We start from the raw sequence: 144,179 nt of genomic DNA, 5'->3' as shown, positions 1-144,179 counted from the left end.
ACTCAGGGCCAAATTCTGAAGTAATTGGAACCTTATGCAACTGTTGACTCTAGTGAGAGCAAACAGGTGTTATGTCAATTATCACAGATTATCTCAGTGGAATAGCCCAAATTTGGGGTTACATTATGACAATTTTGTAAGTGCTTGACATAAAGGGTCTTACAGTCAACATAACCAGGCACAAGAGGCTCATCAGTGTTTTAGGGTGGAGTAGTGTACAATCAAAGGAAAGTAAAAGTGGCCAAAGTTTCCTTCAATCCAGAAAATCCCAATGACTTCTTATCTCCAAGGAGCATTTAACAGCTTGCACAAGTTAGCACAGCATAAGACTGCACTGACATAATCCAAGTGAAGGGCTAAGTGCATGGCTATGAAAAAAATTGCCTACTAAAACCTTTGTTATCCAAGATGTGCTTTTATTTTGGGAGAATTTGCTCATTCTTTGCAAAAATATGCCATTGTTTCATGCCCACAAATGCAACTGAAACTACCTGCACTCTACAAAATTACAGTGTGCCTTCCCTTCACAACTGAACAGGATTTCTGTCTGAATTCTACTCACCCAGTTCATTTTCTAAAGGAAAAATTGACCTGCGACAGCTGTTGCATTGTGCTTGGCCTGAAATTAATGAAAAGAAACCAGAATTCCTATTTTTTCAATAAGCATGTACTGCCTTTTATCCCTTTGGTAGTCAAAAAAAAAAAAAAAAAAAGAAAGAAAACAAAAAAAAAGCCCAAGCAAGGAAACAGCTGAATTGCTGAATTCATGTTTCTTTGTCCTGACTACTACAAAAGCAGGATCAAGGAATTAAGTATTTTCTAAAATTCAAATGACATTGCCTCTCAGTCAACTACTATTTGGGCTCTTAAAAATAAGTCCAGGGATCGTGACTAATTATATTTAAACCAGTTGTTTTGATTAAAAATGATGGAGCATAACAAATAAAGCTGTGGGACAGTATAGGTAACAAATTAAATTAGCATTCCTTGTGTGAGTTTACCAGGTATTTCTACACCCTTTAGCTTTCTAACATCAATCTTCAAAGGGCAGTGGTGGTGGGAATTCATCTTGATAGCCTGTTTCCTGAGCACATATAAAAATAAGTCTGTAATATTGTTTTGCCCATTTATCAGCTCACTGAAGACATTTTTAAAGCATTTCATTTACCCATAATTCAGAAAGAAAACCTCCCTATTTAGAGCTGAAAGCACATCAAATTTGAAAATATTAAGGGCAGTTTTCACAAGGGTGGCAACGAATTCTGACATCAACTAGTTCTTGTGGCCTCCAAAGCCCACAGGAGCTTAGCAAATGGAAAGTTATCATGGCAGCACCTGTCTTGGCATTTAACAAATGTCTAGCTAGCCATGTCACATGGATAGGTACGTGGTTATTTGGCAAACAATTCAGCACTGGTAGCTGCTCCATGTGCTTTTAGTCACAGCAGTATAGATGCACATGACATAATCATTGTCTGGGACAATACCTAAAACACAATTGTTACTTGTTTTTAAAACCAGATGCTATAGTATACAGCTGTATTTGGAACCTTTGGATGCTGGCACACATGCTTGATGGACTTACTGCATACAGATGAGTCCTGGAAACCTTGCCTCATTAGGAGGAACTTTTCCCACAAGCTGTGGGACTGTTTGGAATTCCAGTGCTCCAGAGATTACCTCATTGTTAGGCATCACCTAATTTGAAACACAATCATACCCAACAGCTTTCCATTATCACATTAGGGAAGTTTGCCATCTCTTTCTGGGATTAATAGACAATAAGGAGATAGATGCATCATGCCTCCCAAAGCCAGAAATATTAATCAGGAGTAGAAATTTCTGATGTTTGTTTTACAGTGCTTGAGGTACCTGTGCAAATACTCTTTCATGGATGGACAGATGGATGTTGGAGCAAATTGGTAATTACAAGGCTTGCAGTCTTGGGTTTCTTTGTCTTTAAAAACAAGTATATTTAGTTTTATTTTTCATTTTTTTTTCACAACTCTTATTGTTTAAAGGTTTCAACTCAGCATAAAAAGACCCAACACCTGAAAATAAGATAAAGACCTAAAAACAGCTCTTGTGTAACTACATTAAGCAGCCTGAAGAATTAAAATAGTAGCCAATTAAGCTCATTGAGTCAGGATGGGAAGAAAAAAGCAAATTTAATTAATGTGTATGTTGGGTAAGTGCACCTGAAGAATAAAAACCTTCCCTTGAATCTTTTGAAAAACAGGAACAAAATTCATCCTTCAAACAATGCTGATTAATGAAAAGGAATACTGCATGAAGGATATTCGTCCTCTACTTCTACTAGCATCTCCTAACTTTACAATTTATGTGATTATGCAGTCATCCACAGAAGTTTTTGCAGGTAGCTTAAAATAATTTAGGCTCAAATACAGCACATCAGCTGTGACAAGGACGTCCATTCCTTTATGATTTCATCCATGAAATTCCTTCCATCGAAGATGTTTATGGTGAAAAGGATGTACAAGGGAAACAGTAACAGCAAATTAAGACACTTCTCTGTAACCCTATGCTCTGCAGAGCACCTAGACCAGCCAGGCCTTCTCCTGCCTCCTGCAGTTTGGTGCATGGCTCATGCTGCTGGTGCTGGTCCATCCCTTTGACCCTTGCAGCAGTCCTGCGAGGACATGGCAACCTTGGTCTGCAACCCACTCTGCCCCTTCCATGGAGATCCCAGTGCTTGGCCTTGCAAGACGGAGCAGATGCCAACAAGGCTTTCAAGCTGTGCCTAGGAATGTTTGAGTTGGACATTAGGAAGAACTTTTTCCCAGAAAGGGGCATTCAATGTTGGAAGGGGTTGCCCAGGGAGCTGGGGGAGTGACCATTGTAGGAGGTGTTCAAGGCAGGCCTGAGCGCGGCACTCAGGGCTCTGTTCTGCTTGCCACGATGTTCATGGGTCAGAGGTTGGACTTGATCTTGCAGGGCTCTTCCAAGTCAGTGCATTCTGTGATTCTGTGAGTTCACAGCCTCTGGGGACAGCGTGGTGGCTAACAAATGTACCCAGCCACCACTGTGCCCAGAGCCCAAGCAGACTTCAGTGCGGAGAAACATCCAGAGCCTGTGTGGTGGTGGCAGCTCCTCGTGCAGAGCACCATGGCGGGCCAGGGCTTCTCCTGCCTCCTGCAGTTTTACCTGCTGATGCTCCTGATCCATCCCCTCAACACTTCCAGCTATCCTGAGAGGGACATGGGCACCTCGGGTCTGCTTCCTGAGGAGCTGGAGCTGCAGGACATCGACCCTGGGCTAACCCCATTGGTAGACATGGCGCTGGTGTCCTGGACATGCTTCCTGAGGGAGCTGCTAACCATGGGCAGTGTCCTGGGATGCTGCCTTGGCAAAAGGCTCTGGAGATGCTGGGGAGAGATGAGGGAGGGGGTCAGGCAGCTGGGAGCTGAGACTCACCAAGGCCTTGGGACAATGTGGTGTAAGGCAAGGCCCGAGAGCCCCCATGGATGAGCAAGGCTGGGCAGGCTCCAAGGCTGCTGGGCCTCTTGGGCAGCCATTTGGCCAAGGCCCCTTGGCAGAGGGGGGCAGAGCTCCTGGCTGGGAATCGGCCCCAAGGCTGAGCCCAGGGACAGCAGCAGGAGAGGTGGCCGGTGCTCTGCTTGCTGCAGCCTCTGTCCCGGGCAGCCCAGCCAGCCCTGAGTCTCTCTCACAGAGGCCTTGGCCCGTCTCTGCCCCTTCCTTGGGGATCCCTGTGCTTGGCCTTGCAGGAGAAGTGCCAGAACCCCTGAGCCCATGCAGGGCCATGCTGCTGCCGGGGACACGGCTGCCCCAGGAAGCTGCTCCAGCTGCTGAGGAACAGCCCTGCCATGCTGTGGCTGTGCCACTGCTCTCAGCAGAGGCACAGAGCCAGGGGAGCAGCAGAAGGGGCTATCTGGAAGAGGACGACACTCCAAGTCTCCCCTCAGCACTGACTGTCCAGCTCCAGAGTGGCACTCTGTGGGGGGATGTGTGATCACTGCCCAGCCCAGGCACTGCAACATCCCTCATCTTAGGAGTTAAACACCCCCATTCCTAGTCATAGGACTCCCTGCCACCTTTTCCTCAAGAAGTTCAAGTTCCTCTTAGTGCTCCACTTCCAAAGGCTGAAGTATTTTTGGCATTAGGTTCTGTAGCCTTGTAGTTACCCTCTAGCTGGAGATTTTGAGAGTAATCAAGTTAATAACGTTCATGTTTTCTACACATTGCTGTGTCGTGTTCTTGATATTTCATTCAAGAGGGGACACAGCGATTGATGGGTTTGCACAGGAGATCCAGACCTCCCAGAATGGATGGCCTGAGTGTACCCACAGGATTTGCAGGAGTATGGAGGGCAGCTGGAAAGAAGAGAGTGGGCAGTATTCACCTGCCTCCACCTCCTAAGCATGCGTGGATTCAATCTCTGCACTGTGCTGCGGGGACATCAAAGGTCTCAAGCCTCTGGATTGAGGCAACCTCCAGCCTTCAAGCAGGGCCACCCCGAGTTGTGCACCATTCCTGCCCCTGGGCCAGGACTGTGCTCCAGCTCCCAAGATCCCTCCAAGCTGGGCCTCTTGGGTGCGCTCCCCTGTCAAGAATTCATCACCAGAGCCCACAGTAGAGACTTTGGTCCACTCTGTCAGCTTCTCTCACTTCCATGACACAGGTCCTGTCTCAGCTGACTGCCTGTGCTCCTTCTCTCTCTGCTCATGTGCTCTGTTCATGCATCCAATCTTAGCTTTCCAAGTGAGACAAGTTCTGACCCTTTGGAGTTCCATTCCTCTCTGCTAGGAGGGTATGGCACTGGAGGACGTCTGAAGATACCCCTGCTGCCCCAGCACAGAACTGCCTTTGGAGTGCTGCTCCAACTCCATCTTAAAACTCAAGGTGCTGCTGACTGAAAAGCTTTTCCTGAATCCTGTACATTGGACACTTAGGACTCCTACCAGCACATAAACTGAATATAACTGCAACCTAAATTATGAGTCAGGACAATGCTCACCAAAACTTTATCTTACATGCTAAATATTTCCACATTACTACTAACCTGACCCAATAAAAATATCAGACACAGCAGACTTCTGTTTTATAACAGCATTGCATCTGATCCATCACTCACCACTTCTGATATTCCTATCAAGAGATTAATAACAGTTCCATGTATACATGTATCAAAGACACAGACAACTACTGAAATGCTGGTACATAAAAGCAGATTTTTTTTTTCATGAATCTAAATGCAACAATAAAAATCTCACTTCTGAAAGAGTTTTAGAAACTGATCCACACACAGTAAAACAAAACAAGAGTCTTTCTATTCCTCTCAGTAGTCTTTGGATCAGGCCCTGATTTATTTATCAGCATCTATTTATGAAGATCCTTAGGGTGCCAACTTGGTAAATTAAATATAGATCAACAAAAAATATCCTTGTGAGTCTTATTTCCTCCATGTTGAGAAACAGATTATTTTGAGCAATGTAATTCATTGCTGAGTATAACTATTGATTTCACAAGAATAACGTCTGTTTTTGAACATTTTTCTGCATCTCCTGCCAAGCTCCATGGAGATATTTTATATGAGATATTATTCAAAACCTGTAAGTCTGCTAAATTAAACAGGGGGCTCTGGGGTCTTTGAAAATTAAGTGTGGTGAAATCAGAGACTTTTACCTACACAACTTAGTGAAAATAAGCAGCTACAAAGCACACTGCACTTCATTGTTTTGAGTTCTTCAGCCCATTACTAAATTTAAAGCCAGCATTTGGGTTTATTACTTCTTTCCACAGATTTCACATTTTTCATTTTATTTTCTGATGCTGGTCAGAACTGGAACCTCTTTCTGTCCTTTCTTTTTAGATGAGGGCTAAGAATAGATTTCCTTCTGGCATGTTAGTAGTACTCCTGCTTTGGTCCATGATAATCTCTGGTTTTCTGTGTCACTTTGAATTTAATTTCTGTTCATTATTTTATGACAGTCACTTTCTTCTTCTGCTTTCACCTTGAAGAAAAAAGCATTCAAGATAATGATATTTAGGGGAATCATTTGTTCACTGTACTTGTGGGGTTTTAATACACACAGAGACCTCTGTGGTTGATGTGTTCAGATCAGAGTTCAGTGGGGCTGTCCACTCTTCTTACTTCTAGGATAAGTTCAGCCTGGCTCTATCCTGATTTCTTAGCCTCATACAGGCACACATTTCCTAGCAAGTATCTCAGTCACCCCATTCTCAACTAGCTACATATTTTATTCCAATTTTTGTTGGAAGTTTTGTCTAGTTAAACTATTAAATTTACTAATAGAGATACTTTATAATGGTTATAAAAGATATCAGCAGAGGGCATCTTCATTTTGGCCTTTTCAAAGACATGGTGTCCTCTGGGCATTTACAATAATTATAACACAATGCTTGCGTTGCTTTCTTTTGTGCAGGAAACAGGAAAAAATCTAAAAACCTTCCCTTCACCTCTCTACCATATTAGTTCAAGGATCAGACAGCACTAAAATCCCACTCAAGACCTCAGGTCAGGGTAAATTTCACCCTTGAAGAAGTAGAAAGAGGGAAGCAGTTTCTTTTGTTCCCATTTTGGAAAAAGTCTGTCTGCTTTGTTGTATATCTGGACTTTTTCCTCAAATGTGGTCCTTAAAACACAGGTGTCCCCACATTAACTTTGGTTGAGAAGACATGGACTCAGCTATAAAATGATGCAAAAGAAAAATCAAACAAAAAAAAAACCCCAACTAAACAAATTTAAGATTTATTAACTGAAGGAGAGTATTTGTTGGCACTTAGAATGCGATTCTGTGACAGATGAGCTGCAAGCTTACCTTTATAGCAGTGTTCTTTGGGATCATATTTATCATATATTTTTTGTCTATCACAATTGTTACAAGCATCTGTGAGTACTAATAGTTCTGGTCCAGGACATGCTGCTTCTCTAGCCCCTGTCTCACCAGAGGGATTTCCATTTCCCTGTATCCATGTCTGAAAGACCAAAATGAGTGTTTCAAAATTGCTCTTTCTGGAAAAAGGAACAATATAGATCTTTTTGTTGCTCAGATTTCACATAGATGAGGAAATTACAAATTCTATCACTCACAGAACAAAGAATCCCCTCTATTTTGCGTCTTTTGTGTTTACTTTTTCTACTGGATGAATGCAAATCAAAACCATTATACATTTCCTAGAAAGAAGAGGAATCAGGAAGAACGTTTTGAGTTTGTCTCTAAAAAGCTAATAAAAAATTTTTATAGAGAAATTTTACTATATAAGTCACTGCCTATCCTCCAGTAATCTCCAGGCATCTTCATGTTACTCTCTGAATCTTGTCACTGGCATTGAATTGCTCAGTTAAATGAGAGAACTCAAGCTGCTGCGACACCCTCTCACTCTTTCCTGAAGAATGATGTCAGAAACCTTACAACAAAGGGAAGCATTGTTGTCATTCTTCATTTTTTTCTTAGTTTAATTTTCTTCTTAATCTGCATTGAACAGTTACCTAAATTCCTTCTTATATATCAATAATACAAGAAGTTCTCATGTTCTAATGACAAGAAAAACACCTACCAGAGTAGAATAAGCTTATCCTAAAGTAAACAGACACAATTCAATTTAGGTGGCTAGAGCCTACTAACCACCAGAAAAGGGGAGGCTAAAACGTTAAGGACTGGAACACCAATTGTTTAAAAAGCAAGCATTTAGACTAATGAAAAATGTTTCCCATTATTAGACTGCCTCATAAATACTTATTGGGCAACATTAACAGCAGCAATAAAAGAGCTATGTGCAATATAACAGAAGCCATATATCATGCATTTGCCTGTGCTTAGATTAAGAATGTGTATGTTATTTATGAACAGTGAAGTTGTAAGTTTAAAGAGCCATTTTGGGGAACAAAGTTAGATTAGGCACACTCAGTGTAGGCCACAGTGTTTGTCACTGAGTCTCATAACTTAGAATTACAGGACAGTGACTCCTGTCCCACACAGCCACATTTCAGCACTGTTTACAGCATTCTGTGGCCTTTCCTTGTCGAAGGTGAGCAACCTGGTACCAAATTTACATGAGCTTTCAACAAGCTTTCAGGCTCACATTTCAAAACACATGGGACTAATTCTGGAGCCAAAATCAACCTTTAAATCAAGCCACAAGAAGAAATGGATCATTTTAAACAAGATCTTTAACTATCACAACAGGAGAAACCATCAAACAACCCAGGTTCAGTTATTGGAGTGCAGTTTAGGCACATGGTGCCTAATAAAACCTGAAGTAAATTTTGTGGTGATTAAATATGTGCTGGTTAAACATGTGCTTTATTTAACTTCACTGCCTTTTTTTCACCTATCCCTCCCCACACACACACTCACCTCACTGAATTATGACAAACAGTACCTCACAAATACCTGACTCAAACAATCATAGAATCATGGAGTGGTTTGGGTTGAACAGGACCTTAAAAAGCCCCTCTTTTCAACCCTCCCTGCTGTGGGCAGGGACACCTTGCAGCACACCCAATTGCTCAGGATACACTCAGTCTCTCCCATTTATGTCATTATGGAGATTTTTAAAGCATCCTGATTTGCACAAGGCTTACAGCAATAAAAACTCACAGGATACATATATTCAAAATGCTCAGAGGCATGATACAGTCAGTATCAAAAAGCAAGCTACTAAAATCCATTTGTCAAGTACTGGAATGCTCCATTAGAGCCAACCCCCAGCTACTTAGAACTCCTGCTGAAGAGCTACTGACCACAGATAGAACATGCTGCCATAGCAAACTAAATACATTGAAAAAGGACACATGAACTGAAGCTTTCATTCTGCACCTATCTTCAAACACAGCACATGAGAAAAATACACGTTAAACCTGCTTTATATTGGCTAGATCAGGTAGTACCACCTCAGAGCTAATTTATTCTGAGCTAGAGAGTCAACATAATCAAAAAGTAAAATAGATATTCTAATCATTAAAAGTAAAAAATAGAAAATTTAATAACTATAAGTAAAAAAATTTGGAGATGTGCTTGGTCACATTGACAAAGCACATCCCCAAAATGTGATAAATAGGAATTCTAAACATTTCTACTTAATTTATTCTAAAGTAGGTTGGAGAGGTTGGGTTTTTTGTATATAGGATGCAGAAACTTTGTTAATGACACGCAGCCAACAGCAATTTCTATATCTTTAGTTTGAACTATTAAGGATCAAATTAAAAATACTAAAATCAATTCTATATATCAGCCTTTTAAAGAGCGTGTGTGTGTGTGTTTAAAAAGTAAAAATAGACAGGAAATCCTGTTGCAATGACACTTCCCTCACTGTCTCCTTTTTTCCTCCATAAAATATTAAGGCTATGCCTATTCCACCACCTCTTCCCCATTTCAGCTATAGCACCATCTTCATGAAGCCATCTTCATATGGAAGGCAACAGAAAGATAGTTTAATGGACTGTCATCATCCAGAACAAGCAGGAAAGAAAAACTTCAACAAGCAGGTGACTCCAAATAGGAAAATAATTCTTTAAAATGTCAGGAAGGAAAAGGACAAAAGAAACAGGAAATCTGTGTGGTTTGACCATCAGTGCAGTGATTACCTGTAGAATTTCTCATTTAAGAATTGTGTTGATGTTAGTCTGGATGTCCTCATACATCAGGGTCCAAAGAACATTTTAAGCAGGTGCACAAAGTAAAAAGAAGAACATCCATCACATTGAAGAATCATGATAAAATTTCACTTTTTCTAAATTCTATAGGACAAAGCTTCTTCCATCATTCTGCACTACTGGGTGGAGCTCATTAGAGAGATCTTCTTTTCCAGGCCATTCTCTGGCACAGACATGCTGCAGAAACAGCTTTCATGAGTGAGAACAGGGCTTAGTTTTATCCCAAATGCAGTTTTATCTCTAAAGCCTCTTACCAGAAATTAAATAAAGTCCCATCCAAGCCATCCCTAGAAAAGCTAGCCACCAGCCAGTGGCTGCCTTTTGCCCCACAACATATTTTTTTCTCCTATGCGATATCGCTATTGATTACAAATCCTTTCCTAAATTATTAATTGTGTATATATTCAGCAATGAGTTTTACAGTTTATGCACGTACTTCAAGTTATTTAGTGAAGCTGCAGATACTTTTTAACCGTACTGGTAATTTTTTTTCACTGATAAAATGTAATAATTATGTATTGTATTAAAAATGCCATCACTTTTTCATAGAATCACAGAATGGGTGAGGCTGGAGGGGACCACAATGGGTCATCTGATCCAAGCTCCCTGCTCAGTCAGGGTCATCCCAGAGCACATGGCACAGAATTGTGTACAGACAGTTCTGGGATATCTCCAGCGAGGGACACTCCACACCCTCTCTGGACAATCTGTTCCAGCCCTCAGTCACTTACATAGGAAGGAAGTTCTTCCTTGTGTTCAGGTGGAACTTCCTGCCCATCAGTTTCTGCCCTTGGCCTCTTGTCCTGTTGTCCAGCCAAGCAGAGCCTGGTCCATCTCCTTGGCACCTCCCTGCAGATATTGACAGACATTGGTGAAGTTCCCTCTCAGTCATCTCTTCCCAAGACTGAACAGCCCCAGATCCCTCAGCCTTTCCTCCTAAGAGGGATGCTCCGGTCCCTTCACCATCTTCTTTGCCCTCCACTGGACCTGCTCCAGGAGCTCAATACTGTCTCCAGAACCGCACACAGCATTCCAGATGTGGTCTCACCAGGACTGAGCAGAGGGGCAGGATCACCTCCCTCTGCCTGCTCGCAGTGCTTTTCCTCATGCACCCCAGGAAAGGAGAAGAAATACAGCTCAACTTCACCATAAGCAGGTGAACAGCAGATTCAAGGGAAACCAAAAGTTAGAAGGATATTAAGAAACATATCTTATACATCTACTGTAACTCTGAGTTGTCAGCATACACTGAAGAAGTGACAAACTACAAAAAATACTCCTTTCTATTAATTGATAGATGCACAGGGCAGTCCTGAAGTATCAGGAGGAATACATTAAGTAAGTAGGATCCTGCTTTGTGCAAAGCAAAACAAATCATTATTATGTTTTTTATTCTATGTATTGTTTCCACAGATAAATGTAGTGTTTATTGCAGGGAAACAGCCAAATGGCAGAGTTCTTGAGAAGCAAATCTGCATGCTCTTTACCAATCATTTCAAGTAAATTATGATTATTTTCTTTGGCACCTTGTGAAACATGACTGACTATATGAGAGTTGGTGTCCTCAGGACTGGTGCTGTCATGCCCTGCTCTTACAAAAAACACCCTCTGCCAAGACAAACAATGGCCTAGAATTTGGTGAATCTTTCTGAGCAGAGATAATGAGGTGCAGTTGACTCCCATCAAGCTCAACTGAGCAAGTGCAACTGGGTTATGCCAGAGGCAGTTGAGAAGGGCTGGCTGGAAACCAAAACCCACTTTATTTGAAAAAGAGGGGGAAAGCTTTCTAAAAAAGAGCCCTGAGAGATGTCAGAATGCCCTTTCCAGCTGGGAGTAAAGCAGAGAAGTCAGCAGCAGCTCACAAGTTTATGAACTGTCATGGTCTTTCCGAAGTCTTCTGGATCCCACTCATCCCTCTGCAAGCTCTACAGAGCCAACCACTGTTGATGCTGACATTTCTCAGCGAGCTACCTGAGTGCTCACAGAGGAAGTCTGTCACATACAGATTATTTGAAAATCAGTCAGAATGGGTCAGGTTGACTGATTGCCAGCCATCTTCTTTTTTTCTTCCTTCCTTCCTTCCTTCTCTAACCTGAAAACTTCCCTCTTTGCTGTTGATACCATGCTAGGTTTCTTATCCTCTTAGTGAAGACTGAAGCAAAATTTCATTAATTCTTCAACCATCTTGGTGGCATCTATTTATAGCTTTTCTTCCTCTTGGAGCAGCGGACCAGCTCTGTCCTCCTCCTAATGTATTTGCAGAATGCCTGCTTGTTACCAATTGAGTACCTTCTTTCTATATTTTATTATCCTTTCTAATTTCTGATTGCATTCTTATGTGTTTGTATGATCTCCTGTTTGATTCCTTGCTCTTAATCACAACATCTTCATTCCCACAATTTACAATATTAATACCTTGATGTTTGCCTTTTACTATAGATATCTAACACGTACAAAAGTATTTCTAATATGGTCTGCAATTTAGGAAGAGAAAAAGTGTGGACTCAGCAATCCCCAAGTATGTTACATGAACTGTAACATCCCCATTTAATATAAATAAAAGCAACCAAACTTCAACTTTGAGGACTGTGCTCAGTTCCTTGGAGGAATATGAACTGTATCTTTGCACTGGTATTTTGTCTGCAGTGTGTCATTTTGAATCAGCAGTAACACATAATCCATCTGTCCTCCTCCATTCAAATTCCATATTCATTTAGAAAATTATTTTGCAAACAAGTGAATGATGCAAGCAAAAATGATGGAAAATTATGAATAAGCAAATAGCAATAATACATTATTCATGTGACTATAAGTATTTATAAAAATCCAATTCCGATTCATAATTTTGGAAAAAGTTTTTTCGGGGCAGCTCCCTTTGTTTGGTCTGAGTCTGGAGAGATCTTTGCCAAGTATGACAAAACAGGATTCTGACATTTTCTAAGTTACTAGATCACAATATAGTTTAAGATGCTTTCTTTTCACCCAGGTAAAAAATTATGTCTGGGATTTTTTAAACCTCAGACTTGGCAGGTGACACTGTTTTGAATAAAAAACTAATTCATATTCAAAATCTGTTATTTGCACAATGTTGCCATTGCCATTGAAACCGTAGCAGAAGGAACAAGGTCAAAATGTCTGCCAAGTATTCCAAAGTCATGCACTTTTTGACTTTTAAAAAAGCTTCTTTATGTAAGTGACAAGCATACTTCTTCTGCTCTTCAATTGCACATAGAATTGTTAAGCACTGGAATTAACATGGTAACTTAAGTATGGAAATAAAAAAATATATCTTTGTACATATGAGGTTGTTTACATCACTCAGCAGTCCTGTTTTCTTTTTTCTGGGTCAATCTATTTGCCTGGGATATCCATCTGGATACAAAAAAAGTATAGTTTACCTTAAGATGCAAAATACAACCATATACATAATTTTGCTGTATTCTTCTCTAAATAATTGTTTCCAGATTTTTGGCTTCCTTTGGAAGTTGTGTCAAAATGTTTTGATTATTAGCTGATGAAAATGAGGAGACTCTCTTTCCGTTACACTGCCATGCACATCTCACCTAATTCAAATTATTTCCTTTCATATCATGGCTCACAAGTGCTGTTTAGCCACTTCATTCAAGAAATATATGTTGTTTCCTTCCTTTATTCTCCAGGTTCTCAGGGTTATAAAGACCCTCAGAACTTCCAGACATGGGGCTCAGATGTGCATCCAGAATCTTGCAGGCAGAGAAGCATGAAATTGTCTCAAGAGTCGGAAACGTAAAGCAGCCGATACCCCTCAAGCTTCAAATCTTTTCAAATCTATAGCTAAGTGTCTGTTCTATTCAGGGTAGATCACCTCCCTTCCCAGAAGCTGAGATGTCCCTCAGTTCATGTTTTGCTTTGGGTTTTGTCTAGGCAACTGGATCAAAGCTGTCACAAAATTTTATAGTTTAATTATTATAATTTACGGCGTTTCTGACAAGAAAATTGAGCACAACAAGCTTGCACAGTACCGGTTTGCACTATTGAATTGCACACTTCAAATTCCTCCTGACTTCCAATACTTCACATTTATTGGATTGATCTGTAGCAAGCAAAGAGTGGACACCAGCTATGTAAGTCTTGACTTCAAGAGCTGGATTACCTGAACAAATTATTTGAGAGGTGATGAGATACAGAAAGAGTTTTTTTCTCTGTTTGGCACATCCATGTCCCAGTAAATGATTCTGAAGAGATTTTGTGTATTTGGATAAATCAGGCACAAAGTTTTAAGACAAGAGTGTTTGCCCAAGACAAGTTGTACAACTACGTATTCCTAAATTTCTAATTTTTGGAGGAAACCAGTTGAATGATTCAGAATATGAATTAAAATCCAAATAGCAAAGATTTAGAAGTATTTTAATTGTTGCCTGTAGTGGACTGCTAATTATCCAAATTTTAGAAAACTTCTCAGTGCTTGACACCAGCATATATACACATAATTAAGCATTTGATCCAATTTTCCTCAGGCTCATGTGTGAGCTGCACACACAGTGGCTTAGGTATAAAAATATCCATAGTTGACAACAGACTTTTGTTGTACCAGTGGAAAGCAATGGAGCTTGGACTGCAATTTCACTGGAGCACAGACAGAACCTGGCTCACAGGTGCAACCTGATACTCAGCTTGGGAGATGAAACTTGAGAAGGACTGAGTTGACAGAGGAGACTGTCTTGTTAACCAGCCCTCAAGAGCTGGAGGGAACCCCTGATTTAGACTGGTTCAACTGATAGCTGTTCAACAGGAACTTCTGCAGTGATTTCCTCCAATGTATAGATTTCTGTGGATTCTTCTACAGCTGAGAAACAAATCCACATGTCAACTTGGGCAGATGAACTCAGAATCACCAACTCTAACTATTTTGGTCTCCTTCTTTAGTGGTTTTGTAATCCACAAAACACCATAATAGCTCATACAGATCATTTCAAGAGACACATGGTTTAAGTAGAGACCTACAGCCAAATTGAGGAAACGTTCTTTTCATTTCATTATTCATTTTTCCTTCTCACATGTCGGCTAGAGTAGTTCAGATTCTGCCTTCCCTTGATGTCAATTGGAGTTACACACATAGTACTTAAGAATAGGATTTATGATCCAGCAATATTACCTCTGATTTTAAAAGGCTTTATACACTACAGTCAGGCCATGGTATGAACCAAGGAACATATGTTTAACCTGCTACTTATAAGGTATTACATTCCATTTTCTTTATGAATTCATCCAAGTTTATTCCTGTATCTAAGCATGAAAAAACTACCAAACTTCCAGCATTCATCAAACTTATCATCCAAAATTAATTTTCTGCACTTAGGAGACAGCAAAGTTGCAGTTAAAACAGAAATTCCAAGCTATGAGCCATGAACACAAAAGACACAGCTCCGCTTTCTGTGATCCATGCCAGTCCATGATCTAGTCCCTTGGGGATTTCAGAACATACCAAAAGAGCATCCATAGCTGATTACCACTAAATGAAGTATAATAAAGCCTCCCAATCTAATTATGACAAGGCCATTTGCTTTCATCTGGTGTTCAAAGCAGTAAGAGGCTCCAGGCTTTGCCCACTATTTTTGCTTTTAGAAGATCTCCAATCTTCAGATTTGGCAACACTAAACCCCAGCCAATTCTAAGGTTTTTGACAAGACTGAGAAGCAGACCAGTCATATTTTTCTGACCAAACATACAAGACAGAGCTACTATGTCAAAAACCTAACATAGGATTTTCTCTCCTGTACTGTTTTTACCAGCAAAAAGTAATTCACAGCGCTGCCTCACTGACTGAAAAAATGAGGTCCATCCACTCCTACTGATACTATGAACAAATTTACCAGAGGCAGAATAGTACAACTGGAGCCTATTTAGTCACTGATGATTTCTTAGCAGCTTCTTGAATTTCTTACCTGGAAAACAGGATATTTTTGTCACCTAAATAACCCATTCACCAGACAATGTGGCTACAGGAGCTCCTTCAAAAACTTGCTTGGAACAAAAATGGTAAGCACAGTTACTTCTGATTGATCTAGCCACAAAAGAGAATGATTTAAGAAGTCTTGAAAGAGTAAAGGAAACATCTAAAAAGGAAGTCCATAGAGGCTTTTTACTTTCATCTTCAATTTTGGTAGCTTTTCCTCTCCCCAGTGCAACCCTTAGATCAGTTGAATCCCTTTGTATTTCCATAGGCTTCAGTAGTCTGACAGGAGGAATGAGTTTTGCCTTTTCATCTCTATGTAAATGTTTATGTCTAAATAGATACACTGGCCCAAATTCTGGGCTGTGTTCCAGCAATTTCCTTCTATAGAAATGAGATGGATGTCCCCAGAGGAAAATTAATTCCTTCATTGGGGTGGAAGCCCAGATGACAGAAGCTTAGCAGAATGGTTTTAGTCTTCCCTCAGGTTCCTCTGGGGATGGTGAGGGAAAACTTTGATGAGGGGAAGACTTTTATGAGGGTATGATGAGTTCTGTTTGATTCCACTGTCTGTTCAGTTGTCCCTAAGACCTCTGTAATGGTCACTCTCCTAAAAAGTTCCCAAACAGACATGCAGATGTTTGCAAAGGTGGATAGCACGTAAAAAATTTTGACTGATGCTCAGAAAGTAGTAGTATTGATTAAAGGGCTTGGAAAATGGAGGGGCTTTATCTGTTTCCACATTTGATTCCTCTTTTTTGACACCTCAATTCTTGTCTGTATCAGTGGGTCATCAAGCACTGGAACAGGCTTTCCAAGGAAGTGGTTGAGTCATCACCCCTGGAGATCATTAAAACAGGAACTGGCAAGACCGAAACATGTGAAGAAGACTGAAAATCTAACTGATGTGCAACTGAAGAGTTAGGACTACCACCAGTCTCTGGAAGCAGGTTGCTATAAACCATAACCTATAGAGTAGGGTTATTTCACTTCCCACTCTCTCTTCCCTCCCAGCACATGTTCTGCTTGAAGAGACCAGGGATCACAAGCATTTCTCATAAAGGGCAAAGTCCTGGGAATTCACAGAAGGAAAGGCTGTCTAAGAAATCATTGGTTGTTTTAGGAAAACACTGCATACTCAAAATGACAGATTTCAAAAGTCCTTCAAATACACATCAGTCCAGTAAGACTGAAGAGAGGCCTTCTTGTGGAGTCCCTAAAAATCACCAAATCCCCCACTTCAGCACAGTCAAAGCATCAGGTGTGGGACTTGCTTTCAGCCCCACAGCATCCCACCAAAAACAGAAATGTGAAGCAATAGACCATTATATGCTGAGAACTCAAAGAACTCCTTTCTAACCCATCCATGTTTTAGCAGGAAACCTAGGAAGTGTCTATGAGCTCTGAGGTTAACTGCCAGACTTGCAGCCACTATTCACAACATCTTCTGCATTGTTTACATATTAAAAATGTTTTTAAGAAAACTAATGTGTTTCATATTTTCTCTTTATTGTGTTTTATGGCTTTTCCTTTTGTTTGTGTCTAGAACGGCCTTCAGTTCAGGGAGGTAACTAAAGCGTGCAATTTAACCTCCACAAAGAAAGCATTGACCTGGGTTGGTTTTGAAGGAAGGGGAAGAGGGAGGTTGTGCTCCATCCAAAGGCTCTAAGCCAAATAGATCTGAAATGGAGAAGTGCCCAGATTTCTTACAGCATGCATTCACTAAACCATAGTAACTCATTGTGTACTGCAATTCCCTGCAATTTATCAGATGCCTGGAAAATGGTGGTGTCAGATTTTGAAGCCCTGCAAAGCCCATATTCACAGTCCTGGGCTGCAGAACAGGGGGTCAGTGTTCCCATGTCTGCACAGGTCAGCTCCTGATCATCTAATTTACAGATACTTTTGATATGGTTGCATCAGAAACACAAACTAAGCTCACAGACATACTTGGAGTCGTTCCAAAGGCCCATCACAGGTTGTTCTGCATAAAATAAACTTTAAATTGATTAAAGAAACAGCTCTGTCATGGATCTATTTGACTGATGAAGGTGCCAAAGTGCCCTATCTGTTGACTTTCTTACCATTCCTGTATATGAGAATTTCACCAAGCATGCCATGTGACCTTTCTATTTCTGATATTTCCTGCACTTCTGAACCGGACCTTCTGTCACTAAGCCAGCAATTAATGGATTCTCTATGGCTTGTTGCAAAATATTTGGAGGAGAAGAACCATATATTCACACAGAATTATCCCATAGTTATCCCACAACCATATGGCAGATGTTCATATGATAAGCAGGCACCAGGCAAAACATATACTCTGCATGGATTTAATTCAAAATCAGATCTTCATTTCAAATCTCAGATAATGTTACCATCACACCAGAGAAGGTCTGTGATAACTTGTGTACCTGGAGTTCAACACCCACAGTCTTTGATGCACTCCAGAATCTTCTGCTCTAAAAAAATCCCTTAGAGGAACTTTTCCTACTCTGTAAAACCAGTCATTTTCTTGATGGACAGAATACTGCTATCTCTTTTACAAGGTCATTTTGGGAATTAATTAATCTGCAAAGTATTTTGATTGTGTGAGTTAATGATACATAATAGCAATTTAAGTACCAATCTTAACATTGTGGTTTTAGCTATTAATCAAATGAAGTAATGCTACCCGAGGGTTCAGTAACAGCACGTTAATAAAGTCTGCTGCTATATTCCAAGCAATTTTTATCCAGTTGGGTATTTAAGGATAAAATCTAAAAAGAGGAATGCTAGTGTCTTTCTTCTAAATTTCCTGGCTTTGTTTCACAAATATTCTCCTCCTTGACATTGTCTCTAGCTTTTAAGTTACATTTCACCAATATTAGAAGAAAATAATTAAATGATGTGCACATTCTCTGTTGTAGTGATGAATTAACCAATAAGAGGCAGGAAGATCATTTATCTTGGCATTCCAAACCATGTTAGACGGTTGATCTCATAGTATGAAGATAAACTGCCATAGAGAAAAACAGGGATATAGAAGAAACCTTTACCAAGAAAGGAAACTGTGTGATATAAAGGGAGAGAGGAGAAAAACGAGAACATAGATGTTTTGACATTGTCTGTTTTGTAAAGCATTTCAGAGTTTTAATTTAACATTTAATTTCCCTTTCAGAAACAAGTATACAAAGTCCTAAAAAACTTTACACCCCTACCTGTAAAATCTGTAATGATTTTCCTCTTAGAACTAGACATCCAAAATATTAAGAAAATTTAACTTTATAATGTCTTGGTATTCTTTGCATGGTGGCTCTTTCTCTCTCTTCTTCTATTTCCTTACCAGACGTCAAGTTGATCAGTAGTTAAAAAAACCCAAATCCCCTGTATTTTTTGAGGGATAAAAGAATTGGAGTGCTCAGACTTTAGTTATTAAATACTGTACAAATATTCCTGTGAAACTTGCAATCAAAATTCAGTATTTTGCACATAGCCTTTGCTTCTGGAAAAGAGAGTTTATATCAAAATCTTTCAGGATTTTTAAATTAACTTTTCAGACCTTGAAAAACTTGGTAATAAAAAAGAATTAGAACATCAGAAATCAGAAAGCCTTCAACATACAAAATTACTGTTTCTACTTAGCAAATGAAATTACTCTGGAACTCTACTAATTTTTTTTTTAAGTGTTAAAGAAGGGATAAATTATATAACCAGTGTCAGCTCTACAGCTGCAAGAGCACAATAAGAAAGGGGAGAAACACATGGAGAAGAATGTTAAAAAAAAAAACTTAAACCACAAAGAAAGCAGTTAGGTGAAAAAAAATCAGACCCAAACTATGATTTTCAAAAGCTGTTCATGTACATAGGAGTTCTAGAGTCCCTATTTTTTTCCCATGGTTTGGATTCCCCAGACAGCTCAGATCTCTCATCACACACTGCAGCCTGGGACACTCAGAATGAATTTATGTTGAGCAATGCAGATTTCCGATGATGTTACAGTTGTACAATAGTTATACAATTTCTGTCCTGCTAATAACAAAGCCTATATGAAGCAATAGTTGGAGAGGATGCATAATGTCAGGGGAACGGAGAAACAGTTACTTAAACACAACTGTTTGTCATAGAGATAGCCATGGAAATGGGAGATTATCATAGCCCTCTCCTTTTGAGTGTCCAAACTCCTCTTTCTGTAAGGTCTCTTCTTCAGGCCTCTCTATTTCCTGGCTCTCAAGCCTCTTTCCTTGTTCTTGTAACTGCTGCATAAAGAGATTCCACATAATATTACATTTCCATAAGGCACTGTGCTGTCATTTCTGCTCTGCACTGACTTCCCAGAAACACAATTCCAGTCATATTCCACTATGCCCTGAGGTTTTCAACAAGAAAAGGAATTATTGTAGCATATTCAGGTAAGAAACAGAATGATTTAGAACTATAAATATATCTCATTTCAAACTTGAAGAAACCTGAAGGAATGTATACCAGGAGCTGACAGAGCCAAGACTGTCAGAAAGATGCAGCACTGGGCAATATTGGGGCCTCTATCAAGCAAAAATTTTCAGCAAAGGCTGGGAAGAAGAGAAGAAGGAAATAATGATCAGGACCTTGTTGAGAAATCCAGCAGTTTTTGGGATAATGGGAAGAGTTAAACTCACCAGTTCAGTGAGTTCTTAAGCTCCACTGTGACAGCACTAACAGCCAAGTCTGGCAATTAGACATCTCAGAACATCTAAAGAGGTTTCACTAAGCAGAGTTTTGGGGATGGGAACCTTTCACAGGAGCTGAGGGATGAGAGGGAATTTCAGGGCATTCCTTCAGGTGTAAGAGCCACTAACCAGGCTGTAATGGCAGCGAGACAGTTGGGTCTGTGTCCCACCCAGACTAGCATGAACAGCTGATGGTCTGTGCTAAGCCAGCCTAATTTTCCACTAGCACCTCTCTTTTTCAACAGCAGGTTTAAAAATTATGAAAACTTAACATTTTGTGAAGTCATTTAATAAAAATCCTAATTTGTTAAACAGTGGCCCATTTAAAGTGTCAGAACTTGCTGTAAAGAAAAATAAGTATGAGCAGGAGTGAGAACCATGGGAGCCTTCCACTTGCTTAAGTGAATAAAATTGAAAAAAATGTAGTTCCAACAATTAAAAAGAGGTCTTGTTTTTCTTAAAAGTGATTAATGCTTGGAGGATAACTCAGAGGCCTGAAAAGTAACTGTTCATGGACTTGGAAAAATTATTTTTTATAACTGACTCTCAGAACTGTTAAGTAGCTGGGAAATCAGCTACTTTTATATATTTTACTTCAAATACAATAGAACTTTCTTTTAAAAAACATATTTTTTACCTCTAAAACTAAAAAATGGTTTTGTTGTTTGAGGGGGAAATATAAATGCAAATATATAGAAGTTATTTTAATCTTCTTTCATAAGAGAATTTCAAAAGCCACATAATACCCATAAGCTGATGTCCATCATTGAAGTCAAGGTGGGAAGCATCCCAGGAAGTGTCCACTAGATTAAGATTCATACACAACATCAGGCATCAGTTTTTAGCAGTATAACAAGCAAAAAGTGAGAATAAAACTTGAAATGTTCTTAAAGATAAATAATTTTCAGAGTTTGTTATAAATCTGAGACATTTTTCTATTAAGATTGAAATTAGAAAATAATTATGGGATTCTGAAACAAATGTAAAGATTTTAGATCCTGGTTCTGTTTTGCTCTCATATGATGAGAAGTCTTTTAAAAGCAATTCCTTTGCTAATGCCAGAACGAGACAAGTGCTGGCTTCAGAAAACCTCCACTGTTTTTCTAATACAGGCTTCCATTTAGTAAGACATACATGTTTTTTAATTAAATTTCCTATGAAAAACAGTGGTTTAAATTGAGGGAAACTGTGCCTCACAAAAATTCAGCAATATTATTGAAACCAAGAGCTTATTTGAGAAGACAGGATTTTTCACAAAAATCCTGAACATACTCATTTCTCTATCTGAAGGTAAACAAACCCTTCACTAATTCCTTCTCAGGTTTAGCCATTTGGGTTTTTCTGGGTGAAGAAGAACAAGCAGTGCTTGGTAGCACTGGAGAAGTGGCAGGGCTGGTCTGCTGGTCCATATTCCCAATCCTGCATGAGAGCACCCAGGCTCATTGTACCTCCCTCCTGTCCTGGGAAGCCAGAGAGGAGGTGAGGAGAAGGGAATGCAATTCCCTATCTCATTGTAATCTGGAGTGAGGATTTGAGCTGATACCTGCAGCCAGGAACTGTGGAGTTCTCACAGACCAAGCTGCTCAATGTTCAGGAAAAACCAAACAGAAGAGCAGCAGAGGAAAACACTCCTGGCTCCACAGAGAGAAGCCCTGCATTTTACACCACAAACAGTCTGTGCACTTTGGTAATGTCCTGCCATGAGCCCCACGACAAGCACAGACACCAAATCTCAAAACATTGGCTTTGGAATTCCAGCTGTGCACAACTGTTCAGAGCAAATGTGTCTAGTGATGTCTCTGACAGGAGAAAACAAGTGCATCTACCTCCAGCTGAAAACAATTGCTGTGTCTAACTCCTCACTTTTCCTGCAGACAGCTCCCCAGGTAGCTCACACACCCACACCACAGCCCAACATTTACCTTCTTCTCACTCACAGGAGCACAACCTCACTCATTCACTTAGGAACAGCAGTTCTATTTACTCCTTTTTAGTCAATAAACGCCCTTTTTTTTAATTAGCATGTTCTAAATGCATTGGATGCCATGTCTTGAATGGGCAGTGTTGTTACCAATGATGAACAACCAATTTCCAAATTTCATGCAGAAAAATTGGTAACTTAAATCAGCACAGTACCTTTGTAATGTCTTAAACAATTTCGCTCATTTTGTTGCCTCTCAGCTCTGTACCCAGTGTCTTTAATTTCTTATAGAAATACATCGTATGGAAACACAGTAAATCTGAAGGCCTACAAAGCATTTTAAACCATCATAAATTGGACCTGACGTGGAAGGCCACCTTGTCAACTCCTGCACCACTCCATCCCTCAGGCCACCACAAGCCTTTGGGATGCAGCAAAATTATTTGGATTAATCCCATTGCCTACCTGTTATCCAGGTTAAACATGCACAGCTTTTTGCTGGGTTAGGCTTAACCCAGATCATAATTACACCAGCTCAAAGTTGGAGTAAAATGGCTGTGGTAAAGTGAAAGTCACCTGTTGACATGAAATCCAGATGTCCTTTGTTCTCTCAGTCATCACCATCTAAAAAGCAGCACAGATATCTTGGCAAGAGAGTGGATAGGTCTTGCAGCCCTAACTACCTTCTCAGGTTATAAGATCTAGTGAAGCTCCAAGGTAATTAGGCTAATATTCTTCTAAATACAGGCATTTTCCTCCCCATTTTGGGGATATTAGTTTTTAATGTGGACCACTGCTGCATAAAGCAAACATTTGTAGAGGGTTCAAAAGACAAGCATTAAGTTCTAACACTGTTAGAACTCTTTATGCAAAATGAGGGGAAGATCTGTTTGTTTTCCAATTTGCTTTCTTTAAATTACATTGACTTCTTTAACTTGTGATGTCAACTTCAGAATCCACATTTGGAAGTTCATGGTGGGGAAATCAAGCTTACTACAGCAGGAAAATGCTTCTTGTTTCATTAGCCTCCATCCAGGAAAACCAACACAGAGCAGCAAGGCCATAACTGCCAACTCATGTTCCAGAATAGTTAATGGTAAATCATCAGATATGGAAATGGTGAGGGTGGAAAGAGAAAAGAATGGAATTGTTTACTCCCTTGTGGCTTTAATTGAATAAAACACACATACCAAAAAAAAAAAAAATCTAGTTATAGCAAGACAAGAAAAAAATCTTGGCTTATGTCTGCAGCAGCCCTGGGTTTTGGACAGAAGCAATGTTACAGTGTATAATTATATAACTTGCTTCAACAGTTGCTTTCCATATGGGAAGTTACAGATTTGCCCAACTGCATTTTGGCAAAGGCTGAATCTACCATTATTCAGGGTATAACTATTTTGCTGAAATTTGGAAGTCTTACAAAGATATTTACACGTTTCATTGATGGTCTTTGACAATACTTCTCTTCCTAAGAATAATACATGGCTTCAAGCCCTTTTCCAGAAGTCCTCAGCCATATTTATCTCCCAGGATTGTCAGCATAATTGTGTTCTTACTACAGATGACTGAATCAGCACTATCTTCCCATCATGAAAGAGAGCATGGAGCTTCAGGATGCATGGAAAAGGTACCTTTGAAAGTTTCATTTGGATTTTGGAAAACCCTCTAAACACACAGATTTGGTCCAGCTGCTTTGTGATCTTCATCTCAGGTTCTTCTGTGTCTTTCATATCAGTCAGGAACTGAAGTAAGGAAAAGTATCTCAGTCTTCAGGAGCCTCAAAGCAGCAGCCAGCATTTGCTGCTTCTTTCAGTAGCTTAGCTATGACCCTGAGGTTGATTATACTTCTTAAAATGCTGCAGAATACCAGACTTCCAATATCTATGAACCTGAACTAACAGTGGCCAGGACTATTTTTTTGTCAAGAGTCCTTCTCCAATAGTTAGAACACTAATTGATCTCACCAGGTTCTCAGCCACCCATTCTAATGTCAAGAACTGGGAGATTTTCAAAATAACACAAAGGAAAGTAATAAGCACAGATGTTTGGCATGTATAAGCAGGATATAAGTTGTTGAGTGTGAAACTCAGCAGAGAGGCCACAAAAACTGTCACAGTTTCACAAGACTGATGCCAAAGTGACCTAGTTACCAGAACATCTGAGTTCTCAAGTGTGAGTCAAATACATATCAATTGGAACTTTGCTCACAGCCAGCCTTTCAAATACTTGACAGGACATTACTCCTCAAAAAAAGTACTTTACAGGTTTATTTCACCTATTGTTGTAGGAAAAAAGCAAAGGTGTCCAACTTCAAAAAAGAGAACGCAGTGTGAGTTAAGAGAGCACCAAGAAGTGGTTCCGCAAGTGCCACTGCAGTCTCCTGGGGAGCACAGCAGCCGTGTAGCCTGTAACGTTTTCAGTATCCCAAAGGGAAATTACCTCAGATTTCCTGTGTTCTCGTTTGTCTGACACGTGTTTTTGTTACATTTTATATCTTTAAGTATTTTATACTCCATGAAATCGCTCCAAAAAGCAATTTACCACATTATATTACTTTCTGCTATCTTTATATATCATCAACATTTTGAGAACTAAAACTACTGTGGTTTGGAGAATCCATGGAAGGCATCTGGTACAATTAGCAGAGCTAAAAAAGAGAGTGCTTTTGTTGCCAGATGGTCCTCTGTATTTTGCACGAAACAGTTGTTGAATAATACACAGGAACAGGCTTGGTACATGGAAAAGAACTGAGGCATGTGGGTGAGAAGATTGAATCCTCACAGGCAGACAAAGGAACTGCACAAGTCTCCATACATCCTGGCCAGGTGCCACAAACCAGAAATGTACCAATGTCTCTCCCAAAGGCAGCAGTCCTGAGTGAAGGTCTCAAGTGGGTGGGAAACCTCCTGGGACCATATGACAACTCAAACATAGCATTCACCCTGCCTTTATCTGTCCCCCTGTCAGTGATGGGGGACAGAAAAATGTGATCAGCCCAGGAGCTGCTTTGGCTCCCCGTGTGTTACTTGCTGCTTTGGACACCAGTTTGGGTACCAGCTACTAGCTTGGCTCTGATCTTGAATTTGCAGCTGAGTTTTAAATCCAAACCTTGACCACAACTCCTGGCTGCCAGTGAATACTAGGGAGGAGAGGAAATTGGAGGTGGAGGCACGATTTCTCCCAAATGGTAAATACAGTGAATTGTCCTGTGAAATAACAACCTTCCCCACAGTGTGTATGAAGAGAAGCAGCTCAGGACAGACACTCTTCTATGAGGAAGAAACAGAAAGTGAGGAAATGCACCACAATTCATGTCTTAAAGAGCACCATTAAAGCAACTAAACAGCTGAACACATTGTCTTATCGAGACACAAAATACTTCCTCTACAGGAGTCCTGCTGTACAATCATTTTCTGAAGTGCAGAATTTTGCTGACTTTACATTCCAACAAGTGATCTGGAGTAGTTTAAAAAATGTTGCCATATTTATGCAGAGGGAATAACTTCAAACTGCCAGCCCTCCACAGGCCATGAAAACAAACCTTCCCCTCAACCCCATAGTTCCTACTCAGTGTTTTGTGAACTTGAGGCACTGACAATGTATTTTAACCAGTTCCTCAACAACTGCCATTCTAACTTGCTGCCACTGTCAAAAACTGGGATCCTCTGTGTTTTCAAACAGATTAAATAAAACTTGCTGTAGTTTGATTGTGTCCATTTGATACATATGAAGACAGAGAGACACACAGTTCTAATCAGAAGCTTTGAAAGAAAATAAAGCAAGATGATAGAATATGCAAACTATCCTCTGGCCAGGGACGGGTTAATGCAGTGCTCTGGGCTCTGCCCCCCTGTGCTAGTAATAGGAATCAGGCTTCTAGGGAAGGATTTCTTGGTGACTGGCCAGGAAGAGAGCCTATAATGTGCAAAAGATGGGCTCTGGGGCCGAGTCAGGAACTGCCTGAGAGCCTTCTGCCTGTCAGAGTCCAAGCCTGCGTGCAACACCCAGGGTTTCTCACCGAGCCCATCCTTCTTTGTCATGGAGGCAGCGCTGTGCTGAAAGCCAGGAACAGCCAAACAAAACGTGCTGTGCCCTACAGCCCTGACTTTGGGGGTTGAGACTGTGGGCATTGTTATTCCAATTGCTTCTGAAGTGACAGTGCTCAAAGGCACACGAGGTGGGGACAGTTTTGTGTCGTTTGGTTAACTCCAAACAATTGGCTGCCTTCAGTGAAATGACCAAGCAGCGCTGGGACTGCAAAACAAAGAAAGAGCCAAAAGTTTTGTTACTGGGGAGTCTGATAAGGTGTAACTCACAGAAGGAAAGCACTTGGAGCAGAATCTCTTCAGAAGGGTCCATACCAAGTCTAAACACAGATGAAATAATCTGGCAGAGTGAGAAAGGCTCCAAAAAGTTCATTATCACTATAACCCCTGCCCACTAGGAGAAACTGCGATCAGTGCTCAGGTGTTCACTAGCTGAGTCAAAAATCACTCCTATTGACACAGAGGTCACCAGCAAAACCCCAGAAAATGAGCATTTCGAAATCTAAGCATTTTATAAAACCCCCAGCATGAGCATTTTGTGTGTTCATTTCAGATGTCTCTATGAATACACTATTTCTATTAAAATCAGAATGGCCAAATACACACAGAGGCAAATACTGAACGCCATTCTCTGTTAAGCCAGGATGCTTTGCATGAAGTAATTATGCGTGCTTACTGGTAGATGTCTTGAAACAAAAACAAAAGAAGAACAACCTCAGAAACCCGTTGTTTCTGTGTATTTTACCCAGTAGAAATTTCAGACTGACAGAGTCAAGAAAAATACATAAACTAGAAAACTCATTTGTTTTCAAATCCAAAAAGATCCATGGTGTATCTTCCTATTTTACACATTTTACAAAATCAGTGCAATCATCTTTGTGCATAATTAATACCAAGATTGTTGATAAGCTAGAAAATATATACCTGTTTGTAATTTCTTCTGTAAGAAATAAAGCAGCATTTTTCTTCTGAAGGTTTTATTCTCTTTTGCAGTCCTCAGTGGTAAAAGTTTAGTAAGGAGCACTCAAAGAGCCAGAGTGCCCTCTCGTGGTCCTGTGTCATATCCCTGTGACTTCATTTTAGGAACAAAGCAAAACAAAAACTATAACAAACAGAAAGGCTGGGTTGTGACTACTCCACACAGAAATCTTACAGCCATCAAGCCAACATTCCTAAATGTTCTCTTAACAAAGATAATTTTGAGAGCTAGACAATTAACTATGCAGATCCAGACTGCCAGATGGCAGCCATGTAAAATGAAGTCGAGAAAGTAAAGCCCACACTTTATCTCCACCAATTCCAGACATCACAACAAAGTGAAATGCAAACCACAGCTCAGATAAAGTTCTCAGTGGCTACCTTGGTTTGACAAAATAAACACCACACTGGCATGACACAGAAGTGAGAAGAAGTAAGGAAAGAAGTAAGGAAAGTGAAGAGAGACTTGCAAAATGAATTCTGCTGTAGCCAAGACAGAGGGCTAATTCCTTCCAGGAGCTCCTGCAGTGGTACTTGCTGGGGCCAGGTTTGAGGCTGTGTTGGGCACACACCTTCAGTCACATATTTTGGGCCCCCATCACTGTCATGCCCCACAGCTAATACGGACTGGGATGAGTCAGTTTCCAGGGTATTGCTGCCCTGTGTTGCAAGGAGGAAAGGATTTAGTCCTTCAATTTGTCCATCCCTCAGCTGTTTCATGGTTCTTCACAGGCTAACTCCAGTTTTCATTCAGGAATGGCATCTTCCCTGCAACAGCAAATGGAAAATTCAAAACTAAAAATGAGAGACCATACCCCAGTTCAGAGGAAGAACATCCTGCAAGCAATCAAAAGCAGATCAGTATTTTAATGCCTGGCTCCAGCAAGCTGCCAGTCATGGGTGGACCAACATCTGCATTGGAAGTGGTGACACTGTGGGCAGAACAGTAAAATATTCTGATAAATATGAGCTGATCTGCAGACAATGTGCTGCTAGGTCACCACTGGCACACTGCTGGTACAACAAGAAAACCTAAACTTGCAGAACTAATTCAAGGATCAACAGATATCACCAACATCAAAGGCAACTAATTCAATGTCTGCTCCCAAGAGCAGCCCAGCAGAAATGCTCACTGAGAATACTTTAGATCACTTTCCATGGATCTCAAACTTTTCATACTAGAGGTTCAATAAACATTCCATTTCATTTTTCTAATGTGTCCAAAAGTAACAAAACTAACACTCAGTCTTCAATGAGACTAAGAAACTAGTTGTAAAGCAAAGCAGAACTGGAATTAATACATTTTCTAAATACCAGATCTTTTAGATCCAATACAGTTTTACCCTTGGACTATAAAACAATGACTTAATATACTACTGCCAAAGTTACCCAAAGAGAGCAAAAATACCCTTTCTGGGCAATGTGTGTGCAAATGGAACAGCTTATTAATGCTTGCTTAATTGAGAACAAGTAAACAAGGGTCTTAGCCACATTGAACCAATTTCTTGAGGCAAACTTCATGGTCTGAGTTTCCAGAAACATGCTGGAAAATCAGCAAAAGGGAATGTCTTTCACTGCTTTGTTTTAAGCCACAGACAACAATTTCAGGCCACACTCACAAAAAACTCCATTTGACTCCCTCTGGCTATAAGAATAAACACAGCTTTCAGGGGATAAAGAACATCAGGTAAAAATCTCTGTTTAGTACATATTCCAAACCATTATATGTGACAGAGAAACATCAATATCATTTTGTGTCCTGAAAGCCTGATGGTGGTTTTTACATTCTTTGTTGTTGTTACTGATTACCAGCATCATAATTATCCAAAATTTCCTGTTCCTCAGCTGAAAATCATCACCTTAATGGTGATTGACTAGCACAGCTTCGGCAATTAACCTGTCCCCATTTGCCAGTGTCAGCTGAAGCAAAAAACATTAATTACCAACACAAATGGACAAGAAAAAAATGTGTGGTTCCTCTCTGAAAAGTGGTTTTCTAAAATAAATAAGAATTATTTCTTGCTCAGTACAAACTGCTTTCTGCTGCTGAACTTGGACCTGCTCACACTACCAATATCAACACCTTTACTGCTAGAACAGATGCTATGATCTGGAAATTGAATAGGGTGAGATGCAGACAAAGTAACAATAACTCAGCGCTTGCTAATTTCAAAATATTCATTTTGGATTGTGAGGTCAGTGTAGCATTAGATATTGTATTCATAACTGTTACTTATGATGCTTCAAGGAAAGACTTTTCTGATGGCACCACAAAGCCAAGTGTAGTACACTGCATCTAATTAGGCAAGATTTGCAAAGGAATATTGAAGATTTAAAGGAATTGTCCTTTACTCTAAAAATGCCACAAGCCAGGGAAGGGAAAGTTCTCTTTAAATCTGAAGAATCACTAGAGAAAATATCAAGAGGTCATGCTGGTAGTTTATAGTAACACAGAGGTGTAAAACCCCTTTATTTGTGACATGAACATCCTTGCGGTCACCTAGAAATTTCACTGTACCAAATGTATGGCTGATATACAGAGAAATCTAGAAGAATTAAGGGAAATGGGCACACCCCTGGGAAACTCTTGTGTCATGACAGAAAACTACTAACAGAAAATACTTTTTCAGTAATTGCTAATGCTTACTCAAAAGATCTTATTTCTCAGTGGTTCCACTTAAATGGTTACTGTTGGTGAGCAGAGCAAATGGAAGATTTTAATTACCATAAAATGAAAACCACAGGCATCTGAAGTAGCCTTTCGGTTAATTTTCTTATCAGTAAAAATAGGGACATCAATGAGATTGATCCAGTTAGGAGAGATACTTGGATAAGTGGAGCTTTAAGTCTACTCTAGCTTTTATTGCCAGCTAAAAGATCTAGCTAGACCTTTTAGCTGGCAATAAAAGATCATTTCCTGAGTAAACAAGGATGTAATTTTGCAGTTTGCTCCATTTTTTCTGCCCCCACATCTCCTTTTTTCCCCAAGGGTGAGCATTCTTAAAATTTCAATCTAGAACAAACACAAAGTGACTGAGTAAAATATTCTCTGGGACACAGAAGAATTTAGAAACTTATCTGCTCTATAATTTAGTGCTTAATCTACCAATAAATCCAACACATGCATGTAAATCAAACCCAAATAACTCCTGTGTTTGGGGGTTAGGCACATGGGTATTCATTAGCAGTGCCAAAAAACTCAGTAGCAGTGATGTTTCCTTTCCTTGCAGCAGTTCTTCTAATCACAGAGGCGAATTTAGCTGGCAAAGCAACCTCACCAGAGAGCAACCTCACCTAGTGCAGGCAAGAGATGAGGTATAAAATACAAATCCTTGTTTTTTATATTTCAAGGACAGTAAGGTTCCTTTTCAGTTCACAATTTCTGTTGACAATTACTGAACTATTGAAAAAATGCTCTGGTCAATTATGATTTACACAAGTTGCTCTGAACTACTTCATCTTGTGGGATCTCCAGTTCAGTTTTGACTGGTTCTCTGAATTTTCAAACTTGATGCATTTCTGGGCAATAGAGCTGTTCCATTCAAATTTATGGAGCTGTACATCCTGGTGTGGCTGCACAGAACAGGAACTTCATCCCAATTTTTTTCCAGACTTTTAAATTCACAGAACAACACCTTTAGAAAAATCAGCTCTTTTGAATGCACTGAAGAAGAACAAGGATGCCCAGATATGCACATTTTGGGGAGAAGGTTGATGACCCCCTCCTATGTGAGTGTAACTTGAGCCAACAGCCTTAAAAAGTTTTCAGTCCTTCCAAAATGTTGGATCCAAAATAATCTGACTTCTAAAATGAAGTCTAATTCTTTTATCTTGATTTCCAAGTTCCAGTTAAAGTTTGTATTTTCACCAACAGGTGGAGCATCAGTTCTGAAGTCCTTATCTGTTTGTGATCTAAAACAACCTAAATATTTACTAAACAGTAAAATAAAGTGTGTTTCACATCCTTGCTGCTGTGAAAGAAAGTAAAACTACATGAAGTGAAAAGGACCAACTATTGAGCCAAGATGGGAAGGGTAAATAGGGAAGTGTGCCAAATAGAAATATAGTGTTTCAGTATCATCATGAAAATATTGGCTGTTCTTAGTCTGAGCTGTACTAAGTCTTTTCCCTTCTTAACTGATTTTCTGGAGCAAAAGTTTCTACAGCCAGTAAGAGCAACTCCTAAATATGGCCAAAGTATTATGAGGTTTGATTGCAGAGAAGGTAAACAAGACAGACATGTCTCAGAAGTTTACACACATGGATCACACCAGAAGAATAGTTTCTTTTTACTCAACAACACCCCTATAACTTCTAAATTTTGGACAAATTGTGAAATTTCAGAGCTGAATTCTACTTCTGTATAAGTGCGACTTCCATCAACTTCTTAAAATAGCCATTCCCCCAAAAGTTACCAAAAATAACAATCCCAAGGAACTTCATATTCATCAAGCTGTTATTTTGGGTCTACCTAACAACAAATTTTCTGTCTGCTGAAGTATCAAATTAAGACTTCCATACTAGAATACATTAAGCTTTCACATACAAATAAGCGGAAACCATTTCCTTGCTGAGGTTTTGGCTTTACTTCTGTTTATAAACTGTGTAAAGCAACAGAGGGTTGTTGAGGCAACATTTGAGGGAAAAATATGAATAATTACTCCTTGCAGCACTGCATAGGTAAAAATACTATCAGACCATTTATAGCACCTAGAGGAACAAAAAGTTTTCCTTCATGCAAAACAAGCTGTGTAGGCACTGCAGTTTACAGCAAAAAAGAGCTTTGTTGGGCAGGGAGCAAAAGGAGAAAGGAGAATTTTAGCAAGTATAGGAACTTAGCTAAAAGGAGAGGGATATATCCTCAGTTTAAGTAAATCAGCATAAATTCATTGATACTCAGTTGATGTCAGACTGAGAATTTAAGAGGCACACACAGGCTGTATTCTGGTAACCCAGTTAATCAATCAAATTTACCTTCTTCAATAAATTCCATCCTCAACAATGCCTAAATAAAATCTCTAATCCAACATTACAACTGCATATTCCTACAATTTCTCTAGTAAAATTACATTACCTTTATTCATTTAAATATTTCTCAATCTTACAAACCATCCCTACTTTCTTCAATGCAAACAAATTCATGAGTGAGGACTGAAGGATCAGATCAGGGTGTTTCTTCACTCTGGAAATGTGTTTACATAAAGTTTTCATAAATCCTCTTTTTGGGCTATGTGCCTTTTCCTACTCTAAAGAATCTTTGATCTGTTTTCTCAATAGGGTTAGAAGAATTGAGTGAGCTACTGATATATCCACACAAAACCAAAAAGCACAGACCCTGTACAAACTGTATAATACCAAATAATTTATATATAACAGTATACATATGTAAGTGTAAAAGTTACTATAGCATATATTATAGAATCATAGAATGGTTTGGGTTGGAGGAGACCTTAAAGATCATCTAGCTATGCCTCCCCTGCCATGGGCAGGGACACCTTCCACTATCCCAGGCTGCTTAAAGCCCCATTTAACCTGTCCTGGGACATCCACAGCCTCTCTGGTTAGCCTGTGCCAGGGTCTCACCATGCTCAAAGTAAAGAATTTCTTCTCAATATCCAATCTAAACCTACTGTCTTTCAGTTTGAAGTCATTCCCCCATGTACTGTCACTAAACACTTTTATACATCTTATTATTTCTAAGAGGTTTCTAAATTTTATATATTAACAGCTTTCATACACAAGATAAAAGTTTCCTTCAACTGCAAGAGATTTCAAAGAGTGACAACACCCTTCCTGCAGAGGACTGTACTATCTTCTAATGATATTTTTTTTATTTCACACAATTTTTTTTTTTTTTACACACTTACCTACTCTGTGAAAATAATAAGTTTTCAAAATAAACTATTTTTGCCTGGTATTGCCATGTGATGGTACAGTCATGACAGGACTGGATGGATCACAGTCAAGATAAGAATTTGGTTGGTACTAAGGTCACTGAGATAACATTTTTAAAAGCACCTTGGGAAGTCAAAAACACTTAAAGTAAGAGGGAGTACGAGGATACAGGCAGGGTACAAGTTATCACATCATTTGTGTCAAAAGCAGATTAATGGAATGTTTACAAAATGAAGTGAACAGTAGAAATATGTTACCAAATCTACTTCCCAAGCAATAAAGCAGAAGTCAACTCCTTTTGATGATCTTCTATGTGACTTAAAGGATGGGGATATTGTAACAGTCTACTTTCTCAATCAAATTCAATCATTTTGTAAAATGGTATCCATTAAAGTTTCTTTCATTGTCTTGGGAGTTAAAAATCCCACCCTGAGAAAAACATCCAAATACAGCATAAGCATTTTTGCAGCCAGTGGCATGAGAGCAAAGGTTTTCCTGAATATGCTGTTGTTGAGGTCTATGTTCTTAGCTAACAGATGCCAGAAAAAACAAAATTTAATAAATGAGCTGAGATGACAAAGTTAAATTTAGGTGAGGAAATGAATTGGCAAAACCTTTTACTGACATATGAATCTGAACATAATGTAATTTAATTTTACTTTGTTAATTACCCCAATGTATTTAACTTGCTATTTTATATGTCTCTTTAATACATTATGTATTTCTGAAGAGAAATGGTTTTTTAAAACATATTTGAAATTAATTTATTTGATTAGAAGTCCCATTTCAATCCCAGTGATATAATACTCATTAAGTTTCGGGGGGAAAATGAATGCAAAATAAGATCTGTTGCATGATATGTGAAGAAAAGGGGAAGGAATTGTTGAAGGTCATATTTATGAAAGCTTGAGAGGAGATGAAAGTCATGCTGCTGATCTTCTGTTGGTTCTTAAACAGAACCCTCTACAAATACTTAATTACCAACACTTTTACCATGCTGAGAGAATGCTGCACAGATTACTGTGGAAAATTTTTATTTAAAACAGAAGATTGAAAATCAAAGATAAATCCACCAATTCCTACCAGGGTTATCATGTTTGAAATTCCAGACACCATCTTCAGTGCTACACAGGCAGACTCATTTTAATTCTCCTAAGTACAAAAGACATAAACAGCTACAATACAAATTAATGTTAATCTGATTACATTGTTAATGTGTGATAGATACATGAATGCTGTATCAATTTTCTCTATGTTACCTGAAGCAAAATGATTAGACTGTATAAATTAGAGTTCTAGTTCCAATGGGCAAATGGAATTTAAAAGCATATCCACAGATGCATCCAGCAGCTAGGCATTATTTTGTTGAATAATCCTCATTATTTTGCTGAGTAATTCTCAGATTTTTCTGACAGACATGTAATCATATTCAGTAAATACTTCTGTCCTTTGCTTTGTAGCTTTATTTTATCAGTTATGTTCATTGGCAATGCCCAGTTTTCAAAGCCATTTCTCTGCCTTTTCAGCTGAATACTGAAAATAATCCCTCATAAAGATCTGGCAGGTCACAAGTGCTGGAAACAAATTCCTCTCATAGACCCTTGACCTAAGCAGAGTTTTTATAGGTGTGCTGTAATGTAATTTTGTCTAACTTTTAATCTTCTGATTTGCATTCTGTGGCTCAGATTACCTACAAAGAGAGGCTGTAACATAGCAGCAGTCTCCTGAGTGTTGCAGAAGTTGCAAATGGTTTCTGGAATAGAGTTATGGCTTGTGTCATGTGCTCTGCTGCCTGATTAGAAACTGTTTTATTGCTGGATTCACATGCTCTCTGGGATGTTTGTTTCATGGCTAACATTTCACTGGCTTCTAGTTCACCAAAAGAAAATTGTGACTGTCTCTGCTGACAAAAAATTTTGTGTAACACAAAAGGAACAAGAACCTTTCAGTAGTATTTCTTCATTTTTTTCTTTAAACTGCTATGAAATACTGTGATATAAGAAAGCTACGGGAGTAAACAAAAGTACTGAGTTTCAAAGCATTTGATTCAATTCATGACCTCCTGAAGATGACTGCCTTCCACATAACCACTTTAAGAGGCAAAATACTATTTCTTAAAAGTCAAGAAAATGTCTTATTGTATTCAGTCAGTTGTTTGTATTAGAATCACAGAATTACTATTCATTTTGTGCAAGTCAAGTGGTCCAAAGTACAGAAGGAGTCAAACTTCCAGGAAGGGACTTGTCTGGTAAATGAGAATCTTAAAGAGAGAGAGAGCTCCTACCCCTAATTTCACAACAGTTAAAGCACTTACTAAAAGAGGAACAGAGACCGTTTGACTTTGAGAAAAAAAAAACCTGGAGCACAAGTGTGCTGAGGATTTTTGTAATTGACAGCCACCATTTAAATCATGTTGAAAAGAGGTGGGAAGGCAAGGATAACTAGACAGAAATAAAAGGAGAGCATGCTGCTTTCCAGTGTCAGCTTAAATTATTCTTCAAAAGCAATCCAGTGCTACAGCAATTCCCTGATGCTTCACACAGCCTGGGATTTCTTTTCTTCTTTCTCCAAGTAGAACACACTGATGAGCAAAAAGCAGCAGCCTACACTGACATTTACATTTCCACTTCATCATGTTATCTATTTTTCTACAGAAATGTAACTTATTTTCTATTCTCCTCTAGAAATACAAGAGTTTTATGTAAAAGAAATAGTCACCCTTGCCTCTCAAGCAATAGTAGTTTTAGGTTTCCTGTTCTTTCTTTTGTTTGGTGTATTTTTAATCAATAGATACATTGATGGAAAAAAAACCAGCAAAATCCTAGCTAATAGTAAGGTCAGAAGATACTTTGAACTTTTGTTATAAGCAAAAGAAGGAAATATCTATTAAAATGCATTTCTGCAACAATAAAATCAAAAATTCTTAAAGCCTTCCCAGTACTATATTTAGGATATGCATTGCACCTACATTGAGAGATCTTGAAGGAGTCTCAGCACAGACCAAAAACTCCTCCAAATTTTTCATATACTTTTTCTTATAAATGTATGCAAACTACTCAACCGCAAACAGTTAAAGATAAGTAATTATATAATTTTTAGGTAAAAAAGCAAGCAGCAAAACTAGCTGCTTTAGCATTAGCCTCCTAGAGCTAAAGTCTTCCTACCTATGTAAATTCCATAATAATGCCAAAGGCAGGTTATCCTTCCTTGACATTTCTCTGTATTAAGGGACAAATGGGTTTCTAATTCATGATCTCATCAACTTGCAAGTGTTACTCCATTGAATTCACTAACAGAAAACAACAAAGTCTCAGGTTCACCAACATATTTCAGAAAATCAATTGTTTTAATGAACTCCTTGATGGAATCATTCCTGTAAGAACTACATTCCACACAATAACAGCCTCTCAGGGCAAACCGGTATTTGTGCCTGTCCATTCCATGGTGCCCTACTTTTAAAAGAAGTGATTTAAAAAGATAAAAGAAGCATTGATGCAAGGGCCAGGGAAAGCAACATAATTTCATGAAGGTAAGTAGGGGTGTGAAAAAGCAAATACACAACTTTCTCAACCCCTTAAAACACCTCTGGTTTCTTCCCCATGCAAACTCTTACTAGTTACCCCTCTGTGTATGTCTCTGTCTGGCTACCCAACACTTTTCACTTTCCTTCTCAACTTCCCTGGTTTTTTGGGCTCTCTTCTCATTTGCACCCTCTTCATCTGTTCCAGTTTTCATTGATCCCATCCAACTGCTTTTCACCACTTCTGCCAGAATCACAACTCCACAAAACTGAACTTTGCCTGCACTGCTGAGAAGCTCTAACCCAGTTTTGCCTTCACTGTCAAGGACCTTTGATCCAGTTTTCACTCTCCCAAATTTGGAAATGTTTATCTTGTCTCCAGTTCTGCAAGGTCTAGAGCAGAATCACTCTGCTCTGTACTAAAGCATTTTTGCCCAATAGAAGTCTAAAGCCAGGCATTAGGAGAGAAGATTCACCCTAACAGAAAGCAGGTGATGTTATAGACAACAGCTGGCTCTGTAAGTCCTGCATTCCTTTTTTCATCCTGTGCTTTTTAAATTTGTCTTTGACCCTTCTGCATTTCTTTCTCACATGGACACATAATCAGTCAAACAACTTAGTGTTTTACTTGGTTAATTAAGCAGAGAGTTTAATCTAAACAAAACGCAGAAAGTTGACACAGCATCTCTTTTTACCAGGTTTCAGACCACATCTGAAATTATGCACCTTCCCCTCTCCTCCCACAATACTGAAGAAGAAACTGAAATTGCATTGTTTTCATAAATGTGTCTGTAGATACTTAGACATTGCTTAGACATTGATCAAACCTAGGGCTGTTCAACAGATGTTAGGAAGAATGGAAGCCAAAACACTGAAACTGTTGCGTTCCTAATGAGCAAACTGTTCCCTTTTTTATTGTCTTAGTAGTGGTGCATTGCTGGAAGCAGCCAGCCATGATCCATGGAATGATACAGAGATAGTCAAACACTGTGCAGGTGTGCCTTGTTAATGTCAGATATGGAAAGATGGCTCCTCTGAGACTCGAGATTTATAGAGCTGAATGCTTTGCATACTCTGTGCTGGAACAAGCTAGGTGCCACATGGCTAGGCCAAAGCAAAGCCAAAGTTCACAGCTAGACTCTGCAACACAACCAGCAATCGGCCATCTGAAAATGGAAAGCAGAACTTCTGCTTGCAAAGTACCATGGGACATAAACTCACATTTACTTCCAAATTCCACTGGAGCTTTAGTCAGAAATTTTTTTCTTTTTTTTCCCCAAGTTTCTCACAGGAAAGGGTAAGATACTATTGCAAGAAGCAAAAATCCTGTTTTGTTTTTTCCTCAGAGGAGAACATAACATTCAGTCCTGGGATTAAGTTGATCACCAGTTCTGTGGAAGAGGGCAATGGAAGTTTTAGCCTGTTCTCAGTGTTAACTGGTATGGACTGCAATTCTTCATCATGTGGCACAGTCATGGCCCTGTGGCTTCCTCTGGCACAGGGTCCTGGGGTGATCTTCTGATCCTTTCCATTAAAATGGTAAAAATAAAATCAGAACAGATTGGGCTTTTGAACTCAGATGTTATGACTCTTCTTCCCACCATGGACTAGAATTTGCTGCTCTTATTACTGAATTTTCCCATGTGGCCCTAATAGGTGACTCATGTAAAAAGTGAATAGATCTCATAATGTTTTAATAAGACTAATCCAAAAGCCACAGATTAGCTCAATATCTCTGCCACACAATAGAGCTTTGATTTTAAACTTCATTCACCTTTTCAAATTAAAAAATCTGGAGCCTATTCCAGTTTTAAAAACCCACAAAAGTGTTTCATTTAGTGCAGGCAATTGAACTGGAGTTTTGGAATTTAAAAGATTCCTGACTCATTTTTACTTCCAATTTTCCTGCTCCCTGTCAAACTTTTTCTTTTCAAACTGATAGGCTAAGTGCTACTGAAAGTGGCACAGTAAGAACTTTCATGGACTGTCAGTTCACAAAAATATCAGCAGATATCCACCTATTCTCCACAGAAGCAAGTGGGACACAGAAGAAAGGGAATGTGAAAATGTTTTTTGTACCCCGTGATGTGCCACTGAGTGCCAAGGAACCTGTGCAAAGGTGGTGGTGTTCATCTGGAGGTACTGCTTGTCTAGTAGGACAGGGAATCCAGGATCCTTCAGCACTTCTCTGCAATACTCCCCTTTCCCTATCATAGGATATGACTATTGACATCATCTGTTGGTATGAATTGAATTATTACAGCTTATGTTTAATGCAAACACCTGTAAGTACTCCTGTAAATATTAGAAATTTCACTGCACACATGTTCCAAGGTCTGACCTCTTCAAGGAAGGAGAAAGGGAGGTTAGCTTCCAAATATAGATGTGTTTATCTTATAAATTCTTATTAGGAAAGGCTGCAGTTGTCAAAAATATGCAGTTTTTCACTTGAATGCATATGCATGCATGATGGGTATTTCCAGGTTCACAGCAATGTGAACCACATCTCCAGCTTCAAGAGGGGACTGCAAGACTGAAATGTTATGGTAATACAGAAAGACTTTTTCACCTAAAAAGCAAAGTCCAGCAATTTTGCTGGATTTTCTCTACATATATTACAGAAGTCAGGCTTATGCAAAGCCAAACAATTTGGGAAAAGAAGCCAGAGATTCATAGAAATCTTAATTCACTTCTTGAGAAAATAATTCTTGTGACAGGGTTCCCAGCCTGCTGACTGCATGAGTTCAGAGAGGTGCCAGTCCAAAGCAATCTGGGACAGCAGATGTAATACTCTTTAAATGGCAGATGTTCAATGAGGGTTACAGATTGGTACATGGATCCTTGAAAGGTGCTGGAGAGGATGGGTCTGTTTGGTCCATGGCTAGTGGATGCTGGGTAACTTTGAAAGGCTGAGCAGCTGGGAGAAAAGCTCCCTGTTCCCATTGTCCTGTGCTGTTTTCTGGGCTGAGACAGGAATGTCACCCCTCAGAGCAGGTGAACTTGCTCAGCACAGAAAAGGCACATTTTGTAGTTCAGTGCTCGTCTCATATTTAAGAGGAGAGCTTCACAACAGGGAAAAATGACCACAAAGGCACCTTTAAATTCTGGGTGCACTGAAGTTCTGTCCCAAATTTTCCTCCTCTGCTTTGCTGTGGTTTCATGAGCTGCCAATACAGAAATAGAACCTTTGTAAAAGACTGCTGGCTCTGAGGCAACCTGAGAAATGAAAATGTATCTTCTCTTCCCACCAAGACCAGCAACATTTCCAGAGTGTTGCCATCAGCAAATCTTTAGCCTGTCAGAAAGCATGCAGCTTTGAAGTGAGAAGAAAAAGACTTAGCTGGGTATGCCATTAAAGAAAGAAAACAATAGAGGGGAATTAATTCATCTGTCAACACCCTTCAGAACAAAGAACAGCAACCAGCATCCCACAGAATAATGCAGGTCATCCCTGCTGGCACCAACATCCAGCCATGGATGCAAAAACCACAGGGTATTGATACACTCAGTGATGTGGATCCATCAATTAAATTAATCTGATAAATAAAATAGAATGAAGCTTCCAAAAGGGTTTCTTTTATCTCAAGGCCAGATAACTCCAGTGGGAATTTTGCACCTTGTGTTCAGGGCAAATAAGAGAGCCAGTGAGATTTTCTGAAATCCCCACAAGTAGGGATTAACTTGTAGCTCAATTACAGTCATGTAAACCACTCACTCCCTCAAGGCAGCTGTGTGACATCAGATCAGATCCTCACAGGTCTGACTACTGCCAGCACACTGGGTTCTTTGGATAATAAACTCCATAGCAGACTGGGGATTTGGGAAGCTCTCTGATCCACACCATTGCCAGGAGGCAGCATTAAACAGATATAAAACATCTCTCATACATGTTTTTCTAACCTGTTCTTAAATATGTACAAGTTCTCTCTGAGACCTGCTCTATGTTTATCTGTCTAAGCTACAGAACACAGTAATTCAATATTTGATCTCATAAAAACAGTCTCTGATTACTCCTAGGTCAGTGCAGGGGGGTTTATACACCATAAGTGAATTGTACTTTTAAATACTTCAAAACTGCTGCAATTGATCAAGATACCTTAAAATTCTAAGATTATCTGTTAATTCCAGTGTGAAATTATTAAATCTAAGATTATTTTCTCCACAGGAACTTCAATAAAATATTCTATTCCACCACTTGAGTTATTAATGAAACAGTGAAAAACAACCAACGCAGGAGAGAACCCTGAAGAACTCTACTTGGTGTATTTTTCCATTTGCTTGGCATATTTTATGCAGAGAATATTACTTTGCAGCCAAATCTGGATTCACATGGGAGTAATTTAATCTACACCAAATTGTACTCATTTGTTTAGCTGAATGCCATCTGAGACAACCTCAAAAGCTTTTTTAAGGTGCATGTGACATGCTGTTTCTAACCTACACGAGGAATCCTGCCAGAGATGAAAATTAGACTGCTTTAATATGCTTTATCTTCAAAGTTCCATTTTTGCTCTTTCTAGTCAATTACCTGCTGGAAAACTGCAAATAGATCAGCTGATTGTTTCTTTGCCTATTTTTTGACAGTTTTAACTTGGGATGATGAATGTAATTTTCTTTTAATAATTTCATTGTGAAGCCAGGGAGGATTACCACCAATGAATTCCACCATGTCTTTATGAGTCCTCAAATACCTTAATATTTTATTTATATTGTATTGCTAAACCAATTTTATCTTCAGAAAGAAAGCTTAGGGAACTAAGGCAGATCTACATGAATAAGGAAAGAAAATTTCTTCAGCATAAAAATTTAGCTGACAGAGCATATTAGAACTTGAATGAACCCCTTAAAATGCTCACTTTTGTCTTTCAGAAGATCTGAAAGATAATGTTGCACATCTTGCCACATTCCTGAAGTCTTCCTCTATTTCTAAACTAAATTCCAAATGAAAGCAGTTTAGCTCAAACTGGTGGGCTGTAGCCATTTGCCAGGTTTCAATGCAGAAGAAAACTCAGTCATCCTTACCCTACAGAACATTTGCCACTGCAATGGTGAGCACCAGATTGCCTCCTGGTTCTCCATGCCTTTCTGTATTTTGTACTAGACAAAGAATTTCTCTAGAATTTAATGAAATGGCTTTTCTGTCCCTGGGCTTGTAGATCAAACTCTCAAACTGAGTTTGTCTCAGTTTCAACTAAAAAACCAATATGACCACAAAAGTACTGCCAGTATTCTACACAAGATTATCTGTTACAGCGTTTTGTGAGAGCACAACCAAAGTGTGTGGCTATCCTCTCAGTGCAATAACTTCAACCAAGAAAGTAAATAAATTCTACTTTAGTTGAAAAACCCTGTGTGTTTTAGAACTCATTTTTGAATAAAGGGTGGGGACATGGAAAGTGAAGCTGAGTGCTACAAACAAACTTAGCCAGTCTCAAAATGGGAGTGTGGAAAGCCTGGCAAAACTGCACTTGCTTTTAGGTTTCACAACTACGGAAAAGCCATTCCACCAAAAAGCACTATCAAAGAGTTGACATATAAACCATGAAAGCAGCAACTTCAAACCAAACTGAAGAGCAGATTTCAGCTATTATACCACCCAAGGCCATCACAAGAAGGCATCAGGAATATGTGACAGTGTTTTTCACATGGCAATATCACAGGCATGACAGAGTTGCAGTTGGCTCCCACACAAAGGAGAAGGCAGCAGAAAATGGAGACAAAAGGCAAGAGAAAATATGTGGACAACACTGCCAAAGAGGTTGAGTGGTTGCTGAAAGAAGGAATAATAAATCACTTTCTCAATTTAATAAAGTTACAGTAATCCAGTTTACACTATCTGAAAATGCCAATAACAAACAGAAAAAAACTTGAAAACTGAGAAGAAAACTCAAAAAGTCTTACTTTTGAAAGACTAGCTCAGCAAGCATCACAGGACACTTGACCAATGAGATTACATTCCCAGAGCTAAACATTAAACATGTCTCACCACAAAGTGATAATTGGAAGACCTACAAACAGCTGAAGTTTGTGAAAATGAAGAACTATACGGGGCCAAGAAAAACCTTTGGTATAACAGCACTTGAAATTGAAATACCAGAAGAAGCATTTCACATGAGTGTAACTTACTGTAACAGTGATTGAGGTGAGCAAAAAAAACCCCATCAAACTATGTGCATAGTCCTTTTAAGCACCTTTCTTCCTTTCTATTTCTTTTACAGCTGAAGTCAACCAAGAACAAGCTACAAGAACAAGCTACATCTCATGTGTTGGACAGATTTTTTACCCTCAGTATAAACATCAAAGAAAGCATCAAATACTGTTTTTACCACTCGGCACAAACTTCATAGACCTCCCCCAGCACATGGAGAGCTTCTAACACAAACCAGTACGGAACATCTTGAATTGTTATTATGTTCCAACAAAAATTATTGTCATCAATAAAGTGGGGCTTGCATAGATCCACATAGGCTTGAAGGAATGGTTAATCACATAGATTGATATTAATTAATGATGTTGTCATGTTTGGTATTGCCACTGACTTTAATATTAGAAATACAGAGACATTATACAGATTTTGAAATCAAGACTTTGTTGATGACATAGCTTTAATTACTAGCTCAATAAAAGGGAAAAGACAAAAGCAGTCTCACATTAGCACCAAAATATATTTTTCTATTATGAGGAAAAAAAACCAAAATCTAATTAAAACCAAGGAAACTGCAACTCAATCACTTCATTAGAAAGACAAAGTAACTACAATAGGAATCAGTCAGTTCCCATAAATTGGCAGAAAAGAAAAATATACAGGATTTTCAGAAGGAAATCATTAATAAATGGGCAAAGTGGCAAGTGCATTTACCAACATAACCAAAATTTTATCACTAAAATCTCTAACTTCAAGACTGATCTGGGAATTCATAATAGACATTACTTCCATCATACCACGGATCTGAGAGCTAGACATTGACCAGAGGCACAGATACACATCTTTCTATCTTCAAACATATCCATAAAGAAAATGAAAATATTCAGGACATGTTAAAAGAGTCAATCAAACTGATCAAAATTACTTATTCGTAAATCTACTGAGACAAGACAGTGTAGGAAGGAACAAGGAACTAGGACTCTTGTCCCATTTTCATAGAATGCTTTAGGTGGGAAGGGACCTCAAAAATCACCTAATTCCAGCTCCTTGCCATGGGCAGCGACACCTTCCACTAGATCAGTTTCCTCTGAGCTTCATTCAGCCTGGCTTTGAATATCCCCAGTGATAGGGCATCCACAATTTCTCTGGACAACCTGTTCCAGTGCCTCACCACCTTCACAACAAAGACTTTCCTCCTAATATCTAATCTAAACCTACTCTCTTCCAATTTCAAAATCTTGTCCTGTAATTCTAGGCTCCTGTAAAAAGTCTCTCTCCATCTTTCTTGTGGACTCCCTTCAAAGGCACCAATGAGGTCATCCCAAAGCCTTCTCTTTTCCAGGCTGAGCAATCCCAATTCTCTAAGCCTTTCCTCATAGGAGATGTGCTCCACCCCTCTGCACTCGATCCAACACTTTGTCTTGTGCTGAGGAGCCCAGAGCTGGAGGCAGCACTGCAGGTGGGCTCTCACCAGAGCAGGGCAGAGGGACAGAACCCCCTCCCTTGACCTGCTGCCCGCAGGGCTTTGAATGCAGCCCAGGACATGGCCCAGAGCCACTTTGAGCCACAGCAGTGAAGCCCTTTTAAACCCAAAGAAACCTCTAATACCATAGAAAGAGCTCAGACTTCAAATAATCTATTAAAGGTATAAACCAGGCATATTTTTAAAAGATTTACTTGGATTACATCCTATTTATAGTTCTTGCAATTGCAAACACTTGCTGAGAAGTCAATGTAACAAGAAAGAAGTACAGCATACTGGATCAGTAGCTACAAAAGAACAGAAGTCCATCTGGAAACCATGTAACAAATATTAAAACACTATCTAAAAATGGAACTTTAATTTAAAGTATTTCTGAGATTTGATCCTTAAAAACTTTTCCATTTGCTTCAATTGGGCCAAGTCAGCTTTATAGCATGTATGAAAATACATAGAACTGCTTCAGGTTATTGATCAGACATGCTGCCAAAGCCATGTTCTGTATCTGGGATTAAACTTCCCATCATAGTGTTCCATTATATTGCAAAGGTTCCACATTGTTATCTCCTTATTGCAAGGGCTTCATACCTCCTTGGTGTTTCCCATGGGCAGCTCCTCCAAGCACTGACTCTTCCTTCTTCTGACAGCAGCCAACTGACTCCCAATCCCCTCACACCCAGCTACCCCACCCTTTTATACCAATCTTCTTCTCATTGCTTACAGCTGTGGCCTGTTAAAGTCAGGCCTGGTCCCAATCTTTAATAATTAGCCCAGCTGCAACTCCTTAGGGGTAAGATTACTTTCTATACTACCTTTATTTTCTTATATTCTATCCCTCTACATCATAGTAGGAAGCTCTGATAACAGAAAAACCCTCACCTCCAGCCCTTTTTTACAGATGCTTATTAGCCAGCAGGGCCAGCCAGAGCCACTGGAAGAATCCATGTGCTTGAACAGTGGCAACCACTGTTATGTTGGATACCCTAGGGCATCCAGGAGTTTTGCCTGCCTGGGTCTGACAAATGGCAGAGCTGGGCTGCAAGAGCTGTCCTGCCTTATCAGCAGCTGGAAACCAGCTGGGATACACCAAAGCACCTAAAATAACACTAGATACCTACACCTCAGGTATTTAACTCATCCTCATTTTTATATTCTCGTCTGTCTTGTTAAGGTACCAGCAAAGGAATCACAGACTGATCAAAATGTGTACAGAATGAGGTACAACTTATAGCCATAACTTAATAACTTATGGACTAGGACCATGCACACACATCAAACAAATTGATGGAGGGAGAGAGTTTCATTTTCATGTTGCTGCTGTTAATCAGACTATCTGAATAATATTAGTTTATCTGTACTCATGGCACATATCGCTGTTCAGATAAAAATATTTCATTTGGAGGAATAGGTTTTTGAATAATTTTATCCAGGCGTTGGATAAAATTCCAAAATAAAATATTTACAAGTACTAGATCTTATTTCCCCTTATTTATTATCACAGCTGGGCAGTAGAACGTTGTCACCCAAATATCCAGTGTAAGACCACCTTGTTTGACACAGACAGATGTGGAAGTAACTAGTCCTGGTTTTGAAGAGGAACACTTAAATGTGATTTAAGGCCCAGCTCTTGTTGTAGCCAAGATATTATTAGACAAGGAATGAGTATGGGCAGAGAATGACAACAAAAGCAAAGCAAAAAATCACATTGCTTCCTCTGACTGCTCTGTTAATAATTACAGACAACCCATTCATTCTTCAAGAACCTGTTACCCATCCAAAAAAGTCCCAGCTGTGTTTCAGCCAGCAAGCAAAATGAAAGACTTCACAAAACTACTACACAATGCCTGGACTGCTAGGTTTGAAACAAACTAAACAAGATGCCAGGAGAAAGCAGTGCTAATCTCTTCCCATTTCCAGGATTTTTAGCCAAGTACTGCAATGACTCTCACTGAGAGTTTTGTATCAGTAGGGTAATCTATTTTTAGCCCATGGAATTTCCTGTATCACTTTACTCTGTCAAACAGAAATGCTCTCAATGAATCTAAGCAATGACATCCAAGCAATGACAGAAGTTACAGAACATTGCTTTTTCCCATCCAAGCCTTTTCTCTCCTGCCAAACCTAATAATCTTTTATAGAACCACTGCCTTTCCAGTTTTGTGTCATTTTATCCAATGACCTCACAAGGCTTAGCCTCATACTGTAAAATCCCCAGTAAACATTTAATTAAGGACACAAATCATTGTAACCAATTATTAAGAAAATCATAATGAACATCCAATAGGAATGAGGTGCAGTGCTTATTGTTCTTAAAACATACAGTTGCTGGTTTGGGCACACATGAACAGGTTTGAGCTGCTTTTCTATCTTCAGAAAAGATTCTCTAACGATATTATATAAGGGGACAAAACCTCTCATACATGTGGAGTATGTGCAAGAGCAAGTCAGTTCCCCAAGGCAGTACAGACCATCATGTCCCAATACATTTTTAATAGCAGGTATTCTTTTTATCAGTTCCACTGACACAGCTTTGAAGATATTGGATAGCAAAAGCATAACCTGATAAACCACTCCCAAATAAATGGAGAAAATTTAATTATTCTGTACATTTCTACTCCTATGCCTCTGCAATTCTTCTATGGATAGACATTCCCTGAATTTTTGAAGCCACAGATAGAGGCAGACTCCCTTGCTGAAGGGAATTCATTCCTGTCCTGTCAGGTGACGGGTGATGTTTTCTCAGAGCTTTCAGTAATGTAAAATCTGGGAGTATTTTCTGTATTTTCACTTGACATAGCATGTATTTTACTTGATATACCCAAGTCACTGATGACGTCACAGAAATCTTAACTGAAATATTAATTTCCACCTTCCAAATGAAAACTCTGCATCAAAATCACCTCCAGATAAGAAATAGTGAATCTTCCCCATTACTTTCAGAGTTTCACTGTAGGCATCACTAACAAAAACTAAAAAACCCCACACTTCCTCAAAGGCTGAAATTCAAGGAAAACAGCATTTGTGAGTGGAAAAAACATACATACTCCTATAAAATGGCCAACTAAAACTATGATATTGTTTTTTCATCTTTAAAAACTATGGAATTCATATTTTAGTCTAGCACTTCCTTTTAATTATTCCTATGTGTGAAATAGAGCTATATTTAATTCTCACTACAAGCATAGCTAACTCAACTTCTGTTGCAATAAAACTAGATACAGCAGCAATTAAAACTTTTAACAGGAGACTAGTTCAAAAAAATTAAGATGCTGCATGATAGCAGACACATGAAAGAGACAGTCATACATATATGCATTAAATCCCCAGAAATATTTCTGCTCTGAGATTCTTTCTTTACTGTCTTAATGAGAAAACACCATCTCTTGATTACAAACAGCCTCAGAAAAGTCACTGGCGTTAAAAGGAAAGCATTTGACCCACTCTATTGACAGAAACAATTAGCATGCTTGTTGTAAGAGCAAATGAATTAGGTTAAGGTTATGGAAATGGGAAAGACAAAAGATTTGGAGCCCTAGAATCAGTAGAGTGGGAGGCAGAGAGTGAGGTGAGCCAGCTGTGATCTTACACTGGAAAAGCTGCATTTGGGTTTAAAAACAACAGGTGCCCTTTGTCACCTTCAGAATCACTCCAGACACACAGCTGAGCGTGAGTTTTAAGATGAATTATTGATATATGACACAAATACATATGCTAAGAAGGAAAATTCTAATGGAAACGTGTTGAATATGTTTTTCTAAATAATTATCTTGGTAACTTCCTAATGCTTTTCCTTCAAAAAAGAGAAGTGAAGATCGCTTTTCTTATATTTAATGCATTTCAAACAAAAGTGGCATGGTTACTGACTTTTCTGTGTGTGCAAGGATGATGCAAATTGACCTGTATGTCTAAAGAGATTCGCTTCTGCTTCACTGTTATTTTTGAAAGGAATTTCTTCAGCAATGCCGTTCAAAGAAAGAAGCCTGGTTTTTTTTCCTCTGCTGTTGCAATTCAAATAGTAATAAAACCTAGTAAAGAGAATACTTCAGAGTCTCTTATTTTGTTCTCTGAAACAGGATTGCTGATTTTTAAATAGTTGCTTTTCAGCTGCTTGTTCAGAATCCCTTATACAATTGACTATGCCAGCTTGCCTGTTACTGATGTGCCTGAGGCAGATTGCTATGGTTTCTGAACAAACAAATATTAAAACACACATAGAATTCAGCTGAATGTTAAAAACAAGGCAGTGGAGTCTGTTTACAGCTCTCAGCAATGTTTTCACAACAATTGAGACATTTTTTTTTATTAAACCAATTTAAAGCTCTGTTTATCACAGAATTTCTATTGATGTTTTCTCCCACAATGATCTATTTAAATCATCATTAAGTGATACAATGAGGCTGGTTTATATCCTACTTTAGCACTCTCTTTTCCAGATTTTATCAATCTGATGTTTCTGGACCATGGAGAGAAGTGTAACACCATTTGCAAGGAGAATTTTGACAGAGCAAAGCTGTGACTCCAATGATTATATCCTGTGTATACAAATACAATCCTACCAGTCAAGAATTGTGTCATTTTGAAAATGGGAACATGTCATGTTAGGTAATTTTTTTTGCCGGCATTTGTTCTCTTGCATGCTAACCATTCTCAAGTTTTACTTCATTTTTCAAAAACAGTTAAAATCCTGGATTAATTAATAATAATTACTAATACATATATAATACATATAATAATTTTTTTGCTGAGACTTGATGGGCTTTTTGGTGCAGCAATGATTGTAGGTCATGTGGAAATTAGTAATGAATGGCGTTCTCTTCATTAATCAATGTTCACAACTTGGTGACACTTCCTGTGAAATTGACTATTTATCAAAAGAAACCTTTTCTTGCTGAATTTGTCCAGTGCCTCTTTTTGCCTCAACACCTCACCTTGAAGTGTTTTAGGGGTAGGCAAGCAAAATGAAGAAGGTTGTGGTGGCCCCTAAAACACAAGGGATCCCAGCTGCTGTTTCTGAGATGTTCTAGATCTTCCTTGTCTCCCATGGAAACAGTTAACTGTCCCAAATATATGTTAAAGAATCATTGGAACAGCAACTGGTTTGCTGATAAACTAAGAGCTCTTGTCACCAGGTCAGAGAATTGTTCTCTCTCAGTCCTTCTGAGTCAGGGCACATTTCAGTGTCTTACAGAAAATTACACAGCTTCTGCAGCAGTGCCCTTACAGAGGTACAAGACAGCCCTGCTCCAGTACAGTCATGATCCTGGGAGACAGATTTTTCAGGATCAAATATAGAAATGTCTCCCATTTTTATTTGTATACTCCATTTGCTCTATTTGTAAGCTCCCCAGCCACAGGACTACTACAGAATTCCCTAATCTGCAATACTTACGGGAATTTGAGTTGAAAGTTATGTGATTGTATCTTCACTTAGTGACAACTTAGAGAGAGGCTCTTCAGAAAATTCTCTATTCCCTTTCCTTTCCATTCAACCCCTGCTCACTGAAATATAACCAGCTATTAGTAAATAAATGGATGTGCTGGTGCCCTTATCATTCCTCTGAAATGGGCAGCTCTGCAAGGGTCAGCTGGCTCTTGTGGGGCACAGTAAATGATCCCCACAATGTCAGACCAGGGCAAGCTAAATTGCAGCTGAACTGTCCTTTTGCTCTCAAAGTCTGCAGGCATGTTTATGAAGTACAGGAAGAAGTCAGAAGCTTGTGTTGGAAGGAACAAGATTTAAAAGGACAAATGAGAGCATAATTAGATCCCAAATTTTGTCCCTTCTCAGCTGGTCATCCTGAACTTTAATTTTTTTTAATTAACTGCATAACTACTGTAAGCTTGCTTTATTTAGATAAATGTAAACAGTGCCTTAGGGTACAGGATGTAACAAATACTTCATTTGGTAACTGGTTACATCTATCTTGCTCTTTCCATGTAAGAACTACCTTGTACAATCTGGGACATGTTTTACTCCAGCCTTGCTGTATCTGAGCAGGACTTCAGGATGCATTAATCATTAACACAATAGCCTGATAGGGCTTAATTGAGAAAGCTGCTGGTTCTTTGCAATAAAATCAAGCTTTAGTCTGGTAATTCAAAGTTCTCAAATATCTGAGACAAGTTGCTTTGCCTTAAACTTCATTTTTGACCTTTTCACTGGCATATCCTTTCGTCTTACACTCTTTTCCAAATAATCTCAGCTTTTTCTTGACTCCAGTCCAAAATGTTCTGTTTGAACTCTCAGCAACAATTCCTGCTCTACACAATTTGGTGTTATCTGCTCGGTTTTTCTTGTTTTCTTTGACATTCAGCAATCAGCAGGCCTGGCCTGGGATCAAATAAGTGCTAGAGCTGAGTCCCCCTGAGCACATGCAGTGGCTGCTGACATCACAGGGTCAACTGCAGGATACCCTTTCCTGGAGCTTTTGTTATAGGGTATCAAATGGGCTGTTAATGGCTCTTGTCCTGAGACCTTATACCCACTCTTGTCCTAGTAAACTCTCATGCAATCCAGGAAAATTCTTTGGTCTGAAATTGCTGGAGCAAGAAAACATTTACCAGTGGAAGAATATTTTCCAAATATTTCTTTGGAAAAAAAATTTCCATTGCCAAAGATTTTCATTCACTGGTTCTTCATAGGGAGGATTTTAGTTCTGGTCTGTTGATAGGAAATCAGACTCTAAGCAGTTTTTATGCAGTGCAGGGTCTCAATGCCTTATCCTCCACACCTGTGCATAGGAATCACCATGGAAATCTCACGCTCACATTTCCTCTTAAGACTATCTTGTCCCAGTCTAATTTTAAACATTCAAGAATCAGTATGATCAGTTCCAGCTAGGAAAAACTTGAATCTTTAAGTTATTTAAGGTCTTGCTCCTCTACATATACAAATCTAATAGCACTCTGTGGTCAGTTTAGGAATGTCCAGAAAACCATCCAACCCAAACAGTCTGAGAGCCTGAAAACTTGTGAGCTAATGTTTTTCTCATTTGTTTATCAGGAAATAGGCTTATTTATATAATTTAAATTCAGGCATGGTTGGCCTTTCTAGATACATAAAGAATTAGATCTGATATCCTAGTGGAGTCAAAAGAAATGACATACATTTGGGAAAATGAATACATGGCCCTTACATTTCCCAAATCATACCATTATAACTAGCTTTTTCCTTTACATACAAAATAACCATATCTCTTGGAGTTGCGAAAGATAATATGACAAATTAGAGCAGCAAATACTGAGTGTTGGAACAACAAGGAAGATGTGTCAGTAGTACAGGACAAGAAGGGAATAGAATGGAGAGAGATGAGCTGTTAAAACTTCCGCAAGGGAAGCAGAGGGAAAAAATAGAATCAATACCAAGCCTGAAAGAGGAGTCTAAAAAAAAAACCCAGAAAGATGGCTTATTTTTGTTGTAGAAAGAAATATGTTCAAGGTTTGGGGAGGAAGGAATAATCAAGGATAGAAAGCTATAAAATTATGAGTTATTGCCTGGAATTTCATCTGAGGCTTTGTGACTTCAGCTTCACTGTTAATAATTTAAGTTAATAGACCCACCCGCTATTGTGATAGAAAAATGGCCCCTTGGTTTAGAGTGGACTGTTTATTCTATATTTAATACTCCCTGTAGGTGATGGAACACTTGAGAGTGCCGACTCTCAGCACAGCCATCTGACATTCAGAATTAACAAGTCAATAAATATGCCCCCTTTGTTATGTGCAAAAGCCCAAGATGTTCTTGTGTCTTTTGATTTTTCCTGTTCATTAAAAATACACAGCCTTTCAAAGCATTCCCTGTCAAACAGAGATAATGGAGATTTCATTGGCCATTGCCTTGTACATGCTGATATATCCTCTAAACAAAAGTGTTGGAATGTTGACACAGGAGGAATCCGGCCAGCTGGAGGGCTTTAGTGAATAATAAAATATAAAATTAAAGCATTTGTAACTGTTGTGTTTAATATAAAAAATCTGCAGAAGTTAATGACTGGATGGGTAATTTAAAACAAAAGCCCCAGCAGGCAGAGAAACATAACTACAAGCTAACAAGGCGGATTCTTGATCCAGCTCTCTGGAGAGCAGAGTTGGAACATGGCATGTATTTTTGCAATACAAAGCAATTACAGGCATCTCCAAACAATGACAATCCATAAAATGTTCTGGTGTTCTGATTATTTTTTTTTCATTAGATAAGGTTGAGAAGTTACAGGATCCCATTTCATGCTGACAGCTCTCCACATGTGATAGGGACACTTGGAGATAAAAATGCTTAAGTAATCAAATGCTGTGCATATTTCTAAATGCACCCATTATGTTTAGTACAGCATCATGAAAATAAATATGTGAACTTGTAAAAATTGAGAGCTGTATTGGTTCCTTAAAAAATCAAATTCAGTGCCTGTGCACATGCTGAAACAACCCAAGGTTCAGCCAGTGAAAGAGGTAAAACATCACAAAATCAAATCTAGCCTCTAATAAGTCATCCAAATTGACTTTTGCAGGCTCCTGTTGATGGTGATCATATCACCCACTGTGGGAAAATCATTCATCTTGTCTCTGCAATGCAATGGAAACTTTCAATACTCAGAAGTAAAAGGGATTTTCAGAAATTTGAAAACCAGGATGTCCTGCTTCCAGATTCACTCTATAGATACAAATCAATAGCAAACATGGTTTTGTAAAGCTACTTACAATTTCAGTTAATCAAAATGTGTTAAGCTGTTCCTAATAAGAAATTTTAAACATAAATGAAAAAATATATTGATTCATTCATATTGTAAGGAAGAGAAAAATAAAGAAGTTTTCTTTGATTTACATTTGGCTTTGGACCACATTATAAACTGAATGGCAATATGTGTAGATTTTTTAATTATACCTGAAAAAAATTATTTTTTAAAATAGCATATTAACTAGCTTGAGAAAAATCTGTTTATATATCTCAAAGTGTGTATCCATTAGAAAGCTTAACTCAATAAAACTGCATCTGATAGGATTTTCCTGCTATTAGGCCTAAGTTTACTGTTATTTAATATTTTGATCAGTGATCTGGAAGTAAATATAAAATTGCAGTGGATAAAATGTGTGGAATCCATGAAGAGTGCCAGACTGGAAGTTTGAGGGATGAGCTGGAGAAGGTAATGCCACAGACATGAAGGCACATTCTGCTCTCCTTGCATCACCTTAGAGTGAGAGAATGTACATTGGTCAGCCTATTGATTTTTAAAAAAAGAACCAAAACCCAACAACGGAAACATTTTCATCTCCAGAAAAAGAAAAAAGACAAATTCTCTTTAACAAGAGCAACATGGACAATGGCTGTAGCTGAAGGAAGACAAATTTAAACTGGAGATAGGGTGCAGATTTTTAACTGCATTTACCATTAAAGGATTAAATGCCTCAACTATAAAACATACAACAAAATACTAATGAGTTTATTATTCTTCACTATAGAAGGACAGGAAGGCAACAATATTGTCCCATTTGACTTCTTAGAAGTTTTTAAACTTAGCAGTTTAAACTTAGCATTTTATAAGTTAGAATGCTGGCCAGCAACTAAAGAGATAGCAAAGTAGGGAAGGAAGTCTCTCAAAATGCTTGTTGTTTTCCATTATACCTACAAGGTTGTTAACTACCTTTGCCCAAAGGAAATCTTCCATGATTCAGTAAACATGAGCACAACTGTGAGTTGAAAATGTCTAGGATTTTGAAAGTTCATGTTCATTGATTGTATCAGATAAGACAAAAGAGATAATGATCTGTGGTGCAGAAAAAGGTTATCAGGAGCTTCTTGCTGACATATGAAGTGTAAAGTAATTCCAGGGAATTCTGGTCAAACAACAACATACAAAGTAATTTGCAGTCAGCTGTTTCCTGGCCTCTCTCCTCAGCTCAGTTCTCAAGAAAAGTTCCCATGATTTCTGGGGATGCAGCTAGCTGGGGCTGTTTTCAGTGCTATCTGCAGACTAAGCAGAATTCACTTCTTTGAATCCTGTACTTGAGAAAGCTCTCTATTATTGAGCACAAAGTATGAGCTGGAATGTTTATGTTTACATCTGAAGAAACAAAAAATTTTTCAAATACAGAAATATTATTTCAAGATTATCTATAGTATAAGTTGTTAGGTATAATGACTTATGAACTTAAAAATAATTTTTTACAATTGATTAAATAGGTACTGGTTTTAAATCTTTGCTTTAATATATTTTTAAATTGCACAATATGATTTTTTTTCTTTAGTCTTCTGTGAAATCATGTTGTCTGCATTTTCCAGCCTTTAATCAGTAACACCCTGCTGTTACTGTTGGCCTGTTTTGTGGAGGAGATCAAACTGGGATTCTCTCCAGAAATGTAACTCCTTAACCTTTACAGAATTCCTTAACTGGCTAGAGGGCAATTTGTCGTGCTCTCCCTTTACAGAGCTGAAAGAGCTGCCTCTGCTGCCCTGCAGAATGATGGGAGCAATCAGGCCACATCCAACCTCAAAAGAATTCTGGAAAGTAACTTGTTAGAAACTTTATGTTCTCGTTTGGGGGTGCAAAAGAATGCCCTGAACTCACTCTCTCAATGCATTCCTCAATATTTAGCATGAAATCAGAGAGATTCTTCTTGAAAGCTCTGTCTTCTAGTCAGATGCTGAACTACCCTTTAAAAATCTGCATACACTCCAAAATTGTATTTATCATGGAACTGATGCAATATAAATGACAAAATTTTATTTCTGTTTTCATGAAAGTCCTTAAAGTTGAGAATCCAAATCTCCAAGTTAAAGAATGTGGGTTTAGTTACTTGATCAGCTGCTGCTTTCAGAGCTCTTCAACTATTCCTCTCTGTTCTGAACATCCATTTTCAGTGACAAAGAAGAAAACTGGATGCTTTAACCAGTAAATATCCAAAGATCTGCGCAGCACCACTACAGGGTATTTGTCAAAAAAAGGCACCAGAGCTACTAAGATCCATGAGCTTTGAATTGTGTATTAAATTATTTTTTAAAAGCATTTTTGAAATAATGCCTACATGTAATACATGCAGAAATATTCTAAATGTTTCAAATAACACTTGAGGAAAAAAAAGAGGCGTATTTTAGAGTTCACTATGAGCTGGAAACTAGTGCATAATCTAAACAATATGATTGCATCTTGCCCTTCCAGCGATCCCCAGTAAATCCATGGCCTGACCTCATCAGTTACCAATCAGAAAACATAAAACTAAGCTCCAATGTGATTTTATGGCATACCTTGTCACTGATTTATGACAATAATGAAGGTCTGTTATGCATCTTGACATAACTGGGCATTAATAAAAGCAGAGTTGCATTAGCTCTGCCTTTATAGAGTTTCTGGAATGTATCAGTATTGTTTTGGCATGCTGGTTTAAATTGAAGAGATGTGCTCTGCTGTATTGCAGTTCCATTTTTTTTTCCTATAAACCACTTGTGCTTAAGAGAGCTCCAACTAAACATAAGTTGCAGTGCTTTGTGCAGCAGGTACCAGATATCACAAAGAGTTTTAAGCTAGTCTATGTTCCAAATTAACAGAATATTTCCTTTTTCCCTGTATATATCATGGCAGTCTCCTTCAACATGGCCTGGAGTTTTCATATTGCTTTCCTGATTCAGGAAAGCAATATGAAAACTCCAGGCCATGATTGGCAATACCTGATCCAAACTCCAATACCTGATTGTCAAAGGATGATCTGGTTTCTCTTCTTAATAATCTTCCTGATGAATCCCAGTCTTCTTTCTCAATAAACTACTGAATATTAACAGGCAGTCACACAGTTGTTCTATGCACATTAAAAATGTACACATAATTTACAGATTAAAGCACCTGAGATTCTCCTGAGAAGGAAATGAGGCTTTATCTTGCTAATTTAAAAATGAATTTACATCTGCATAAAGAACACTGTGACTTTAATGTTCAACTCAATGGACATGTTTTCCTGTTGAAGTCAAAGGTGTTGTAGCAACAGGCAATAAAAAGTCCTTTAATGCATTTTGGCCAAGTTCTGGTTGTGCATCTGACTCTTCAACCTGGCTACAAACACGTGTCCCATGTTTCACCTGGTCTGTGCCAGGAATGTGCTGGAAACCCTGCCACAGTGCATGCCAGGGAGAGCAGACAGTAGATATTAAAGTTTATGTTGTTTGGAACCTGAAAGCTGCAAAGCTGCAGATCAATGCATGGATTGCTGTGGCAAGTTCACCACCAAAGAAGCAGAAATAATTTTCTGAGTAGCCATAGCTACAAAAAAATGATTCTGTGATTTGCCACTACCTGGAATGGATGACAAGTACAATGAACTGCCCAAGTTCTTAACTACAGCTGATTATGAACAGAAGAAATTTTTGAGAGGTAAAGAAAACTAGATTTTAAGATTAATATAATGACAAAACACAAGGTATTTCCAGTGGAGAAGGTGCAGCTACCATGCTTGAGTTCCTGAAGATGTCTCATTTAGTAAATTTCAGCTCATCAGAGATGGGCTTTAGCTGACCTGCCAGCACCTAAATTCCCTGTCATACCAAACAGCAGAACCCATGGCATCTGACACTGAACAGAAACATTTTCAAATTCTACAGTGCAATTCTTCCAGTGAAATCTAGAGCTAGTGGCCACTCCAGCAGTTTTTCATAGCAAGAAGAGAAAGCAATTCACAAAAGCCTGAGCGGTCAGACACAAATCTGATGCTGCTGCACTGGAAAACACTACAGGAATTCTGGTGCTCATTTTGTAAGCTTCCACTGCAGATTTTCTGTAATTTCCAAACATCTCTGTGTGATCTCAAGCCTCACAGATTTTTATTGACAACTTGTGAAGAAAGCAATAAGATGTCTGCTATTTTTGTAAGCTCCAGGGCTTTATGACAGGTAGAGAAAGCTAAAGTTGTTCTTTATTCTTATATACTATAACCTTGTCACAATTGTTCTCAGAGCTGATCACATTTCTCTCCTTGTTTATCTTGAATTATCAGATTTTTTGAAAGTCAACTCAAAACACTAATCCAGTGATGAAAAAATTTCATTTGCCTTTCTTTCTCCCTAAAAAACAGACCTTTTTGAAATGATATACAATAGTGTATATTGTAGGAGAATTACAAAATTCAGATCCTCAAAAAATATATTTTCTATTTATGAAAGCATGACTTTAGACACCATAATTTTTATCTGCAAGTCATATGCTACATTCTACATTGGATTTTGCACAAAAGCTTTAATGAAAAGAGAAGTGTTGTCTGCTTGTTTTCTGTATTGCAGAACTTCCTAGAATTCCTCCCTAGGAAGGAATTTCATTCTCATTCTCGAAAGGGAATATGCCTTTGCTGAGACTGGTCTAAGGCCATGGGAGGCAAATTTCATTGAGCTGGCTTTCTGATTTTCTGATATTCCTGATAATGACATCTGTGTCTGTATGTATCCTAGTTCTCCATTACCTGTGATTTTTCCAAAATAAAAAACTGAGTTAGAAAAATGAGTAATGTATTTTTCTTGATATGAAATCTCCAATATTCCTGAGAACAGTTCAGTTGTGACAGACACTGTTAAACAGCTCCATGGGGTGGGTAAATTAGAAATATGCAAAATTAATAAGGAAAAGCATCCAGGCTTTATAATTTTTGGTTAAACACTAAAGCTCTGTGCAGGTTTGCCAAACTCTCAGGAATCAGGGAAGCAGGAGGAGGCTGCCTTTCCTTGCATCACTTTGCATCACTCACTCACCTCTGACATTGCGGCACCATTTGCACTTTCCAAAAAAACAAACAAGCAAGCCAAAAACCCAACCAAACAAATAATCCACAAACAAACAAACAAAACCACAAAACAAAAAACCAAAAGTAAAGCAAAATAAAACCAAAACAAAAACAAACAAACACAAACCTCTTTGAAGTCTGACACATGCAGACACAAAAACAGATAAAGAGATAAGGGAGGGTAAGCAACTTGTCTCCTCAAAGGAAGACATTCCTCTGTGCATCCCATTTAAGCAATTCTGTCTCAAGAACCCTCTGTGTCCTTGGAATTCTTCCTGCACTGTTATTTCCGGGAAGAACAATCAGCGACATTTACAGGGGACAGAAGCTTCTGAAAAGCCTGAATTTTTGGCAGCAGGATCAAAGAACAGTCTTGCAAATCCCACTCCCATCACTGACTTCCAAACTACTAAAATCCCCCCTTGGTGTATATATATTCTGTCTGTACTTTCCCTCTCTCTTTATAAAAACACATGCACAGTTTTGAAGTCACTTAAAACTGACCCTTATGAAATTATCAGCATTTTTTTTTAATTTTGAACAGAACTTCTACAATGCATATGGGGAAAAAATATTCTACTTTTCAGCCCAGAGATGGCTTAGGATATATAACCCTGCCAGGTGCCAGTCACAAGTTACACAATTCTATTTGCAGAAATGGATGTCCTTAACATAGTTTTGCTTCCATTTTCAGAGAAATCCATGTGCAGCTTCACATTATATTGGTTTTGATGGTGCGTGCAGCGTGTGCTTGCTGACCAAAGCAAACACTGTATTTGTCATTTAAGTGGCAGAAGTGTTTTTGCAGTCTGCAAATGGTCTCCACAGCTTTTCCCATCATGTCAGCAAGCTTTTATTAGTTAATCTGAGTTATTTATTAGTTAACTGAGAGGACTGCTGTTACAGAAGAGCATTGTGGAGTTACAACATGGATGAGCACAGAACTTGCAATGCCCTCTAGTGTTTCTTGCCTGGAAATAAAAATTTAGGGTGAAATTTTGTTAACAAGCTTGGTTAATTGCACTTCTAAGTGCCTTGGTGGATATTGAAAGCAAACCCATTGTAAATACAACCACACCATGAAACACAGATCCTCCATTAGATGGAAAACAAACAAATAGCTGAGATTGCAGAGAACACAAGAAATTAAAGTTGCACTGTAGTTTGATGAGAATTGCATTATCTCAGAGACAGGGAGAGCACCCTACCCTAAACCACCACTCCATGACTGCCCCGAATTTTGTGTGTGTACACACTGAGAAACAGCCCTGATGCTGGAAGACAACAGCCAAGCCAAGACATGACACAATGTATTTACAAAGTTCTCTCCCAAAACGGCAGAAATCATAAAAGCTACACAAACATCAGGATTTTGTCATCTAGCTAGCAACTATCTAAGAAATAACAATTATTTTTGGAGCAGTGGCTGCTTTGATTTGACATGCAGCACAGCAGCAGCAATGGATCATTACAGCACTGTGCCCAAGCTAAACAGCTTTGATCGTGCTTTTATGTTCAAGCAACTCTCTCACAAAGTATCCCCCTTGCTCTGCAAGGTCCTGGTGGCTGAGATCTCCCCACCCTCCTGCTGTGTGCACTCAGGAAGATATGTCCCAAGTATCTCTTCGATTCCTAGTCAGTAATTTCTTAGTTCTGCTTCATTAATCTGAAGAAAAGTCCATTTTTAGTTGGTTTTCATACTTCAAACACATCAAAATACAACAGAAAAAAGCTTCCAAAACAATGTTGTGGCAAACTCCCAAGCTATCCCCTACTCATTTGTGAGGGTTTAACTAGTTGTTGGTTGGTTTATTTAATGAATGTGATGATGTTTATTTCAGGAATGTGTTGACTTTATAATTTTTTTACTTCACAAGAAATGATACAAAATTCATTTTTAGATAATGAATATAAACAAAACAGTGTCACACAAAATTGTGTTTGTGGGACAAAGTGACCATAACATTTCATCAATCACTGAAAAGGAATGAATAGGGAACTTTTTTCAGAAATAAACATATAATGCCTAGAAATTGAATTCTTAGGGATTAATCCTCAGGCATCTTCCTGCCCATTGATTTCAACAGGTTTTAGGCAGCTGAAGTCCTTTCAGGATATAGGGATTAACCTCAATTATGCTTTTATTTCTGAGCACCACAAGGAAGCCCAGAAATAATTAGAAAAAAAGAAAAAGAGCGGTGAAGTTCACTTTTATCTGGAGTCTCTGATCATCCTCAAATATAAACCAGCTGCAGAAAAGCCTAAAAATCATATTTTAATCAATGACTCTTTACACATATCCACAGTGCTTAAACTAGAACTTTTTCTAGAAGTCCCTAAAAACCAGTAAATAATGGATAAAGATTTAGAGGGAAGAAAGGTCTACAAGAAAACGGAGCCAAAGATTAATAATAGAAAGAGTGCTAAGGTTATTTCTTTATCTGACCTCAAATTGATGTTGTGAAAGCCATTGGCTTATCCATAGAACAATAAACTCAAACTGAGAGGCTGGAACTGTTCATGAAAACTTTGATCAGCACCAGGTGGTGCTATTTTGCTTTTTTAAAATTTTGTAGCTTGTAAAATATTTACACTTTTAAGTAATAATCTCTGAGTGAGAAGATTATCTATTATCTCATACTGTAAATTATTTGTGGCTGCTTTTGGTGTTATGCATTTATATATTTAAGCAGCAGAGGATTCCCAACACACCTGATAGGAAAATTAAAACTGTCTTTAGTCTTTAAAATAATTCTACTTCTCTCACAATTAAACTAGTTTTATAAACTGTTTAATCCATTGAAATTCTACATATGCTTCTCTCATATTTTCACACAAAAAAAGAAAGTTCATGTTAATCCAAATCCTGTTTTGTGAGGTGGCACATATAAAGTAGGTGTATTTGCTTATAAATTTTTAAATTACAGACATGCTGTTTCAAAGCAATGCACTAAAGTCTGTGCCTCCAGAAACCCAGGCAAGACCAGAAGTTGGGTATAACAGGGAGAGAGACAGATTTAAAATCAATCCTAAAAAATAAATCTGGAGTCAAAATTCAAAGATTATTTTTTTATGTAGCATGTTTGCCACATATTCCTATACTTTGCCCAGATGTTCCTATAAAAAATACATTGCCCCTTTTTATGGTTCTGATCTATTTCTCACCAGAGCACATGGCCACAAACTGTATTTATAGACAAGTTTACAAGAGCTTTATCAGCTTCAGTTTAACAAAGTCTAATAATATTTTATCAGTCTTTGCAATATATCAGTCATGTAATAATTTTTAGGGTGGCTTTTTCAACGAGGTTTAGGTTTCTTGTTGGTACAAGAACTGTCTTAGAGGAAGTAATAAGAATCCAGCAAGTTGTTTTAAAGGCCATGAAGTAGCCACATGTTGCCAACCTATCCCCACTGAAGATTCTTGGCAGAAGTGAAAGATTGATATGAAATGAGTGACATCATCCAATGCTGCTCTTCAGCTTATCACTTACTCCTTGGATTAATGGTTTCCCCACAGACTATAAATTTGTATTTCCAGGGGTTCCTGTACTGCTGACTTCACCAGTTTGCCAAAAGCATTGCCTTTGTGGCTGCTTTTGAAGAGAGCCCAGAAGTGCAGGAGATTTGTTTGACAAATAAATTGGGTTTTCTCTCTTGCTGCTGCAAGGCTGGGCTCAAGGCAGAGCCTGGAATGCACAGAATGTTTAGTGCCCCTGCAGTCTGACAAGAAGTGATCATTAAACTCAGTGCAGCAGAGCTGTTCCTTCTGCTCTCTGCAGTGCAGTGCTGATGTAGCACAAGGCAGGTAACAGGACAGCTTGGGCAACCCAGCTGTCTCCACACAGACACAAAACAAGGAGCTGTTCTTTAAGTGATGCAGTAACACCAAAATCTCTCTGTGTTTAAGGGTTTTTTTATTTTTTTTTCAGATGCCACTAGCTTCAATAAGAATATAAGCAAATCCAGAGGTAGATGTCCATACCTGATTGTGTCAGAGGTGAAAATTAGAGTGTTGCCTCTGCCTTTTAGAACCTCTCCAGTTGTTTGTGGACAAAAAGCACAGCCAGGAAACATCCTCTTGGAAAAATACCCCACCAATCCCACTCCTCAGTCTTTCAAACATGGCAACAGACAGATAGCAGCAGCCTGAGGATGCATCTGGTGAGGGAGAACCTCCCTTGTCCAAGAACAGCAATGTCCACACCACAGAACTGCCAACACTATCCACTGTTAATCAGCAGAAGATCAAGTCATACTGATTCTCCTAATTCTTGTAGATTTAAGGAATGTTTCTAGACAGAATGGCAGAACAGGAAAGTAACCTTGTACCCTAACAAACATTTGCCATGGCCCTTACTTTGGGAATGGAATACAGTAAAGTACACTGTCCCTTACTCACAGGTATGACCAAACAGAAAAAAAAAAAAAAAAAGAAAAACAGGAACTTTTTTCCTTCCATTCAAAGAAGGAAGTCTTTCCCAGAACATTTCAACTCTCCCCATCATGTGCTAACATCTCATGACTCATGACATAAATGACACATCATACATATGAAGTAATAAGCTGATTTCCACCTTGTGCAGCCCATGAATGCTGATTAATCTTTGATCACTGGGCACACTAAAACTCACCAGCCAAGTCAAGGAGATTAAAAGTGTTGCAATACTGCAAAAGTAGCTTTACCACCTCTTTTAGTCTTTTCCAAAAAGGGATTATGACTCAAAACTTCTGACCTTGTCAGCATAGGAAAGTTGCATAGTCTGTTAAAGCCTAACATCAGCTGGAGAAAAAACACAGTATAATTTCAGAAAGAGGAGTATGTAATGAACACAGCATCAGAGTATTTTGCTATTTCTTTTTTTCTTTTACTTCAGCAACACCAGAATTGTTTTGTAACAAAGCAGGAGGGTTTTCACACAGCAGTTCAGCTGGCAGCAAAAGTACCACAAATAGAAATGGAGCCCAGGTATGCTATTGTTACTTTGTAGGCAGGCTGCCTCTTAAAATTCTCTACTATTGTCATTCCTGTGTGTTTAAACTGGTTGAATTTCCTCCTTCCCCAATCCCTATTGGTTTGGCTTTGTCTGCATTGCAGGATTTTATAATCTTTCTCCAACTGCACTTATTTTATGGATTCAGAAAAATGTCCTGTAGTGCCATGTTCTCATTTGTGTACAAATACAAGAGCTGACAAACTTCAAATGGAACCGTGACCTTCCTTTTAAGTTGCCTAAAATCTTGCAGAAAATACAATGCAATTGCACTTTGTATTTTAGTGAAACTGCAATCTACAAAACTCAATAAAGTAATTCTTGTAAGTGTCAAAGGCTGGGATATCTGTAGGATTGATGCCAGCTCAGACTGTTGTCTTTTAACTTTAAAAACTTATGTACAACTAAGGTAATGCAAATGTATTCAGGAAAAAAAATATAGGACTCTGAAATTATCCACTGTATCACTTTTTACTCTCTGTTCTCTTTCATTTTTCAGTCGTGTCACCCAAAAATATTGAGTCTAGGTATACTAAATGTGGTAGAAGTTGTAATTCACACCCAGAAAAACATTCTATTTGATTTTAAAATTAGCCATGTGGCTGTTTATCAACAGTGTGGTGCTATGTGATCTTCCATTTCATAATCTACAAAAAACCTAAGTTACCTTCTCTCATTTTGGCACATTTTGGGGGTCTCTATTCTTATATTTTCACATTCTAGCTTTGTTGAGTTGTAAGCAATTCTAATAAAGACCTTCACAACCAATTTTAAACCCATGTAAAAGTAAAATACTAGTAGCAGATGATACTACCATTAAATTCAGCATTCGCTCAGTAGCTTAAGAAACACCAAAAAAAAAAAAAAAAGTCTCCCAGTGAGAAGGAACCCAGGGAAAAAGAAAAGCTGACAAGGAGCTTGAAAAGGCCTTCTGGACACACAGGGTGATTTTGATGGTAACATTTGGGTGTTCTATTGTTTTCTACCATCAAATTCCTCACCCAGATGTGGAGTTAGTGTTGTCCTAAGTGAAAAGGGAAAACAAAGTCCTGTTGTGTACAAATGAAACATTTCTGCTCCCTCAGGGCATGAAAAAGGTAAAAAGGCTGAAATATGGATGGTGCCTAAGTGTTTTTCTAAGGCAATGGTGACACAACCACCAGGAATTCTCCATCAGCTTTCTGAAATCAAATGTGGGTAATGCAAAAAGTTCTTTGCTCAGTGCCACTGTGGAAGCATTATGCTGATCTTGATACTGTACACATCAAACTCCTCCAGCCACTGCTACTTAGACACAAAACCCTGGTGTACATTCAGCTTCCTTAGCACCCTGGTGCCAGTGATTTTAATTTATTGTAGTCCTGCTGCTGTTGCTCACCTCAGTGGAGGATGGTGGTTCTGCATCTTTGACAGGAGTGGGATTCAAAGGGGATTGTCCTTCTCTTAAAATTTCATGCTGGTATCAAAGAGAAAAACAAAACAAATTTTTAAGAAAAGGAAAAAATGTTAAGACACTTAAATATTTGAGTCACACTACTTGGTGAGAATCCCACCCACAGACTCACGGTAATTCTGCATTCACCCTCTCCAAACTGAGTTGTTGCCACCACCTACTCAAGCCAAAGTCTCCAAAAAAAAAGCTGAACCTTTTGCTCCATGTGGTGGCCACGATCCCACAGAGTGTGGTGCTAAAAATATTCTGTGGTTTCCAGTTTGCTATCCATTGCCCATCATGCCAGTGGTCCTCCTCTTAATGGTCTTTCTGGGAAACTACTGCCTTGCTGTGCTTCTGTTAAAACCTCAGGCACAATCTCTGAGGGAGACTAAAATTCATGGGTTTTATAACAGATTGCAAGACTTTATTAGCTATTGATCTTATGTCAGCTGTCAGAGAACACTTGGAGGAGATGACCACATCTTGAAAACTTAGAGAAAACTAAACCCATAAAAGGGAGCAGAGAAAATCAATTATAGCAGTTCACAGGAAAGAAGAAAAACTGTGAAGATATAGGTTTTATACATTCATGTCCCTGTTCATTCAATATACTGCATCAGAATTTTACAGATGGGAACACAGTAAGGAGTCCTGTGATCATCTGAAACCACTTGTAACTAATATTTTGTGAAAGAGGCAATAAAGACCGGATTGGATTTTGTGCGATTGGTAATTATTCACATTGTTACTTAAGGAAAGAGGATCAACCGGAATTCAAAATTCAAAATTCAAATCCAGCAGGAAAATACACGGGGAAGAACTATTTTCTCACATAGCAGGCGCTGGGCATGAAGCTCTGGGTGGGGGGGGGAGGTGTAAATCTACGGCTGCAGCTAGGAATTGCTTTACTTCATTCATCTCAAACTCTGCTTTTCACGCTTGGCGAGTTCCTGACACAAACCACACACGCCGTGTCCCAGCGCGGCGGAGCAGGCGCGCTCTCCCGGCCGCGCTTCCCCCACGCCCCGCGCCGCGGCGCCGCTGGGCCCCGGAGCGGACAGACGGACGGACGGACGGACGGACGGGCGGGCGGACAGACGGGCGGGCTGCGGGGCTCTCTCCACCTGCCCGCGGCCGCCCGCAGTGCCCATGTTCGGGGCGGGCAGGTACAGCATCCCGCGGCCCGTCACCAGGAACCTGGAGGACCTGGACTCGGTGCAGAGCGTCCTGCTGCACAGGTCAGTGCCCGCCGCGGGGAGCGGGGTGCCCGGCACCGCTGCTGCCCGGCACCGCTGCTATCCGAGATCTCTTCGGCCCGGGATCTCTTCTGCCCGAGATCTCTTCTGCCCGGCATCGCTGCTGCCCGGGATGGCTTCCCCAGCTCGGCAGCCTCCAGGACCCCCGTCCCTCCGCAGGGCAGCGGAGCCACCCGAGCCCCAGCGAGCTCCCCTTTGGCGGGGGCTGCCCCTCTGTGCACGGCAGGGGAAGCGAAGGGAAGGGGAGGCTGCAGGCAGGGAGCCGAGGCGCACAGGGGTTCCCCTTCCTGGAGAGAGGAGGATGTGCAGGTGAGGGGCTCTTACATGTGCAGAGAAACGTGCGGATTCTCTTTAATGGGTTGATGCTGTTGCATGCATGCCATAAGCGTTTTGAACCCTTCGCTAAGGGCAGGGGATAATGTATTCTAACTCGCACACAAATCCACGAGGGATGGGAAAGAAGTCCTTAAGTGGATGTACAGGAGGCGGCACACTCTACGAGAAGCAGCTGCTTTTCCTCCTGCTTTCACCATCCCTAACGTGCCATTTTCCACGGTATCCCCCTACAAAGGCATCTCGACAATAGGATCTTGCCCAGATCTGAAAGCCACCCTTAATGGCATTTTCCATGTGCTTAGCTGAGAGCCGCAGAAACTTTACGCAGAAAAACGCATCCCATTCAGCAGAATCCAAAAGAAGCTCATCTCCAGTTCTGCTAAAGTGTTTCCTGTTTCTCAGCCACGCTGGTTCATTTCCAGCTGCACAGAAAAAGCTCACGGGCACTTCCAGCGCCGGCTCCAAGCAGCTCTCGCTATGGAAACTAACAAGTGGTTGTTAACTCGGCTCAAGGCGTGTGAAATCCATTCCTGTGAGCGCTGGGGATGCAAACACAGAGCTCAGCAAGGAGGGCACGCTGCAATCAGCCTGTCCGGCACGGCTCTCTGAGGCCGCTTTATGCACAATAAATGCGCTCTGTGCAAACAGAACCCCGCGGACTTCTCAGTGACTTAACTGAAAATGTTCTGTTTTAGAGCTGGATTAAAAACGTGCTGCCCCTTGGTATTGCTTACGTTCATGTACTCTAAGAGGAATAAGGCTACTCATGCTTGAAACATTTGCATGTTGACTGACTGCAAATAATGGCTTTCTTTCATGCCTGACATGCCTGCTATGCATAGCAGGTGATCCTAAAAAAAAGGGCATTTAAAACATGTAAGGTGAAGTAAAAGCAGTAGGAAAAAATATGAAAATTACAGCTGCTTTTCATTCTGGAGAAAACTCTTAAATCTATGAGACTGTTTTTCAAAAGAATGGGATGAGTTGTACTGCTCTTCCCAGATTTTTCATGGCTGTCTCCCTGTTGGTTTTGTGTTCTTCTGAAATACCTTTTGTGATGAGAGCTGATACAGAAAGCTTAAGAAGTCAGAATATTCTGTTTCATTTATTGAGCACTAGAGTGTTTGCTCACAAAATTTCTGTCCCTTTGGTCCCAGAGATAGCTTTCATTCTCCGTGGAGTCTGTTTATATGTAAATTTGCCAATTAAAATGACAGCCCAGTGTCACTCTTCAATTCATGCCACTTTGCTGTGGATGGTCTCTGCACAGCCCTGTCAGAGGAGATTTTTTAATCACAGTCTTACAGAGTTTTATGGAAACCTGGTAATCAAAAAAATCTTAATTATTAAGGAATCCTTGTGAAATATGTATTTTGTCCTTTAAGAAACACTTGGGCAGGCGAGGACAAAGTTGTGTTGTTGTCATTATTCTTTAAAAAAGAGGAAATTATTTCTGACATATTTTGCTCATGCTGTTCCCTGGAGAAATATAAAAAACCAGGAATCAATAGCTGAAATATAACATCACTCATATTTTTTGGCTAGCTTTTCTTTCAGTAAACAGGTGTTAGCAAGAAACACAACTGAAAAACAAAGATGAAACTATTTCCCTCTTAGTTTTATCTGTTTGTAACGTATCATGTTTTATCTGTCTATCATTTGTGTCTGTCCAGTTCTTGGTAGAGCCTTCCTGGAAATATTAAGTGATGTGAAATCAAGAAAGGAAAAAATGAAACATTAACAAATCACTTAGGGCCTTCTTACCTCATTATCACTAATGAAGAGCTGCAATTTGAAGCATGGACACCAGTGTGTCCTATACCCTGTCTTCTTTTAACTTCAGTTTCCTTCTGAATACAGGCATGGATCAAGGCAGGCTGTTATTTTTAAAGCACAACAGCTTCTGAAACAGGTTAAGCCAAAAAAAAAAAAAAAAAAAAAAATAACAACAAGAAACTCTTGCTCAGGAAATAAATTTCCACACATGAAAGCTGTTCTTTGCAGGAACAGCAAATCAGAACAACCTTCAGGCTTTAATTTTCCACTGCTAAGTGCTCATTACCCAGTTCTCCAGTGAGGGTGAGCACTGATACTGATGGCAGTGATACCTCCTGGCAGATTTTTACCATCTGCATGTTAAAAACAGCAACTTGGCATAGAAGGCTCATGGATTCCTTAGTGAGGAGCATCAGCCCCAGCTCCTTGGATTAAGTGTGAAGTGTCTGCCAGAAGACAAATTATTTCAAGTTTCATCCTAATATTTATGCCCAAAAAATGACAGGCTTTGCTCTCAAGAGGGATTGTGTGGGAAAATCTGTGTCTTCACTAAAATAAGACCCTGCTGTGTGAGATATATATCCTGCAATCTTTAATTGTTCCCACAGCAGCAGAAATTCCACATTTGTTTCAGCAAAGTCTTTAGGTGGCTCCCAGCTACTCCTCTCAGAGGACCCAAAGCCTTCCATCATCCTTCCATTCCCAATATGCTTATTCCTATAAAATAGCAAGTGGTGTAAAACCACTGGCTCCTTGAGAGAGAGCCTGTATTTCTCACTCAGTGAGCAAACAACTGGAACCAATTAATCAGCTCTTGAACTCAAAGAAATTTAACTAACACAGCACCATCTGGCATTGACTATCACTTCTCTACAGAAACACTCCAGTGTGCTGCTCTGTGTATTAGAAGTGCTTGCAAATTAAGCATAATTAGGGAGGGTGGGACAGTGTATCTCACCTTCTAAATGAAACCATAGTAAAAAAGCTTTTTTCTTTAGGGAGTGTTTCTGTCTCCCTCTCTGGATAGGTTTGTAGTCTTAATAACCATAGGTTTGTAGTCTTAATAACAGAAATTTATCTGTGAAATCAGGTCTTCTTCAGGGACTTCAGAATGGCCCTTCAGTACTTAATATAGGTATTTTTACTCCAGTTGAAGCCTTAATCACATGGATGTGAGTCCAAAACATTTCTGTCTGTTAATTCACTTGAAATCACGCTTGCTAATGTACACTTCCCTCAAGCAATTTCAGACACAGCAATTTCATCCCAGGATTCTGTCACTCCTCTGTAGTGTTCCAGGGCTATAAAACCTCACTGCTGAAGCTGTGCAAATATCCCACAGAGCAGAGATTAAATCCAGCCCACGAAACGTGTTCCAACAATTACTCTCCATCCCTTTCCCCGCTCACCATGTGTGTCCTGACGGCTTTACTGACACAGCTACCCTGCAAGCTGTCTGCAGGGCTGCCATAGGTCTTGTTTTTCATGGATGTGAATAATTTAAGTCCTGAAAACCGAGTAGGGGGCTTTTGTGTGTGTGTGTGTCTCTTGACTGTGCATGATTTTACACGTGTAGACTGCAGGGGCTGTTTTAAGGTATTTGTTTGGGCCCGTCACATCCTCGCTTCTCCTGAACAGCCCTGCTAAGGAGAAAGTACCTTAATTCCTCACAGCTCGTTAAATTGATACAACAGCATATAAAATAAAGCACAGAGGCATCCCATTGCTTACCAGCTGCCCTCAGAACCTCTTTTTACCTCGTGTTTTACCCCTCCTGATCAGTGTTTGGTTACAACGCTCTGCGCCTCACCGCAGGACCCCGGAGTTTCACTGCCGGTGTGTTTCACGGGACGGCTGCTGGGACCGTGCAATCAGGCAACTAAATAAAGTGTGGTGCGGTGCTGTTGAGGCAGGGAAAGGCGTGGAGAGCCGGGGGAAGCCGGGGGACGCCGGGCACACGGCAATTTCCGCGGCCATGGAGGGTTCGCCCCCAGCGCGGAGGGACGGCCCCTCATAGCCGGGCGCTCGCGCGTCCCTCCGTTCCCATGGCGATCGGGGCCGCCGGCCAATGGGAGGGCACGGCGCGCATCACGTGATCCCCCGCCCGGCTCAAGGCTGTCATGGCGTCCGGGAGCGGCGCTGCCGAAGGGATGGAGGCGCCCCGGGGGGAAAGCGCTGAGCCCGCGGGCACCGGCAGCGACACCGACAGCGGCACCGACGGCGGCTCCTCGCTGGCCGCCAGCTCCGAGTAAGGGCGGGGACGGGAAGGGCGAGCCGCGGGGGCTCGGCTGGGGTCGCGCCGCCCGTGCTCAGCAGAGGCGGTGGGATCTGGGCTGGGCTGAGCTGGGTTTAGCTAAACTGGGTTTAGCTAAGCTGGGTTTAGCTGAGCTGAGCTGGGCTGGCTGCAGGAGCAGAGAGCAATGCGAGGTTTCAGGTACATCCCTGCCGAGCCCTGGCGGTATCGCGATGAGCGCTGGGTCCTGCATCCCCCCGGGCAAGCGGAGGGCAAGGAGGGACTTGGCGCAGGATGTAGCAGGAAAGGTGCAGTCTTTCATTTTAGTGTCCTAAGTCAGAAGGGAGTTCTGTAATAATACGTATTTTAAAGTACCTCCGGGCTTTTAGTTAATTTTTATATTTTTTAGTCGGGATGAAGTTAACCTTAGAACATCAGCTTGGTCCCCTGTGTTGACAGCTGTGCTTTACACTTCGAATGTGTATTTCACACATCTTCTAAGTCAAAAGATAGTTCTGTAATAATACGTATTTTAAAGTTACAAATGCAACCTCCAGAGTTTTAGTTATTTGTATATTTTTTAGTTTGGATGAAGTTAACCTTAGAACATTGACTTGGTTCCCTGTGTTACGACAGCTGTGCTTTACACTCTGCATGTGTATCTCACACATCTTCTAAGTCAGAAGATAGTTCTGTAATAATACATATTTTAAAGTTAAAAAAACACCAACAACCTCTGGTGTTTAGTTTATTTGTATATTTTTTAATTTGGATGAAGTGAAACATACAACAACAGTTTGGTTGATTGCAGCTTACAGCACTGACTTGGTTCCCTGTGTTAAGACAGCAGTGCTTGACATTTCCAATGTGTATTTCAGGGTCTAATCAATAGCATTTCATTCAGCGTGTTAGTTTCATCAGGCTGTGCAGGGGAAGGGGAAAAAAAAAAGGTTTAAATGGAGAAGTTAGAATTGTGTTCAAGCCTAGTTTTATTTGTAGTTGCCCTGTACCTCTGGCTCAGAGACAAAGCTGTTTTATCTGCCCCAACCTTACTTTATTCCTATATTTATAAGCCAGAAGTCAACTGTAACATTTCAGCCTGAAGCCATGGGTTTCTAATATTTTTTATGTTTGGGTTTAATGTTTTGTATGTTTAGGTTTTTTCTTTTCTCAATTCTTTCATCTGAAATGCCATTTTACTGTAATTCTTTATGTATGTTTAGGGGATAAAGCTGTACCACAGATTTCAGCACATAGCACATGTCTACTACTTGTAATAACATGTGTAATACTTTTAATAATTTATCTGTATAGCAATTTATCCAGCAGAACTTGAATCCTTTCTAACAATCAGCACAGTTTTTCAGAGATTTATCCCAAAGAGGAAATACCTGTGTGGGATCAGTGAAACTACTCTTAGAGAAATGCAGGCCTTCAAGTCTTTTAGCTCCTTTGACTGAAGCTTCCAGTCCTAGAGGCAAGTTGAGGTTATTGTGTAAGCATTTGTTTTAACACAAGAGAAAACAGATCAAAATAAGATTTTTTTGTCCTTTCTTCTTGCCTTGCTTGGTTTAAATTTATTGTGATGCTACAGCATTAGGGGGAAAAACTTCTCATGCTAGGTGCTGCCTTGTTTCAGATTTGCTTTTCCAGATGTCTGTGTGGATCTCTGTTGGGAAAGTGAGAATTTTTGGGGTTTTTTTACAGTACAGTTCCTTCTTGACTTCTCTCTGGAGTGGTTCTGTTTGGGTGAACACAGAGAAGTCATGCCCACAGCATTTTTTGGCCCATATTGTTCTAATCAAAATAGAGAACAAAGCTGGAGGACTTGAGTGTATGAACTCATGTCCAGGCTGAAATTTTGACATCTACCCCAAAGAAGAAACAGCTTTTCCAAAGATAAGTCTTCTTTAAAGAGGGAATAAAATGCTATCATACATAACAAGAGTTTTTGCTAATCCAGATGTAATTTCTTTGTAAATTTCTAGTGTTTCCTTTTTTGTTTCCTTTTTTGTTTGGGGTTTTTTTTTTTTTTTTGAGGGGGTGGAGTTGGTTGGTTGGTTTGAGGATTTTTGTTTTTTTGTTTGTTTAGGTTGGGTGTTGTTGGAGGCTTTTTGTGTGTTTGTTCTGCTTTATTTTGCTTACACATGCCAGAATGTGGGAGTACTCCTTAAAAAAAAAACAAGGAAAAACTCTACTCATGTTATTTCTTGCCTACCACATTCTGAGAGAAGTTGGATCAGAACGAGTGTGCCCTTGACAGCCTTTAGGTTCTGTCAGCATTCTGATACTTTCTTGCATAAGAACTCAGGATTTTGGAATTCCAAAACTTGGATTTATCCCTCAGGTATTGGCAGATTATCACAAGTGGTGGCTCTTCTTTTAAACTATCTACTTGGGCAAAAAAGCTAATAAATGCAGAGGACATAGGTGATGTTTCTTCTTGTCTGCAAGACCCATAGACTTTTCTCAATAACTGGAGCTCTAGAAAGAGTAATGCCAATGTTTGCTGTATTGTTAGTCCAGCCAGATCCTCTTGTTGAGCCCTTAAAGGTGCTCTGGTGCAATGTCTGTATAATGTTCTCCATTCAGCTAAACTTTGTCATTTATCTGTGTTTTCAAATTAATGATTCTCTATTTGCACTCCTTATTCAGTGAAAGTAGTTCTAGTGTAAAATGTAGGAATGTGTGTTAACTTTAAACTGTTATATTAATTATGATGTAAATCCCCAGTCTTGTTTTTCTTTATAAGCTTTGTATGAAAGAGAGAGACCTCTTTCTCATCTGGTTAGGAAGAATTAACTGGTTTTGTCTATTCCTGAAAATCTTCCATGCAGAACATCCCAGATAATTAAACCTCTGAGGATTCTTCTTACTTTGGCCATTATGGATTCTCATCTATCTGGAGTAACACTCCATGATTCTCCTCGAGGTTCATTTGGTTTTTTGCCCTTCAGCAGGCAGTTTTTGGTTTGTTTTGTTTTTCCTCAGCCCAAAGAGTATGATTTCCTTCAGTCTCCTTCCATTTAAATGTGTTTATAGGCTACATAGCATTTGTCTCTTTGTTCTGGGTGTGTTCCAGTTATTACATCTTCCTTAAAACCTGCTATCCAAAACTGGACATGGCTGACACATCACTGTTGCCAAATTAGGACAAAATTTTTTTTGCACTGTGCTGATGATGTTTCTGTTATATCCTAGACCTGCTTTGCAGAAATGTCTTGCTCTTGCCTTTGGGTGATCCACACCAGCTGCCAGATCTGTTTCTGTAGCAGTGCTGCTGCCTCTTTGCATTTTTAGTGTGCATTTTTGCAGATGCTATTTGGAACTTGGCTTTTAAAAACTGTTCCCTAGATTTCATCTTAGATTGTTTTGGGGTTTCTTTTAATGTTAAATCTAAGTGATTTTTAAAATGTTTATCTTCTCTTTCCAAAGGGCTGGCAGTGCAAAGTGTGTTCCCATAGCATTACAGAATATCCTGAGTTAAAAGGAGCCCACAAGGATAAACAAGTCCATCTTCAGGCTCTGCACAGGACCACCTCAAAAAATCATGCCATAGTTATATTACAAATGCATAAAGGAAAAAAGAACAGGAGAGAACAAACAGAATGGAATTTTTTCTCTTAAGAGAAAATCCCATCATGCACATGAATGTAATTACTAATTAAAACTTGCACGTCAAAGAAATGTTTGTTTTCTGAAAAGAGAATACTGCTTTTTGCAATGGCTGTTTTCCTCTAAGGAAAACAGAAGAAATTTGAAGAAACTATTTTACTGGTGAGAGGGATGTCTCTCCTTGCCATATCCATCATTTATCTAAAACAAGCTCTAATCCTTGTGGCAGACTTAAAGCAGTTGAGCTGTCAATGTTCAGGAGGCAACAATTATTTTTCCTGCTTTTTGTTCAATCCTTGCATTCTCTCTGTCCCCTCCCTACTTAAAATAATCAGATCTCACTTGCACAGTGATCTTCCTTATCAGAACTCATTGATCATTCTTTCTTTTCCAGTGATCTTGAGCCTGAGTGGTTGGATAGTGTGCAGAAAAATGGAGAATTATTTTATTTAGAGTTAAGTGAAAGTGAAGAAGAAGTTCTGCTTCAGAACAGCTGTCCAGAAATGCCAGCAGTGAATCATGTCAGGTTTCGTGAAAACGAAGCTGAAATCATTCAAGAGGGATCACGAAAGGAGAGGAAGTATGAACTGAAGAAATGGACCAAAATGCTAAAAAAGAAGAGTCTTTTACCAAAGAGTTCTGGTAAGAAAGGCAGTGGAAGCTGCAATGAGCACCCCTCTGGTCCTACTTCCATATTGAAGCACCGCTCTGCTCAGAAAATGGGTGTCACTGTTCAGCACAAGTACAAAGATGTGTCTGTGTATGTAAATCCCAGAAAACTCTCCAGTGCTGGGGAAGAAGAGCAGCAGAGGCTGCTGGAAGCCTTAGTAGGGATTGTCCATCAGTCCTCATGGAGCAGCAGAAGAGTGGAAAAACAAGGCAGGAAGGATAAAGTCACCAGAGGAGCCAGTGAGGAGAAGCTTGTGGTACATGGCTTGGTGCCAGGTAGTTCTGCAATGAAAACTGGTCAAATCCTGATTGGTAAGTAACTGAAGGAATAGCCAAGTGCTGCACTCTTCCTTTAATGTGAAGATTTGTGGGGTTTTGCTGGTTGAGGCAGCTGACTTGAATATTCTTGAGACGTAAGCAATTGCATCAGTTCTGCAGGGGTTGCTTTATGTCATTGCATCTGATGGTTTGGTACCCAGTCAGTTTTACTGTGTTACTGCTTTTTAGAACATGTGGCATAACCTAAAAGGTGTTAGTTAATACACTGAGGAGATGAGCATCCCTTAGTGTTCAGAGACTGAGCAGCTTGGAGCAAGAAATACCCCACCACCACCTTTGACTTAGGATTTTAGCTGAGGATTTCCTCAGTAGATAAGTGGGACTGGAGCAAACCTATAGCCTGGCAGATACTGCATTTAGATTTCCTTTTTCTCCACAGCATCCTCCTTAGATAAAAAGCTTTGCTTATATATGCTTTAAATGGATTTTGTATCATAAAAATGAGGGGAGAAATACTGAGTAAGATACATTCTTACATTACAAACTTTCCCCACAGCCTTGTTTGGTTATTTTTCTATTTAGCAAGTCCAACAGCAGCTTCCTCAGCAGTTGTGACTTTGGGAGGCTCCAAATGCATGGCAGGGCTGCAGTTTGGGGAGGCAGTGAGCCAATACAGCCTTTGTGGTGGTTTGGCAGTCAGGCCCTTCCATGAGCTGATGAAATAGGCTGGCAGGAACCTCACCCAGAAGAGAAATTGGCTGTCTAGTATTTTGCTGGTGCAGTAAGTTAAACTGGGGTCACAGAAGGTCTGACAGGCACCCAAATGTGAATGATAGAGGGGAATAAACTGCTGTCAGGGGTAATAAAGGAGCAGAAATACTCCCACTCCAGCACTGAAGCCACTCAAAACTTGGCACTCACAGGACATCAACCTCAGAGACAGTAAATGTGAGACAACCAGGCCACATCTGTAAAGGGTGAAAAATTATTTAATTACCCTTGGAGATGGTTGCTCACAGAGTGGGAGAGCAAAGATGTGAGGTTGGTTAGAAGATCATTAAAAATCTGAATGCTATAAGTGTAGGGGGACACAGTATGGGTAAATGAAGCTGGTACAGAATGCAATCTTTTCCCCCAGAGTTGCAGCTGGAGCAATTACTAAAGATGAGGAGCAGGCCTGATGTTAACAGGCCACACCTGTGGCCAATAAGAGCAGTGGTATAAAAGAGTGGATTGGTGGGGTCTGGAGCCAGATGGCTGCTGCAAGGACCAGGAGCAGTCAGTGCTTGGAGGGGCTGCCTGTGAGAAACATTGAGGAGGTCTGGAACTCTGGTAGTATGGAATCCTTGCACTATAATGATAGAGAAAAGCCTTGATATATAAGACAACACCCTTGCACTATAGTGATAATAGAACTCTTGATATATAAGACAGCATATGAATATCACAAATCCCTCAAAGTCAGCATGAGCTCTTTTGAAATTCCAGTGTTGTGTGTGTAAAAAGGCACATCATGCTTCAACTGGCTGATTGCTCCAGCATGAGTTTTTGGTAGAGATGCTGAAGAATACTCCAGAGGGAGAATTGGATAACTTTCAAATTTTACCAGCAAGAACTGATTAGTCAAGAAGTGGGGGAGGAGAGAGCGAGTTTCCACTTGATCTGCTTAAGGGTGTTTAATCTGATTAGTGTAAGAGTGGGTGTTTGTAACCTGGGAGTTAATTTGGGGACACAGATTTGCATATAACATTTTTGTGGGGGCAGGTGTGAAGTCTCACCAGTGTAGGCAAGTACCAGATGCAGGAGATCAAGGTGACCTAATCAGGGACAGCGTTTCATCTGCTGCACTTAATGCTTCCCAGATCTAGTGGGGACAGAGACTGTGGGTTTGTTTTTAGCTTGTTTGAAATAGAAGAACATTTAAGTTCATCTAAGAGGAGTCTTGCACTTTATTATGTCCCAGGCTATCATCAGCCTTTTTTTTTGCACATTGGAAATGAAATAGTTTTAAGCATACTGGGGTTATTCAGCTCTTAACTGGGAAAATGAGCTGTGTTCAGTGCCAACAGTGGAAAATATATGATTTTCACATAAAAATACTTTCAAATTATATATCTATAGTGAAGCTCAGTACTCTGGAATTTTTATGTGGTGTCTAGAAATAGGGATGCTTTGCATTAATTAGATGCTCAGATTTCAGTCTAGTCTGCTTAAAGAATATACAGTAAAAAAATGCTGTTCTTGTCAAAAATCTGTTGGGTTTACTGCTTCTGTACTGCACATCACAGGATGGGATAGCTGTGGTGTACACCTAGAGCCTGCTTTAGAAGCAACTAGAGTTCAATAGGTAGCTCCTCAGATCGTCACAGCAGCTGAAGCTGGACAGAAAGTTCAAGCACAATAACAACAGAACTTTGCCTTTCAGTTGTTGTTGATCAAAGCAGGTTTTAAGAGTCATATGGGGAATTGTAGAAACAGCCAATAAAGGATGGTTTTGTGCTCCGCCTAAAGCTGAAGAATTAGCACAATGTGAGCAGCTTCTTAGGTTATCAAAATGAGGAATACCTTATCAGCACAGCATGATGCCTGCTGGCTGCTCTGCTGATAACTTTGTTTATATCCAGTGACCTGTATGTGTATAAACATTAACCTGTTCTTGTGTAGCTTTATAATATTTCAGTGGTCCAGACCAGCTTGGCAGTAGTCTTTTGTGAGCCAAATCCAAATTATCTTTTCCTTTAAAAATACATGCTTTAAAATGACATCTGGTTGTCTTCCTGGTCACCAGTTTGCAGCACTCATTTTGACTCACAAAGTGGTTTATGCTTCGGCATTTTTAGAAGTAACTTCTTTTTCCATCCTTAATAATCACTTTCCTCAGGTGGCTTCCCCTATTTGTTTTGAAATGTGTGTCCTTTATAGCTTTGAACACTTCAAACATCTGTTTATTATTTGCACAACACACTTTAATTTTTGGTTTGAAGGTTGCATATGGAAGTCGTCAGTCTTGTTGCTGTACTTTATTAACCAAGTGGAATGCAGGCACTGACCATATGAAAGCAAACACAACAGTTTTGCAAGCTAAAAAACCCTCCTGCTTTGTAACTCCAAGAAGATGGCACTCAATCCATGTGTTGTTTATCAGTTCCTTTATTTTTTATTTTTTTTTTTTTACATTTAGCAGGCCAGCATCCATCTTAAATTTTCAAAACAGAAAAGCCCTCATTGATTTTTAAACTCGCTGCCGCTTTCATTTTGGTTAAGATGAAATAGAGTTGCTTCTATCTTTTTAAGTGCTTTTTAAGTGTCTTTTGTATTTTTGGCACAACTTTTTCCTTGCTTCAGTTAATTTGTAACATTATGCAGAGTTTGGTCTGCTGTGGAAAACTTTGAGCATATCTTCAAAAATGAAAACCTCAAAATACGTTTAGATCCTCACAAAAAAGGGTTGTGATAGGTAATGCCATTATAATTTGGTTCCCAGTCCCCTTCAAATTGAAACATGTTGGCTTCATGCCAGGGAAAAGTTCTTTTAAATGCTGTTGAGCATCATTTTTATCATAATAAAAGTAAAAAATTAATTCCAGTGACACTGAAAATGCAGTAAAGCTCTTTTCACCAGGAAAATGTACTGTTGTTATCCTCTTTGAAAGAATCTTAATGCTCTCATAGCCAAATAGCTCAGCATGAATCTTCTCAGTATGATACTTTATCAGTGTGTACAATTGTCAAAAAATTGTGAAAACTCCCCCCTGACAAGAAGTAATTGTGTTTGATAGTAAAGATGGGCTATAATAATCCAGTTTTGAACATGTATGCAAAAGCTACAGCTGCTATTGCAGATTTCAATTGAAAGGTCTATGTTCTTAGAGTCCTGTCAGGAAAAAAAGCCCTTGAAAGGACCAAAATACTGGGAGAGATTGTGATTTATATGTGAAATTACCATACATGGTGTATTTGTTGAAAAGACTCTCCAGAGTAGACATGTTGGGCTCACAGGATGGAAGCAGAGTTTGTGTAAGCTTTGCTGTGCTCTCACTGTGGCGTTTGGGATGTGGCTTTTATTCTTTTACTCGCCTCTTGAGGCACAGCAGCACTGGTGTGGATGAAAGCAGCCTGCTAACATATAAAACAAGTAATTGATCTGCCTTTCTTCAGTAGGAATGCATTCCATAGTTTGCCCTTTTTGGAAAGGCATATGGGAATTTTCTAAGTGCTCCCACCAACTCCTTACCAAGAATGGAGCAAACTAAATATCAGGATTCCATGACAAAAGTGTCCTCCATCCTCTCCCGTGGGAACCGTTTGATTTTCATATCAGGAAAAAAAATGTGCCCTTCCCATCACAGTATGGAAGTTGTGCTCAATTGCCAGTCAGTGTCCCTGGGCTTAATCCAGTGGGCATCTACTTTTGGAAATGGTGCTTGCAGGTTTATCTCTAGGGAAGGGATGGTTAACAGAAGTCATAGTCTTGTGCCTCAAGTGGCAAAGAGATAGGCAGCTCTGAAATAAACGTTCTAGGGATGTCAGCAGTGCCGAAGACTTTGCTAAACTCTGTCCTTAAAGAGGCAGGAATAATTCCAGCAGCTGTGTGCAGACTGGGTGTTTGAGATCAACACATCCTAGTCTTAGTTGCTGCTGACTGGGTGTGAGGAGTCTCTTCTGGTGAGAAGAAATAAAGTAGAGTTCTGTTTCATCACTCAGGTAAAGTTCAGCCCTGCTTAACGTTGTGCCGAGAACATGCATGGATGTCTTAAAGTTGCTTTGTGAACTGAGAATCTTTCCACAGTAAGTGACAGCCCTGAAAAGCTTGATCATTGATTGTTATGATATTTAAGTAAAGCTTACTTCGTTCCTTGAAAAGAGTCACAGAATCATAGAGCAGTTTGGATTGGCAGGGTCCCTAAATGTCATCCAGTCCTTTGCCCACACCACAGCATCCAACCTGGCCTTGGGCACTGCCAGGATGGGGCAGCCACAGCTCTGCTGGGCACCCTGTGCCAGGGCCCCACCACCCTCACAGGGAACAGCCTCTTCCTAATACATATTCTAAACTATTTTCTTCCAGAAGGACTTGTCTTTTTTCTGAAGGTACATTTGTAAGGAATGATATCCTGGAGCTGCCTGAAGAAAATTCCTCTGTTGCAGTGGTGGTTCATGAGTGATCCTTTATTCTGATGTTTCTCCCTATATCTTTAATTCAGTGATGTTTTAGAGTGGGATGGTTTCACTTAAATCTGCAGACCATTGAGTTAGACTAACTTAAACAATTGACAAAGCTATTTATTTTGTATATATTATATATACACTTTGATTTCACTTAAAATGAATTATTCAATCATTAGGTAAGTGAAATTAGATTAAACTTAATACAATTGCATTAATTTTTTAACATAATTGGTGTCTGAAGACCTGAATTTATCTTTCTGTAAGTTTTTCACACTGCTAAAGGGCAAGAAACAATTCTCAAACAAAATGTAGATGTCAAGCTCTTACAAAGTACAACTTGCATGTATTAACTCTTTCCCTGCAGTTAATTATCACACTGAGTAGATCTTGTGGTCATGTCCTGCTTTAAGACTACTCTGAGTTCATCATTTTACACAGCTCATACTTTGCCCAGTCATGTTATTTATTCTGATAGTTCATAGTCTCTATTCTTTGATGACTGTTGTGGGTGGCAAAAAGAAAAGTAGCAAAAAATGCAAACACTCCACCCCCAGTTCTGGAAAATCCACACTTATCAGTAAAGATTTTCTGTTGTGTATCAAGTTGCTTTTCTTTGATACAGGATTTTCTGGCAGAAGGAAGGCAGCCTTACAGGGCTGCTTGGGCTGTGTGCTCTGGAAAACTGTTCCATGTATGGTCCATGATTACATTTTTACCAATTGGATGGAATAAATATTTACTGCTGCAATGAAAGTTTTACATGTGTACATTAGGCGTTGAGTAAATAAAACCCTTGGAGTGTGTAACATGTGAATACTGATGGCTCTTCTCCCTTCCAAGTGGCTTTGTCAGTTCCACCCTGGTGGTTCCAAAACATTCCCTCAAGTGCTGAGGTGTGGATCCTGGTCTTCACAAAGTGTGTGCAGCTCCCCTGAATGGCTCTACAGCAGAATTCCTAAAGATCCAGTCAAACAAACAGAACACAAACAACTTTTGTTTGAGGAGATGAGTTTAAGATGAGTACAAGAGCAATTTATGCTTTCTCTTGTAGTTGTGGGTAATGATCTGTAATGCAGTGTCCTTAGCAAAGAACATAGTAATCCTGTTTATAATTCTTGTTATATTAGAGTAGCCTGAGTGCTCTGCTTTTCATTACTAATTTTCATGTCCTGGGGCTCTGGCATGCACTTACTGAGTTCCTTTTAAATGCTGTTTAACTTTGAGCTTTTCTGTCTTTGAATTACTGTTATGTTGAAGATTGGACAGACTAAAACTTAACTGTGCTGTGCATCAAGAAGCACAGAGTTTAGGGAGAGAGCTGTTTCTTGAAGAAGAAAACTTTAAACATTTTTATATGTAGAATAAAATGTAGCCTTTTCTTGGTTTTGCATTCAGAGGGAGTAGGAATGAGTTTCCCTTTAATGTAAAAGAAGAGTGAGCAACTGATTACCTGGTGTGTTAAAGAGGAATATTGGTTGGGTTTTGGAGGTAATCAGTGTGTCCTTACTGATGGTGAAGAAGGATGTTCTGTCTCTTGTTGGCCTTGATTTTGATCCCTGTTGGTTTTGAGCAATGGACCTTGTACCTGGGAAAAACCCCAGTTGCAATTTGCAGGTATTTAAAACCAAGGCAGAACATAGAAATAATGGTAACTGCCAGTCTTCTTCTGAACTTGAGCATTCTGTGGCCTTGAGTAGATTATCAGGGAGTGGAGAGACCTCAGAGACTCAGGCTGTGCTTTTCCATGGTGTGCATGTCATTAGCACTGTGTCACTTGGAGCTGAGCAAGTCTTCTCCCTGGAAAATTGAAATACACACTGAACCTTGCAGTGCTTTATTTCTGCCCTTGATGACATCTTTCTTGCCAAGTCCAGGCTTAAAATGTAACTATGCTAAACAAGTAGCAAACATCTACTTAAATATAACAAAATGGACATTTGTGACAGCTTGAATGGCATGTTAATTATTTTTTAATAACTTTGTTTTGCTCTGTGTTGTGATGGAGTAGCAACTGAATTTCTCATGTCTTGTCTGTTCCACCTCCAGGAGATGTTCTTGTTGCTGTAAATGATGTCGATGTGAATTCTGAAAACATAGAGAGGGTTTTGTCTTGCATTCCAGGTCCTATGCAGGTACAGTATACAGTACTATTGAACATTTATTCCAAAAATCCTCTCTAAAAGTTAGTACTGCTTCTAGCCCTTTTTTTCCTGAGGAAACAAAATTTAGGTGGCCTTTTTCTTAAAACCTCCTCCATTGTCTTTTAACTGCGTTGCTTGACTTCAGTCAGAGTAGAAATTTCAGAGTTTAATTCTGATCAGAATCAGAAAAATTCTATGAAAATAGGTGCTGATGTCTATATAGCTGAAAAATCAACAGGTCAGCAGAGTAGTAGTGGGGTTTTTTTTGCCAATTACTGTGTTTAAAATGGTAATAATTGCTCTGAAAATACTTAAATAGAATAATTATGTCTTCATCAATATAAACAAGACTCACAAACCACAACAGTAAAAACAAGCCTGAGTTAACATGGAGTGCTGTTAAAAACATTTAAGAGCACTTAAATTGTAAAATTGATACTGGTTTAATACTTAAATACAAAAATTAATTCTTGGGGTTCTAAGAGATGTTAGATTGAATACTTTCAAGATCTTTCAAAACTCCACAGTGATGAAACTGATAAAAGTTAGTAATAAAAATTGGTACCAAGAAAAGTTCAAAAAAATCTGATAAATGATTTTTTTTTTTTCCAAAACTTAGTGCATAGATCTTCCAGCTGAATCATTTTGGAGCTCTAATGAAGAATTAAAGAAGTAATGAAGAACTAGATAGCTGTTTCAGAGCTAAGCCAGGAGAATGTTACTTACCTAGGATGTTACTAGCATAAAATGGAATATTTTGAGTTATTCTGCTTAAATACACTTCCTGATGGACAGGAAGACAAAATAAAAGTTGAAACTTTTATGTGTATGAGGTGTGAGCAGGAGCAGGTTAAAAATTAAAGTGTCTCTTGGTAGTTTTTCTTCAGGTAGAATATACAAGGTAATGATAATAATACATATTTTATAGTCCAGAGATTTTTTTAAAGTGGAAATTTGTTTTCTTGAACACAAAGGTCTATTTGCAAGTTTCTGTGGAAATATATGTTCAGTTGCAGTGAGATTGAGTGCTGGGGATGTCAGTTCAGGAAGCTTTGCAAGATACCTGACAGCCTGAAGTTTCCCTGAGCTACCGGAGCCGTGGTCAGGTACTGGCAGAGCTCCATGGGAGAAAAGCCTTTGACCAAATAGAGAGTTGCTGTAACTGTTATTAAATACAGAATGCTGAAAAAGGCAGAGATGATGCAGTGTGTGTGATTGCACCCTCTCCAGATGAGGGTGTGGGTATTTCTTGTTGCCCGAATGCAGCCCTTGACGGAGCAGTTCTGGTGATGCAGTGTCAGTGTTTGCTCTGTCAGTAAATCTGTCAGGCAGGCAGAGATTACTTGAATTGTGGAACAGTTTGTCATGGTGGCTTTCCAAATCCTTTCATTAAAGTGCAATTATTCCTTTTCCACTGGGCAGCTTGAGTCAAGCCAGACAAGTGGTGGCTAGAATAGACTAGTGGAGATGTAAATACAGACTTCTGGGTTTTTTGCAATGCACTGCGCTGCAATCGTGCTGCTGAAGGAACAGAGGGTTGTTGTAGCTGACATTTTGTAATACAAGCCAAATTGTTAGTGTTTTCATTGATCTTACCTTGCAGAATATCAAAAAATATGCAATTTAAAGCCTTTTTACTTATGTTATTTCTGTAAGTGAAGTCCCTATTCCTCTGGATTCATGTTAAAAATTGCTGGAATTTTAAAAACTTGACTACCTAGATTCAATTGCACTATGTGACATAAAATATCTCATTATTGTGTTTCCAGAATTTTGTTTTCCTTACCTCAGATTAGACAACTAGATCTAGGCTTGAAAGGGCTGGTCTAGTGCATTTAGTGAGTAATAGAAGTCCAAGTGCTACATTAGTCCTTTCAAAATGGTTGCTGTTTCCTAGCACCACAAGACAGAGAATACAGAAGAGGAAGGGCAAGATATGCTGAAGGAATATACTCTTCTTTACTCTGATACTCAGAAGTTGCAGAACCATTTTACTCAAAACTTGCTAAAACTATCCAGCCTGAGGCAGACATCTAGAATGAGAAATTTCAGGCTGAAATTTTGAGTTGCAGTTGTGCAGACCATAAGCACATGGCAAACAGATACCGGGAACAGGAAGCAGCAGGCAGCCTTTAAAAGGCAGGCAGTGCCCCCAGCTCTGTCTGTAATGAAATCCATCTTCCAAGCATGCAGCTTTCTTGCAGATGAAATCATGCCTTTCTGGGGCAGGCCAGTGGCACAACAGCTCTGTTTTCTGTTTCTACACTGAGAAATGTATCATGGTATTAGGAAGCAGATTAAATACAGAGTGACCTTCCAATCATTACTTTCCAGCTTCCAGCAAGGACTTGTAGTATCAGTTAAGGGTTTCTATGTTCTCCTTTGTTTCTTAAAATTCCTTTGACCTCCACAGCAATCTGGGGCAGTGATTTATGTGACTGATTTGTATTATGTTAATTATCACTGGCTTTCAAATTGCCATCTAACCAAGTGCATGTCAGACCCCCATGTTCCTGTGTTCTGAGAAGAAGTTAATTGTTCATGTCTTACCCTGCCATGGCTCTGGAGAGCTCTGTCATGTTCCACTTTGTCACCCTCCCTAAGCAGAAAATGATGATCCATGTCCCTCACAGTGTGCTGTTCCTGCCACCTTCTTGCCATTTGATTAAAGTCTGCTTGAGAAATGTTTTAAGTATTGAGAACATGAGCATGAAACATAGAGTGGAATATTAATGCTTTTCTCATTCTTCATGTCATTTTCTGTTTTCTGTTGTGCATTGAACTGATTTTCTTCAGGAGAAATGGAATCAAAGCTGTGGAAGATTTCACAATCACTACTTATAAAAGGGGACTTGAGTAGTCATGTTTAATCAGATCCTATGCACTGCTCAGGATGAAGATTGATTTCTTCTCCACAAAAAAAATTATATATATATTTAGGATATGTTGAAATGCATTCTCTTGGTCCATTTCTATTCAGTGATGTGGGAGGCAGCATGGATGACTCCAGACTGAGAGAGAGTTAAAGCTCTGTTCAGTCCAGTTTGTTTTGAGCTCTTCCCTGGAGGATCCTATGGTTGTGTCTCTTAAGACAAGACAGACTAAGTTTGTTTTTATTTTAATTGGGAGACTAAAAGATAGACTGCAGCAAGAATGACATCTGTGTGTCATTAATGTAGAGACTGTAGCCTGAGTGTCATGGCTAAATGTCCAGAGACAAGATGCAGTAGAAGCTGAGAGAAATAACTATTGAGCCTTAAGGAAATCTGTAAGAAGTTAGAGTATGAGGAAATATTCTGAAATATATGCAGATGGCGTGACAGAGAAACAGAACCAAGTCTCAGAATGCTGGAGAAGAAAACACACTCTTGTGAAACTGTCAGCTATCAAGTTACTGGCTCTTAGAAAGCAGCTGCTTCTCAGCAGAGTTGGATTCCTTGTCAGGAATCAAAACTGGACTGGTGAGGAGAGGGTGAGGGATGAGGTACTGCCAGAAAAGAAAGAGGTGGTGCAGGACAGGAGAGCAGTACCAGGGAAGAGGAGGAGAAAAAAAGACTGATAGCAGCCCAAATAGGAGAGGGGAAAATCAGTGCAAAGTGTTGGGAGAGGGAGTGAAGTGGAAGATGGCAAGCAGTGACAAATGTAGCTGTAAGAGCTGATGATGGCACTTGTCTCTGAGCCAGTCTGACAGGCAGTGGGTGTTTTAAAGCATCATTATTTCTTGCTGGCACTCCTCTCCTGAAGTTTGTGTACACACATGCACGACGGCAAAAATGATCTGTCTTTAAATGTATAAATTATCTGCTTGGGCTTCTCAAAATTTATTGCAATTGAGAAAAAAATGGATTTTGTTGCATCAGTCCTCAGGCTAAATTGCCACTGATTTTAACTAGCAGGATTTGGTGTGATGTATTATGTTCAGAACTTCCCATGTTGCAGTATTTCAAGGCAGATAAACAGTCTTGAGTAAAAACATGTGAAGGAGGAAACTAAGAGCATGCCCACTTAGTCCAAATGTATCTTTAGTCAGCTTGTTAAAAAATAAAGTCTCATCCAAGAACATAAATGAATTTCTTCTCCTTGGAACTAGCATTTTTATGCTCACTCAAGAGATAAGTGTTTCTCACATCTCCGCCTTTCATACTTAGGATCATGTGTTCATACAAAATAAAAAATCACTTTCATCACTGCTGAGACAAGTAACAAACACAATATTTTTAAGTTAGGGCTTAAAGTAGGTCTATACGGCAAATTTTGAAACATGTTTCCACGTGAAGTTTGGATAATATGTTGTGTGTCAGGAAATACTCATTTATTCTAAAACTCCTGGATTTAAACTTATTTGGGAAATAAGGGTCAGTAAACTTTTTTTTTTTTTTTTTTGCAAAATCAGCTTGATCATGTAAGCTTTAAAGGTTTTGTTTAGGAGAGGATGATGTGTTTGTGTTCTGATCTTTTTTCTTAAGGCATAGCACAGTAAGGGATGTAAGTAATTTTTAGGTTACTTGGTAGTTGTGTAAATTGTTAAATACAGCAACAAAACTCTTATTTTCTGATTTTATAGTTAAAAAAAGGAAAGTTAACATATTGAAAATGAAAGAATTGCTACCATTACAATTTACCAGACTTTTGCAGTCCAGTGTAAATTTAAATGGATTTCCCTGTGCAAATGTGTCAGTGCGCTCAAAACGGCAAAGAAATGCTCAAGAAAGAGCCTTCAGGATATGTACTTAGGAAACTGCTGACATTTTGAAAAAGTCAAATACTGTGTGTGTTTCAAAGGCACAGTAATGGGTTTTTGTGCTCAGACAAAGCCAGAGCAGTAAGTCTATTTTTCCATTCTCAAAACCATAAGAATTAAGTATGAAAACACAGCAAACCACATGCTTACTCACATGGTTCATAGACCATGTAATAGCTGGCTTTGTCCTTTGTAATAACTGGTTATGTAATGCTGAATGTATCATTGGTTTTCTTGAAACAGTAGGAATTTTGTTTGCTTACATCTTCCTCAGTAAAGCTGAGGCTGAGAAAACCTAACCTCTTAAAGGGCTCCAACTCCATCTGTTTCATCTGCTACTGCAAAGTAATTGGAAGTACAGCCTCATTCTCACAGTAATTAATTACCTTAATAGGTTAAACTGACATTTGAGACCTCGGTGTTTGAGGCTGAAGGGACTTCTGAGCCAAGGAACAAACAGACACAGTCAAGCATGAGCAACCTGGCTCGGCTGCTGTGGGGAGAGGACGCTGTGGAGCCTCAGCAGGATGTGCCTCACATTGTCATGTTCCTCACACTGAAACTGGACTCTGAGACCTCCAGGGATGAGGTATGTGCCTGACTCTGGGACACCCAGGGGTGAGGTATGTGCCTGACTCTGGGACACCAAAGGATGAGGTATGTGCCTTAATCAGTCACCCTCAGCTCACTGACCACAGCAGCTCCTAGGACATTTGATGTAAAAGAATAAACCAAAAATCCTCCTAATTGTTTGGAGTTGGGAGTCATCCATAAAATAGCCATTTTGGTAGAGATAAGGTGTGAAATTTCAGCATCACTGCTGACAAACTCCTGGCTGGCCTTGAAGTCAGGTGAGGAGCAGCCAGGTGGTGACTCCACAGCCAAGGTGCATTCCCTAGGGCCAGGCTGGCTCTGGGATGCTGACCTGGAGGTTTTTAACACCAGGATCTGCCTGGTGGTCTAAGAAATATCCCCCTGCAGGAGCTATTGGCAGTCCTCATCCATAATCTGTCTGGCCTCTCCTGTTTTGAAATGCTAATGTGCCTTTTCTTAGAGGGCTCTGGCATGTCTGCTGGTAGCAGTCAGCTGCTGATTCTTGCTTGGGCAGCTTTTAGAGCCACTGAAGTACTTTTTATTTATCCTGTAAAGCTTCCTTTCACTCTTTCCTTATTGTGTTCCTCAGGAAAATGTTGCCGGTGGGTGTGTAAGTTTGTGTAGTTGTTCAGGGTGTAGCCATAGCTACAGATATTCCTCTCCAGGCAGGGACACAAAGCTGGGCTTGGCCTCTTGCCCAGTCTGGGAGTGACAAGGGGACAAAGTGGACTTCTTAGGAGCAGACATTTGGGGAAAAAACTCTTCTGCTTTTGTGTGAATTCTCAAATTTAGCATTGTGTCTCAGTGACCCTGTATAATCTGTGCTGAGGAGCCATCAAACAAAGCACAGGTTTTTCCAGTGCCCAGGGACTAAGATGGCAGGACAGTGATGGAGTGGGGAGCAAAAAGAAAACATTTTGCTTTCTCTCCCTTGGAATTTATCCTTAGATTGAGATACCTTTACTTTTTTTTTAATAGTATTTTTCAACTGATACAAATCTACATTCTCTTGGTGGTGGGTAATAGAGAAAAAGTGTTACAGCTACACAAAATAGGGTTTAATTTTATTTTCTAGAGACAGGCCTGGGAAGGAGAACCCTAGAAAATTGCATGATACCATAATATGTACTAGTCCAAGACCAGTGTTTTCTTGACCACATAAACTTTATGAAATATTTAAAAAAATAATTTCAAGGCCTCTGGCTTCTCTCTTCCACATGTAAAAGCCTGATTGCAATTCTGCTCTTGACAGTAAACTGAGTGCTGGTTTCTTGCCCCATTGTTCCTTTACGTTCTCCCAAGGAGTGGATTAATCCTGAACACTGAGCAGAGGTAAAAGAGGGATTGTAATGCCCCTGTTGTCCCTTCACAACATGAAATAATTGTTTCCTGAGAAGTCTTGGTGGCAATTATGCAGCCCCAAATATGCCGAGAGATGCTTTGCTGATATAATGAAGCTCTTTATAACATTTCCTTGCAAAAGAATGCCTCCTTCTTTAAGGCATTTGTCTTTAATTTCATTTTCTGTACTTCATGCAGCTTCTATCCTGTAGATGTACTGTCCCACATTTAGTTTAAACTGTACTTTAAATGAAGTTATGGTACACCAAAGCTGTCCTGCCCAATAGAAATAGAATGATCCTTTAAGAAGCTGCTTTGCCCGTATCCATGGGAGGCACAGTATGCAGATCACATCTGTGTCAACTGTGGCAACTGCAACTTGTAAATAAGTGTTCCACTTGGGAGCTTTTGGCACCTAAAATAGAATTAATGAGCTTTAAGACTTGTAAGCTCTGTCTGCTCAGCTCTACAGGGAAGTATTTGGAATCATTTGGGATGTGTGTCCCTATGGTAACAGTTCCTCAGTGAGTAAGGTCAATTCTGCCTTTTTATATTTTAGTTTAAGGTGGGTATTGCAATTATACATTATTTGTAGCAGTGTGCAACACTCACGTCTTTGTATATGACCTGGTTTTGGCAATAGCGTGTCTTAAAAGGAATAATGTTCATGTTCCTTCTGCTGTTACTGGAAGATTCTGTCCAGGTTTGGGGCTGGGTTGAGGGAGGATTTACACTTGAAGAAATGAGCTGCTTGTATTTATTAATTCCATTGTCATTGGCCTGTGACCTTTGGGCTTGCTTTGGAGAGAGCTGATCTGGTGGCATGTGCTGGCCCTTGCTAAATCACTGTGTCCATACATGATAACATTCTGCCTGTTTGTTACACTTGGCTTTTCTTTCCCTGGGAATGTGTTCAGGTCATTCTCAAATAAATTTTGTCTAAAAGCCCCAGTTCATAGTGGATGGGGGGGAGAAAAATTCTCTCTCTAGGCCTTTGCATGCTGCAATTGGAAAACAGCAGGGTTTCTCCAGCTGAGGGATTGATTGCAGAAAACAGATCCTTGTCGCTAATGAGTATTTCTAAATAGAGTTAATTAAATTGGATATAAATGAAGACTTTGTCAGGTCCTTCTATAATGAAATTCTGCATTCTTTTAGTCTTGATGAAGGAAAAATTTTTAATGGGTGTTGGCACTGGCTGAATGTGATTAGTGACATAAACAGGGAAATTAATCATGCCTGTGTTTCGTTTGTTTGTGGAGAAAGATAATTTACTATAATCTTTGCAGTGGAGACAATGCAAAAAAAATAATGGCCCATCATGATTTGGCAGGAAGCAATAAATGAGGGGCAATCATGTTTGCTTATTCCTATACTGTTATAGTTGCTGAAATAATGAAGTTCTTGAAAGTGCTTGAATAAAAGAATGATTTTTTTTTTTAATGGTTAGAAAGAGAAAAATATCTCACAAATATTTATGTCTATAGAGCTTTAGTTTCAAATGACTTGTGTAAGTGTATCTGGTCAGATGTTTCATGAGAAATCTTAGTGGTGTATTTTAAAATTTCAGCACCCTCACAATAAAGAATTTTTTCCCCTCTCTTGGCATCAGATATGTTAACAGTGTACTTAAAGCTTTAAGTTGCAGTGGCCACGCTGCTTGTCATTTTACATTTCTCCATGTAATAATTAATTTAAATAAGTCATGCTTTTCTATAAAATACAGAATTTCCAGCTGTAGAAAAATTGATGTGCCTTTTAGAACTTTCCAGTATGCCCATGCAGCACAATGCTGGTTCCAATGTCTTATAAAAGGATATGATAAAAGATTTCATGTTTAAAAAAAAACCAACTGTTGCCACAAAAAAAATCATTATCTTGTGTTCTGTGGGTATTTTTTGGAGGGATTTTGTTTTGGCTTACTCAACTAACAGCTAACTTTCTTCACAGCAAGAAATTATTTATCAGTACCCCATATCTGAAGCATCCCAAAAACTGAAAAGTGTGAGAGGGATATTTCTCACACTGTCTGACATACTGGAAAGTGTTACTGGTACCGAGATTATCAGGTAAAAGTGTTTGCAATGTAATTTCTGTTTTTATTCTTTTATACATACATGCACAGCAAACAGGGGTCATGCATCAAGTTCTAGACAAACCAGAGCAACTCAAGCTGTTTAGGCAGTAACTCTTTAACTACAACAGTTGGAGTGCTCAGCCTGGATGTAAATGGATTTGGGGGAGTTTTGTTGTAGTGGGTAGCAGTGAGTAGGATTTTTAATTCAGTGAAATGATTTTCAACTCCTTTGTAACTTCACAGTGTTAACAGAAACGCTTCTGGTTTCATTTTTCTAGCTCCTCCCTGTTCTTGTGTGAAAAACTTGTTCAAGTTGTTTACTGGAAAGCATCTGACAAGTTGCTGGTCATTGGCCTTCCTGAAGAAAAGTGAGTTTCAAAGGAAAAGGTTTTGTTTTCCTTTAAATTTTGTGTCCTCAAATTTATTGTGTGTACTCTTCTAACAAAAAAAGGCAAGAAAGGGCTTAAAATGTTCTCTTTTTACTGTAACTAGTTTTTATGTCTGTGATTTCACTATTTTGATTGAGTTAATCCATGTCTTTCATATATCCATTGTTATAATTTCTTTTTCATTTCCTCTGAAGAGAAGAAGATCCAGAAATATCTGTAAGTTAGAAAAGAGTAATATCCTAGGATTTGGTAAACTCAAGTTCTTTGCAGAGACTGCTGAATAACAATAGTAATATTACATGTTTACGTATTCTAGGAGGCTTATTCATCATAAAAATGTTTTAATTTTTACTTGTCAGTGTGCCACTTTATCAGCTGAGGAACATGATTCAGAATGTTGTCAGGACCCTGACATTCATGTACAGTTCTTTGGACAGGTGAGTTCTTGCAGAAGTATTTTCTTTTCAGTCACTCATTTTTCATTGGTGCTCACCGAAAAAGACAAATATTAGGATTAATTTTAATGTTTCCAGGGAATATCTTGGCATGTTCCTTTACACTTGTATAAAAACAGGAATTCTGTTGGTCTTGCCTTTCGGTTTCAGCCTTAACATTAGTAAGATACTGTTTCAGCAGGCTTTGTCACTCCCATTATCCAAGTCACTGTGGATGTCAGCAGCACTCAGCAAATGTTACCCTCTGTGTCTGTGACAGATACATGTGTATCAATGTTACATTTTTAACATAGTAAACACTCTGGACTTGTCCAGAGTGAGTGTCTGGAGTGCCAAGCTCCATTTGGCAGAGCTAGTGTCTTTCTCTGCATTTGGAAATGACCCAGGAGACTTTCAGTCTGACTGTTACCTAAATAAAACTGCCCAGGTGGATTACCCATGTTCTTGCATTTAATTCAGGCTTAATGTATGCCATAGCGAATGAAAAAGAGCAAATCTCAGTTTCCAAAAGGATGAGGCTGATGTTTCACTCACCTTAAGCTGCTCTGTGGTGGTGCTCACAGGTGTCCCAGGATGAGGGAAGAGATGAGAATCTTGACTCCATGTTTCAGAAGGCTGATTTAATATTTTATGATATGTATTATATTAAAAAATGATATATTAAAACTATACTAAAAGAATAAAAAGATTTCATCAGAAGACTAGCAAAGAAAAGAATGGAGTGATAAAATCTTGTGACTGACCAGAGTGTCCAAGCCAGCTGACTGTGACTGGCCATTAATTAAAAACAACCACACAAGACCAATCACGGATCCACCTGTTGCAGTCCACAGCAGCTGATAATCATTGTTTACATTTTGTTCCTGAGGCCTCTCAGCTTCTCAGGAGAGAAATCCTAGCAAAAGGATTTTTCATAAAACATGTCAGTGACACTGCTCTATGGTAACACCATACTGGTTTAATCTGCTCTTTATAGGTACTGCCTGGATATCAGCCTAGTGGATTTTTTTCATGTTAAAAAACCATTTTTTTCACGTTAAAAAAAAACCAAATGTAGCATGATGCTGCAAAAAGGGTTGTGTGTCACTGAGGGTTATATAAACAAGCTGCACATTTCTCAGAGCTATTCTAACTTGCAGTTCATGTTTGTCCAGTGCTTTTTGCCAGGTGGAAAATGCTTCTCGCCTGGATCATTTTTTCAGCCTGTTCTTCCAGCGTGCCCTCCATCCTGCGAGGTCCCAGGCTGGCAGCAGTGCCCAGCTGCAGGATCCCTGCAGTGCCCTGCTCCCGGGCAGCCTCCCCGCGCTGCGCTGGCTGACGCTGCCCCAGCAAGTCAAGGTCAGCTCCTTCTCACGTCTCTCCAGCTTTTCCTGGCCATGACACGCCAAAAAGTCAGTGCTCTTCCTCTCTGATTTACCTAAGTGCTTTGCCCGTGCTAGATGGTCTGTTTTCCTGTGAAATTCACGTTTTGAGCTACACCACCATTCCCACAGGATTGCTCTTGTGAGTGTAGATTGGTGACTTTAGAGTAATCTAGGAAGAGCAGAGAAAGCAGCCCCTGGTATGTAGCTCTGTGTTTGATTTTAACCATTCAAGTATTTTGGTAGGCAGGAAATATTATTCTAGAAGCCTATTTGTGTCACTATAGGACACAAAAGAATGTGATGCTCTTTTCAAGGTAAAAGGAACTTTTTAATTTCTGACTCCAGCATTGATAGATTCTAAAAGTGACGGATTGGAGGGTGACAGTGTCGCCTCTCCAATGACACTGGACAAATCAACAGTCTATCAAATTTCTCCTCCTCCATAAAAGAATGCAAAACAATAAATTATTTACATCAAGTGTGTGAGTAAGTTTGTTACAAGAATATAAAATCAGAAGGCTTAGAAAATCAAGGTGACACGTGTACTTCTCATAATTTAGGAGAGTTATAAATGGCTGTTACAGAATCAAAATAAATACCTACATGTGGTTTGTTGATGCTAGACAGGTAGTTTTTCTGCACCATTTCACTGTGCCATGTTACCTCCATGTTAGAAACTGAGTTGTGCTTTAAGCAGTAGTAAGACAAAAGGTAGATCACAGTAACTAACTTTAATTTTAATTATAACTTAATTATATAAATTTTAATAATTTATTTTAATAATTAAATTATTATATAATTTTATTATGTAATAATTATACAGGTTATAATAATTATTTAATTATAACATTAATAACATTTTAGCTGCCAGTTGTAAACCTCACTTTCATTACTTTGGTATCTGTGACTCCAGTTTAAAATATGTTGGCCTGTGCCATTGTTCCTAAACAGATTTCTCTTTGCTAATGTGGCCTTCTCCCTTTTCTCCTTTAAAGGAGAATTATCTTCTCCTTTATCTTTAGTCACAGACTGATCATTATTTAGTTCTTTCCACCTTACACTGCAGGGTTTTTACTGCTTTTTTACAATTTGTTGATCAGGAGTCTTTCCATGCTTTTTTCTTACTTCTCAAGTTTCTGTAGAGAGGCTCTCTTGTGCCTTGCTCTCCAGTTCAGCTTGCAGGCTGCTTTTTTCTTATAAAACAATAAGTTTTAAAAGTACTTAGGAAACATCATCATTGATACTTATAATACAGGCATCACTTTCCAGCGTTCTTTGAGATCATTCCCATTTGCCAGAAAAGTTTTGTTGTTGCAGAAGATGACATTTCCAGTCAGAGTTTTGATGAAGAGCTACTCTATTCTGTAAGGAATATAAAACTAAAAATGTCAGTTCTTCAGGCAGAAAGCCATTTAAATTTTGACTGGGGAAAAGCTGAGAGGATGATTAGTTGTTGAGTGCCAACAGGCTTGCTGACATTTCTCTGTTTGAAAACTGGCTGTATTTCAATTGGAGGCAGCCTGCTAACACAGCCCAAGAAGTTTGCAACCATGTGATTTAGGTTCTTTTCATTAAGTAGCACACTTATGTCATGAGTTTCAGGGCCTTGGACCAAGAAAAGTACTTGTAGTTATACTTGATTTAACCAACAGCTCTTGCAGTTACAGAAATAAGGAAGCTTAAAGTAGGTCCAATAGAACAAAAATCATGTGTGAGAGAGTTTTGGTGACTTCATAGAGACAAAAAACTTAAATCCATTGGATAAAAGATTTTTCTGTAAACTCAGCTGGATGCAGTGATGTGCCAGGTTTGTCTCTAGCCCTCACGTTTTAAAGCACACTGAAAGAGTGACATCTCCTTTGTGCCCACATAAACAGAGAAATGGTACAGTTCAAAGAGCAGGAAAATAGCCAGCAATTAGGAAGGATTTGTCTTCATTCTGGTGTCCCCAGGTGTTCTTGGTATTTGATGTTACTAATAAAAAACAGGTGCAAGTTTTTATCCAATCACTTTAAATCCCAATCTGAGATGAGCAAGACAGAGCGAGATGTGCTATTACTGGAAATTAATGTGTTGGAAATGTGTATTAAAAAATCTTTTTTTTTTTTTTTTTACTATTTCAGATGGAAATTGACACAGCACTGAGTGATCTGGAAGCAGCTGATTTTGCAGAGCTGGTAAATATTCTGGTTTTGTTTGCTTTGTACAGTATCTCCTTGCCTTGGTGTCACATTCAGTGGTTTAAACAAAGACTATTTTCAAAATCCATCAACTTCTTTTAATGAAGTGGGAGTAAAAGCAGTTTATCCTGAATTTCTCTCCATGCTTAATATTATAACATATTATAATCCTATAGGAGTGGTCACTGAAAATCCATGATTTTATATAATTTAAATCCATGGGATGTCTACAAAAATCAGAGAGGTGATTCTTGTTACATTTCTTCTTTGTGTAAATAACTGTCTCCTTCCCAAGCAATTGTGAACCAACTTGGAAACATCTATGAATCAGAATTTAAATGTCCAGTTTACAGAAGGCAATTACAAATTCTGCTTAGTTTTAATAATGTTACAGAAGGTAATAATAATATAATTTACTTCAGTAACTCTTAGCTGTGCAAGGTGTAAATAGACATTTCAGCTTTAATTTGTAATGAAATAGTTGTCTTGAGATCCAAATTACTCTAAAGTTACTCTAAAATTCTATTCAAAAGAATCCCTGCACTGAACAAGCTGGATGATCATTTACAGAAATCAGTGTTTGAGTCACAGTTTATTGCACAGATAAATTGCACAGAAATTGATTCCACCTACTTAACTTAAAATGCAATACATCTATCTAAAAACAGTGCTGCTAATGGGAGAGCACTGGGCAATACAAGATGAATGAATGGGAATATTTTGAGTAAAATGTCAAACACTGGAAAAAAATGCTTTGACTTGTGAATTTTACTCTAGGAGGGCCCCTGGTGTCAGTAGTTATGCTGAAGTTACTTTGCTGTTAACTGTGAGAATGAACATATCCTAACAAAAATAGTTTATCAGCACATAACAGTTAAATAGAAACTAGTTATTTTAAGCTGAAATTTTTAGAGAAAATTGAAATGACACAAAATTCAATAATGGAGGCTAAAAATGTGGTATTTCCCTGAAATGCTCAGTATTAACTGCTGTACTGGTAATAAGAGGTGGTCAAATATTAAATTATTGAAATATTGATTGGCTGGAATTAGTTCACTTGCATTTGGTAGATAATATTAAAATGCAGAATTAAAAATTGCACACACTTTTTCCCCCCCAACAGTCTGAAGATTATTATGACATGAGAAGATTATATGTGATCCTGGGCTCTTGTCTCTTTTACAAGGTAATATTAATGATTAAGACCTAAAGATTAGGAAAATGCATCTAGAAATCTGATTTAATGTTTCAGAATCTCACAAATCTGAGGTGAACATATAACTGATTTAAGCATGTATTTTTAGTTACAGACCTAAAGCTTAAACACCATAACAGAAAAAAATCAGTGTCAGGAAATGCTATGTACTGTATGAACAGCAAAAACAAAAATACTTCTTTAAAATTTGGAATTTCTTGGCGTTGTCCAAGGATTGGAAAGAGGGAGTAGTAAGTAAGGAGCAAGAGTCTGTTCAACTGAGATTGTAGGATATTTTAATGGGAACTCTTGTGCAATCCTATGTTTTAATAGCAGGTACTCTGTCTTGAATCTGTCTTTGAGTCCAAGACTTGAGAAATTGTGTTGACAGCTTTTTTCACTTTGGCCTCATTCATAGCCTTATTTCTCTTTGGTAAATGGAGACAGTGTAATGAAAAGTACGAAGAGGAAAGTAACAGCCTTTGCTTTAAGAAAACCTGCATTTTAAGAATTTTATCAGGCAATTGTTTTTTGTGTTAGGGGTGTTATAAGAGAAGTGGAACTGCGCAGTATCTATCATGAGAGCACTTCAGCTGTGAAGTCCTTAGTGCTGGAACCACTGTGATATGGATTTTCTTTGGAAATTTTATTAATTCCAATTTTTTTTTTAATTTATAAAATTTAATAATTTTATATTTATTAGAGAATTAAATGAGAACTCGAGCACCTTAACACTGTAGCAGTTTTGCAAGCTGGGAAAGCCCAGCTCACCTTTGATAACTCGCATATGTGCTGATGGCTGATTTGCTTATATTTAGTGTTTTGATTATTTAGAAAAAGCTCAATGTTGGACAAATGTACACCAAAAAGAGTCTGTGGACAGAAACCTTAAGATCTCCGTGCACATGGAGCAGGAGTATCTCTGTATGAAAAGCACTGTGAAGTGCTGCGTGGTGGTGTTGTAGCCTCACTGAACACTCTTCTTTCCTGTGTTTAATGAAGGGTTACTTGATTGGCAATCACTTGCCAAAGGAAGACCTCGTTGACGTGGGTTTCTATTGCCAGCACTACTGTCTGTTATCGCTGGCAGCAGAGCAGAGGATTGGCCAGTTGGTGATTTGGCGGGAAGTGTTCCCACAGCATCACCTGCAGCCGGATGAGGAGTCACATTTCACAGGATACAGGGAGCCTGAAGCAAGATACTTCTTACTGATAGTGGGCTTGGTGAGTTGGTGCTGCAGCATGCCCGTTCTCTGAGCCTCTCTTCTGCTCTTGTGAGTTGTGTATTCACCAGATCAACACTTGCCATGCATTTCGCTGGGTGTCGCCACATTTCTCTTCACAGAGAAAAGCAATCCCAAGAATATTTCTGGGTTTCACATTCTCTGAACCTCAGAGGAAGAAAAACCAGTTCTTATCTCATTTGCTGTGCCTGTGTTGGTTCACAAGTGGAATGCATTGGTTGTTTACCTGAATGCAAGTTTGTTTACCTGAAGAGAATTGGTAATTCGATTCTGGTGTGAGTGTTTTAATTCGCTGACCAGTTGAATCCAGGTTTGTGTGTTTCAGGACTGTCAGCTGACAGTCACGAGATGTTGGTGTTGAATGCTTGGCAGGTTCAGTTGAGATGTAATGTAATATACAACAATGTAGTATAATAAACTAATTAATTAGCCTTCTGATAAGATGGAGCCCTCCTCATCATTTCTCCCTGCCACAGGGGTCATCTTGTTCTGATAATTGGGTAATTTTTTCGAAATACTCAAATTGTAGCTGTTTCATGGGATAGAATTTCCTAGGGAGCATTATATAAGAAATTATCATTATGTGTATGCCTTTTAACTTCAGTTAAAAATGTTTCTACCTTAATAATCTTAGCTTTTCAGACAGCTCACATCAGAAATGTCTGGGTTTGGTTTTCTAATGTGGACTTTGTTTCAAGCAGACAGCTATTGTAGTCGCATTGCCTGCAGACCAAGGAAGGAATGATGAATCTGCCTCCATGTTCTCAGAAGGCTAATTTATTATTTTATGATACTGTGTTACATTAAAGACTACTCTACTATACTAAACTAAAGAATACAGAAAGGACACTTACAGAATGCTAAAAAGATGATAATGAAAACTCGTGACTCTTTCCAGAGTGTGGCACTGGTTGGCCAGTGAGTCAAAATAACTCGCAGCAGAATCCAATGGAACAATCACCTGTGGGTAAACAATCTCCAAACACATTCTACATGAGCAAAACGGAGGAGAAGCAAATGAGATAAAAATTGTTTTCCATTTTCCCTGAGGCTTCTCAGCTTCCCAGGACTCAAATCCTGGGCAAAGGGATTTTTCAGAAAATGTGAATGCCACAAACAGGTGATGAGTTTGTGAGCAGTCTGTTCTGTTTGCATTTACAGAGACACTTTGTCCTGTGTGTCCTGCTGGAGGCAGGGGGCTGTGCATCCAGAGCTATTGGGAACCCAGGACCAGACTGTATCTATGTAGACCAGGTCAAAGCAACCATTCTCCAGCTGGAAGGAATCGACGCCAGCATCGAGGAAAGGCTGGATTCTCCTTCCGTGCCACCTTTAGCCTGTGCTGACTGGTTCCTTCCTGCAGCACGGGACAGGCTGGAGAGCTTGAGCACCTCCCCAGTGCTGAGCAAGCTGCAGAGCTCCTGCAAAGCTGGGAGCACTGCAGGGAGCAGGAGGAGCCTCTTTGGGGACACTGGGCACACCCCACGGGGCAGTGGGGCAGCTGAGCAGGGCAGCGAGGGGCCCGCGGAGGAGGAGAGCACAAATCCACAGCCTCTGATGGAGCAGGTCAGAATTGAACAGCTGCTGGGGGCTTGGGGAGAGGGCAGCCCCTTCAAACCCAAGGTGACTTTTACAAAAGGCACATTATAAAAGAGTAAGTCCCTTGAATTCCCTATAAAATAACTCTGTTGCCTTGGGAAGCACTGAGTCAGCCTCAGAGCCATCACACTTTTTTATTTTATCATTGCTTGTAAATATTTGGGGATTTCACATGACTGAAGTGGGCACAGCTGTGTTGAAAAAAGCAGGTGTAATTGGAGACTATCTCCAAAATAACCTATCACAACTAATTTCTGTACAGTTGTATGACCCCAAAATAACCTATCACAACTAATTGCTGTACAATTGTACAACTGTGTCTAAGTTTAGTCTAAAATAGGCCAAAAAATACATTTATATAAATTGATGTAACTGGGCCTTATTGAAAATGCTGCATTGTCCCCTTCTTTCTGTTGGTTTGGCTGGATTCTGTTCTTTCTTTCACTGTGTGTTCTCTGTTATTTCATCTATCTCCTTGTTCTTCAGGCCACTAGGAAAAAACACACCCTGCCAAACCCATTTCATTTAGGAAACCTGAAAAAGAACTCTTCAGAGAAAGATACAGAACTTCCTAATGCTATGAGGTAAGAAACTATTTTTTATTGAGTATTTCATTTTTTTAGGCCATGCTTAGATTGTTTTTTAAATATACACAGATTGCAAAAGTCCCCTCGTGATTTTATCCCAACCAAAGCTTTTCTATGCAAAGATTATCAGAAGTGAATCTGTTAAACTGAGAGCTTAATTAAACATAAAAATTGGAAATAATACAATAAAAGACAGCTGTTTCTGAATAGTATGTCAGTATTGTGCATATCTGTCCCACATCTGTGTGACCTTGGAATTTCAAGCAGCAGTTTCTGAACCACACACGTTACCTTGTTGCCTCTATGTTATCTCTAGGCAGGTGTAGAACAAACAAAGCTTTTATTTCACTTTCCGTTTTTGGAGACAATTTTTGAGAACACAAATTTATGTTGCAATGCCTAACTAGCAGCACAGTTTTTTAATTTGTTGGTTTTTTAAATTGAGTATGATAGTCAAAATCAGCAGGATTTCCTTGGTGTGAAGACAGAAACCTTTGAATGCCTGTATCCATTTTGTACCCTATTGTGATTAGAAAACCAATTCTGCCTTAAGAAACAAAAGCTGCTAATTATTTTAATTAAATGACTTCTCCAATATTTTTAAGGTTGACATCTGGTCCTGAGAACACCCTGTTCCACTATCTGTTTTTGGAGACAATGCAAGGAATCTTTATTACTCCAACTCACAAAGAAGTAGCCCAGCTCGGTGGCTCCATCCACCCTCAGTTAATTGAGAATTTCTACCAGTGCTGCCTTTCAATCCGTTCCATTTTCCAGCAGTCCATGAAGAAAGAGGTATGGAAATTTGGATTTCTCTTTGTCCAATCACATTCTCAATTCAGTATTTCTAGGTTCTTTTCACTTCATCATTTCAGTGGTTCATGAGCAGCTGTATTTGCATGTCTGCAGACTCTAAACTAAAGTGGAATGGTGTCAGTTGTATTTTTTAGATCCTAAAGTGACAATTCAAGTGAGTTAAGTGAGAAAAGGGGAAATAACAGTACAGACTGCATGAAGGCAGGTTTACAAATAGCAGCATGGTTTTTCTTAATGTTTCTTTGATGTTACTGAAGAAGTAATTTGAGTCCCAGCACAGCTTGGCACTGATTGGCCAATGAGCCAAAATAACCCACACCAGAAACCAATGAAACAATCACCTGTGGGTAAACAATCTCCAAACTCATCCCACATGAGCACAACACAGGAGAAGCACATGAGGTAATTATTATTTTCCTTTTTCTCTGAGGCTCTCTCTTTTCCATTTCTGGCTAGACCCATGTGCCTTGTAAATCTAGGAATTTTCAAGTGTTAAAAATAGTGTTAATTTGGTGGATTGGTCACATGGCACTGGGGTTTGGCTGAGTAGGACTTTGGCAATGAGCCATGTGTTTTGGGCATTTCTGTTGGGAGATGCAGAAACCCAAAAGCAAGCAGAGAGAATGAATGAGTGTATCTTGGCATCAAATTGCCTTTGGCTATAGCTATTAAATAGACATTTTATAGTTCAAGTCATAAAAACTGGGAATTAGAAATAACTGATGGACATGTCTCTTTCAGCAAAGTTTGCTGTAGTTTTTTGCAGGTTGGCTCTAGCAATTAATGCTGAAATTGGCAGGTTGTATTATGGCACAAGGAGAATGTTAAAGAATAAATAGAAATTTGCCTTTTTCATTGTACATGATAAAAAATCAAATACAGATCTGTGCTATTATACTGTGTGTTCTTTGTCATCTGCTAAATATTGTTACAGTTCGGGATCCAGAGAGCTGCACCAGTAATGCAAAGTTACTGTAAACTGATCAATAATTAATTTTTCCTCTATTTTTGAGAGCTGAAAAGTCACAATTTAACTTTTAAAATGTGTACAGGAGTCTTGAATAAATCTTAAATTTAGCAAAGATAAGCTCAGTGGTCTTAAACCCTAAAATATGATGGTTTTGACCATGTTTTTTAGATCTTCAGTCCCTATATCTTCAATATTGTAGGCAGGTTGAACAATGTGGTTTCTCCATCTGCATGTGGCAGCCAGAAATTGTTTTCTAAATTCCTTGTTTTCTAAAAGCACCTTTTCTTTGACCTTTGAAGCAATTGTTTCACTAGCAGATCCAGAGATGAACTGCAACTTTTGCAAGGTTTATTCAAAAGCTCTGCTCAAAACACAGCTCATTTTTGTGTTTGAGAAAACATAAAAATGTCTTTATTTTCTATGCTTTTATGCCCTCATACTAAGAGTCAGAAAATGCTCTGAGCAAAGTGCTTCAGCTGTTTATTTACAAAAAAATTCCTGCCTGGTCAAGTTTGCTTAATAGACTTTTACTATCACAGTTCTTCATTAGGGAGTCACAGAGAGAAGGAAAGATGAGAGCTTTAGCTGTTGTAGCACACTTTTTAAAGTGCTGTAGTAACTCAGATGTCTTATTAGAAAAACAGTGTTTAGCTTGAAAGGAAAAGTCAAAAAAAGGAGCATATGTTTAATTCCAACTTGTGTAACAACAGAAAAGCCTTGTGATGCCCAAATAACAAAACTGTGGAGAAAAGAATCATGTAAGCAAGTCAGTTCTATCTCCTAAGCCTGGCTTTTTGACAGCAGAGTCACCCATCAGGGAGCCCTGAACAAATCACACGCTTGTATTTGCCTGTGTTTATGTCACAATGTCTCATTCTCTACTAACATTTCACCAGCTGTTTTACAGAAAAAGAAGGCAGGCAGTGGGATTTCAGATTTCAGTAAGGCAGCTGAGGACCCAGGGCTGGTAAGAGAACACGGACTCCTGTTTGAGTGCTCTCCTGAAAACTGGACTGACCAGAAGAAACCACCACCAACAATGAACTACTGGGTTGTGGGGTAGGTTTGAAGACAAATTTCACCTCCAGTTTTTCATTTGGACTATGCCATTGTGTTCTTGAAAAATAAATTTAACTGTAGCACGTCACTTGAGCTGACTTGAGGAAGCTTTAATTTAAGGGCACTGAGAAGTTGCACTGATGTGAATTTCCACCTTTAACAGCTGCTGAGTCAATGGCATAAATAAATAAGGTGACAGTTATAATTACTGTTATATTCTAAAAGAGGCTCTTTCATTGGGAAGAAAAATCTTTCAAGAGAAAGAAGAAAAATAATTGTTTCCCAGCCTGAATGTACGTAACTGCTGTTTGTGTGGAAAAAAATTAAAACATTGAAAAAATGTTTATACTATTGTTGATGCCTTTTAAAAAATAATTATAATAAGAGCTCCTCTATTTTAGCTCTTTCCCTAGGAGCCCTCATTGGATTAATATGTGGAAATGTAACTACCCAGATGTTATTACATTTAAAAATTAGTAAATATGTGAATCCTGGGGCTTGCTCCCAAGGACCTTGATTGCAGCTTGTACCCCACAGGCTTGGATTGCTGCAAACAGACCCAGAAGATCCTGAAAACCTGAAGATTTTTTTCCCTACACAGTCTTAAAAAAACTGAGTAGAGAATAACTTGGTTTTAAAATCCAGTATATTGAAAGAGGTGAAGTAACACAGGACAGACACCAAAATTTGCCGACTGTCTTACACAGCAGCTTGTTTTAACTTCCTGCTGAAACCTTGCAGTACAACCAGAATCTACCATTTGGGGAGGAAAAAAAAATAACACTTTTGATGATTTTCTTCTTTTTATTCTTTTTTTTTTTCCCCAGGAGACTCATTCTCCATCCCAAGCCTCAGGAGTGTTACGTGTGTTTCCATGACTCAGTGACAGAAGCTGCTGTGGAGCTGGCCTTTAAGCTGTCCTTTGGCTTAGCTGCATAGCTGAGCTTCCTGCACACTCAGGCATCCTGCAGGGTGGTGTTCATTCTTTAAAATATCCCATGTCAAGGGAAATGAGCTCAGTTTGGGTGCCACCCATGGGGCATCTTTGAAATGCTTTAAAAAAATCAAATACTTTGTGGTATGAAGCAGTTAAAACTTCAGTGGTGCTTCTGATGAGCTCATCAATGGAATGCTTATTTTCAGAGAACCAAAGTTCCTATTTTTATATGCTGTCACTTTTTTTTATCCTGGTCCTAACTTTATTATATGAAAACACCACATCATTTGTCTGTTCACTGCTGTTCAGTATACAATATGCAACATAAAATGGTAAGCTGATCCTCAAAGTACTCTGTGAACATGGAAATTGGTGGTGGAGGAAAAAAAATTCTCCAGTAACTTTAAATTTTGCACCTCTGAGAGGCTGGAAAACACTGAATGTTTTCAGTAGCATTGTGTTAATCAAAACAGAGAGAAATCTTTAAGACAATTCCTGGCACTTAGCCTCACAAAACTGATGGTTTAGTATTTTCGCTGTCCTGGACACTTGAGGACTATAGTGTGGTTGGTGTTTTACTTGACTCCATGAGTTTTACCTATAAATATTACTTAAATTTGTTCAAATGCAATTTTGAAGACCCTAAAAAAGAAGGGGAGTGGGCAGGGTGGTTTTAAGATGTGCATGGACTTGGCTGATTTTATATTCATAATTTCATAATAAAAATGAAATGTATTTGTTAAAGAACAGTAAATTAAGCTTGATTTTTTTCTTTTTTTACTTAATGTATTTTCTCTTTTGTTTTATTATTTTATTCTAATTGTTTTTCATGAGTGCTTTTCATAAAATGCATAACTAGAATTGCATTTCAAGCAACGGGATCAAAAAGTTTAAGTGTTCAGGAAAGCAAATTTAATTTCATGGGTTCTCATGGCCAAATCTTTAGATCTTGTTCTCACTAGCAAAGGACACCGTTTGGGGTAGTCCTAAAACAGTCAATCAAATGCTTGCAGTGCTCACAGGGTGATTCACAGCTTGTCTTCATCACTCAGCACTTGCTTCAGTTCCAAGCAGCAGAAGTCTTGGGCCTGAAGTGCGAGCTGTGATTGAGGACTTTGCTAATCAGCTTTCTCCAGGATTTATGGCTCCTAGCAGATGAGCAGCAGCATTTCAGTCTGAGCCTACAAATCACAGCAGCAGTGGGTTAGCTCTGTTCTCAAGGTATAAATCAAGTGATGGGAGAGTTACTCTGCTGCACCTCTCAAAAGTCTGAAATGCCTGAGGTTTGGCATTAGATCGTCCCATTCTCGGCTGTTTTTGATGGCCTGGAAAGGCTCGGGATGGCCTTGGGACAGCCCGCGCTCCAAAGGACGAAAGGAGTCTTCAGGTTTTTTCTCGATCTTCAGTGTTAATTAATTTTTATCTACAATATTTTCTCTTGGCCTGACAGAGGTCTGCACAGCAAGTCAGCCATGAGCACACTGACCTCCCTCGGGGCGGTCACTTATCTTTATACCAAAAACTACTAGTAAGATATTTACCTATTCTCCCCAATACCTTTCACCCTTATTGACAAGTGCACATTCAGTAAGAACCAATCCCAAAGTGCCACCACCTCCACAGAAGATGGACGACAAGAAGAAGGAGGACAGGACACGCCCTAATTCCTCCATCTTGTCTCCTAGAACCCCCCTGTACTGAAATTCTAAAACCTGAGTTTCACACTATAATTAACCTATCCCTTCACCATTTATCCCAGTGTGATCCTCCCATCCTCATACAGGTGTTGTTTCCTGTGCAGGATCAAAGTCCAGCCACCAGACACTTCTGGCACATTCCAGGACCTCTGAGCCCGCCAAGGGTTGTCTCGGTGACTCTGCACATCAGGACTGCTGTGCTGAGATCCCACATTAGATTTCCTGGTAGATGGAAGAAGAAACCTGGAGGAAAGCAAGCTTGCTGCAGTGCTTTCAGCTGTTTATCTTAATGTCCAGGAGAACCCTTTCTTGAATTTAGACGAATAAAGTAATTCTAAAAGTGCCACCGAGTTTCTGATAGCTGTATCAGCTGTCAGGCATTGCTTTAAGATGGAGTGTGAGCACCCTCTCTGTCAGCCAAAATGCACGGGGAGGCTGCTGCAGGACAGCAATGTCTGGTTCACTTGTAGATTGAGATTTTCTAGTGCTAACACCAAATTCATACACTGTTGGGAAGTTTCAAAATAAATCCAGATTTCCAAATGGAAGTCCTTGAAAAAGAAAGGCCCTGAAAAGGAAGATTTTTGGCCTTTGTTGCAGCTCATACCAAATAGAAGAGATATTCTATAATATCCTTGGTATAGTATAAACTTTGGAAATGTCAACATCTCTAGTTGTTTTTTAAAATCCATTTCTTTCTCTGTAGAATCTCTGGCACTGTATGGCAAATGTGACACACTATTTCCCAACACAGGCTCTAAAGGTTGCTTTTAAGGACAAATGCAAACATATTTTTCTGTCCAAAGGGGATAAAGGATAACAGGTAAAAAAAATCTTTTGCATATTAATTTTAATAAACAAAATAGATCTGGTCAAGAGCTGTGCACTTCTTTCCCTCAGCATGGCTGGTAATTAGTGGTGGTAGAAAGAGGTAGGTTTCCTGTGTAGCCTGTTGTTACAGCAATAAAATTTGGGTTTGATCTTAAATGATTGATGACTTTGAGGTGCCTGCAGATGCCCCTCCATTCAGATGGATTCTTGAAAGGCACACAGGCCAACACACCCGTGGAATTAATGACAAGGAATCTTGGTCTTGGAATATGGAGTGTTGATACTGGCATTTGGCAAATTGCATAAAATTCATTCATGTCAGCAGAATGGAAAATAAATTCTTCATCTCTGGTTTGTTTAATGTGAAAATAGATGGAAAATCTGCTTCATTTGTCTCTGTCTTAAGTTATCTCTTTCAGGATTTCTTTGATTAGGTTTTGATAATGTAAACAAAAATCCAGTGTTCTGTGTTTTCTCTTATTGACAGTTCTTTACTACAGTGCCAGAAAATTTCCTTGCCACAGGCTTTTCTGGTAGTGTTGACCAGGAGGAATTCTGTCAGTCACTAAAGTTTGATTATTCTCCTGATATCACATGCAAATTCTTAAGCAGTCCCTTTTCAATTACAGTCATTTGTGTGTGAAGAGTTTAAGGTTGTTTTCTTTCTTTACTTATAGTGGAAAACAGTGAAACAGGCATTGTGTAAATAACAGTGTTTATAGTTCTTAAAATCTCCTGGAAGTGCTTCCAGATGGCTCACATGTGTATGTGAGCTCAAGACTCAAATTTTAGAAACATTCCATGAATAACACTCAAGATTAATTTCCTTAGGAGTACAATATTGAGCCAAGTGCCATATCCACTGTTGAAGCTCAGGGTCTTTGGATGCTGTCTTATATGTTCTGCTCAGGTCAAGAAATGGGATACTACAGCTGCAGTTGTTCCCAAACTGGCAAATAAAAAGTGATTTTTGGGTACATCCATATGGTCTGCATTTACTGCTCAAGATGTGCCCCTGATGCAGATAAAGGCAGCACAGCTATGTCAGAGCTGTGAAAACTTATGTAAAATGTTTCCCCTACTGTGATCAACTTGTACCAGTGCAAAGATAAAAAAAACCTCATTGTAGGAATTGCTCTGAGACTGCCGTGTTTCCTGATTATTTTGTAAATAGTGTTTTGGACAGATCTTGTTCTTGGTGCTCTGAAGTTTCACTTAGTAGAAAGGTCAGTATTCTAACAATGTCATGCTGTGTTTTCATGGCTGTATGCAGCAATCTTTGTGTTTCAGTTTGGGCAGGGCAGCAGGAGCCAGATCCACTGAGATCAGCTCAGTTGTCAGAGCGTGCTGCTCCTACAGGGGAAGGCAGTGAAACCTCAGCTTTACCTTACCAAAGAAATGGGTTTTTGTAAATGTGCCTCAGGTGTTATATTTACTTCATTCTAGAGGCAGACCAATGCACAATAGTATTAGAATCCTTTCTGGTACTTAAAAATTTACCAATGTGCGATTAGAAGCATAAAAGTAATAAGAAATGCACAATCCTTAAAGAAAAGGGTGAAGTGGAGTGAAAGAAAATTCCCTGGAAGTAGTGCTGAGCACAGCTCAGCATTTGTTTAGATTCTGAAATTTTGCATTTGTTTAGATTCTGGAGGGAAAGGTTTTAACTGGATTTTGGCAACTTTGGGTGCAGAAACCAGAGGAGTTTGGCTTTTCCTAACTCAAGGTGTTATGGGGTGTGATTAAAAGAATTAATGAGCATCCTTGTTCTGTATCAAGAATATCAACTGAAGATTTTCTCAACTGGAGATGATTTCTGGGTAGTTTGTCTCTAGATACATTTCATTCATTCAAACAGGTAGAATTATTTCCTGAAAAGCATATCTGGAAGGTTTTGCAGTACAGAGAGAAATCTCTGCTGTCTCTGGGGCTGTTGGCTTTCCTGATTTGCCTGCAATGGACAACTTAACTCTGGTTCTTGTCTGTGCAAGGTTATGCCAGGAATTGGCTGCTTTGCTTCACCTGTTGCTCCCTGTGCCTTTTACTTGGGCTGAATTAATAATTTTGTGATGCCTTTGGTATAAGGAGGTACACAGTTTGGAGTTCTTCCTTCAAAGGTTACTTTATTGCCTGCCATGTTTTCACCTGTAGAGAATCCCAAGAGCTGGAAAACAGATTTTAACTTTTTTATAATTTTAATTTTAACTTTTTTAACATTGTCACACAGGTTTTTTAATTTTTGCTCCACTATAGGGAAAAGCTGCAACAAGTAATGCTTCTTATAGATCTGAGCAAGAATGTATGGGGAGGAAGTGAAATCTTGCTATTCCATAGGAAAAAATTCTTTGCAGAGAAAAAGGAAGAGAATTTGATCCTCAAGGATTCTGCTGGAGGACAGCAGCTTTGGAATGGCAGATATTTGAGCTGGGAAGCGTCTCAGCAAATGGAAGGCACTACCTGTGGGAATACTCTGTCTTCACCCCTCCAGGTCTCTATGCTTTGTTAGAAATGAGACAAAGCAGTGATCTCCTCTGTTTGAATGTCTCAGCTCTGCAGGCTGGCTGTGCTGAAAAGCAGAGTGCCTGCATGCATAACAATGTGCATAAATTTCTTTTCTATTAGGTGCTGCTGAGCAACAGTTCCAGGAACTGGGCACTGGATTATTACAAATACAAATACAGATGGGCTGCCTGGCCTGTGCAGGGATTGGGGAGCTCAGTACAGGGGATTGTTGTGCCTTCAGTTTTGGATGTTATGGACACCACTAAGGGAGCTTTTACAAACAGAAATGAATACCTTTTAAATCTTTATCATCATGTTTATTAAGAATTCATGAGGGTGTTAGCACCAGCTTTTCCATTTACAGTTATTTGTGCCTGAGAGACTATTACTGAAGGGCCAAGCCATTCTACAGTAGCAGAAATTGATAAAAATGACATTTCTAATCCACTGGATTTTACAGAACTTGTACAGGCTTCCACTTTTGTTTTGTAGAATTATATTCAGTTCACAGCTTGGTGAAAACTTTCAGTAGAAAACTAGGATGGGTTTTCCTACTCAGAGCCAGGTGTTTGGAGTAGGGCAGGTTTGTGGATAGCATAATTTTACTAGGTTGTTCAGTAGCATTTGAAGTACGTTTAATAATGCTAATTCTTGCTGTGAAGATTATCTTCAAATAAATAATTCCTTTTAAAAACCATGAAAATGCTCTTGAGAAAACAGGAGTTCGTTCCCTGCATCCCTGAGCAAGTTTTGCCACCTGATAACAGGAGTTGTTAGTTCCAAAGTGTTTTGTTTCAAGGATCTCCTCTCTTGGCATTCCAGGAAGTCAAAATAAAATCTGAATAAATGCTGGCATAGAAATTGCTTAGGTCATTTCAGAAAATACCAGGGATTCTTAAATTCTTACATAATGCCCTGCATACCTCTGGTAAGCTGTCCTAAATATCACAAACCTTGAAGCTTACCCCATTAGCACTGTTGATGTCTCCTTTTCAGACTAAAGGTGATTTCACTGTTTCATGCTTTGTCTGAGCAGCAGGCCTGCAGTTCATGCTGGCTTCATTTCAGAGTGCTGTGCCTCTTGAGGCTTTACCAAAGAATTGCCTCTGCTTCTGGTCATTAACTTGCCACTAGGATAGAGAAGAGTATCAAGATTACTAAAAAACACAAAATATAATTATTTAGATTAAGGTAATAGGTTTACTAGCACAAAATATGAGAATGAGAGGATTTATATGTGCTGTGGGTGTACAAATGTATTTTGTGAGCGATCCTTGTTTCATTCATGTTATTCTGAAGGTACAAATGAAGCCGATTGATAGGATTTTAACAACTTCTTGTCATGCTGCTTATTCTGATCCAGGTGGAGGCCTTGAATTAAATATATCACCTGTTACTTCTCCAGTTAAGACTGTTTTCCAGATGGGATAACTTTCTGAAACAACAACCCTACTGCAATTGCTGCTTTCAGCAAAACTGGTTTCTGTCAGCTAAGCAGCAACAACCATTATCAAATAGCCTCTCATTTGCATACATTCATGTTGATCCAAAACAAAATATGCTAAATGCTTTTTAGCAAGGTTATGACAGTTATTTATATTGATAGACATAAATATTATATTTATTGTAAAAATATGTTTCATATGTGTGTATCAGTGGCCTGAATTAGAGAAGATTGTCTTTCTGCCATTATGGAGGACCCAGAACTTTACCTTGACATTGCAAGTGGATTTGATTTCAGATGTACTTGAATTTTAATCAATATTAATTTTTAAAAAGTGTCTTCTCTCCAATATAATTAGGGATTTGGATTTGTCTCTCTCAAAAAATGTGTGCATGTTTTTTGCTAGTGAAGACAAAAAAAAAACAGTGCTAGTTCCTAATACAGCCCTTAAACTATTTTAGAGGACTCTATTGATCACTTATGAACAGCAATCTTCTTGGTAAAAAAACTATTTCACTCCTACTAAAGAAGGAAAAAAATGAGCTGTGCAAGTTTGAACAGCACTGAAAGAATTCGGAGCACCCTTAGGATGGGAGTGACCTCATTTAATTCCTAAGCCTTCTACTTGCCCAGTAGAGCTTAAAAAAAGCATCAGAAGAAGGATCACAGCTTTTCTAAATTTAGCCATTGGTACCAGCTAACACAGAGTGTGACACCAGATAAATGTTTCATGGTCAAAAGATCCTCCTGTGGAGTGATCCACTAGGAGAAAAGTTCCTTAGTGTTCTGTACTACAGCAAGACCAAGGAATCCAAGAAAATACTTATTCGCCTCTTGTTTGAAATTCTCAATGTTTCCATTTTGCTCATACTAAAACAACGTTGAAAAGGCTTTTACCTGGCTGGCAGCATTTTAAGCCAAAACACGGCCCAAAAATACAAAGACCCAAGCATACTTATTACAGTATTTCTTGAGAAAGTTTAAAATGGCTCAGGATCCTCCTCAGTATTGGGGATAAATCCTTAGCATATAGATCAATGAGAAAACTCTTATTTCTGAGGTAGTAATTTTCAAGAAGGAAAGACCAAACCTTGTGGAGTATTGACAACTTAGGATAAAAGAAGCATTGGAGTGGCATTTAAATGTCTGGTTTCAAAGAAATTAAGCCCAGCAGTGTTCCTAAGATTTCACCCCAGCCATTAAGTTTGATGTGAAACCCTTGGCTCATGGAATTTGTACAAATGGATTTACTTTCTGGTGGCTGTCAGGAATGTCTGCAAGAGTCTGCTGCTCCCCAGAGCAGCTTCAAACCAGCTGCCTTGGGTTGCACAAGCACACAGGAGCATTTGCATTTAATCTCTTTGCCCCCGAGGTTTCTATTCAGTCAGAGTCAGCCTCAAGTGCTGACGCCACGCCTTGAACCATGGAAAGAGCAGAGCAGGAATTGGAGTTGGGGATCTGCCTCCCTGGCTGCTGTAGATGGGACAGAACCTGGTCTGCAGTTCTCATCCTAGCAAGTAAAAATGAGATAATCAAGGCAGGTGGAGTAGTTGTGTTAGAAATAATTCTGTGTACCAGTGGTTTCTCTTGCCTCTGGAGGTTTTAGAGGAAAAGAACACGTTTTCATTAGGAAAATTCTGGTTGTTTAGGAGACCATTGAGGCCGTGGTAAATGGGGAGATAATCAAGCCTCCTGACAGGGATGTTAAACTAGTTTAGTCGTTTTGTGCTTATTTTTAATCTCTCCAGTGGAACAGAACTGTGCAGTGCAGTGTCACATGCTGTGTCACAAAGACGTCACATTGCTGTGTGAAACAGTGTCATTTTTAGAAGCAAATAAATACTTGGGGAACTTTTCCAGCCTGTAGGTTTATTTTGTGAAGTTTCAAAACATAAATATTCTATACCCATAAAACGCGGGGTAAGCAGAGACACTTGGGGTTCGAGTTTACTTTTCTCCCTGGGGAAAGAAAACAGGTCTGTTTCTGGAAAGAGACAGAGCCCAAGCCCAGCCGGGGATGTGTCTTCCATAGGTGTTGGCAATGGGTGGGATCAAGGAGCAGAGAGCACAAACTCTGCCTGGCCCTGGAGGCACCCGGAGCTGTGCCCAGCTCTGGGGCACACACAGCTTCCACCTGTGTACAACAATCACTTGTTTTTAAAAGTTTAATTGTAATGAGATGGTTATAAAAATAGTAGTATAATCAGAGTAATAGAAATTTGAACAATTTGGATTAGGACAATATGAGGCAATAGAAACAAGGAGTTACAGACACTCTGGGTATCTCTTTCTGGGCAAAATAAGCCCTAAAAAGGACCCGGACCCACATTAACAGAGGATTAACCCTTAAAAGCAACAGCCTGTTGAATATTCATACGTCTCATACATGATGCATAAATTCCATTCAAACACAGGATTCTGTCTGGGCAGTGTCACTTTCTTCCTCTTAATTCTGACTGCGTCTTCATGACTGAGCGAGGCGGGAGGAAGTTAAGTTTCTTCCGACAAAAGATTTTTTTTTTAAATTTATACAGCATATCTTCCTAACATAACAGATATGATATTCCTTTTAGTATTTGCGAAAAGCCAATCCTAAAACACGCGGTTTTCACACGCGGCAGGGCTCGCCCTGCACCACAGCCTCTGGGGCTCTCCGTGAGGGGCTGCCCCCTCCTCAGGGCGGCTCCTGAGGGCGGCAGTGCCAGCGGCCCCATGGCCGCTCTGCGCTAATTGCTGCGGATTGCTATAATCGCATTAACTCCGCCCGTGTGGCACCGGCAGCCCCGAGCCAGCCGCGCCGCCCGGAGCCTTTAAGGCGGCCGGGGCGGTCCCAGCGCAGCGCTGACGCTGTGCCGCTCTGGGCGGCGCCGCTCCCGCCCCGCTCGCCCGCATCCCTCCCGTTCCAGATCCTTCTGGAAGGGCAGCGCCGCCCGAGCCCTGCCGGAAAGAGCCGAGGCGGCGCCGGGGCCGGGCGGGCTCCCCGCCGGCGGCGCCTGCGCACGGCGGGCCCGCTGCCGGTTGGTGCCGGCGCTCCGCAGTGGGGGAGCGGCGGGCGCGGAGCCCCAGTGCCGGTCCCAGCGCCAGAGCCAGCGCCGGGCGCAGCCATGTCCGTGGTGGGCATCGACCTCGGCTTCCTCAACTGCTACATCGGCGTGGCGCGGAGCGGCGGCATCGAGACCATCGCCAACGAGTACAGCGACCGCTGCACGCCGTGAGTAGCGGCGCGCCCGCGCCCCGCCCGCCGGCGTCCCCCCGCGGGATCCCCGGCGCGGCGGTGCCGGCAGAGCCGGGGGGCGGCACGGAGCGCCTTGCCGGGAACAGCGGGGTGTGCGCCGGTTTGCCGGCGTGCCCTTGGAATCCCTGCCGGAGGAGCCCGGGGCCGAGCGCTGCTCGCAGGGCTCCCGGGCAGCCAGGGATCCCCCTGGAGTGAGCGTGTTTGCCCGGCTCCGGATGGGCTGCCGGGGCTGGGAGCGTTCCCATTAGCAATTACGCGAGTGGTGGCGAGACTGAGGAGGAGGAGGAGGTTGATTTAGCGGCGCGATGAGTTTTCCCCTTTCTTTGGAGCTGTTGGTGCTCGCAGCGCATCTGCCGGCCCTGGCATAGCGAGGTCTGGCGGGGAACGGGGGGGCACCGGGCAGCGGCCGTGATGATGGGAGACGCAAGAGGAGGTGGAGATATTGCTCCTCTGTTTCTATGGGATACGTCTAGGATTTTTTAGAGCTCCATCTGTGCATAATTTGGAAGGAGGATTCAGGGATTCGTGTAACACTCATGAAAATCGGGGGTTGGATGGTGCTTCTCTTTTTACAAAGGGGCTCGGAGCCAACAGGGAAAGCTGTTCCTGCTGTGCCAGACTGTAGTAAGTTCGGGGAAATGCAGGTTCGCTTTCTAAAAGGCAGGCAGGTTTGCTTTTTAAAAGTACAAAGAAGTTGGTGGCCGAAGAGCATGCCGTCTGTTTTAATGGGAGTACTCTTGAACATTCTGTTTGCTGTTTAGAAAAATGTGGTTCTCATATGAGCTCTGAGGAAGTCATTATCCTTGTGCACCAGATATGCAGTGAGAGCTGAAATTCTCTGGCCTTTCAAATGCAAAGTATCCCATGAAATTGTTGCCCAGAGAATCCTCAGGCAGCTGCAGTTTCCTTCTCCCTTGTGATGAGAGCACTTGTGATTTTTAGCTGTTTTTGGAGTGTGTTCTGTGCAGGTAGGCTTACCTGCATTCGATATTTTTCACACTAGTGTCTGATTAACTGTCCTTCCAAGATACTTGCAAAGTGATTGTGAAAGAGGTTCAAGTTAGCAATTACAGCATCTGGCGTGCTCATACACTTAAAGACAGTGCCTGCCACACTTTAAGTGACATTTTCATTGACCTTTTCTGTCTCAGAATGTGGTAATACAGGAGATCTTGAGGAACATTTTTTCCAGTGTTACTGTCTTGAGAGAAATCAAACAAAGGTAAATAGAAATGTAACAGGTTATTGCTGTTATGTAAGTTTCTCGTAGTAACTAAATCTTTACTTCAAGTGATACAGACAGATCTAATTCTTCAATCATCAGAACTTCCCTTATTGCACACAGTAAATGAACTTATTTGAATGTGCACTTACTTAAATGAACTTATTCCTATGGAGGTGCTCACATCATGCAGGTGCTTGAGTTAGTTATTAGTTAATTACAGTCTATAATCCAGTGTCAGTACAACTAAGTATCATCCTGGAAGCTTTAGCAAAGGCATTTTACAAAGAAGGGAAAAAGACCCTGCCAATAAGCCCTGCATTTCAGTAAAACCTGGATATTTCCTGGCTTTTGGCCCTGTATCTCTTTGAAAACTGACACTTGATTTCTCCTGGTTGTTGAGCACATTTCCAGTGCTTCTGGCACGTTAAGCTCACGGCAAATGGTCCTTTGAGGTGCTCTGCCTCACCCTCTGTGGTTTTGTGGGAAAACAAGGCCGTTGCTGATAGCTCATAACTTACTTCACACCAGGTGTGATTAATGTGATCACATGCTGTAATTGAGATGATGTAATGAGGAATCTTGGAAACGACTGAATTTTCTGAAGCCAAGGAGGGCACATTTAATTTTTTGGCATCTCTGCTTCCCAGCTGCAGGAGGGAAAATCCATCCATCCCCCTGTGCTGGAAGTAATTGAAATAACCCATGGCAGGAGCTGTGCTGGCTCTGAGCTGCTCCTGCATGGGGTGATGTGCAGGTTGTGCTGGCTGTGAGCAGAGGTAGAATTCCTGCCCTGGAAAGGTGTGATGCAATAGCATTCGTTTGTAAATCATTTGCTTGCCTTGGAAATTGCTCGTTTGTCTGACTTCCCCTGATTATCACAAGGAGGAATTGGGGAGCTGTAGGATTGTAAAAGTTGTTTGTGCGAGCTGAACAAAATGTAGGGAGATGCCTGGTGTGTTTGCAGCAGTTAAACCTGGAGGAGGTTTTGGATGTCACAGAGAAGAGGTTGCTAGAAAATCCTGCCAAACTGCAGTGCCCCCAGTGATGGAGGGCAGGCAGGAAGCAGTGTGCTGGAGTGACCTTTGTGCATTGAACAATTACATTTGAGCTGTGTGAAATCCGAGTGTCTCTGTTCCCCCTGAGTGGCCCTGGCCACATCTGCCTTTTGGGGCAGAGTTGTATTTCAGGTCTGAGATGCGAAGGTGCATTTAGTACCTTCCAGAATAAAAAAAGGACATTTCCAAAGGCAGCGCTGAGAGGCCAGATGGTGGCTGGGCTCTGAGGCAGCCCTTGCTGATCCAGGGGGTGTTGTTGGTGGCCAGGAGGCTGCAGGGAGCTGTGGATGGATTGGAACAGTGCCTGGCAGGGAGCTGTCCCCAGGTCTCTCTCTCCCTTGGTGCCCATCCACAGTAAGGACCCGGGAGCATTTCACAGCTCGTTGAGCTCCGGTGGTTTGTGGGGGTTTAATTGTTGTTTTAGGGTTGTTGCTGAGGGCTTTCAGGGTGTGAATGTGGCCCTGTGAGACTCAAGGGTGGTAGAGATGAGAGATCCTGGCTGGTGAAGTTCAGGGGTTTGACTGAGGTCTCTCAGGCTTCTGAGGTTCTAACCTGTGACCCAGAAGGAACCATCAGTGCCTTTCCTTCCTGATAAGAACTGTGGGACCGTTCAGCTTTCACAGAATTCCTTAAATGCAATTAAAATGGCAACAGTTGCAGTTGCTTGTTTCTAAGCTAATTCACAAAATAACTAGAATTCCACTTCAGCTTCTGGTGCTTCATGCAGTAATGCTGTTATTTAACACATCCGTGTCCTGCTGCTTGAATTTTTGTGGGTGTTCTAAAGTACTACAGAAATATTTTATGATGTTTTCTTTTAAAGCAGAATTTTTCATTTTTTTTCTTTTTTTTTTTGCTTAGAGCATGTATATCTTTAGGATCCAAGACCCGAGCCATCGGGAATGCAGCGAAGAGCCAGGTAAATGGATCAAAAACTTTTTTTGACCTGTAAACAAGTTCATCTTGGAGAAGATTGTCTTGTAGTCGTTTATTTTGATAGCTTGAAGCATTGTGTTCGCTGCGATTTGTTTGTTTTGGTTCTTTCTTTGGTTGAAAGGCTGTCCTGAAAATGACTAGGTTAAAACACTGATGAGAGAAGAGGTGTGGGGAGGCTTTACATCCAGATGGGCCCTGAATTAGAGGAGAACTTTAAAGGAAGGGAAATGTGTTGATTTGTTGAAGGTTCATTTAAGGTTAATGTAGGTAATAACTTCATTAGTTCCTGCAGGCAGCCACTGCAACAATATAGCATCTTAAATTTTTCATGCTGTATCAAAAGCTCCTCTAAAATAAAAAGTACAGTGAAAGTTGATGGTAGCAAGTTAATGGATATTACAGAAAGAAGTACATGTGAATTTTTCTAATAGGGGCCATAAATTAAAAAGTAGGTGATTCTTTCACTCTCCTCACACTTTGCTTTTCGGTGAATGTGTGGCGCTTGACACAGGTCAGTGTGTGCATGAAGCCCAACATGAAAAATTCCTTTCAGCACAGTCCTCTGTATCAGAATGTCATGGGTAACGAAAATGTCTTTGCCACAGATCATCACAAATGTAAAAAATGCAGTCCATGGCTTCAAAAAACTGCATGGAAGAGCGTTTGAAGATCCTTACATCCAAGCTGAGAGGGCCAAACTTCCCTATGAGCTTCAGAAGATGCCAAATGGCTCTGTAGGAGTAAAGGTGGGTGAGAGCTTTGGGTGGAATCTCTCTGGTGGCAGAGATGAGCACTTTGGGCCCTTGTCACTTAACTTCCTCTGTGGTCAGTTCCATTTTCCTTTAGAAAATCTGAAATTTAGAAATCTAAAAATTTAGAAATCTAAAAATTTAGAAATGATGAGATTTAGAAAATTGCTGTGTCTCTAAATAAGTCTGTACTTTCTCCAAGATGTCCATTGAGGCTTCTCATCAATCATAATAATTTTCCTTAGTCACATTAGCTTTTCACTTGGCCTTACTAGGTTTATCTTCAAATCAGTGTAATTACAGTGTGAGATTATGAGTTCCCATCAGACATGCAGAGGCCAAGTGTCAGGAAAACAACATAATGCTCTGAATATGAAATTTGAACAAGTTAGCTTTAATTTGCTTCCAAACTAAATGGCAGGAGTGCTTGGGATTGCTGGAGAGATGATAGCTGGTTAGGAATTCAGGACACAGAACCTCCCATGGAGGCTGAGGATTCAGCCACGTTTCCTGAGCAGGGCAGGAATGTTGGAATTGCCTGGTTTACACCTTCCCTGCCTCCTGTGCTTGAGTGACTGTTGCAGGAAGCAAATGTTCCTTGGGATTGCTCCAAAACTTTTATTTTTAGCCTGTGTTATAGCACAATGTGATCCTACTTATATTATGCTCTTTTTTTTTTTTTTTGCTGCCTTTTTTTTTTTTAATTCAAAATACACAAGCAGCAGAAATACTGTATCATTGTGAATAATCCCTTGAGATAACTGAGGTGTTAAGCTTCCCACAAAAAGAAAAACCCCAAGCTGAACTGTTGAAGATTTGTTGTAGGGAGCACAGATCAATAGAAAGAGAGTCACTTGTGTCTAGAGCTTGGTGTTCGGTGGGTCTCAATGCTCAACATTATGAATAATAATCCATTGTTATGAATGAATAATTCATAATAATTATTATGAAGTTGCACATCTTGAGAGCAAGGTTGGGATGATTGGTCACAGAATCCCAATTCTCTGTTCCAGGTGAGGTACCTGGATGAAGAGAGACTGTTTGCAGTGGAACAGATCACAGGAATGCTGCTGGCCAAGCTGAAGGAGACTTCAGAAAGTGCTCTGAAGAAACCAGTGGCTGACTGTGTGATTTCAGTAAGTTGTGTATATTCATTGCAGATTCATGCAAGCTGGGGCCATTTATACCATGGTAAGAGGTTCGAGTAGCAGATAGAAATCACATCCCCAAAAATGGGCCTTTGTGGCAGGATTTCCAAATGAGAACACTTCCTGAAGCATGTGTGAGGAGATGAAAAGGTTGTTCAATCCAGAGTGTATTTTCAGACAGGACACAGTGCTTCAGCTGATGCAGTCTGTCTGTCTCCAAGGCTACAGACAGTATTTCTGGTTACTGTAGCTCTTGTTACAAATGGGAGCTGTCCTAGGTGTAAGCATTTCCTCCTTGCTTCCAAAGAACCTTCCCAAATTCTTGTTAAGTTTCTTTCTGGTTGCATGGGTGAACGCTGTTGTATTTGAGAGTTGCCTGAATTAGGGCTCTGAGGGTCATGCTGATAATGTGACACCCCCAAACCACTTGGCTTTGTTTGAAAAACTTGTTTTATTTTGTTGGATCCACAGTCCTGTGTCTGCTTTCCACATGGTGTTTGTTTGCTGGCCCTGCTGGGAAGTTTGGGCAGGAAGGATTGCAGTTATCCCTTCTCTGTCAGGCACAGCCATGGGAACTGGAAAGCTGTGTGCTTGAGCTGTTCAAAAACCTGCTTTGATCTTCTTCCTTGCTTCCTTAAGCTGGGAGAATACCTCCCACACACCCAGGCATCCTTGGCAATGCCCCACAGTGGTAGCCAACAAAACACACAACAAAATGGAGCTCTGCTCAAGAGGCTGCTGAAGAGGTGCCAGCTGACTGCAGCCAGATCCTGAATGGGCTCTGATGGTGCTGGGGCTATTTTTGGTGGCACTGAGCCTTGCAGCACACTGTAAGCTGGCACTGATAGCTGAGAAAGGGATGCAGGTTCAAGCTGGATTCCAGCATTGCTTTTGCCACTGACTTACTGTGGGGCTCTGTGTGGGTATTTGTTGGGTTGGCTTTGTCCTGCACGAGTGTTGGCAGAAACTGGTGATGATTTTAAGGTGAAAGACTCATTCAACAATCCAAGAAAACATTTTCAGGATTTTCTTTTTGGCTTTATTTAAAACAGCCCTGGATGCAACTTCATTTTTGTCATATTTTGAATTTTTAATTAAAATATGCGCTAAAATGAATTTGCTAGCTGATTTATTCAGACAGCCTTAATAATTTGAGGCTAGCTTATAACAGTTTCTTGTGGTAATGACATTTATAGGATAGCTTGATGGGCAGGTCTGACTACTCTAAATTAAAAAATCCATATCCTGTAATATCCAATGTCATTATTTTTGGAAACAGGTCCCCAGTTTCTTCACTGATGCTGAAAGAAGGTCTGTAATGGCAGCTGCACAGATTGCAGGATTAAATTGTCTGAAGCTGATGAATGAAACTACAGCAGGTAAAGGGCCAGGACTTTTTTTTGTCCTTTGAGGCTGTTGAATGTGAGTGTGATGACACCCTGCTCTTACACAATTGGGAGCTTGGGAGAGAGCTGTCCAGGCTAGTACTGCCCATTCCAGTTTGGGAGCTGGAAACACAGCAGTGAGCTGGTGTGCAGCACTTGGGAGGCACCACGAGAGCTGGGGTTTGCTAACCTGAACACACTCACACCTGGGAATGGCTTTGGAAATAAACCTGGGGTCTGTGCTTAAAGTGCTGGCAGTCCTGTCTGCTGGAGCAATGGCACAACAATAAAGTCATTTACTCCTGGAGTTTGCTAACCTGGACACACTCACACCTGGGAATGGCTTTGGAAATAAACCTGGGGTCTGTGCTTAAAATTGTGGCAGTCCTGTCTGCTGGAGCAATGGCACAACTGTTTCTATAAAGTCATTTACTCCTCTCTTCTGGTTTTGGTGAATTCTAAGGTAGAGCATAGAAATACATAACACTTCATGGGGACTAAAGTTGGAGCTGCTTAAAGTAGTAATTTTTATTTTTCTTGATTCTCTTTGCTTTTAGAAAGTCTGAAAAAGCTTTCCAAATGAGTGCTGGTTGTGAAAGCATAGATTTGTGTGAATGAATCTTCCAAAACATTTCTGTGACGGTGTTCACAGGGCTCTCAGGATGAGGATCTGACTCCATGTTTCAGAAGGCTTGATTTATTATTTTATGATATATATTACATTAAAACTATACTAAAAGAATAGAAGAAAAGATTTCAACAGAAGGCTAGCTAGGAATAGAAAAAGAAAGAATATAACAAAAGCTTGTGGGTCAGACAGAGTCCAAGTCAGCTGACTGTGATTGGCCATGAATTAGAAACAACCACATGAGACCAATCACAGATGCACCTGTTGCATTCCACAGCAGCAGATAATGAACAATGTAATTGTTAATAAGCCAAATGTAATTGTTTACATTTTGTTCCTGAGGCCTCTCAGCTTCTCAGGAGAAAAAAATCCTAAGGAAAGGATTTTTCAGAAAATATCATAGCTACACATTTCCTTTATCTCTTGGGCATGCTTGAATGTTTCAAAGCTAGGGCATTTCAAGGGAGAGGTGTAGGCATGAGTCTTCATCTATGCAGTTTCACAGATTGCTTGGCTACAAGCAGAATTGAAATACAGGGGGAGTCTTTATTAGTGCTAAACCTTAATATCTTTTTCTCTTGTCAATGAAAAATGTGTTTTCAACACAATTTTGATTTTTTTAATAAGAGTTGTGAAGGTCTTTAGGAAGGGTGAACATGGGCAGTGTCTGTCTCTTGGTGGTGTTTTTAATGCATGGTCTGCAGCTGTGTGTGCCTTCCCCTGACCTGCCATGGGTTGATGTTTTCCAGTTGCATTAGCCTATGGAATATACAAGCAAGATCTGCCAGCCTTGGAAGAGAAGCCAAGAAATGTGGTCTTTGTAGATATGGGGCATTCTGCGTATCAGGTTTCCATCTGTGCTTTTAACAAGGGAAAACTGAAGGTAATCTTTTAAGTTGTACATTAAAAGCCTGGAGTATTTAAAATTCAAAATACTGCTCTGTGGAAAGATTAGTTGTTAAAAAAATAAATGCATATAGAAAATATTTTTTAAATGTGGAATACAGAACCTTTCTGTTACATTTTGGCTATTTCATCAAGTCAGTTTTTGTAAAATGCAGAAGTGTAGTATCCTGAAGTGGGTTTTTGAAAGTGCTTGATCATTAAGGACACTGCACAGTTTTTGTGTCATGTCCTGAAATATTTGCATATTCAGGGAGCTTCTTAAGTGTTGCAGTTGTGCAACTGACTCACTTATGGGAGACTCTTGAACTGCCTTGAGTCACTGTGAGTTGTTGGGGTTTTTTTTTTTTTTTGTGCCATCCATGGCAGTTCAAAGTCTAAATCCAGTGGGAAGTGAAGCAAAGCTGCACAGTCTTTGCCTCCTGGTTTGGAGACTTTTTTTGTCTGTGACCTACTAAAGGCTGAGTGCTTTTGTGGGCCTGTCTGTGGTAGCCAAATGCCCTCTGAAGCTGTGTGAAAGGCAGTGATAGCACTTCTTACTCTGCTGAGTAAATGACACAGCACAAACCCTGTCTGATAACTTCTGATCTCGTCCTTTGACTTCTGCCAGGTCTTGGCCACTACCTTTGACCCTTTCGTAGGTGGCAGGAATTTTGATGAGGCTTTGGTAGATTACTTCTCTGAAGAATTCAGGACAAAATACAAGCTGAATGTCAAGGAGAACCCCCGGGCCCTGCTGCGACTGTACCAGGAATGTGAGAAGCTCAAGAAGCTGATGAGCGCCAACGCCTCCGACCTTCCCCTCAACATCGAGTGCTTCATGAACGACCTGGATGTCTCCAGTAAGATGAACAGGTACTGGCTCTTGCTCCCACTCTGGGCCAGGGCTTGTGGTCTCTGAGCAGCCTGATAACACCAGCACTCTCCCTGCCCTGCAGAGCTCAGTTCGAGCAGCTGTGTGCTGCCCTTCTGGCCAGAGTGGAGCCTCCTCTAAGAGCAGCCATGGATCAAGCCAGTAAGTGCAAGTTACTTGAGGTGCTGCTAGTAATCCAGTCATTGCTGATCTCCTTAATGATTGTCTTTTCAATGTATTTTTGTGTTTATTAGAATTGCAAAGCTAAATACTGAAAAGTTAAATGTAAGTTCCATCCATATGCTTGCCATGAATGCATGACCCCATTCCCGCCTCATTTAGTGCACATGCTGCTCTGCAACCTTGGTTATTGACCCTCATTCACCCTGTGTCATGGAAAAGGTTGGCACTCTGAATTTATTAAAAAAAACACCAAACAACCAAACCAAAATGATGATGGTAAAATATATTATTCTTTACTGCAACCTTCTGGCCAGCCTGTTCCATGTGGTACTTACATGTCCTCACTGACCTGGTAATTTGGCAGTATATTCTTAAATTGAATTACCTAAAGCATGTGTTAATAACAAAGTAATTTTTTTTTTTTTGCCTAATGTAGTGTAAAGGAGAGAAGTAGACTTGAACAGGGAAGGTTTTACCCCCAATTCCAGCACCTTCATCTGAAAGGGAAGAATTGTGCTGATCTTGTGACTTGGCTCGATAGCAAATACAGGAATTAAAAACCTGAGTAACTGCTGAGCAGAGCTGTTCAAGGACTGACAATTGTTTGAGATGACTTCATACACATGTCCTGATTCCAGAATCAGCAAGTTAACCTTCAAGCACAATGTGCTATTTTTTACATATATTGGCTTTAAATGTTTTCTTTTCTCTTTTGGCAAGCAAAATTCAGCCAAATATAAAATGAGATCTATTTGGGTTTCATTTTGTTGGGTTTTTGAGAGAGGTGAGATAATGTCCAGTAGTGCAGAAGACCCAGTTTCACCTTTCTGAGTTCATGCAGAGCAGAAAGGGGATGCACAGGACAACACACTTTAAAGAACAGCTGTTCTCATTGATGCTTGGCTTCTGCATTTCCCAGGTTTGTGCAACTAGAAAACCTTGTAGCCTACAGGAGGGACAAAGAGTTCTAAAGATCTTTTCAGCCATCAAATACATTCAGCACTTGTCACAGTGTATAGATAATAAGAGAACTTTTATCTTTTTTTTCTCTGCTTTTTTTCTGTCCAAAGATAGCTTTCTGATACCTTGATGATAACTTAAGGGCATGCACTCTCTTTTCTAGAACTTCAGCGTGAAGATATCTACAGTATAGAAATAGTAGGTGGGGCTACTAGAATTCCAGCAGTGAAGGAACAGATCTCTAACTTTTTCTGTAAAGAGATAAGCACCACGCTAAATGCTGATGAAGCTGTTGCAAGAGGCTGTGCCTTGCAGGTATAGTTCCTGAAATAAAATTTTAATATTGCTTCTTTAACAAAATGTACTAATGAAATCCAGCTAACCACAAGCAAAAGGTACTGCAGCTGAGACAAGATGTAGAGTCTTACTTGTTCTTGCACTAATTGGAATTCTGTTACATTCATTACTTTGCTGTGTCATGTTAGAAGGACAGGCTTGTTAAAAAGACCTGTTAAATTTGAGAACCCAAATTCTGCTGTTCCACTTCTGTGTTGTCACTTAGAACCTTCACTGAAAATCACTGAAGAAATAATACCTATTAATTTAGTTAAGTCTTTCAGTTCAATTAACTCTAGGAAGTTTCTTTTTAAAAAAAATGTCTCTGATAAGCAGGACCTCCATATGATAAGTATTAATTCTTGTACTTGCTATTTATTTGATTACATGGATATAATACATTTTTGGTCTCTTTTTTCCCTAGTGTGCAATTCTTTCTCCAGCTTTTAAAGTGCGTGAGTTTTCCATCACAGATGTTGTTCCTTACTCTATAACATTGAGATGGAAATCATCTTATGAAGAAGGAACGGGGTAAGTTGGACAGTGCCTACAAAACAATGTGTGTTTCAATATAAAGAAAAATGTTGAAATTCTAATTTTCTTTTTTAGCATTTTGCCTTTTGGGTTCCAGTTACTGCTTAACAATTTGAAATACAATTAATTAAAATGCTGGGTTGAAGTTTCCTAACTTTTAATGAGTGTGACATAAAATGCAGAGTCCAGCTTTGAGACCTAGAGGCCTTCAACCTCCAACTCTTCTTAAAAACTGACTTAAACCAAATTACTCAGTTGCTTGGTCAGCAGGACTGCTGATTGTTAACACAGCTTGACTTTGATTATCCATGAAGTTATGCTCAGAGGTTTAATGGTATCTAATGTTTATTGCTGTAGGGAGTGTGAAGTCTTCAGTAAGAACCATGCTGCTCCATTCTCAAAAGTAATTACCTTCCACAAGAAGGAGCCTTTTGACTTGGAAGCTTATTATACCCATCCACATGAAGTGCCTTATCCTGATTCCAGAATAGGTAAGGACAAGGGAATAAAACCCCCATCCCTAGCTCCTTTTGATATGGGAAAAAGTGGTTCTCCTCTCTTGTGAGATCTGTTATTTCCATATTTTCTCGCTTAGGTTCTTTAGAAAGGCTCAGCACAGGCTTCTTGGTTTAAGTGTAGTGAGCAAACCATATTGACATCTCTGTTTGCCATGCCTAAAAAAAACTCTGCATTCACCCTTCTGTCTATCTTTACAGTTACTGAATGCTTCAAAAGAAGTAGGCACAAAGAGTTTAGTGCTGTATTGTCTGGTTCTTTTAGTCTCTATGAAATTGATTAGGATCTTATGTGCCTGCCAGCCTGTATTTTTCAAAGAAATTGGATCAGAGGAGCTGTTGCCTGTCTGGACAGATAACTTGTCTCATGCTATCTGTCATGTCTCTTTCTGTTAATCTGAGAATTTAAAATATAGGTGTTTCCTCAGTTTAAGCATCTGTAGTATAGTCTAAAGAATTAGATGGCATAAATAAGTGTCTTGTTAGCTAATGCTACTTTTTTTGCAGTTATTAGTACACTTCTTTAATTCATTGTTTTATTCACTGATTCATGAATCAGGTGCAAATTTGCTGCTATCTGTTTGGCTGTCTATGCAAGAAATCTGTGGTGCTGAGGAAGAAACATTCTCCTTTATATATGCACATCATCTACACTTAAATATTCAACAAGTTGCGAAATAAATGATCAACCCCACTGCTTTCAGAAACCTTGCTAAGCACTGTTCATTTTCTGAAAAGTGTAGTGCAGCCATGTTATGAAATTTAAGCAGAATATTTTATCTCTGTTAACGTTTTATTTTTCAGTGTGAAGTTTGAGTTACGTGGACAAAAGAAACCATTTGAGATGAAATCAGAGTAGTTTCTCTAGTGTGGTGGTTACAGAAGGCAACAGAGAAGTAGAACACCTAGTAAAGTACTGTCTTTTTTTATGAATACAGATAAAGCAAATTTATCAGTGAACTGATAATAATTGGGGAACCAGCTTTTAGTTTATCTACCTGCAGCTTAAATTGTAGGATTGTCAACTAAGTAGTAAGTTTCCAAACAGTGAACTTGCTGTTTAAATTAACACCCTTAAAGAATAGTGTTTGGGGTTTTTTCCTCCCCCTTTTTCTGCACTTTGGGACAACAATTAAAGCCATTCCTGTCGTTCCCAAGGGCGTTTCACTATTCAGAACGTGAGTCCCCAGCACGACGGCGACAACTCCAAGGTGAAGGTGAAAGTGCGAGTCAACATCCACGGGCTGTTCAGCGTGGCCAGCGCCTCCATCATCGAGAAGCTGAGCGTGGAGGGCGAGCACAGCGACACCCCCATGGACACCGAGTCTGCAAGTAAGAACCAAGGCAGAGATGAGGAGCTGGTATGTAAAGCTTGTGAACGTCTTCACTGTCAATTGTGGCAACAATGAGAGCCGATAATTGCAGGGTAAATGGCCCTGCTTGGCTTCTCGCGGTTACTGCTTCTTCTCCACCCTTCAATTACTTCTTTGGTTGTGTAACGTGTTTCTTCATGTTTATTGCTTGAGTGTGGCAATAGGAACAAAGAATGGGAAAACGGATTCTGAAAAAGTCATCAAGTAGTTTTTGCATTGTTCTTTATCGTCTCTCTACTAGTCTTTAGTGTTGCTAGCAAAAGGCAGAGAGATCTGTTGACAAATTAATTCTAAAGGTTTTTCCTCACAAAGTATATTTTCAATGAGTAAAAAATCTATGGAATTTCTCTATCCATGGAAAACTGCACTGCCTCCTTGAAATAGCTCCCAGTGGGGTGCAGCTGTGCCCCCTTGCAGTGCAGAGTTGAGGTCTGGATGCCCCTTTGGAGCTGGAAACAGCAACACCAGCACTGGCCCTGACAGCCTTTCTCCTAGGATTTTGCCTTAGCTTCTCCCACCTTAGTTGGATATTCTACAGGAATTAGAGCAAATGGTTACACAGCTAGCATTACATAATTGGTATAAGCAACTTCTTGAACACTACACTGCTTTCCAGGAATGTGGGCATATTTGAAATGCTGAGCATGGTGCAGCTCCATACATGATGTTGGTGATCAAGTGAGCCAAGGTTGGAATTGCTGGAGCTGGCATTTAGTGTAAGAGGCTCGTGGAGCTTACTGGGAGTGTGCTGAATTCAGTGTGAGAGTAGCTGCCTCCATGCTCAGGCTTTCCATTTGTAGCACTTCTTTCATCTAACACATCTTCTGTTTCACGATGGTGCTTGTCAGCAATTACCTTTCAGTATTGAGGATCATCCCCTCGACTCTGAGGAGGAGGTTTGTCTTGTCTGTGTGTCCTGTTATCCCCTCTCTAGCTGTTTCCTGTAGGCAAAGCAGCTCCTTCCAGTTGTTGGCTTTTCTGTGTGAACAGCAAGAACAGCAAATTAAGATTTAGGTACCACTTTTTTGTTACTGTCAGGTGACAAAACTTGAAATTTGGTAGAAGCAGTCTTATTGTTCTCCACTTTGAACTACAACCTAGGCACCTGTGCTAGAGTTTGAAATCCTTAAACAATTGTTCTTATTATTTTGCAGAACTAGTAGCAAATTATTCTACATTCATATGTAGTTTGTGAATCCAGAAATATTAATTCCTTGTAATGGAGGCAATCTTGGACCTTTCAGACCTCAGCTACAGCATGTTGGTTATTAATGCTCTGGATCTCTGAGCATTAGAATCATCCTGAAAACACCAGGCTTACTCATTACTCTGTCATTAAAAGTGGTTTTGAGTGATGACATGGAGCTGTATTACTTAAACCAAGTGATCTGCACTGGTAATTTACCAATCAGATTGTTAAAGTTAGAATAAGGCAAAAGTGATAAACTTACTGAAAAATTTAAGGGAGGCTCTCTTTATTTTGGGTGGCAAGGAGGGAAGATAGTTGCTCATATACTCCCAAGAGGCTACTTTGGGATTAAAAGAAATAGCTACAGAAAAATGACTTTAAAAAATTAACTACAGGAGCTAATTTTTATTGATTTCACTGCTTTTTGAGACAGATGCAAGTAATAACTGCACTGATTAAATGACTTCTGCTTTGGGTTGCAAGCTTTAAAGTTTAAGTCAGAAATGACAGGAGGTCCAAGTTCTGGCTGTTCCATAGAGAATCCATTGTTGTTTCCTGTGTTGGTGGTGTGTTGCTAGAATGTTCTTTGATTTCATTTTATATGTTTTTGTTTCTAATTTCAAGTGAGTATTCACAAGGCTTAGTGTAATTATGTAATGGGGGCAGACAGCAACATCAAGCAGCAGAGTAGAGTTTTCATTTAATTTGAAAGTTATAAATACAAATACTACAAATACTACATCAAAATGCCTGTTTAAACGTGGTGAACCATAAATTTTAAGGATTGATTGTGAAGTTTGTATGTTGTGTGGGATTTACTGCAGTTGACATCAGTCCTCAATCTTACAGCAAACCTTTCCATTCAGTTATGTAACTCTCTGCAGGATAAAATGCAGGTTGATCAAGAAGAGGGTGTGCAGAAAAGTCAAGCTGAACAACAGAACCAGGCAGATGAGGAGACTGAAAATGCTGGAAATGAAGCAAAGGTTTGTATTCAGTGTTGATAGGACATTTTTAGCCCAGTATTCTCACACTTAACTGATTTTGCTAGTTGGAAAACATGGGACTGTGTTTAGAAGACAGCTGTACTGAAATGGATAAGTCAGGAATCCTTCCATAGCACTTTAAATTTTCAACATGATTAAGACTTTGAAGTAGGTTTTTAACCTGGTTTTCTAATGAAGATGGAGTTTAGGGAGGTTAGGAAACATTGTGAAGAATAATATGCAGTGCTTTAAGCTTTTGAACAAGTTTACTTAATGGTTCTTTAAAGAAATTCATTTCACCTGTTTGGTTCCAAACTAAGGTTAATAGTGATTTTGAATACAGAGAAATAATTAGGTGCTTAATTTACATAATATTAATTTATAGCTGTCTTAACTAGTTTCATTTGTCTTTCTTTTTCGGTCATAAATGTAATAATATTTAAGATTCCTGGAAGTTTCTTAGTAGTGTCACTCTTTTCACAGGCTGCTTCTGGAGAAAAGCAAGATCATCCCTCCCAGCCAAAAGCTAAAACAAAAGTTAAGAGTATTGACCTCCCTATACAGGCAAGCCTCTGTAGGCAGCTGGGACAAGATCTGATCAATTCCTATATAGAAAATGAGGTAAGCAGCATAAAGAGGTGACTGTCAAATTCATGGCACTGTAAATAAGTATCTAAAAAATATTTGCAATCATTGACTTAGCTAATTTAGAATTTTTTGGAAAGTTGACCATAATTGTAACAGGTTTTGGTTGTGGTTTTGGTTTTTGTTGAAATGTGTCAATTTCTCTGGACTTAGCCCATTCTGGTTGTGCTTGTAGTGATGACTTAGACAGAGGTGAACATTTTTATCAGTAAATGTGAATTATCAGGCCTTTGCCAGCTTCTCTGGTACAGTTTGAAGAGCAGTCACTAAGCTTGACACTTCAAAATGCTTTCAGTTTTCAGTGTGCTTTTCTCCACCCTAGGGGAAGATGATGATGCAAGACAAACTGGAGAAGGAACGAAATGATGCTAAGAATGCTGTTGAAGAATATGTGTATGAATTCAGAGACAAGCTGTGTGGAGCCTTTGAGAAATTCATCACTGAAGAAGTAAGACCTGTTTATACATTTCAACTGCTGAGAAAAGTTCCTTTGTGTGGATAAATTTTGAGTGTGTGTTCTGTGGAGGCTGCAGGGGTCTCTTGGACTAGTTTTGGAATAGGAGATGGCTTCAGTGAAGTTCAGGTTAATGTTTACACCTGACATTTGACTTGCAGAGTTCTTTACTGCCTGACAAGCTCCTCAGTGGCAAGGAAGGGTCAGGGATGCAGGCAGCAAGTGAAAACCCTATGGTCAGCACAGGAAAGTAGGCTCTGAATGGCATGAGTGGGTAGGAATAAAAAGGAAATGAACAGATAATATGGAACACTCTTCAGAGGTGCATGGACTGCCTTAAATACCCTCAGGACTGATTTTGTAACTCTGGTAAACTTCACCTGCAAATCACATGAGTAGGGTTGTCCTGCCTCTCTCATCACTGTGAAATCTTGGCTTTGAAGTCTGGTAATTACTGTTTTCCTTCACTCTCACTTGGAATGTTTTAAGCTGATGAAGCAGTCCTTTTTTGAGTAGGGTGGGTTTGTGCCAGGGAGAGGTGTCTCATTTGATGTGTTCCTTTCTGACTTGGAGTGTCCATAATTTGCTTTGTAGGACTCTAACAAGCTGACCTTGATGTTGGAGGACACAGAAAACTGGCTTTATGAAGATGGAGAGGACCAGCCAAAACAAGTATACATGGATAAGCTTCAGGAATTAAAAGTAAGGTTTCAAGTTGTGTTCTAGAAAACTCATATTTAGAACTAAAAATACAGTTTAATGTGAGCTGTGTTCCTAATTTGAAGATGGTTGAAATGAAGCAGACTGTCACTACTGGTAATAGATTTAATTGCTCTGGGAATTTTCTGTCAGTCTTCTTACAGCCTGCAGGAGGCTTCTAAGTAGTTTGACTGCACTCCTGGGTAGTGAGAATTATGTTCCAGAATACATATTCTGTTTTCCCTGTTCTCAGTGATCTTCTTTAGATGTACAGTAAGACCAGCTTTTGAGTCTAATATCCAACAATAAAGGCTCTGGGGTGCTTTAACAGTAGCTTCCATTGTATCATTTGTTTATTGATGACAAATGCTTCAGATTTTAAGGATCTGATGGGGAAAATGAGTTCTAATGAATAACTACCTACTTTATTGGAAGTTGAAGTATGTGTCTAGCCCTTGGGTTCCAGCTGTTTACTCTCCAGTCACATTTCCTCAAGGGGAGGAATAATTAATGGAAACAGAGTAGATCCAGGCAACTGCCTTGATTCAAGAGAAGGAAAAAGCAAACAGTGGATAAAATTAGATGTTTTCAGATTAACTACTTAAAAATTAAACCATCCCTTAAAGCCTCACTGGTTTCTGTTCCAAATGTTCTTTTTGCAAAAAAACAACAAAATGCCAAGCCTAGAAAGAACAGTCACTATTCCTGGGTTTAACCTTCTGCTTTTTTTTTTTGTTTTGTTGTTGGACTAAAGCAATATGCAAAGACTTGGCTCTTTGAAGGGGTGAGAAGAGGAGTTGAAGGCAGCCTTCCTTCCCATGCTGCATTGTATTCTTAGAGCAGACTAAAGGAAATATGTGTTTTGTAAAGATCTTTGTGCTTATTATTCCAGAAATTTGGACAGCCTATCCAGGAAAGATGCATAGAACATGAAGAGAGACCAAAAGTTCTAAATGAACTGGGGAAGAAGATTCAGCTCCTTATGAAAGCAGTAGAAGCATACAAAAATAAGGTAAAGCCAGATGCTTTAGCTACTCAATGATTGTAGGTGTTTTGAGTTTGGCTGTAGAGTCTTTTGTGTTTAAATAAATCCTGTAAAGTTGCTGTAGAGTCTTTTAAATAAATCCTGTGAAGTTGCCTCTTGCTCTGCTTTTTTCAGCATTGCTAGCAGAAAGAGCTGCTTCATGAGAACATAAGTCAGAGGTTTTTGTGTTTTTATGGTGGCTGGTACCACCTGAAATGGATCTCTGAACTTACAGCTGTTACCAGTGTTTCTGTAACTTCAAAGATTAACTTAATTGGGTGAGCAGCATATTTTACTTGGGGATACAAATACCTCTCTCTCTCTCTCCTTAGGATGAAAAATATGACCACCTAGATCCTGCTGAGATGGAGAAAGTTGAAAAATACATTAATGAGGCTATGAATTGGTTGAACAGCAAAATGAATGCCCAGAACAAACTCAGTCTAACTCAGGATCCAGTTGTCAAAGTGGCAGAAATACTAGCAAAATCTAAGGTAAAAAATAATAATTGTACTTGTTGCATTCTAATCAGTTTTTCCTGAACCAGATTTTAGCCTAGATCTGAGCTAGAATTATACATCTACAGAGATTATAAAGCTATTAAAAGATTTATACAGAGAGGGCAGCAGTTAGAGCACTCTTCAGTGCTGGCTCTTGATTTACAGTAGCAAGTCTTTGCACAAGTCTTTGCACAAGTCTTTTTAAAGTTCTCAGAAGGCTGATATAGGATATGATATAGGATATACTATATACCATATGATATACCATATGATATACCATATGATATACCATATGATATACCATATGATATACCATATGATATACCATATGATATACCATATGATATGAAAATTATAAACTATAGTAAAGAGAAAGGAGACATCAGAAGGCTAGACAAGAATTATAATAAAAACCTGTGACTGACTCAGAGTCCAAGAGAGCTGGCTGTGATTGGCCAATAATTAAAAACAATTCACATGCTGGGTAAATAATTCTCCAAGTCACGTTCCAGAGGAGCAAACATGGAGAAGCTGAAGCTTCCCAGCTTCCCAGGAGAAGAAATCCTGGTGAAGGGATTTTTCATAAAATATCATGGTGACAGTAGGGACAGTACAAATGAGAGGCAGTGTAGCTGGGTGCAGTTGCTGTGCCACCAAATGACCTTGCTGTCTCATTGTGTCACACCCAGGAGTTGGACAGCTTCTGTAACCCCATTCTGTGCAAGCCCAAGCCGAAGATTGAAGCTCCCAGTGAGGGGCAGGCCAAAGCTAACGGGGAGCACAACGGGCCCGTGAACGGACAGAGCGCTGCCGAAAGCAAGCCCGAAGCAGCCAAGGACAACCCCCAGCAGACCAAACCTCCCGGGGAAATGGAAGTGGACTAAACCTTGCATTTCTTTTACTTCATTAAAATAGTGCAAGTAACCACAGGGTCCATTCTTTTTGTCTGGTACACACCTCAGATGTTCAGTTATTCTTAGCCAAACTTCTGTCATTTGTTGCTGAGTAGTTTTGAAAGTGTTTTATATTAAGTACACCTCTGATGTTCATTTCCACTGATGCTGCTTATGTGGAGCTTTAGCCAAATGTAGATTGTATAAGTCAGTTGAAGCTTTCCCAATATATTTTATATCAAACATACAGAATTGATATATAAATGGCAACAATCTACCTTATTTAAAGCTTTCATTGTGGATAAACCTCAGCTCCTTTATTCAGGAAAGGATACTGTATTGCACTACTGATGCTCAAGTGTAGATCTAATCGCATCTTTATTTTGGAAAAATATTGGAATCGAAGTGGCAAAACCTGTCACTTCAAGCACTGACCTTTTCTAGTTAATGTATTGTTATAATTTAAATATTAAATAGAGGTTAGTTGGCATACCAGTCCATCTTGTTGATGTACCATGAGAATTGTAAGGTCTTTTTCATAGGAATTAATCTGAGCTTAAGCGTTTTTTGGGTTCCCATGCCACTACCAGTGTTCACTGCAGACTGCTCCAGCCCCGTGGCTCTGCTGGGTGCTGGAATCCCTGGGCTCTGCACATTGCTCTACACGCCCTGCTGAGCTTAGGACAGGTGGTGCTGGTGAGAACAGCATGACAGGGGACAACATTCATGGCCTGCTGCGTCGCTTTCCCTTGAAAATGTCATATTGCACATGGAACTATTGACACTTCTTTTGTTTTGAGTTCAATTTTCATCTGATTGTATCTCATCCTGGGGAGGAGAAGCAACAGAAACAGTGCTGTGCAAACTGGGTATCAGCACCCTGATTTTGAGGTGGCTTAAATGCTGTTTGGTGCAAACTTGAAAGAAATGCTGAGAGCTTCTTTAAGCCTTGATGCTCAGCACGTAAATTTTTTGATCAAGGAACCAAAACAAAAGAGTTTAAAAACTGGATATTATTACCCCAAAGGTGGAATCTACCTGATGAATTTGCATAGCTTACCACTTAGCTTTGGTCATTTAGCTCTCTAATGAAAGTGTCTGCAATGTATTACACAATAGAATCACTGTTTTCTTTGATGTCTTAAAGGTTGTCAAGGTCCAGTCTATGTCCCCAATATATTCCAAATGCTTCTGTCAGTCACTGAGGTGCTGCAGCACTTGCTAAAGCCAGTCACTATTGACTTCAAAACTCTTCTGTTGCCAGAATGGCAATGGGCTACTCCAAGTATGAAAAGTGGTTTCTTTACCTAGCATAAGAAACTAAAATAAGTTGCAGTGTGATGCTTCAGTGACTTGAAGTCTGTCCCAGAAAGAAATTCAGATGTTAACCAGGCACTCCTGCAGTGGTTCTCCCATAGGAGATGTTGCTGTTGTAAACAAGTGAAGAGCCACAATCTTGTTTCTGGCATTTTATCTTCAGCCATGCCCTTCGTCTTCTACCACTGTTCATGTTATGAAAAGTAACTGATGACCCCTGGGAGAGGTGAATTCAACTCTCTCATACCTTCACAGAAAAAGGAAGCATCATTCATGGCTGTACAGAAATCTGCCAGACTAGTTCAAGCGCTGGAATTGTATCTTTGTGACTGACCTCAAGTGACTGAGATGCATCTACTTTGCTCTCTTCCATGCAATCAGTGTGGATGGTCTGGCACAGTAAGTTGACAGGTTTCATGTCCTTGAACAAGAACTGAGTGACTTTGAGAGCTGTTCTGCAGCTCAGTTCCTCTGTGACCTCAGTCCTGAGTTCTGCCACGGCAGTCACCCTCTGGTACTGAGGGGTGACAGTCCTGCAGCATCAGCTGTCCTTTCAGTCAGCCTGGGCTGGCTTGGGTCTTGTAGGCTTTTAACATCATTTATATCCTAATGGCTTTTACCACAGCAGTGTAATGAGCAGCATTCTCAAGTACTGGCTTCCTAAAATCCAGCTGCACAGTAATTTGTCTAGGTAGACTTCTTGGTACCTGTGGTAGAAGAGCACAAAGCTGCAGAAATGTCCAGTGTCAGCTCTCCAGTAGCTAAAGGCTCATGTGCAGTAACAGTGTGTCCTCTGCTCATGGCCATCAGATGCTTAATACCACATCACAGATGTCTGAGGCAGTGCTTAGGATAAAGGCTAGAATAAATCTGAATTCTGCACGCTTAAAAGCAGATATGGTTCAGACAAACAGCTGTAGTCAAGTTTTCTTACTAGAATAGGAAGTTTTTTTGCTGTGCATCTGGTCTGTCTCTAGATCCCTCTGAAGAGGAGTGCTGCCCACAGAAGCTGGCTCTGAGGTCCATGTTAGGAATCCCATTTGGGATGGCAGAGTCGGTCTTTCCACAGCCAGGTTCACATTAATACATGACTTGCTCATATGTAATCTGGTTCCTGTTACAAAGAGGGGATTTTACAGGACAGGTTTAAGTACTTAGACACTATGCACAACTTGTGGTTTTGTGTGTCACACTCAATGAGCAAGGTCCCTCTGCCTCCCCTGACAGCACCAGAGTGAGTGTCTTGGCAGCACAAAGTTTTGGTAGAGAACCAGCAGCAGTCTGCTGCTCTGCATCTTGTATGTTGTAACAGCAAGTATTTCTTGATAATATCTTACTTGAAACTTTGTCCTGGGGGCAAGATACATTTCTAATATTTGAAAATGTTCCCTCAATGTCCCACAAAAAGAAAAAAAGGAAGCAACACTATCATTGTAAAGGCAGTAGAGTTTGTTTAAAAAACAAAAGTTTTGTAAATCAGGTTCTGAAGTGTCATGTAAAGATCTAGTTAGAAACTAGCAGAGATACATTGGTTCATTTTACCAGTAAGAGCTTCCTTCTTTCCTTTAAAGAGGACTCATTCTCTCCTGTGTGGAGCATTAATAGACTTGCTCAAGAAAGGACTTCAACATTTATTTAAATTTCTTTACTAAACTAAGTTTAGTGTAGAACTGACTCATGAGTTCCTTTCCACATTATTATGGTACTTTAGACTCCAAGGAGTTTCTTCGAACTTCAGATGTAACATAAACACTCAAGTTGGGGTTTTATGCTCTTCTTTCTTGAAGCTGCTGCTTCATGACAAAATACCCCTTGATTGTGAATGAAGGATTTGATTTGGTATGTCTGAATCTGAACTAAGACTCCTTTCCCTTGCTGGCAGTGTCCTTGCACTGCTTGATCACTGCCTCTGGGGCATGCTTGCAGAGCAGTGAGCAGCTGGTCCTGAATGCCCAGGGGCAGTGGGGAAACACCCAGCCTGCATTCCACAAGCTGTGGGAATTCAGAGCAAGGGGGGAAGCAGTGCACTGTCTGCAGTGCAGCTCCAGCATTCTGGACACCTTGGGCTCTGAGGGATGGAGATTTTGTTTCTTCCACCTACATGTGGAAGCTGTTAAGGTAAAGCATCCAATCTGTGTGTTGATGAGACTTCTTTGAATCTTCAACATTTGAAATTCCTTAATGTTTTGCTACATTTCTGTGTGCTGAACTCCAGTCTCTCCTACAGATGGCTAAGAACAGTTCTCAAATACTCCATATTTAAGTGGGGGTTTTTCTTGTAAGGATTGTGTAAGTGTTATTTCAGGAAACAAGCAAGGAGCTGGCAGAAGGGTTTTCTTCCCTATTATTTTTTGACGCTGGTGTGAAAAATGAACAGCCTTAACAAACATTGGAATCTGCACTTGTCAGAGCTCTGGGTTTCCATGCCTGTCAGTTAAGCAATGCTGGCATCCAAAACACAAAGCCATGTTGCAAAGATGCTGTGTTTGCTGGTTCAAAGCACCTGCCCAGCTGCTGTAGGAAAAGAAGTGAAATTCAATTCCCATAGATTCAGCCATCACTAAGCTCATTCCTCAAAATAGGGCTCCTCATTGCTGTGTAATCACACTGTAAGACTTCCCCACTTCTGGGAGCCCTTCTCAAGTGAAGCTCAGATGCCCAAACTTGAGTTGTGGGCTGGTATAAGGTCTGCCTGCTCTAAGGATGCTTATATTAATTGCCACTAGCTGGGAGTTTATTAACTGGATGGAGGAATATTTTGTTGCCTCTTGCACTTCTGCTACTCTTGAGTTTTCTCATCTTCCAGGCACCAGGAGACAGAAACTCTCAAAAGAGGTGGTAAAAAGCATGTTGCTTAACAAAAGGCATTAATGCCTCATAAATTATAATTTCAGCTCCCAAGATAGCAGTTGGAGTATAAACACAAGCTCTTAAAAGTGTGTGGTGGCTGACTCCTAGCTGAATTCTTCATTTTCTGCACTTGAAATTTGAAGACTTCAACCACTTACTACACTTGCAAATAACAGTGAAAACAACTAAATGTGACTCTTGGCACTGTAGAATACTAAACCAGGAATGTGCTTGATATGACTTACTTGATACAGCTGCTAAACTTTGGTTTCCTTCTCTTTCCTGGTCAGAAGGAAATGCATCAAACAATGAAAACCAGGAATCATTGCAAAGAAATCCATCCAGAATAATTTTTAACAAAAATGCAATTAAGAGCTACACCCACCAGCCACCTCTACCAAGTGTTGAAATAGTTTAATTAAATTGATCAGAAAAGGTGGTAGACCCTGAATGTTGCAGTGCTTGGAAAAGTTTCTTTCCATAGTTGATAACCATAACTCCAGGGGATAAGGGGGGAGGAGATGGGAGCATCAGAATTTCAAGCAGTGTTTAAGTATGGAGAATGTTTACCATGTATGTAAATGGGATCCTTAGTAGTGACAGATCATGTGCGAATTGACAAGACTTGGATTTATTTTTGAATGGCAATACAGATTGTCAAGGTTGTGTATAATTATAATAAATATATAAACAGCTACTTGAACCAGAAATGACCACCCAAGACCTCATTTTTGCATCAGTGTTCTCAAAGTAGCTTTGTCTGATGTTGTGGGTTGATACAACTGGAGTTTGTCCAAAAGGCTATAGGTAAGATAAAGGCATTTTTGGTGCCTCACCTGTCTTGGTGTTGTTTCTCTCACCTTTTTTGGCCCAGGCTGCTGCAGCTCAATCACAGCACTGCTTTGCCTCTGGGGAACTGCAGTTATTTTCACAGCTGCCATCACATCTCTGTGTTAGGATAAACACAAATTCCCAAGTTGCCAGAAATTCACGAATGACGTACTGCAACATACAAGTTCAAGGTAGTTTTCCTGTGCCTTGAACTGAAATTGATGGCTTTGGGCACAGCTGATTCTCTGAGCAGATGCAGAGCAGCAACCTGTGGCATTCCTCCAGGAATTTTTCAATGTGCTAGCAGTGTAACAGGAATCCCTGTGTCCTCCACCAGGGTGCAATGACTGTACTATTCTGCATGACCAAAACAACATGATTCAACATTTTTATATCCATCTTCCTTGCTACACTTTAAAAGCTTCTCAAAGTCTGCATTTCATCCAGGCTTTGCATTCTTAGATCTCAATACATAAAGTATTTCAGCTATATTAATTTCACAGGACAGGTTTGGAATTTTGGGGTGGGGAAAGGTCCTTCCTATTGAAAGAACTGTATATATTTACATGTATATACATGCTCATATATAGTGCAAATGTAAAAATGTACACTAGAAATCAACCTCCCCTTATCAGTACAGGGGAAAATACTGCCCTTAACCTACTCTGCTGTCTCAGCCTCTCAGACCACTCAATCAGCTCCTTACTCCAATAGTTACCAGCTGTGCAAGGACATTCTATCCCATTGTCACACAGCAAGAGGACTGTTACAGCAAAATAAGGTGAATGTTGAAAGAATCACAGAGTATTCCGTGATTCCTGTTAATCCTGAGTTGAAAGGGACCCACAAGGATCATCCAAGTCCAATTCCTGGCCCAGCATTCCCACCCAGAGCATTGTCCCAGTGCTTCTTGAACTCTGTCAGGCTTGGTGCTGGGAGCTTGTTCAGTGGGGAGCTTGTTCAGTGCCCAGACACCCTCTGGGTGAAGAACCTTTTCCTCTTACCCAACCAAACCCTACCCTGACACAGCTTCAGGCCATTCCCTTGGGTCTTGACAGCTGAGGGTAGCCAGCTGAAAGGCTGAAGGAATTAAAAACACAGCCAATAGTATTTCCATCAAAATGCTTGAGTACATTGTGAGACCCTAAATTTCAAATTTTGCCTGAAAGCCAGCTTCTCTGAACTGTAATATCCTAACTCTGCCTCCAGGGGTTGGCTGGGTGCAGTTTCAGGGAGAAAGGAGCTGCTTGCAGAATAAAAACAGTTTATTCACAAGGACTGTGTTTGTCACAGAGCTTCTGAAACAAGTGTCCCCGTGATCATTACCATGGCTGCAGCTAAATATTATCCTTTACTTTCTCAGCTTAACTCTGTCTTACATTCTTCATTCTCCCTGCAAATACCAATGTGCTCTTCCTTTTATAAGGTTAATTAGATTTTCAGTGGTGCTGAAGCATTTACAATTACAAAGAAAAAAATGACACCTTCTACAGCAAACACAACGTTTAAAAACCACTGGTCAAGAGCATTTTACTTGCAAATTTCTTCAGAAAATAGCCTTATCCTCACATGAGGGAACACTCCAGGAATAAAACTGAGCATTTGATAAGCATTGAACAGACAGAAGTAAATGTGGGTTACTAATTATGCCTCTGAAGGACAGTGAAATTAAGTGATGCATTCAAGTCACAAAATATCAACTGCAGGGGAAAAACACGCTACATTTTCAGAAAATGAGCCAACACCACCGGGAAGGCAACACACCAGCACAAAAATCCTAGCCAGAGCTTTGAGTTCCTCCTGTGGAGCATGGCAGCAACCAGCAGAACTACTCCTGGAAAATAAAATGACAGAACAGGAAACATTTGTCTTGACAATACTACAGGAAGATGTGGCCCAAGAAGTTTCCTTTCTCAACCAAAAATAACCTTTCCCATTTTTACTTATTCTTTTCACATCTTTCAAATGCTCCTGTTGCAATAAATATTCCCCACCTAGTCCATCATCTACCTGTGCTGCCTTGTCTACAATATCAAGGACAAAATGCTCTTATATGGTGGTTTTAGCATAGAGAGTGGAGATGCAAAGTGTGCAGACTGTGTGATGGATTTAATGATAATTCCAGACCAAGCTAGGTCTTAATAAACAGGTCACATACTGAGACCACCCTTTTTCATGGAATTTATTTTGACTTGCAAAAGTTTTCTCTATTAGAAACTATCACTTAGTGCTCACAAGTGCAGTACAATCAAAACAATCACAGAAAAGGCATCTGGAAAAACCTGCAGAGTGGTTCATGTCCTGCTCAGGAACAGGGCACAATGTGGGGCTGTGTACAGCAACAAACACAGACACCTACAAGAGAGGCATCAACCAAATGAGCAAATCCTTCCAACGAGCTCATTGTTTCCATAACACAGGCATGATGTCAGCCTGGCTCTGGTGCTCAGTCCCTGCCTAAGCTCAGCCCTGGTATCCACAGGGACAGGCTCCATGTACCACACAGTCACAACTGCTCTAACTTCACTAACAGGGACACAAGATCTGAGGGGGAAAGCTTATGCTGGCATAAATGGTAAAGTCCCACTGGGCTACCAAATGCTGCCAGTATAGCCCAACAGAACCAGTAAAAACAAAACACCCACCTGCCTTTGACAGCACTGACACAAGCAACACAACACTCCTGTAGCATAGGCTTAAGGCCAGTAACTTCATAGGAGGGTTCAAAGCTGGAATGTCCATAAAAGTGTGTTAGTGCAACAAAGCCTTCTGCCACACCAAGCACTTCGCTCAAAACAGATTATATTTAATGACCAGCTTCTCAGAATCATTCTTTCAACAAACTTTTTTTTCTTCACTTACATTACAAATGACTTCCCTTCAGCCAAGGATGAAACATGTTGTCACTTTTACAGATGAGTAAACTAAATCACATGGCTAGCAAGTTTGACTTGTTTCTTAAAGATACAGATTTACATAAAAAATTCTTTCTTTGAAATAAACTGAATTTCACTACCAAAGAAGTAGGGGAGGTGAGGAAACAATTTTTTCCACATCTTTTTTCTCAATCAGCACAGCAGTGGCACAGTCAGTTCCAGGAGGAAGAAGCTTTCAGTTATTTTTTTCTGCCTGGAACATGTTCCCTCTGGAGAACTCGCCATCATGCAGACAGATGAGAGCTGCAGCCCTTTCCTGTGTGAGGTAAAGCATCAAAAGTGATCCAGGTCTCAGGATATTTGTTCAGCTCCACGCCTGTCTCAACACAAAGATTCTGCCATCTGAAATCACATTTCCTCTGAGCATGCTGAAGAGAGAAATGCCATTCTCTTGAGCAGTTGTAAATTAGGGCACCATAACAAAGGGGAGGAATGACAAAGAGGACTCTATGGATATTAAAAGGTTAATTAAATATTATATTATTCTATACTATATTACACTACATTTAGACTGAATTTGTGCAAGCACTCAACCTCACTCCACTGCTCAGAATTTCTTGACTGTCAGCTGATAGTCCCAACACACACACATGGATTTAATGGGTTAATGAATCAAAACACTCACACTAGAATCTAATTACTAATTTCTCTTAGGTAAACAATCTTCTAAAATGTATTCCACTTGTGAACAACAAGAGGAGCAGCAATTGAGATAAGAACTGTTTTTTCTTTCTCTGAGGTTCAGAGAATGCGAACCTCAGAAAATATCCTTGGGAAGTTGTGCTTTGCTTTTCTCTGTGAAGAGAGATGAGGCTACAAGCAGACACATGAGGAATCTGAAGTGGAGAAAGTTTGGAAAAAACCAAACAACCAAAACCTGGGCTACTGCAAGTGAAAATAGAGACTGTGCTGCACTGCAGCTATGCTACTGTTAGTCAGACTTCAGCAATAAACACGTCATGGAAAGTTCTCAAGGAAACCAGTCTGGTCTCCCTGGCAGGAGAGAATATCAGGGAGGAGAACTAAGAGCACAATAATTAAAGCTGAGCACAGGCTTTTGGCTAAGAAAGGAGTTTCAAAGCTAAGCTTTGAACTGCTTCACGTACCTCCAACTTGAGGCAATTGCAATATACCCCAGGCAGTTTGAAAGCACCTTGTCTGAGTCCTGGTGCAGCCACAGCAGCACAAACTCAGCACAGGCTCCTTAATCCTCAAACACAGGCCCAGCCTCTGGCTCCAGTAAAACCAGGCACTCTGGTTGTCATGGAAGTGACAAAGATGTGAAGCAATTAACTCAAAGTACTTCTGAGAATGGAGCCTGCAGGAAAAAAACCACAAACAAACCAAATGTGAATTTCACTGGGGGAAAAACTCCCATTATTCTAATTTTCCCTCCTATTTAATATGAGCAAGGCTGTTCACTATTGAGGTGCAAATGTCACAGAAGAAATATAACATCCCTGCTTTTGAAAAATTTAAATCCCAACCTAGGAATCAAATTGCACCTTTGTACAAAGCTATACAACTTCTCTAATTTCAATGGATCTACAGCGGCTTATGTTTACAGCTGAAAATAGTCCACTACAATTTCTGTCCTTGGAAAATGCTGTCCTATGATTGCTTCAGAGGAGCTGCATGGTCTAAGCAGGCACTTCAAATTTATTTTCAGCCAAGATGATGGCGAATAACCACATTCATTTAGTTAGTGATTGGTTCTATTGCTAAAATTGACAGAAATCTTAATTCTCTTTTCCCAAGCTGCTCTTATTTTAGAGGAAAAGGAAGCTGAGGTTGTCATGGCCCAGGAGCTATGTAAAAGTCACAGGTTGTCTGGGATCCCAGGAATGCAGCAATGGTCACTTCAGCTTGTTCACTGCCACCACAGAGCTTCTGTGCTTCATGTGACACCAGGTAATGCCTGAAAAATCCTATATATTCACAGCACACCTCACACTGTGCTGCCTGTGACAGGTACAGATGGTTCCTCCTTTGCTGCTTGTGTGAAGCACAAAGAGGAAATCCATTCAATCTCTTCTGACAGAAGAAGGAATAAACAGTTCTACCAAGGCAGGTTAACTCAATCTTTTTACCCAGGATCTCTTGAAAGAAGATGTGTACTCAATAAGATGTGGGCTTTTTAACTCTAAAAGACTGTTGAGATATGAATGCTCCATTTATTTAATATAAAAACTGTTTCTTACTGTATCTTCCTGCATGGAGGCAATAAAGTGCCATTCAAAACCAGTTGTTTTTTATTCAGAGGTCTCTTTGCATTCTGTGAAATACAGACAAAATTCATGTGCTCACAGTAAGCTCAATGTGCAGGTAAGTGCTAATCCCTAGTTCTGAAAACATATAAAAGAAGAAATGCTAATTAAAAAAAGGATTAAAGTATGAGACAGTAATTGTTGTCATGACTGTTGCAGTTTGATATGGCTTGGAAACACTATTAACAAAGGAATTGTGCCTAAGGGAGTAGTCCACCTTTGCAGGTAAGACTAGCTGTCAACACAGGCAGCCACACCCACTGCTGGCAATTGAATATTCATCAAGGGAGACCTAGGAAAACTCCAGTCACCACCTAAATAAACTCTAAGGAAAGTGGAAACAATGCTGGCATTGGGCAAGGACAAAACCAGCAGAGCAGCAAATCCTCAGACACCAAACCACACTGAGGGCACCCCTCAGCCAGTGCCTATCTGCAGGGCTGCATTTCCAGCGACCATGGCTCTCAGCTGCCAGGAGAAAAGGCAAAGAAACACAGGAGAAAAGGTTTACAGAGCAGGAGGCAAACAGGTAACATTCCACCTGGAGACCTGCATCACCTCTGGATATTGTGATGCTCAAGATGGAAAGAGAGAGAAACAGCAGGCTGAAGCCTTAACATGAATAAAATGCATTGGCAAGAAATTGATGCTGCAGTCTTCTCATTTTTCCAGACTGAATTCAACTCAGATTAAGTCTGAGGTGGAATGTGCCTTGCATGAGCATTTTTTGGTTTGGTTTGGTTTCTTTCCCATGTTATCTTCTGAGTCATAGAAGAACACTAAATCATTTGGCTAGATTGTAACTTAGAGCACAAAAAAAATTTACAGACAGTGAGGGTGTGGATAGTACCCACAAGGAACAGGTCATATACTCCTAATGGAGCACAGTCAGAGCCAAAACTTTTAATGAGTTTTACTTCAAGACAGAGGGGTTTTGTTCTCACAAATTCTGGCCCAGCGCATTTTAAGATAAAGTATGTGAGTGGAAATCCCTTTTTCTGCTCATCTGTAAAATGTACTTATTGCAATTATGACATTGCTACATTTAACCTAAGAAGCAGGGTGTGAAAACTGCAGACCACTGTAAACAGTGAACACCCAGCAAGTATGTTCCAAAATTCATGATCAAACTGCTGAAACACCAGACTGAAACAAGTGCCTGGAAATGAATTGTTACTGACAGAAATTTTGCTTTTCAGCACTCAAGTTTTAATCAGACAGGTGATTCTAAATGACGAGAGCAGGCTTTCACATTTCTGAAAGCAAAGCTGAAAGGTGAGCTCCAAGAGCATTTGGATGGGCGGGAATAAAATCAAAGCAAATTCTCATTTGATAAAATTTTATATTCTTTGTAGAAACACAGAATTCAACTTAGTGAAGAAGAGACAGAAGCAGCCAAGTCTCCATGATCACGTATTTTCCCTTTAATACAGTAAATTAACAAAAAATACACAATAAACCCACCGCAAACATAACCTGGATTTGATTCAGTTTTGGTTTGGGTAAATCTCTCCTTCCCTAAGTTTTCTAGCATTACCCTCCAGAATGAATAACATGGAAGAAAACAATCTCTAACAGCACCTGGAATGGGTTCCTCTTTCACAGGGTGGTCATGAGAAATAGGAAAACAAAA

At 39.8% G+C, this 144,179-nt stretch overlaps 2 protein-coding genes across 3 annotated transcripts; both read left to right on the top strand.

The window, feature by feature from the left end:
• The first annotated feature begins 69,923 nt into the window (after window positions 1–69,923).
• INTU (inturned planar cell polarity protein) lies at window positions 69,924–104,111 on the top strand. Of its 2 annotated transcripts, XM_054283874.1 has the most exons (16): window positions 69,924–70,057; window positions 74,052–74,638; window positions 81,821–81,906; window positions 87,051–87,245; window positions 90,542–90,660; window positions 90,947–91,036; window positions 91,417–91,494; window positions 92,667–92,850; window positions 95,000–95,053; window positions 96,180–96,242; window positions 97,254–97,475; window positions 98,657–99,061; window positions 99,581–99,678; window positions 100,287–100,476; window positions 102,375–102,526; window positions 103,354–104,111. In XM_054283874.1, the coding sequence occupies exons 1-16, from the start codon at window positions 69,930–69,932 to the stop codon at window positions 103,463–103,465; spliced, it is 2,763 nt and encodes a 920-aa protein (XP_054139849.1). In that variant the 5' UTR covers window positions 69,924–69,929; the 3' UTR covers window positions 103,466–104,111. The 2 variants fall into 2 exon arrangements, with proteins under 2 accessions (XP_054139849.1, XP_054139850.1); XM_054283875.1 differs by lacking the exon at window positions 103,354–104,111 and having other exon boundaries at window positions 102,364–102,519.
• An 8,846-nt stretch (window positions 104,112–112,957) lies between these two features.
• On the top strand, window positions 112,958–137,228 carry HSPA4L (heat shock protein family A (Hsp70) member 4 like). The gene is made up of 19 exons (XM_054283756.1): window positions 112,958–113,148; window positions 116,314–116,371; window positions 116,994–117,134; window positions 118,151–118,273; window positions 119,565–119,664; window positions 121,048–121,181; window positions 121,812–122,056; window positions 122,140–122,216; window positions 123,361–123,512; window positions 123,958–124,064; window positions 124,425–124,558; window positions 125,741–125,943; window positions 128,029–128,130; window positions 128,614–128,751; window positions 129,098–129,223; window positions 129,824–129,931; window positions 130,821–130,940; window positions 131,285–131,446; window positions 132,142–137,228. Exons 1-19 carry the CDS (start codon window positions 113,042–113,044, stop codon window positions 132,334–132,336), a joined length of 2,532 nt encoding a protein of 843 aa, XP_054139731.1. The 5' UTR covers window positions 112,958–113,041; the 3' UTR covers window positions 132,337–137,228.
• The last annotated feature ends 6,951 nt before the right edge of the window (window positions 137,229–144,179 follow it).

This window comes from Melozone crissalis, unplaced genomic scaffold (assembly GCF_028551555.1).
Source record: "Melozone crissalis strain CALT ecotype California unplaced genomic scaffold, PUWL_Pcris_2 ptg000039l_1, whole genome shotgun sequence".
Taxonomy (NCBI): Eukaryota; Metazoa; Chordata; class Aves; order Passeriformes; family Passerellidae; genus Melozone; species Melozone crissalis.
This window is presented reverse-complemented; position numbering and strand designations above follow the sequence as displayed.

What these genes read in the sequence shown, in the direction of transcription:
- HSPA4L (XM_054283756.1), top strand. Translation starts at nt 113,042, where the DNA reads ATGTCCGTGGTGGGCATCGACCTCGGCTTCCTCAACTGCTACATCGGC. An exon ending in TTAACAAGGGAAAACTGAAG is followed by an intron (nt 121,182 to 121,811) that starts GTAATCTTTTAA and finishes GACTTCTGCCAG; the next exon opens with GTCTTGGCCACTACCTTTGA. An exon ending in ATGCTGGAAATGAAGCAAAG is followed by an intron (nt 128,131 to 128,613) that starts GTTTGTATTCAG and finishes CTCTTTTCACAG; the next exon opens with GCTGCTTCTGGAGAAAAGCA.
- INTU (XM_054283874.1), top strand. Translation starts at nt 69,930, where the DNA reads ATGGCGTCCGGGAGCGGCGCTGCCGAAGGGATGGAGGCGCCCCGGGGG. An exon ending in ATGTACAGTTCTTTGGACAG is followed by an intron (nt 91,495 to 92,666) that starts GTGAGTTCTTGC and finishes ATGTTTGTCCAG; the next exon opens with TGCTTTTTGCCAGGTGGAAA. An exon ending in CACAGCCTCTGATGGAGCAG is followed by an intron (nt 99,062 to 99,580) that starts GTCAGAATTGAA and finishes CTTGTTCTTCAG; the next exon opens with GCCACTAGGAAAAAACACAC.